This window comes from Vidua chalybeata, chromosome 23, assembly GCF_026979565.1.
Source record: "Vidua chalybeata isolate OUT-0048 chromosome 23, bVidCha1 merged haplotype, whole genome shotgun sequence".
Classification (NCBI taxonomy): Eukaryota; Metazoa; Chordata; class Aves; order Passeriformes; family Viduidae; genus Vidua; species Vidua chalybeata.
In genome coordinates, this window is record NC_071552.1 from 1,583,207 (window position 1) to 1,716,712 (window position 133,506).

Consider the following 133,506-nt stretch of genomic DNA (forward strand, 5'->3'; position numbering starts at 1 on the left):
TCAGGGCAGCACAGGTTTGAGGTGGGGGCAGCTTGGGTCTGCGACACATCTTCGATCGTTTGGATTTTTGGAGGTGTCCGGCCACTTCAGGGCCACAGGCCCCTGGAGACACAGACCGGTCCTTTTCCCTGGGAAAGAAAAGTGGCCAGCCCAGGTTCCTGATGTCAGTTTGTAGGGTTCCCTTGGGACTGTCAGGGCAGCACAGGTTTGAGGTGGGGGCAGCTTGGGTCTGCGACACATCTTCGATCGTTTGGATTTTCGGAGGTGTCCGGCCACTCAGGGCCACAGGCCCCTGGAGGTAAAGATCGGCCTTTTTCCTTGGGAAAGAAAAGTGGCCAGCCCAGGTTCCTGATGTCAGTTTGTAGGGTTCCCTTGGGACTGTCAGGGCAGCACAGTTTTGAGGTGGGGGCAGCTTGGGTCTGCGACACATCTTCGATCGTTTGGATTTTTGGAGGTGTCCGGCCACTTCAGGGCCACAGGCCCCTGGAGACACAGACCGGTCCTTTTCCCTGGGAAAGAAAAGTGGCCAGCCCAGGTTCCTGATGTCAGTTTGTAGGGTTCCCTTGGGACTGTCAGGGCAGCACAGGTTTGAGGTGGGGGCAGCTTGGGTCTGCGACACATCTTCGATCGTTTGGATTTTTGGAGGTGTCCGGCCACTTCAGGGCCACAGGCCCCTGGAGGCAAAGATCGGCCTTTTTCCTTGGGAAGGAAAAGTGGCCAGCCCAGGTTCCTGATGTCAGTTTGTAGGGTTCCCTTGGGACTGTCAGGGCAGCACAGGTTTGAGCTGGGGGCAGCTTGGGTCTGCGACACATCTTCGATCGTTTGGATTTTTGGAGGTGTCCGGCCACTCAGGGCCACAGGCCCCTGGAGGCACAGACCGGTCCTTTTCCCTGGGAAAGAAAAGTGGCCAGCCCAGGTTCCTGATGTCAGTTTGTAGGGTTCCCTTGGGACTGTCAGGGCAGCACAGGTTTGAGTTGGGGGCAGCTTGGGTCTGCGACACATCTTCGATCGTTTGGATTTTTGGAGGTGTCCGGCCACTTCAGGGCCACAGGCCCCTGGAGGCAAAGATCAGACTTTTTCCTTGGGAAAGAAAAGTGGCCAGCCCAGGTTCCTGATGTCAGTTTGTAGGGTTCCCTTGGGACTGTCAGGGCAGCACAGGTTTGAGCTGGGGGCAGCTTGGGTCTGCGACACATCTTCGATCGTTTGGAGTTTTGGAGGTGTCCGGCCAGGCAGGGCCACAGGCCCCTGGAGGTAAAGATCGGCCTTTTTCCTTGGGAAAGAAAAGTGGCCAGCCCAGGTTCCTGATGTCAGTTTGTAGGGTTCCCTTGGGACTGTCAGGGCAGCACAGGTTTGAGGTGGGGGCAGCTTGGGTCTGCGACACATCTTCGATCGTTTGGATTTTTGGAGGTGTCCGGCCACTTCAGGGCCACAGGCCCCTGGAGACAAAGATCGGCCTTTTTCCCTGGGAAAGAAAAGTGGCCAGCCCAGGTTCCTGATGTCAGTTTGTAGGGTTCCCTTGGGACTGTCAGGGCAGCACAGGTTTGAGGTGGGGGCAGCTTGGGTCTGCGACACATCTTCGATCGTTTGGATTTTTGGAGGTGTCCGGCCACTTCAGGGCCACAGGCCCCTGGAGACACAGATCCGGCCTTTTCCCTGGGAAAGAAAAGTGGCCAGCCCAGGTTCCTGATGTCAGTTTGTAGGGTTCCCTTGGGACTGTCAGGGCAGCACAGGTTTGAGGTGGGGGCAGCTTGGGTCTGCGACACATCTTCGATCGTTTGGATTTTTGGAGGTGTCCGGCCACTTCAGGGCCACAGGCCCCTGGAGACAAAGACCGGCCTTTTCCCTGGGAAAGAAAAGTGGCCAGCCCAGGTTCCTGATGTCAGTTTGTAGGGTTCCCTTGGGACTGTCAGGGCAGCACAGGTTTGAGGTGGGGGCAGCTTGGGTCTGCGACACATCTTCGATCGTTTGGATTTTTGGAGGTGTCCGGCCACTTCAGGGCCACAGGCCCCTGGAGACACAGACCGGTCCTTTTCCCTGGGAAAGAAAAGTGGCCAGCCCAGGTTCCTGATGTCAGTTTGTAGGGTTCCCTTGGGACTGTCAGGGCAGCACAGGTTTGAGGTGGGGGCAGCTTGGGTCTGCGACACATCTTCGATCGTTTGGATTTTTGGAGGTGTCCGGCCACTCAGGGCCACAGGCCCCTGGAGACACAGACCGGTCCTTTTCCCTGGGAAAGAAAAGTGGCCAGCCCAGGTTCCTGATGTCAGTTTGTAGGGTTCCCTTGGGACTGTCAGGGCAGCACAGGTTTGAGGTGGGGGCAGCTTGGGTCTGCGACACATCTTCGATCGTTTGGATTTTTGGAGGTGTCCGGCCACACTGGGCCACAGGCCCCTGGAGACAAAGATCGGTCCTTTTCCCTGGGAAAGAAAAGTGGCCAGCCCAGGTTCCTGATGTCAGTTTGTAGGGTTCCCTTGGGACTGTCAGGGCAGCACAGGTTTGAGCTGGGGGCAGCTTGGGTCTGCGACACATCTTCGATCGTTTGGATTTTTGGAGGTGTCCGGCCACTTCAGGGCCACAGGCCCCTGGAGGAAAAGACCGGTCCTTTTCCCTGGGAAAGAAAAGTGGCCAGCCCAGGTTCCTGATGTCAGTTTGTAGGGTTCCCTTGGGACTGTCAGGGCAGCACAGGTTTGAGGTGGGGGCAGCTTGGGTCTGCGACACATCTTCGATCGTTTGGATTTTTGGAGGTGTCCGGCCACTTCAGGGCCACAGGCCCCTGGAGACACAGACGGTCCTTTTCCCTGGGAAAGAAAAGTGGCCAGCCCAGGTTCCTGATGTCAGTTTGTAGGGTTCCCTTGGGACTGTCAGGGCAGCACAGGTTTGAGGTGGGGGCAGCTTGGGTCTGCGACACATCTTCGATCGTTTGGATTTTTGGAGGTGTCCGGCCACTCAGGGCCACAGGCCCCTGGAGACACAGAGCGGTCCTTTTCCCTGGGAAAGAAAAGTGGCCAGCCCAGGTTCCTGATGTCAGTTTGTAGGGTTCCCTTGGGACTGTCAGGGCAGCACAGGTTTGAGGTGGGGGCAGCTTGGGTCTGCGACACATCTTCGATCGTTTGGATTTTTGGAGGTGTCCGGCCACTTCAGGGCCACAGGCCCCTGGAGGCAAAGATCAGCCTTTTTCCTTGGGAAAGAAAAGTGGCCAGCCCAGGTTCCTGATGTCAGTTTGTAGGGTTCCCTTGGGACTGTCAGGGCAGCACAGGTTTGAGCTGGGGGCAGCTTGGGTCTGCGACACATCTTCGATCGTTTGGATTTTTGGAGGTGTCCGGCCACTTCAGGGCCACAGGCCCCTGGAGGCAAAGATCGGCCTTTTTCCTTGGGAAAGAAAAGTGGCCAGCCCAGGTTCCTGATGTCAGTTTGTAGGGTTCCCTTGGGACTGTCAGGGCAGCACAGGTTTGAGGTGGGGGCAGCTTGGGTCTGCGACACATCTTCGATCGTTTGGATTTTTGGAGGTGTCCGGCCACTTCAGGGCCACAGGCCCCTGGAGACAAAGATCGGCCTTTTCCTTGGGAAAGAAAAGTGGCCAGCCCAGGTTCCTGATGTCAGTTTGTAGGGTTCCCTTGGGACTGTCAGGGCAGCACAGGTTTGAGGTGGGGGCAGCTTGGGTCTGCGACACATCTTCGATCGTTTGGATTTTTGGAGGTGTCCGGCCAGGCAGGGCCACAGGCCCCTGGAGACACAGACTGGTGCTTTTCCCTGGGAAAGAAAAGTGGCCAGCCCAGGTTCCTGATGTCAGTTTGTAGGGTTCCCTTGGGACTGTCAGGGCAGCACAGGTTTGAGGTGGGGGCAGCTTGGGTCTGCGACACATCTTCGATCGTTTGGATTTTTGGAGGTGTCCGGCCACTTCAGGGCCACAGGCCCCTGGAGACACAGACCGGTCCTTTTCCCTGGGAAAGAAAAGTGGCCAGCCCAGGTTCCTGATGTCAGTTTGTAGGGTTCCCTTGGGACTGTCAGGGCAGCACAGGTTTGAGGTGGGGGCAGCTTGGGTCTGCGACACATCTTCGATCGTTTGGATTTTTGGAGGTGTCCGGCCACTTCAGGGCCACAGGCCCCTGGAGGCAAAGATCAGCCTTTTTCCTTGGGAAAGAAAAGTGGCCAGCCCAGGTTCCTGATGTCAGTTTGTAGGGTTCCCTTGGGACTGTCAGGGCAGCACAGGTTTGAGGTGGGGGCAGCTTGGGTCTGCGACACATCTTCGATCGTTTGGATTTTTGGAGGTGTCCGGCCACTTCAGGGCCACAGGCCCCTGGAGGCAAAGACCGGTCCTTTTCCCTGGGAAAGAAAAGTGGCCAGCCCAGGTTCCTGATGTCAGTTTGTAGGGTTCCCTTGGGACTGTCAGGGCAGCACAGGTTTGAGGTGGGGGCAGCTTGGGTCTGCGACACATCTTCGATCGTTTGGATTTTTGGAGGTGTCCGGCCACTTCAGGGCCACAGGCCCCTGGAGGCAAAGATCGGCCTTTTTCCTTGGGAAAGAAAAGTGGCCAGCCCAGGTTCCTGATGTCAGTTTGTAGGGTTCCCTTGGGACTGTCAGGGCAGCACAGGTTTGAGGTGGGGGCAGCTTGGGTCTGCGACACATCTTCGATCGTTTGGATTTTTGGAGGTGTCCGGCCACTTCAGGGCCACAGGCCCCTGGAGACACAGACCGGTCCTTTTCCCTGGGAAAGAAAAGTGGCCAGCCCAGGTTCCTGATGTCAGTTTGTAGGGTTCCCTTGGGACTGTCAGGGCAGCACAGGTTTGAGCTGGGGGCAGCTTGGGTCTGCGACACATCTTCGATCGTTTGGATTTTTGGAGGTGTCCGGCCACTCAGGGCCACAGGCCCCTGGAGGCAAAGATCAGCCTTTTTCCTTGGGAAAGAAAAGTGGCCAGCCCAGGTTCCTGATGTCAGTTTGTAGGGTTCCCTTGGGACTGTCAGGGCAGCACAGGTTTGAGCTGGGGGCAGCTTGGGTCTGCGACACATCTTCGATCGTTTGGATTTTTGGAGGTGTCCGGCCAGGCAGGGCCACAGGCCCCTGGAGGCAAAGATCGGCCTTTTTCCTTGGGAAAGAAAAGTGGCCAGCCCAGGTTCCTGATGTCAGTTTGTAGGGTTCCCTTGGGACTGTCAGGGCAGCACAGGTTTGAGGTGGGGGCAGCTTGGGTCTGCGACACATCTTCGATCGTTTGGATTTTTGGAGGTGTCCGGCCACTTAAGGGCCACAGGCCCCTGGAGACAAAGACCGGCCTTTTCCCTGGGAAAGAAAAGTGGCCAGCCCAGGTTCCTGATGTCAGTTTGTAGGGTTCCCTTGGGACTGTCAGGGCAGCACAGGTTTGAGGTGGGGGCAGCTTGGGTCTGCGACACATCTTCGATCGTTTGGATTTTTGGAGGTGTCCGGCCACTTCAGGGCCACAGGCCCCTGGAGACAAAGACCGGCCTTTTCCCTGGGAAAGAAAAGTGGCCAGCCCAGGTTCCTGATGTCAGTTTGTAGGGTTCCCTTGGGACTGTCAGGGCAGCACAGGTTTGAGGTGGGGGCAGCTTGGGTCTGCGACACATCTTCGATCGTTTGGATTTTTGGAGGTGTCCGGCCACTCAGGGCCACAGGCCCCTGGAGGCAAAGATCAGCCTTTTTCCTTGGGAAAGAAAAGTGGCCAGCCCAGGTTCCTGATGTCAGTTTGTAGGGTTCCCTTGGGACTGTCAGGGCAGCACAGGTTTGAGGTGGGGGCAGCTTGGGTCTGCGACACATCTTCGATCGTTTGGATTTTTGGAGGTGTCCGGCCACTTCAGGGCCACAGGTCCCTGGAGACACAGACCGGTCCTTTTCCCTGGGAAAGAAAAGTGGCCAGCCCAGGTTCCTGATGTCAGTTTGTAGGGTTCCCTTGGGACTGTCAGGGCAGCACAGGTTTGAGGTGGGGGCAGCTTGGGTCTGCGACACATCTTCGATCGTTTGGATTTTTGGAGGTGTCCGGCCACTTCAGGGCCACAGGCCCCTGGAGACACAGACCGGTCCTTTTCCCTGGGAAAGAAAAGTGGCCAGCCCAGGTTCCTGATGTCAGTTTGTAGGGTTCCCTTGGGACTGTCAGGGCAGCACAGGTTTGAGGTGGGGGCAGCTTGGGTCTGCGACACATCTTCGATCGTTTGGATTTTTGGAGGTGTCCGGCCACTTCAGGGCCACAGGCCCCTGGAGACACAGACCGGTCCTTTTCCCTGGGAAAGAAAAGTGGCCAGCCCAGGTTCCTGATGTCAGTTTGTAGGGTTCCCTTGGGACTGTCAGGGCAGCACAGGTTTGAGCTGGGGGCAGCTTGGGTCTGCGACACATCTTCGATCGTTTGGATTTTTGGAGGTGTCCGGCCACTTCAGGGCCACAGGCCCCTGGAGACACAGACCGGTCCTTTTCCCTGGGAAAGAAAAGTGGCCAGCCCAGGTTCCTGATGTCAGTTTGTAGGGTTCCCTTGGGACTGTCAGGGCAGCACAGGTTTGAGCTGGGGGTAGCTTGGGTCTGCGACACATCTTCGATCGTTTGGATTTTCGGAGGTGTCCGGCCAGGCAGGGCCACAGGCCCCTGGAGGTAAAGATCGGCCTTTTTCCTTGGGAAAGAAAAGTGGCCAGCCCAGGTTCCTGATGTCAGTTTGTAGGGTTCCCTTGGGACTGTCAGGGCAGCACAGGTTTGAGCTGGGGGCAGCTTGGGTCTGCGACACATCTTCGATCGTTTGGATTTTTGGAGGTGTCCGGCCACTCAGGGCCACAGGTCCCTGGAGACACAGACCGGTCCTTTTCCCTGGGAAAGAAAAGTGGCCAGCCCAGGTTCCTGATGTCAGTTTGTAGGGTTCCCTTGGGACTGTCAGGGCAGCACAGGTTTGAGCTGGGGGCAGCTTGGGTCTGCGACACATCTTCGATCGTTTGGATTTTTGGAGGTGTCCGTCCACTCAGGGCCACAGGCCCCTGGAGACACAGACCGGTCCTTTTCCCTGGGAAAGAAAAGTGGCCAGCCCAGGTTCCTGATGTCAGTTTGTAGGGTTCCCTTGGGGCTGTCAGGGCAGCACAGGTTTGAGGTGGGGGCAGCTTGGGTCTGCGACACATCCTCGATCGTTTGGATTTTTGGAGGTGTCCGGCCACTTCAGGGCCACAGGCCCCTGGAGGCAAAGATCAGCCTTTTTCCTTGGGAAAGAAAAGTGGCCAGCCCAGGTTCCTGATGCCAGTTTGTAGGGTTCCCTTGGGACTGTCAGGGCAGCACAGGTTTGAGGTGGGGGCTGCTTGGGTCTGCGACACATCTTTGATTATTTGGATTTTTGGAGGTGTCCGGCCACTCAGGGCCACAGGCCCCTGGAGACACAGACCGGTCCTTTTCCCTGGGAAAGAAAAGTGGCCTGCCCAGGTTCCTGATGTCAAAAGCAGAACGTGTTCCCCCAGAGGGGCTGCTGAAGGAAGGGAGAGCAGGGACGGGTGAGGAGGGCGAGATTCAGCCCCTGATGTCCCTGTGCTCCTCGTGTCCCACCCCAAAAGCTGCTGTCCCTGGAGAAGCCACAATATTCCTGAACACTGGGCCACAAAAGGGAGACAAAGGCTCAGGGTGGGAGCGAGGTCATGCAGGAATTGCGTGTCAGAGCAAGGGGCTGGGGGAAAGCACATTGCCCAGCCCAGCTGCAATCCTCTCCTGCCTGCTCCTCTCCCCAGCAGTGAGTGAACCCTACAAGCCCGCCCAGACCTCACCTCGTTCCCCTCCTCTCCAGCTCCTCAATTGGCTCTGCCCCTTTCATCTCCTGCCCAGCGCGTATGAGAAGAGCAAAAATCCCCAAACCAGCAGCGTTTGCTGCTCTCAGAGGAACGTTCCAGAGGCAGCTGAGCTGGAATCCGTGCGGCAGGGATGTGAGTGATGCACGGCAGCGCAGGGAGAGAGCCAGCCCTGCCTGCCCAAAAATCCCCCCCCAGCCTCTCTCAGAGCCCCCCCAGGCTCCTTCCACCCCTCGGCACCCAGCAAATCCTTGGCTGCAGCTGCCGGAGCTGCTGAGGTGGGCGGGTTGCCAGCTGCAGGGCCAGCAGCACCTCTGGATGCTCGGGAGCACCTCTGGAGCTGCACATCTGTGCGGGGAGCAGGGCGGAGGGCAGCACAGCGCTGCCTGGGCAGGGATTGCCATCTGCTGGCACCGAGGGGAAGCCCGGAGCCCTGCCCGACCCTGGAGCGAGGGGAGCCCATGGAATCATCGGGAGGTTCGAGCTGGAAGTGCTTGTCAGGGATGCCAAAGGACCGTCAGAACCGTATCCCCCCGAAGCTGAGGGAGACATCCTTTCCTGGGAGGGGGCTGAGCACTGGAACACCGCCAGAACCCCTCCCTGCCCTGTGCCCTGCGCCTCCCTGGGCTCCCCTCCCAGCAAACCCGGAGCTGTGCCTGACCCCGGGGACCTGGCAGCCCCGGGGTGTCACCCTGGCATCCTCAGGATGTCACCCAGGCATCCCTGGGGTGTCATCCTGGAAACCCCGGGATCTCACCCAGGCATCCCCAGAATGTCACCCAGCCATCCCCGGGGTGTCACCTAGGTATCTCTGGGATGTCACCCTGGCAGCCCCGGGGGTGTCACCCAGGCATCCTCGGGATGTCACCCAGCCATCCCGGGATGTCACCCTGGCATCCTCAGGATGTCACCCAGCCATCCCCGGCATGTCACCTAGGTATCTCTGGGATGTCACCCTGGCAGCCCCGGGGTGTCACCCTGGTATCCCTGGAGTGTCATCCTGGAAGCCCCAGGATGTCACCGAAGAATCTTCAGGATGTCACCCAGGCATCCCCAGGATGTCACCCAGGCATCCCTGGGGTGTCATCCTGGAAACCCCGGGATGTCACTGAGGAATCCTCAGGATGTCACCCAGGCATCCCCGGGTGTCACCCTGGCAGCCCCGGGGTGTCACCCAGGCATCTCTGGGATGTCACCCAGCCATCCCCGGGATGTCACCCAGGCATCTCTGGGATGTCACCCTGGCATCCCCGGGTGTCACCCAGGCATCCTCAGAATGCCACCCAGGCATCCCGGGATGCCACCTGGCGAGCAGTTGCCACAGAGACCCTCTGGCGATGCCCCAGGGACAGTGGCAACGCTGTCGTTCATTGAAGGCATTAAGGACAATTAGATTTCATTAAACCGGGTTTGCTGAGGTCGGCACCAAGCAGACAAAGCAGATCCTTGCCCCACAAAATAACGGGATCTGCTCCTCGTGATGGACGTGGGGTACAGGGGAGGGTCCTCGGGAAAAATAAACCGCATTACCAACCAGGCGCGAGCAGCAAATCCCATTCTGCGGCAGGAGGATTCATCTCCCGCTCGTCTGAAAGAAAGCAAACAAACCCACGGGCTGCTCAAGCACTTCGCGCAGGGCAGGGCCCGCAGGCTGGGCAGGAGGGAGGAGCTGCAGATAAAAAACGCTCCGGTGGCCGCGAGCGGAGGTGGCACGGCCAGGGTTGATAAGGAGTTCCCAAAGAGCAGGAAATCCATCTGGCCTTTCTTTATCAGCCGGAGGGGCCGGGCTTTGGAGGTGCCCTCCAGCTCAGCAAGCCCTTAACACACCCAGACTGAAGGCAGCACTACGTAAATTCTGCTTTTGCATCTCTAAATATTCATCATTCCGCGCCAACACCAGGCTGGAGGACCCAGCGCAGCGATTCTAAACCCTGCCCATCCCTGCCCTGCTTTAAGCTGGGTTTAACAGCAGCGTGTCCTTGCAGGAGCTGTGGTGATGGACTTTGTGCCATGGTCACTTTAAGGGGTCGTTTTTGGTGGCTCCAACCTCACCAGGGATGTTTTCCCCCACTGAGGATATTCCCCCACCCCTGTGATGCCACCAGAGCAGGAATCCAAGGGTCCAGCCCCAGCCTGAGATGGTCTAAACTGGAATTTAATTAGGTCACTCCCCGGATACATTAAGCACAGATGTCCAGATTCAGGAGATTACAGATTTATTGGGCATTGATTAAATGAAAAAAAAAAAAAAATCAAATAAGAGTCACAGCTGAGTGCTGCAGCCATGTGCCAGCTCTCCCTGAGGGCAGCTGGAGCAGGCTATAATTAATATTACACAGTCCTGACAGGCAAGATAAAAGCTCTGGCCAGGCCAGGATGTAATTTAGGATCTATTTATTCTCCAGCAGAATTTATTAACTCGAGCAAACCCAGCACAGGCAGATTTGTGGCTGATCTCCCTGCAAAGGGTGTCAGGAGCTCTCTGCACGTGCTCTTCTCCTTCCCTAAATGTGGCAAAAAGCTCTGCCACCAACACAGCTGAAAATCCAGGGAGAACTTCCCGAGGACAGATCCCATCCCTCCCTGGCAGGAAAGGAGGAGCTCCAGGAGGAGCAGGAAATCGCTGCCTTGTCCCCACCCAGGCACTCCTGGGCACTCTCCCTGCTCCCCTGCACGTTTGGGACCAGTATTGTATGTTAGATTATTATTATTTTATTAATTATATATTATATATATTATATTATATTATATTATATATATTATATTATATATATTACATTATATTATATATTATATTATATTATATTATATTATTATATTATATTATATTATATTATATTATCATTACATTACATTACATTAATTACATTACATTACATTACATTACATTACATTACATTAATTCATTGCATTATTAGTAATAGTATTTTAAATTTTCATTTTATTATTTAAATTATTTTAATTCATATTTTTATTTTTCTTTTATTAATATTTTTATTTTCAATATTTATTATTTTAATTAATTTTATGATTTTTATTTTTAGTAATTTTTTTTTTTTTTTTTCTGTGCCATTTGATCAGCCCCTGGCCTCCCAACCACTCTGGTTTAGAGACACAGTGCCCAACACCAATGACAGACATTGGCACGTTATTGTAACCACGGCACACGGAGTTTTTGGTATAAAATGTGAACACTGCCCTGAGGGCAGACAGAATGCCATGGCCGAGCTGCTGGACAGAGCTCAGCAGGGCAGAGAGAGAATGTTCTAGAGAAGGGAAATTAACACCCTTGAGAAGCAAACCCAACGCGTCTGAGCCTCTTTTTGGCTGCGGGGCTGGGAGGAAAAGACTTTTTACGATCTCGGGCTCATCTTGACCGCAGAACCCCGAGATTTTCTTGCCTTTAGGAGCCTTGAAATCCCAGGAAACGCGGGCGGCGCTGGAGTGGGGCCGTGTTTGAGAGCACTTTACCCCACACTCCCTGCCTTGATTTCCTCCTGCTCGGGCACCGTTCCTGCTGTCCCCCCCACCCCGCCCTGCGCCATTCATGCAGCATTTCCATAACGAATTGCACGGGCACCGTGGAATTTGTGGCACTGGGGGAAGGTTATTAACTAAAGCACCGGATAATTAATACAAATGAACTCGGATCTTGCGGTGGGAGGGTTTCCTTGAGGGTTTACAAAGAGTTTTAAAAATCCGAGGGTTGCCAGGGGTTTGCAATATTTAAGTGTTGCGCGTGTTTGGAGTGAGAATCTGAGGGTGATTTATGCAGGGTGACACCTTGGTCTCAGCTTTCCAACTCATAACCTCTAGAAACCAAATTATAATTATTATACCCTCAGAAAAGGGCCAGAACGAGTGCCAGGGTAGGACAGGCCAGGAGGGAGGCACAGGCTGCCCCTAGGTCAGAGAAAAAGTCACCAAATATTCGACACAGAAGCTGCTGCTACCCAAAACTCGCAAGAAATGAGTTTGCATCTCACAGCAGCTCCGTAATGATCAGTGAAATGGAAACAAATATCAGGAGCCAAAGTTTAAATAAGTATCTCTACTAAAAAGAACTGCTTTACCTGGAAAATCCCGGGTCAAAGCAACCAGGAGAGAAAACCCAGGACAAGACCAACCCTGCTTCCCTCCAGGGCACGACAGAAATGCAGAAATGCCTTCCAGGGAACAGGATCCAGTACCTGAACCAGGCTGGAGAGCTGAACTGCAGCCTGTCGGGTTGCATTCATGTAATTCTGCGCGTTTGAACAGCTCAGCTCTGAGAAATGGAGCTGTGGTGCCCACACGGGCTCTGCAAACAGCAGCAGCCCTCAGTTTGTCGTTCCTGGATGCTGCAGGGCCAGGGCAGAGGCAGCAGGACGAGCCCAGCCAGCCCCGGAGCTGCTGAGCTGGAGCAAAGGAAACCACAGCAGAGGCACCAGGGCAAGGCTTGGAGCTCTTTCCCTCTTTCCCCTCCATCCTGAGAGAGTTTCAGCTCCATCCGGATGGTTCTTATTCCCCACTGCTGGAAGTCCCAGCTCAGGGAAGGGCTGGGCACGGAAAGAGCAGCCGTGCCCTGGAGGCGCTGGAGGTATTTGGGTAACATTTCACGGAGCTCAGCTCCAGCCCTGCCCCAGAAATGTCACTGCCCCGGGCTCTGCCGGCCCCATCTGCACCGACAGAGTGGGCATTCGTTATGAGACAGGCTCTGTGTCCAAAATATCTGGGGGAGTGCCAGAGGTTTGGTCAAAATCAGTGAGGAGAGCAGGTGTGGAGTTTTCCCCGAATTTTTGGAGCAGTCCTACACGTCTGTCCTTCTCCTGAGGAACTCCTCCTCCCCACATCTCTGTCCTTCTCCTGAAGAGTTCCTTCTCCCCACACCTCTCTCCTTTTCCTGCTCCCCACACCTCTCTCCTTCTCCTGAGGAACTCCTGCTCCCCACAGCCCTGTCCTCCTGAGGAATTCCTACTCCCCAAACCTCTGTCCTTCTCCTGAGGAACTCCTGCTCCCCAAACCTCTGTCCTTCTCCTGAGGAACTCCTCCTCCCCACATCTCTGTCCTTCTCCTGAAGAGTTCCTTCTCCTCACACCTCTCTCCTTCTCCTGAGGAACTCCTCCTCCCCACATCTCTGTCCTTCTCCTGAGGAACTCCTTCTCCTCACACCTCTCTCCTTTTCCTTCTCCCCACACCTCTGTCCTTCTCCTGAGGAACTCCTGCTCCCCACAGCCCTGTCCTTCTCCTGAGGAACTCCTGCTCCCCACAGCCCTGTCCTTCTCCTGAGGAACTCCTGCTCCCCACAGCCCTGTCCCATTCAGCTGCACCAGTGCCACTGGAAGATCCCCTGTCCCCCGTCCCTGCACTGACCTGGCTGCTCCTTGTCTCCCCAGAGCCCCTGGCAGAGGGTGCAGCAGGGCTGGAGCTGCTGCTGCCCCTTCCCCTTGGCAGTCTGCTTTGTCTGTGGCTTCCCTTCTGTTCTCTCCGTGCATGTCAGTGTGAGCAGTTCCCCCATTCCAGGAAATATTTTATTTGCAGTGCCAGCCTGCCTTGGTGGGGGACTGAGGTCCTTGTCACTTTGAAGATCCCAGCTATCTGACTGCTTTGAATTCATTTGTTTAATGAACCTCAGGGGGCCACTGCACTGAAGCATTCCCAAACAAGTTCAGAGCTTTGCAGTTTCTCCACTAATTAGGGACTCCTTTGGGGCTAAACACAAGAGGTTCTGCTGCTGTGTTTGAAGCCGGCAGAAAGCCAAGTCAGGGCTGCATCTCCAGCTCAAGTGAAGCATTTTTAATGTTTTTCCCCCTCCATTTTTTTTCCCCTCTCCCCAGCGAGTGCAGAGTTGCCAGGCACGAGCACAAATGATCAGGTCAAGGTGCTCTGAGACAGGGGGGAAGGGTTTTAGCAAAGCCTGGATAAACTAGCCCAGTTCTGCAGTGTTTTCCTGCACTTATGCCTCTCCCACAGGCCCTTTCCTCAGTGCCTGGTCACCCACTTGCTGCTAAAGGCTCCTGGAGCTAAAGCTGAGAGCTCAGGTGGCTCTGGAGGAGCTGTCCAGGAACAGCCAAGCTCAGTTCTTGCCAGGCCAGAGCAGGGACCAGCTGCTCAATCCCAGACAGACAGCACAGGGGCTTAGGGTGGGAAATCAGGGGGAAAATCCTCCTTTCAAACTGCCTCAAGGATGTGAGAGTCTCACAGCTGAGAGATGCAAGGCAAAATCCACTCGTAGCAACTTTTCCCAATTTTCCCTTCTTTTAATCCATTTTCTCTTTCCTTTCCTTCCTTTGCCTGCCTGGTCCTTGTCCTCCAAAAAGTGAAATGCACATGCCTTGGTTCAAAAAAAAAAAAAAAAAAGAAAATTCATACTCATTAGAAGGAATCAGGAAAGAAATTATCATTTCTTGCAATCCACCACAGCAAATTCATCACTGCTCAGAACTCCCCCAAAGTAAGAAAGGGGCTGCTCAGAATCCACCCTGCGGGGCTCAGGGCACCAAGAGTCCTGCAGAATTAATTGCCAGGCACATTAATTACTCATTAAATAGGAAATCCCCAAATACCATTAGGAAGGGATGATTAAACAGGGTGGATCCACCATCCTTCCAGCCTGGCTGAAGTCACCTTCCCGGTGCTCGGGTTCAGCAGGACAAATGGGTCACAGCAGGTAAAGAAATGGCCTCAGCAGGGAGCTGGGAACACCTCCCTGGGATAAAGCTGCAGATTCCTCATCCAGGACCACACATCTTGGCTCTGCAGCCAAAAAAAAAATGCTCATTTTCCACCTCGGAGTGGGCAGCTACGGCGGCAGCATCAGGCTCTGCTCCCAGCTCTGGGCTCAGCCCGTCTGCCCCACCCAGGGCTGCCAGGAAAGGGAACGAGGCAGGAAAACCTCCCAGGTTCTGGAAATTGCTGTGTCCAGGAGGGCGAACCCGGAGCTGGGAACGGGCTCAGGTCCGGGGAGACAAAGCTGGGGTCCAAGGCAGGGGTTTGCTCACACAGAGCAAGGGGACACGAGCGGGATCAGGGGATGGTCCTGGGACTGTTAAACTGGTTCTGCTCCCATCCAGCCCCGCTCCCAGGCTGGAGAGCAACCCCAGGGGGCTGCCCAGCATGGATGCAACCTGGCAGCTCTCACAGGAGGTCACTGCTGGCTCCGCAGAGCCCCCGGGTGCCGGGGCCAGGCTGGAGCAGCCTCGCAGGTGAGCGCAGCCTCCCCGGGCATTGCCCCTCTGCTGCCTCCGCCCGAAGTCTGGGCACCAGCAGGGAAGTTCCTGACCTGGTGGAGGCAGGGAGGGAGCGCAGTGACAGGCAGGGACACTCCTGTCCCCAGCCCTCGGAGCCCCAGCTGCTGATGGAGGAGCAGCCAGGCAAATTCCAGCCCAACCCCTGCCCTTCCAGAGGGAGCGGAGTTCCTGCCTGCTCCTGGGGACCGGGGGTCGTGTAAATGTAGAGATGTAAATCAGGCAGGAAACGCCCAGGTGCGCTGGCCGAGCTGGGGGTGCTGAGCCCCGTCCCCAGAGCTGGCAGCAGCCGGGACACCGCCCCTGGCACAGCGGGAAGCTGCTGCCATCTCCTGGGCAGCCCGGCCCCGCTGGGCACCCTTTGCCCCTTCCAGCTGCTTTTCCCAAGGGCTGCTGCTCCCTCCTGTGTTGCCCTGATTTTTAAAAGTGTTTTCTTTTATAGCTCTTTTGAACGTTTTGAAGTTCCCATAAAACTCCTTCAGCCTTCTGATAATGTTTCCATATTTCTAGTGGAGTTGTCACGCACTGTTCATGTAAATAATGATGGTTTTGCATTTTTCTTTGTGGGAAGAAAGATTTGATGGACTGTTGGTTTGAGCAGTGTGGTTGGAGAGGTGGCAATTCCATCCTCCAATCCACTGCCACTTTTGGAACTCTATATATTACAAAGTCAGAAATAAAAGTTTCTCTGTTTCTCTTTTAAACTTACCAAGCTTCTGTGCACTCAGGTCGTGTCCGATAGCGACACTCCTGTCCCCAGTGCCACTCCCGGCGCCACCTGCCCGGCCTGTGGCAGCTCGGGTGGCACTGAGGCAGATGTCACCTCCCTGGCAGCAGGGCTGTGCCTCAGCATTGCGTGACAGAGGCACACAGCGCGTGTGACACGGGGACAGCCGGGCCCGCAGGGCTCTGAACCCAGGCAATCACCTGGCAATCACCTGGCAATCACCTGGCAATCACCTGGCAATCACCTGGGAATCACCTGGGCACCGAGACACCTGAGCAGGCTCCTGTCCCCTCCCCAGGGCTGGGGACACCAGGGCTGGGGACACCAGGGATGGAGACACCAGGATTGGAGCTGGAGACACCAGGGCTCCATCCCAGGGTTGGGGACACCAGGGATCCATCCCAGGGCTGGGGACACCAGGACTGGAGCTGGGGACACCAGGATTGGAGCTGGACACACCAGGACTGGAGCTGGGGACACCAGGGATGGAGCTGGACACACCAGGACTGGAGCTGGGGACACCAGGGATGGAGCTGGACACACCAGGATTGGAGCTGGGGACACCAGGATTGGATCTAGGCACACCAGGATTGGAGCTGGGGACACCAGGGCTCCATCCCAGGGCTGGGACAGGGGCAGTGCAGCACAGGCACCAGCACAGCCAGCCGGGGGTTTGCCCCAGAAAGGCTCTGCAGACACGAGGAGAGAGCAGAGCTCTGCTCCAGCAGGAGCTGTCTGCGTTTGGGGAGAGCGCAGGTGCGAGAGGCAGGTGAGCCCAGAGCTCCCAGCTGCCCAGAACGAGCTCCTGCCTGCTGTTTCTCCGGCCTCCTGTGACCAGGGAGCTTCTGGAGGAGCCCAGAGAAGCAGGAGAGGTTCCCTTGTTACGCTGCTCACTTTGGGGAAGAGCCTTTTGGCAAAATCTTTGTCCTTCCTGCCCTCCCCTCCCTGTGGCTTACGAGGGGGCTTTCAGGGCCTCCTCCCTGCAGAGAACAATCCACCTTTTGTCATTCCAGCCTGGACGGAGCCCTGCCGGGGCTGACAGGCTGGGATAAACCCTCAGAGCCGAAGATTGCCCCTGCTGCCTGTGGGAAATCCCAGGCAGAGCTGGCAGGGGAGCGGTGCTGAGGCGTTTCCCTGCAGCAAACCCGGCACACCGGGCACTGGCAGCCTCCGTGTCGCCTCTTGATGCAAAATCCATTCCACACCTCATTTGCAGCTCCAGCGAGCCACAGGGCCCTGCTGCCCTCTCTGTTCTCCCTCCTGGCTGGAGGCAGGGATGGGGTGGAATTCTGGAGCTGAGGACACTGCAGGGACAGGCTGCCAAGCCCTGAGCCCATCCCAGCTCTGGGAACTCACCCCACACCTCCAGCAGAACAAGGAATCTTTTCAAGCCAGCTCAGCAGTTCAAGCAGCAAAAAAAAAACCCTTCATCCCCACATTTACAAAGCACAATATTTGCAAAACAGGCCAGTAAATCTCAACTGTTCTTCTCGCAAGGCAAATAACCCCATAAACCCTGCCGAGGAGCTCAGAGCAAACATTGCTCTCCTTGCCCGGGGCTGGGCAGAGTCCACCCTGTGCCAGGCAGGGCCAGCAGCCCGGGCAGAGGAGGGGAGGGAAGGGGAGAGGATACCCCGATGTGCAGGGTGCTTGCAGCCCAGCCCAGCCCAGCTCAGAGCGGTTCCAGCACCAGGAAATGGAGCAGAGAGAGCTCCCTGTCCCTGCCTTCCCCAGCACCCTGCCCTGCCCTCCCCTCTGCCCGAGCCAGGCACAGCTCCCTGTGCTTCACATTTCCATGCTCCCGAGCAGGTGCTGGTGCAGTTGTTCATCCTGTTTTATTCCCTGTCACTGCTGCATTTTGCCCAAAAAGCCCCCGCTTCCCTGGCCGTCCCTGCGTGGTGAGCACAGGTGGGAGGAGGTTTGGCTTTCCTGCCTTCTGGCCTTCCCTGGATTATTCCCGGTGTGCTGCAGGGTTCCAGCTCTGCTCCCAGAGCACAGCCCCAGGCTCCAAGCACTGCTCTTTGCTGGGGACTCCGGGAATATCCATTTAACTCGTTCCTCTCACAGATCTGCCCAGCACTGGTGCCAGGCGAGCTCATACCTGTGGCAGGCACATTTCTCTCTCTCTCTCTCAGGATTTTTTCATAGAGCAGCACAGAGAGAAGAAAGATAATTTCTATTTCTTCTCCTTGTTTTTCCCATGTGGAATGTGTTTGGAGAATTGTTTACCTGGGGTGGTTGCTTGGTTGGATTCTGGTGAGGATTGTTTGGGCCTGGTGGCCAATCCAATCCACTCTCAGAGAGGGTCACGAGTTGTGAGTTAGATTTGGTAGTTAGAACAAGTAGGTTTGTAGTTTTAGTATCTCCTTTAAATAGTAAATAAATGTATTATAGCACAGTTCTAATAAAGAAATCATTCAGCCTCCTGAACTGGAGTCACACATCAGCATCTCCTCCCAGCGGGTTCGCCTGCGTTTACAATAGACACTTCCTGTCTGTTTGCCAAGAGGGAGCAAAACCCCGAGTCATCCCATCTGGTGCAAGGCTGGCCGTGTGGGTGGCAGCAGGGAAACACCCCTGCAGCCTTTCCAAGCTGAGGATCAGATGCTGGAAATGCATTTCCAGCCCTGAGGATCAGAGCTGGGGCTGCTGCCCTTGCCCAGAGCCTCTGCTCTGGCTCCTACAGCCAGCCTGGAGCTGTCAGCCCGGCTGGGGTCACATCCTGCAGTCCCCTCCCCAGGGCTGCTCCTGCCCCAGCCAGAGCAGCCACGGGCCCTGCGGGGCTCCTGCTGCTCCGTGGATGCTGCTCTGAGCAGGCTCAGCCCTGTCGGCTCCTCCCCGAACATTTTGGGCGCTCGAGAAGCTCAGGTCCCTCTGTAACCCACAAATCTCCCACAGAAGTTTCTGTTTCCTGCCCTTCCTCCACTGGACTTCACACCCATTGCACTGGCTCTGTTTCACGGGCTTATCCCTGGCTGAATTAACGATTGTGCAGTCACCTTTAGGGATAAAAATATTAATTTTACTGTTCCCCAGAGCTCTCTGGCTGTATCCTCTCCCCAAGGCAGGGCTCAGCTCCCACAGAACATCAACCTCTTCAAGAACCAACAAAACTGAAAAGCCCCAGAGCGCAGCTCCTGTAACAAAAATTGTCACTTCCAGCACCCATTACAAGGCTCTCCTCAGCCCTGGGGAGGTTTTTGTAGCACTCCCATCCTGCCTTTTCTCTCCCAGATGGAATTCTCTGGGAGAGGACAGAGCACAGGTGGTTCCAGCCCTGTCCCAGTGACACCCCACTGAGTCACCCCCACCACCCAGAGGATGGCACCGAGCTGTGGCAAGGAGAATTCACGTGAAACTGCCCGGGGCAAACAGCACACGGGGGAAGCTGGGCTTGCAAAACCCTCTGCTCCCATTCCCACTTCGTTTCCCCGTTCCATGTGCTCTCACACTGCTGACGTGCTGGGGCTCCCAGGAAAGGCTTTGCAGCAGCTGGGAACAGCAGCTCCCATTGCCAAGGAGCTGCAGCCTTTGAGGAGCTCTCCCTCTCAGCCTGGGCTGGCCCCGGGCAGCAGGGGAGCCCCAGGCACTGCCCAGGGAAGCTCCCAGAAGGGCAGAAAAGAAGATAAAAACCACACGGAAATGAGGCTCTGCAGGAGAATTTGATTCTGTGAATTCAGCAGACCAGAAAATATCTTTTTTTTTTTTTTTTTTGCCCGCACTCCCTGCCTTGGGGCCAAATTCCCCTCCAACCAATGCAGCATCACTGGACATTTCCAACACATTCTCCTTTTCCCTGGCACCTTTCTTGCTGCTCTCTTTGCCCTGAACTCCCCTATTCCATTCCTCCTTTTTCTCCCACTTCTGTTCAACTTTCATTGGAAGTATTTTACACAACAACTCTCCAGAGCTGCAGCCCACTGGGTGAGGAGCTCTGGGGCTGGGGCACGGGGAGATGAGCCCAGGGAAGGAAACCCAAACTCCCACTCAGGCAGCACGAGTGACTCAGCAGGGCCAGGGAGGAGGAGGAGGATGGAGTGAGCTTGGCAAAACCACAGCATGAGAGCATCAGGAACACCAGTGAGGAATATCCCCTTCTCCAGGGGAGGAGCAGAGTGGATATTAGGAAAAAAAAAAAAAAAAAATCAGAGAAAAGAGTGGTCAGGCATTGGAATAAGCTGCCAGGGAGGAGGTGGAGTCAGTGGATGTGAGTGAGGGGTGTGCTTTAGAGACTCTCCACGATCCTGGGGTTCTGTGATCTGCGGGGCAGAAAGAGAGGCCATTCCCTTCTTTTTTTGGGGGGAGAGCCAGCTCATTTGGGAGCGCCTGTGTTGCTCATTTTGACTGCTGGAAACAGCCACCCTCAGTGGAGCAGGATCTGGAGCCATCCCCATCCAGGGACGCTGATTCAGGATCATCACCTCTAATTACTGGGTGTCTCACACGCCGGGTTTCGCTCTTTCTCCTTTCCCAAGGAGGTGGAAGGTGAGCAGGAGGAATCCCACCTGTTTCAGGGACAGGGAAGTGCTGTCCTTGTCCCCAGCACTGATCCCACAGCGCTGCCCCAGCAGCTCAGGGGGCACTTGCAAAATCAGCCTCAAAATCAGCTTCAAAATCAGCTTAGAAATCAGCCTTGAAATATTTCAAAATCAGCTTAGAAATCAGCATCAAAATCAGCCTCAAAATCAGCCTTGAAATCAGCCTTGAATTACTTCAAAATCAACATCAAAATCAGCCTCGAAATCAGCCTTGAAATACTTCAGGCCAAAATCAGCCAAGGGCCTGAGGGGGAAGTGGGGAAAAATCCAGGAAGGAGGGGAGAGACAAACTCGAGCTGTTTTCCTCTGTTATTTGAGATGTTCAGTCAAAATTACTGGAGAGGAATCACATCAGGGATGTGTCCCCAGCAAGAAAATGTTGTGTTCACCAGTGAGGGGCTGTGAAAGAGGCTTAGGAGAGGCCAGCCCTCCACAGGGTCTTGGAACAGAGAGAGCTTCATGATCCAGCTCTTTCCAGGCAGGATCAGAAGCTGAATTTGAGCATTTTCACAAGGATGTTCCCTGTTTTCACATTTTCTAGAACTTCAAGGAAAGCCTGGACCAGAGCTGGGAGCAAGACTGGAGGCTCCTCCACATTTCCAGGGTTTCTGCAAGAGGTCACAGGACTGGTCACCACTCCAAGGGACACAGACATGCACAGACCTTGGTGTCCAGCCCACGGATTCCTCAGGGATGTCCCCACTGCCCATCTGAGCCCCTTCAACGGGGCTCACCCCTTGTTTTTCCCCACTTCTCTCCAAGGCTGGGCAGGTAGGAGGAAGCGTCTCTATCAGTGAAACCTCCAGGGGGGTGTGGACGCGTGAGCTGGACGGGGAGGAGGAAATATTTGCATTTACCTCATCAAACCCCGGGTATAAAAGGGGCTGGGAAGGCGTGAGGCTTCCTCACTTCCCAGGGGCAGGTGGGTGAGGAGGAGGAGGAGGAGGAGGAGGCACCAAAGGGGGTCATGGCAGCTTTCCTCCTCTTGGCACCACTGCTCCTGCTGGGGACAGTGGCTGGCCAAGCAGACACAGAGATGGAAGAGTGCTTTTGGCTCAGGAATGTGACCGAAGGGAATTTCTCTGTGGCAACAACACCTGAGACCTACCAGGCCAGCACAACCTACCTGGGTAAGCCAGCCCTGCCTGCACCTCAGAGTCCCCCTGCACAGAAATCTCCATCCCTGACTCAGCTGCTCTCCTGCCTCCTGTGCTGCTCCCAGATCTGCTTCCACTGTGACATTCTTTTTCTACTTCAGTTCTTTTTAATTTCAGGCAGCTGAAAAATGGCGCTGTTGTTGCCTCTTTGTTCCTATTTGTTGTTGCCTCTTTGTTCCTATTTCATGTTCCCCTCCACGGCTCAATCCCAAATTCTCTTTCAGGATGATTTTTTTCCCCTTTATCTTTTTGCCTGAACTTGCACAGAAGGAGCAGAAAAGACAGAACTTGGGGAAGTTGTTTTGTGGTTTGGTTCCCTCCCCTCCTCTCAGACACTTTGCCTTTCTCAGGGGCTGCACAGACAAAGGGGAAGAGGTAACTTTGGTGCTGACAAACGTTCAACATCCATGGTAGGAAACGGATTTCACTGCTGCAGAAGGATGTGGCAAACTGCAGCCTGACCCTGCCAGCAAATCTCCCTCTGCCCTGAGGCCCAGCAAAACCTAAAATGCTGAGGAAACAGTGGAGGAGAGACATCCTGATGCCCTCCTGCAGGGGAGGAGGTGGGAACCACATGGATTCCCTCAGATCTCACCAAGCAGCACCCACAGCAGGCGGTTGGGGTTTTTGGTTTTTTTTGGTTTTTTTTTTCATTTGCTCACTGCTGTTATTTCAATTTTTTGGGGCACTGAATTGAGGTTTGATAGCAGCCCCTGCCTCACGTCAGCTCCTGGAGGTTCTGACGCTCTTGACAGCTTTGGTTTGAAGCAGGGCTGGCCCGGGGGGTGCTGAAGGCTGAGAGGGACGTGGCAGGACACTCACAGGGACCTGGGTGCCACCAGGGCTGGCCAACAGCTCCTCCGTGCCCCGCCTGACCACGGTCCAGCTCCTGCTCGGGAGAAGAGCCCCGAGAGCCCGGGGGAAGGGCGAGGCACACCCAGCCAGGGCTGAGGGCTGCCCCGAGGCTCCTTTTCCAGCCCTTCCCGTCTGCACAGGGCTCTGCTTTGGCTGCCAGGTGTGGCACCCACGGCAGCAGGGCTGAGCCCGGGCTCTGAGCAGCTCAAGGGCAGGAAAATGGGGGATTTTTTTTTGGGTAAAACACCCGCTGCTCAGGCTGCAAGTGCAGCTGTCAGAACGAGTGCCACACAGGGTGTGAACAAGCCCTGAGGGCTCGGGGCCCTGGCAGGACACGAATGTATATTTGGCAGGAATCTCATTTTGGCAGGAATGTCATTTTGGTAGAAATCTCATTTTGGCAGGAATCTCATTTTGTCCCACTTGCTCTGCTCCCAGTGACGATAAAGGACGACAGGAACCACAGCAACAGCTCCGGGCAGCTCCTGCTGCAGGCGCTGTCCCCCCAGAACGCCTCGGTGGGGGAGTGGAGGGACGCAGCCACCGGCAGCTGCAGCTCCGTGCTCACAGCCGTGTTGAACATCACCGAGAGCACAGCCCACTGGACATCCCCCGGCAGCAGCCTCTCCTCTGTGCAGATCAGGTGAGCATTTGCTCTCTCCGAGCCTCCAGCTGGCCCAGAAGCCACAGCCGCCCCCTCCTCCAGAGCAGGGGCTGAGCAAATCCTCCAGAGCCCTCTGGATTTTCTCCCTCCTTTCCCTGTCGCCCTGATTTTTTAAAAGTGTTAAGTTTTCTTTTGTAGTTCTTTTGAAAGTTTTAAAGTTCTCATAAAACTCCCTCAGCCTTCTGATGATGTTTCCATATTTCTAGTGGAGTTGTCACGCACTGTCCATGTAAATAATGATTGTTTTGCATTTTTCTTTGTGGGAGGAGAGAATGGATGGACTGTTGGTTTGAGCAGTGTGGTTGGAGAGGTGGCAATTCCATCCTCCAATCCACTGCCACTTCTAGAATTCTATAAATACCAGATGTTCGAATAAAACTCTCTCTTTTTCTCCTTTGAACTTACCAAGCTTCTGTGTGCTCATTTCCTGTCCAATAGCGACATTTCCCTTTTCCTTTTCCTTCACCAAGGAAAACGTTGCTGCCAAAAGCCACACCCCAGGGCTGCTGTGGGAGTTTGGAGATGCTCCCAGCAGTAGAAATGCAGATGAATTCCATGGAAATGGCCCAGCTGAGCACTTCCACGAGCGCCAGTGGGAGATGTTTGTCCAAGGGGAGCAGAGCCTTCAGCCTGATCCCCAGAGAGGAAGGACAGTCCAGCTCCTGCCAGGACTGCTTCCAGTTACAGGGAGCAGACGGTTCCCAGTTAATTGCCACCCATCCCCAGCCCAGCCCAGCAGCCAAAATGTGGTGGAGAAACAATTTCAGATGTTAAAAATACCCCCACCCCAAAAAAAAAAAAAAAGCTCAGTGTGGCTGGAGGGCAGCATAAGTGAGCTCAGGATGGCTCCCAAATTCCTGTCTCTTCATCTGCTTTCAATGTCCCCTTTCCATCCCCACTGGGACACTCAGCTTCTCTCCTTTGAACTCGTTCTCCTCTCTCTTCCCTCCTCCCACAGGGTCTATCTCATCCTCCCTGATAACACCACCGAGCTCAAGACTTGGACGCTGAGCAGAGGTAAAGAATCTTCATTTCAGCACCTGGGGAAGGACACCCCAAGCAGGGGCTTCCCTCGTGCTCTGGGCTTTGGGGCCAGGGCAAAGAGGGATTTGGGGTGCCTGGAGCTGAAGGATATCCCGTAACTCCAGCAGTCAGGCAAAGACAGAGGGCTTTCAGCTTAGAACTCCAACTTAAAACCTCTCCAAGCTCCCCTTCTGCTTTAAGGGATGTGGAGCAGCTACAGACCAGAGGCCAGGCTTATTTATTTCCGCAGGGACTGGCAGGGGAATGGCCTGGGAGCTGTGGCTTTGCTGTCAGGGAGCGTTTCTGGCCCTCCAGCCCAGAGGGTGATGCTGCTGCTCTGATGGACTCGGCCATCCCCCTCCTCCACAGAGGCTTTGACCCCTCATTCCTGTGGAATCAGAGTTGCAGCCCCCTGGAGAAGCTCTCAGCTGCTCCTTTGGATTTGTAATCACTTTATTTTTTTTTTTTTTTTTTTTTTTTTTCCCATTTCAGGGCCAGAAAGCACCACGGTGCCCCCCAGCACCACGTCAACGCCCAGCACCACTGCCAGCTCGGGGAGCAGGGCTCAGGGCAGCTCCTGGCTCCTGGCTGCCCTGCTGCTGCTGCTCACAGGCAGCCTGCTCTCCTAGAGGGGCCCCAGCTGCGCTGCCCCTTCTCCTCCCCAGGAAAGAGAGAGGGGGGCTGAGCTGATTTACTCAGGAAAGCTGTTCCTTGGGGTGCCTTAGGGTGATAAATGCACTTCCACAGTAAATGATGAAGGTTTGTGTGGCCGCCGAGCTGATCCTCCCCTGCTGCCCTCGCCCACACCCTCAGCAAAAGGAAATATTCCCCAGGAAAAGGAAATATTCCTCAGCAAAAGGAAATATTCTCCAGTAAAAGGAAATATTCCCCAGCAAAAGGAAATATTCCTCAGCAAAAGGAAATATTCCTCAGCAAAAGGAAATATTCCCCAGGAAAGGAAATATTCCTCAGCAAAAGGAAATATTCCCCAGCAAAAGGAAATATTCCTCAGCAAAAGGAAATATTCCCCAGCAAAAGGAAATATTCCCCAGCAAAAGGAAATACCCTCAGCAAAAGGAAATATTCCCCAGCAGAGATCCCTCTGCCCTGGCTTTCCCGACACAAAAACGGGTGAGCAGAGCCCGTGTAGCACGGGACACTGGTGAATCCATGATTTCCTCATCGCCTGGGATTCTGTGAAGCACAAAACACCTGAAGAGAGGAGAACTGAGGATTCCTCCTCCTCCTCCTCTCGGGGCAGCAGAGCTGCTGAGAAGCTCCAGGAGGGCTCTGGGTTTGCCTCTTCATCCCCTCCTGGCCCAGCCCCAGAGCTCAGGGAGCAGAGCTGAGCCTGGGAAGGGAAATCCTGCTCAAAACCCACCGGAGCCTCGCCAGGGCAAGCCCAGGGAAACTGAGGCACTGCTCCAGGGGGAGCAGGACAGGCTGAGAGCCCCCACACCAAGCCCTAGAATTTCTGCTCCATGTCATTATTTGGGCCAAAATCCCCTCAATTCTGTTCTTGCAGCAGATGACAAAAGTTTCTCTTTGTTTTCCCTCTATTATTTTTTTTTCCTGGAAAGGCAAGGTGGGCATTTTCTGTTCTTTTTTTCTTTTTTTTTTTTTTTTTTTTAAATCAACAGCTGATTTTGCTGTAGGGCAAGATTATCCTGTGGGCCAATGGATGCCTTGATTTTATTGTTGTTTGTATTTTTATATGGGCAAAACGTTTATTTAGACACTTTCCAACTTGTGGGAAGCAATATTTTTTTTTTCTTAAGCCAATCTAAATAAAATAAGGAATTAAAATTGGTTCTTGCACCTCCCATTATTTCTTGGCTTCGTTGTGATGTTTTTTTTTTTGGGGGGGGGGGCGGGGGGGTGTTGAAATGATTCTGAAATATTTGGCTTTGATCCCACAGTTGAGCACATAAAGGAACAAATAAATAAATAGAGGTGATGCCTGAGCTCTGCAATCCTGCAAAAAACCCAGAGGTTTTTTTGGGGGGAAGGGTCAGGAATAGATCCCTGCCCTTTAAATCCTCTTGTGTTTCACCACAGCAATATTTCAGATCTAAAAAAGATCTTTAAACTTCCCTTCCCAGCCCAGAGCTGGCCAAATCCCCTCATTTCTGCTGAATAAATCCTAATTCCCAAGTGACTGAAGTGCCTGGCAATAAAGGAGCCTGAAAATTTAACACAGGAGTTGAGCACCACAAGAAAAAAAAAATTGTCCCTGCACATTTATATTTCTCAGGAATTCAGAAGAAAATTGTCCCTGCCCATTTATATTTCTCAGGAATTCAGACAAAAATTGTCCCTGCCCATTTATATTTCTCAGGAATTCAGAAGAAAATTGTCCCTGCCCATTTATATTTCTCAGGAATTCAGACAAAAATTGTCCCTGCCCATTTATATTTCTCAGGAATTCAGAAGAAAATTGTCCCTGCCCATTTATATTTCTCAGGCACTCATATATCAGGTCTAAAAGGGAAATATTTTTTAAAAATTCCATCCGAATTGTCTGAAATATTATCCCTAAAAGTTGACAGTTGTCATTAAACAGCTGCTAAGACTGGTTTGGCTTTCAGGCTGAGCTTTCAGTCAATTCTTGTTTGTTCAAATGGTACAAAAGCCACGGTTTACCTCAAAAAGTAAAGGCAATTCTCCCTCCCGTGCCCCCAGTGTAAATTCCACCTGTTTCATCCTAATTTCCACTTCTTTCCCCGTTTCCTGATGCGCTGTGGAGGGCTTGGGCTGTAAAGCCAGAATTCCCCAGCACAATTTCACAGGTGAAATTTGACCCTGCAGTGCTGCAGTCATGGAATGTTCTCGCAGAATTTCGGAGAAATGACTTTTTTAGTGGCCAGCCATTAAAACTGGCATCTGTTTAGCAGGCAGGGTAATTAGCAGAGTTAGGGACATGCTTTATCAGTGCACAACACACAATAAAATCCTAATTAGTGCTGGAAATTACTGCTCAATCCAGTCTCTTTGTTGATCCATCTATCTCCTGAGATTACAGCCTTGGACAATAAATATGAAATTGCATTTAAATATCCCTGTGGCACCTCCCATGTCCCAGATTACCCCACGTGGCTCCTGCTGCTTTGCCCCATCCACGAGCCTCACCAACGGCATTTTCATTAATTTTTACTCTACTGAGCAGCAAAAATGAACATTTCCTTTTACACCCTGTCTGTTTTCCCTAGAAGATCAGGAAAACATTTTTTTTTTAAAAAAAAAGCGCTAAAAACTAAATTCACAAAAAAAAAAAAAAAGCTAAAAACTTAAATTTCACAGAAACAACTGGGCAGAACTCTGCGTACAGAGGCAGAGAAGGGGCTCTAAGGATGTCCCAGATGAGCTCTGAGGCCAAACTCCTCACCCCCATCTGGGAAACCCTCAGCTAACCGTGAGAGGAAAGCTGTTCCTGGCAGTGCTGAGCCCTTAAAACATTGATTAATCATGAACACGGTGATTGCAGCTGCATAAAGCCCTGTTAAAACTTGTCCCATCCTTCCAGTGACTTCCTGCAATCCCTGAAGTTTTAATTGCTGTGCCATCTCACCTCAAGCAAGTCAGCAGAACAGCCCCAACCTTTTGGATTAGAGATGGTTTCTCACTGAAACATCTCCCTGTGGGTGTCACAGGAGGGATTCTGGGGACAACACGACATTTAGGGTTAAATTTGCTCCATTTCCATCCCCACCAAAACCCCAGAGCTGCAGAGTGAGATGGGGTTTTAGCCCTGGGTCTTTCTTGGCTGCATTCCTGGTGGAAACATCGCTGAGTCTCCTCTCTCAGCAGGGACAGGGAGAGCCAGAGGACACCTGCAGACCTGGGGCACAAACATTTGGCCCAGAGGTGCCTTGGACTGGGACAGAGTTGTTCAATCCTCTGCCACATTCACTGAATTTCTAGATACATTTACAGGTACAGAGTTGTTCAATCCTCTGCCACATTCACTGAATTTCTAGGTAGATTTTCAGGCACAGAGTTGTTCAATCCTCTGCCACATTCACTGAATTTCTGGGCACATTTACAGGTACAGAGTTGTTCAATCCTTTTTTCACGTTCACTGAATTTCTAGGCACGTTTACAAGCAGAAATTGAGTTTTCCACACCAGTGTACAAACAATTCCAGGGGAAAAGCCACAAAATGCCCCTGAAAACGCCCAGCCCCAGCTGTTATCCTCGTTTTTCAGACTTCCATGCTCTGTTTCCACTTGGTCTCCCCGCTGCACAGGGTAATTAATGAGTGGCAATTAGCGCCAGGCACAAGCAAACACCCTAATGAGCTTTACCGGGAATTGGCGGGTGGGAACAGAGGGTCCCTGGGCTGCCTCTGCTCCACTCTGGGGCTCTGGAAAATGAGGAGATGTTGGGAATTCTGGGGCAGAGACCTCCTTGTCTCAGCGACCTTCCCCAGTTTTTGCTCCTTGTTTGCCTCATCCAGTTCCCTCTCATGGCACTGCCCCAAAGTGACCCCCCCTGCAGCCCTCCCTGATTTCCAGGCACTGCCCCACTGCCCTCCCAAAAACAAAAAACAAAAAACAAAACAAAAAAAAAAAAAAAAAAAAAAAAAAAAAAAAAACCACAAAAAAAAAAAAAAAAAAAAAAAACAACAAAAAAAAAAACCACCACAACAACAACAACAAAAAAAAAAAAAAACCACAAAAAAAAACACCTTAAGGAGGGAAATTCCAGTGGGGAATTGGGAGGTGCAGCTGGATCTCTGAGCTCAGAGGAGCAGCTCCTCATCCCTCGCTGTGTGGATTATTTATTAACTCCTTGATTGTTTGGGCTACAATGGGCTGTAAAAAACCAGCCCGAGGAGTGGCCCCTGAGCCTGAGCGCAGAACTTGGTGGAGTTCCTCTCTCTGCTGCTCCTTTTGGGCTCTTACATCTCCCCACGTGTCACTGCCAGAGCTGCACTCCCTTGTGTCCTCCCTTGGCCACTGTGCTTCAAACACAGGGAAAAAAACCACCCAGATTTTTCCTCCTCCAGTGAGGCAGAATGGGAAAAACCTCCCTAAACTAAGAATTAAAATTAAAATACATTAAAACCAAAAGGAAAGCTGCTGTTTGACAGATTTCCCGGGCAGCCTCAACCTTTGCTTTTGGTTGGCAGAAGCAGATGGTGCCACAGGTATTGAACTGCTTGCACAGCCTCCATGCTCAGCCAGCCCCTGCCCCAGCACTGCTTCAGAAAAGGAGCAGTTTTTATGAAAACCACAGAAACACAAATACCACGGGAACCCCTGCACTGTTCCCCACAGACACCTCACAACAGCACGTTCAAATAAATTATTTATTGTGTCCAGCTCTTCCACAAAACCTGATTTGATTTCAGCATGTGACAGGAAGGTCTTTCAGTCCCACTAAGCATGATTGGGCACTTTTAATGCCATTTCCTGTCATTATCCCCCTGCCATTCACATTTCCATGCACTGAAGCTGGAAGTCCTGTTCCTACAGCCTCTGCTGGGATCAGCTGTGACCTCTCAGGGCTGTCCTGGCCCCCACTGTCACCTGAACAGCTCTCCTTCAAAGCATTTCATCACTCAGTAACTCAGGCAGAGCTTAATGTTTAATTCTGGGAGTTCATTCCCTCCCTGTAAAACCCTCCCTCCCTCAGCTGGGAATTCGGAATCCCACAGAGAATTCCCTGCAAAGCTCCAGGCCCCTCTGAGCAGGGACAGCACCCACTGGAATCCCAGTTACAGCTCCAGCCCTGGTGTTTCCATCCCCTTTCACCCAAACCACTGCCCAGCCACCCAGTTTATCCCCATTTCAGTCATTCAAACCCCAGAGATCAGAATAACTGACACAGCTCAGTCTCCAAGGTGCACCCAACAATAAATAGAAACGCTCAGGCTGCCGTGGGGCTTTGGCAGGGCTGTGGAACTGCAGAAACTCACAGGAGTCTGGGCTGCTTTCTCTGCCTCCATGCCAATAAAAGCAGAGGGCTGTGCTGCACAGATGTAAGCGTTTGTTTGCTCAGCTTTTGCCAGCAGCTGAATGGATTCCTGCTCTGACAAAGAGAGCACACGAGGTGTTGGAGTGTCCGTGACTCACTGCAGGTGCCGGCTGCTCGGTGAATCAGGGCTCTGCATCACTTCAGCAGTGAACAACAATGACAGGTTCCACATCTGGGGAGAGAAAAAAGCAGGGGAAAGGGGCAAATGTGCCAGCTGAGTGTCCATTGCATCCGAGGCACTGAGCGCCCTCTGCTCGGCTGGCACTGCAAGGAACCTGCAGCCAGATATCCCCCAAAGCACCGCCTTTCAAAAGGGAAAAATTCCCCAAAGCTGGAGCTCCCAGGGCAGAGGTTTTGCTCTGCCAAAGGGAATATCCCTCATCTTTCCCACAATTCCCTTTCTGGAGCTCTCCCAGGGAGGTTGAGTGAAGCTGAACCAGGGCAGGGGACAGCACAGAACTGTCCTCAGGTAAAGCAGTCCCCACCTGACATTCCAAAGCAGTTTTAAACCTGCCCAGGTATTTTTTGGCTGTGTAAATCCCACTTTACCTCAGCCTGGAGCAGAGCAAGGTGTAGAATGAGGCAAGCTTCATTAAACCTCCCCAAAGGGGATGTTTGCTCCATTATTCAGCTACTCCATTTCCTTGTAAAGCAAGGGAATTGCTGCCCTGCTTATCGGGTTGTTTTTAATTATATGCATTAAGTTATTCTTGATGGCCATTCCTAATGACTCCTCAGGACATTGCTGATGTGACAAAGGGAATCACACACAGCACTGCCACTGCTGCCTCTGGACAGACACTGGGACTTGACGGCCTTTAACCACAGGAGTTGTGCAATAACCATTCCCTCACTGCCCTCCCTCAGCTTTCCCAGCGTGCCCCCAACTCCAGGAATATCCAGGATAATTGGGGCAGTGTCCATCTAAACTCCTCTCACAGCCTCATCCTGCCGCAACAACCTCCACTGAATTTTGGGGTTGATTTAGGGGTTTATTCTTGCACTCCCTCCCCAGGGCTCTGCCACCACTGGGGCCGTGACATTCCCACTGCAGTTTCCTCAGTTTTCCATTCTCACCAACATCCTTTGGCTCTCTAGTTTAGATCAGAAGTGCTTTTTTTTTTGTTGCCCACTACACCAGTTCCACACACAGAGAAAGATTTGCTGGCCACAGGAAGAAATGTGCCTGCAGCACAGGAAATAAAGAGAAAAAGATAACGTAGTTCTGACTCTCAAAAATGCTTCTCTGTTTGATCAAGAAGCAAAGCAACACCAAAGCTCACATTATCAAATACCACAAATTAATTTAATATTTAAATCAAAGAGATTCAATATTTAAATCTCAGAGAGAAATCAAAGACTTTTCTGATTTTGCCAGGCCACCTCCTCTCCCCAGAGCTGCTTTATTCACCACGGCACAATTCTAAATTTCACAGCAGCTGGCAAAACAGGAAGGTCTTGAGGAAAAGCAGAGAAACCAACCCATTCTGAGAACCCAGAAGGGGTTTGGGGGTCCACGTGAGACACCTGCACTTGTCCAGATGGAACCCAGAACCCAGGGCTGGCTGCAGGAAATTCTGAGCAGGGCTGCAGGAATCCACGGAGCTGATTATGGAGAATTTCTCCTGAGCAGCTGAGGTGAGGCTGGTTTCACTTGACAATTGTTTCTTCTCCCTTGTAAACGACGACGTTCTGCTCGGTCTCGTGCACCTCCACTTTGTAAAGGATTCCCTGGGGCAGGAGCTTCTGGAGGTTGTCCCAGATGAACACGGCAACGTTCTCCGTGGTGCTGAGGGGGAACAGAGCTGGCTGAAACGGCAAAATGACACCAAGACTTGCAGCCAGGATGGGCTGGGGGGATGCTGAGGGGCAGCTGAGTTAAGTGGGGATTGTTGGGGGGCACTGCCAGCAAATGTGGGTGGGATGGGGTGGGATGGGCAGGTCCTGTCTGTCCGGGCTGATGTGACGAGGGGCAGCAGGGCTGGACACAGGTGTGGTCAGCACACAGGTAAAGGCTGCTGCTTCCCAGGTAGGATCAGGCCCTGGAGACTGTTCCAGCCCCTCCAGGAGGCCCCTCACCCACCTCACCACCTCGGAGAAGTAGGGCACATCCTTGTCCAGGTTTTTGTGGTCCAGTGGCTCCATGATTGCTTCCTGCAGAGAGAGGATGGTGACAGCCCTGTCCCTGCCTGGCCTGAGGCTCAGGTAACCACACACAGCCAGGCAGAAGGAAGGGAAAAAGGGGAAAGAGCCCCAAATCCTGCTGTGAAATTCCCAGCTGGAAACATGGCACTGCCTCACATAACAGAGCTAAGGCATTTAAGTCTTCAATTATTCCCTAATTTCTTTTTTATGTCCTGCCATCAGCAGCTCACCACGTCTCCATGCTGGTACCAGACAAGCTCTAATCAATTCTCCCAGGGGATTGGAAGGAAAATTGGGCTGTTTTTACCTGCATGTATTCCTTCAGGTCTGTCAGGTTCATCACCATCCCCGAGACTGGGTCAATCTGCAGGGAAGCACAAGGGAGATTGGTGGCCTGGCAACACAAATCAGACAGGAGTATCTGTGCTCAGCTCATCTGAGCCACAAGGAGAATATCTTCCCACTGTCACAGGGCTCCAACTCCACTCCTGTGATGTTCCCAAGGGCTTGAAACAGCCTGGAAACAATTCCAAAGGTTCTGCTCTCTCCTAAAGTCTGACACCAGGCAGAAACAACTCACTGGAAGAGTCTTCAAGCATGAAAACAGCATTAAACTGCAAATCCTTGCTGTGAACAGGACCATGACCACAGAAAACCTTCTCTAATGATGTGCACAGAGTTTCCAAAATACTCTGGGAAATCCAGGCATGGAGCCAGAACTGAGGGGATTCTGCCACACTGAGGAACAGAAAAAAGATGCTGGTTGCACTCACCTCTCCACGCACGGTGACCACAACTGAAAACAAGAAAAGTTCAGGTCACTGTGATGCCCATGAACCCAAACCCAAATCTGCTGCTGCTGGGACACACAACCCCTTCCCTGCTCACCCACAGGGACTGCTTTTATAAAGTGAGAGGATGATCCATAAGAACAGTGACTCAGAGGCACAAAAATCCCTCCCCAAGGTCTGATGCCCCAGGCAGGCTGGAGATAAGCCTGTCTTCCCTGATAAAGCAGCTCCTTAGCAGAGGTTTCAAGGTGCCAACAACACAGGGAGCCACTCCAGGAAGTGGAGAGATCTAATTCTGTGTGCTCAGGGTGTACAAATGGGAAAACTTGTGAAAAAAAAACCCATTTAAATAATGTTTACAGGCTGTTTAATTTGCATGGCTTTTGCTTAGAAAAATCTCCATTCCAATCACAATGATTCTGCAGAGTGTAAACAAGCAGATTTGATTCAAGAGGTGGCATTTGAAGATAAATATTTATTATCTATTCAGCTGAAAAATGGCAAACCCATGCTATGGTTCAACCCCCTGCTGCTGAAATTTCTTCCTAATTCTTAATAAAAACACAAACCCAGCCACTGGAAGCTGTACCAGGCTGCTGAGAATGAGTGGCCCAGCCCCCCTGGGGGTTACCCCCACCCTGAGAGCTGCATCACTCCATGAGCAAGGATGGAAATCAGCTCCCTACCTTTGTAGTTGTGTCCGTGGCCATTTGGATTGTTGCACTTCCCAAACAGCTTCAGGTTCTCCTCATCACTCAGGGCTTTACTGTGGGAAAGGCAGGCATGGATCTGTTCCAGACCCTCAACTCCCCATCTCTTCCCTCTCCCACATTTAACCCACCAGCTCAGGAGGCACAAACACAGACAGGGGAGTGTCTGGTCCATGAAAAGATGTTGACAGCAGTGAATCTTTCCTTGCTGTGGTTTTGTGTCTGTTTCACAGCATCTGCCTGACACCACTGCTGGATAAGTGTTCAACATCTGGGCCCAAAATCACTTAGGCCTGGAGCAAGCTGCACACTTGGGTTTAATATTGATTAACAAAGCTTAGGGAGCCTCTCCAAGGAGTACAAAGGAATTCCCTGTGAATCTTCCCTTTGAAGCAATCCAGGGCCCTGCTCCGAGTGTTTCAGGTCAAGGCACATTTTGGGAACATGACAGAATCCCAGGATCACTGAGGCTGGAAAAGAACGGGGGGATCATGGAATCCAACCAGACTCAGAGCACTGAGTGCCACATCCAGGGGTTCCTAGGGCACCTCCAGGGATGGGGACTCCCTGGGCAGCTCCTTCCAAGGCCTGACCACCCTTTCCATGGTGAAATTCCTCCTGATCTCCAGCTTGAGCCTCCTCTGGCACAGCTCGAGGCTGTTTCCCCTTATCCTATCGCTCCTAGCTTGAGAGAAGAGGCCGAGCCCAAAACCTCCTTTGAGGCAGTTTCAGGTCAGGGAATATATCAGTTTTTGGGGGAAAACCCAGCAGATCGGGGGGCTCAGGGCGATGTTTACAAAGCGAAAGCGCCACCGGCTCTGTCAAAACACGGAACTGCAGCCGGGCGCTGACGGATGGCTGCGGGAAGGGGCCGAGCCAGGGACAAACCGGGAAGCGCAGCGCGGGCTCGGAGCCCCTCCCGGCGGGGCTCACCTGTGCGGGGCCGCTCACCTGTGCGGGGCCGCTCACCTGTGCAGGCGGTGGCAGGCGCTGAAGGTGACGGAGCGCGACAAACGCGCCAGGCGGGCGGAGCGCGGCGACATCGCGGGGACGGAGCGGGGACGGAGCGGGGCGGCTCCAGCCCGGCCCGGGGGCGGCTCCAGCCCGGCCTCATCCCGGCCCCGGGGCGGCTCCAGCCCGCGGGATCCGCCCGCCGAGACCCGGGGATGCTCCGGTCCCTCCGTGCCGGTGTTAGACCCGGGGATGCTCCAGTCTCCCGGTGCTAATGTCGGATGCGGGGATGCTCCGGTCCCTCCGTGCCGGTGCTGGATGCGGGGATGCTCCAATCCCCCCGTGTTCAGCCCCGGGAATGCTCCAATCCCCCGTGTTCGGCCCCGGGGATGCTCCAATCCCCCCCGTGTTCGGCCCCGGGGATGCTCCAATCCCCCCCGTGTTCGGCACCGGGGATGCTCCTGTCCCCCTGTGTCACTGTTGGAGCCCGGGATGGTTGTGGACATACCTGAAGGAGCGTGCCCCGGGAATAACATCCATGGAGTTCAAGCAGAGGAACACTCTTAAAGTGTGGTGATTTTCAGAAAGCTTTGGGAGAACGGGGAGAACCTGGATTTCTCGGTGCTGCAAGGGTTTGAATGTACACTCCCTTAATTCCTGGGAATTCCTGGGGATAACAGAGTGGGTCTGTTTGCCAGGGTGGGAAAACCCTAAACCTCGGGGCAGGATCTCTGTGTGAGAGGAATAGGAGCTGTTCATGTCCCAGGCAGGGACTGTGTGCTGGGGAAGCAGAGCTTTAAACACGGCAGCTTTGGGGACACAGCACGGCCTGGCTGTAACCCATACAAGGTGGCACCTCAGCCTCTGACCCCTTTTTGTTTCCCACCTCAACGAGGAAAAAAAAATTAAAAAGAGAACCGATTCTTGTAAATGCAGGTGAACCCGCTGGGAGGAGATGCTGATGTCTGACTCCAGTTCAGGAGGCTGAATGATTTCTTTATTAGAACTATGCTATAATCCATTAATTTACTATTTAAAGGAGATACTAAAACTACAAACCTACTTGTTCTAACTACCAAATCTAACTCACAACTCGTGACCCTCTCTGAGAGTCCAGCCACAGGTGGGTTGGGTTGGATTGGATTGGGTTGGATTGGATTGGGTTGGGTTGGATTGGGTTGGATTGGATTGGATTGGATTGGATTGGATTGGGTTGGGTTGGATTGGATTGGATTGGATTGGATTGGTTGGATTGGATTGGGTTGGGTTGGATTGGGTTGGATGGGATTGGATTGGATTGGATTGGGTTGGGTTGGATTGGATTGGATTGGGTTGGATTGGGTTGGATTGGATTGGGTTGGGTTGGATTGGGTTGGATTGGATTGGATTGGATTGGATTGGGTTGGGTTGGATTGGATTGGATTGGATTGGATTGGATTGGATTGGATTGGGTTGGGTTGGGTTGGGTTGGCCACCAGGCTCAAACAATCCTCACCAGAATCCAACCAAGCAATCACCCCAGGGAAACAATTCTCCACACACATTCCACATGGGAAAAACAAGGAGCAGAAATAGAAATTGTTTTCTCTTTCTTCTCTCTGTGCTCCTCTAGGAAAAAGTCCTGAGAGAGAGAAGAGTGTGCCTGCGACAGCCGATGGTGCCTGACCTCCATTCAACACCTCCGAGCATGATTCTGCTGCCGGTGCTGGGGGCTGCTCCCCGCGGGGGACAGGCTCCAGGAGGAGGGCAGGATGTGACAATGGCCAGAGGCTGCAGGGCAGGGCTGGAACGGCAGGAACGGGAGCTGTTTGCCATCTAGTGGCTTCGAGCAGCTCCGGCTGAGCCTCCTCTGCCTCTCCCAGAGCAGCAGCCCTGAGGTAAAATCCTTTTTCTATTCCCAAGACCTGTAAGGAAGGTGAAGGAAGCTCAGAGGAGGAAAAGGCCCAAGAGCAAAAGGGCTGCTTTATTACTCAAGGAAATTACTCAAATAATTCTTCAGGCTTCTCACAATGAAGAAATAGAACTGGAAGTCTTTGCTGGTCACCCACCCACCTACACCTCAGAGTCCAGCAGCTGGAGAAGCCTCGATGACACAGGGGGCTGGAGTTTGTTCTGCTCTGCTTAACCCCAGAGGGACACCAAGGCCACAGTGGAGCTCTCCATGTTTCCCACTGGTTAAACTGGGAGGAAGGCAGGAACTGTCAGCCAGCAGAGCTGTGCCCTTCTCTGGAGATGTGTCCCTCACATCTACAAGACTGTGTGAGGGCAGGGAGAGAAAGGAAAAACTTCCCAAGGTTTTATCAGAGGGCACTGCTATGGTACAGAAAAAAAGCACAAGCACAGCTTCTGTGAGTGTCTGCATCTGTCCCCTGGAGCCCACTGAAGGCAACCTTGATGCAAGGGAGGGGGGATTTACTCCCCTTCACTGGGCCCACCTGTCACCTGATGGGTTTTACTCCTCTCTTCTGCTTTACATATTTCAGCCAAAGTCACAGCCCCGAGCGTTGATGTTCTCTTCCCCTCAGAGTATCAAAAGAAGGGGTTGATCACCTCAGCTTCCATTTTCTCCCTTGCAAGCCTCGCCCTTGCAACTTTTGTGAACTGCTGCTATAGCTGGTCTAGCAAGATAGTAAAAACATGTAGATAAAGCAGTGGGCTGTGGGAGCAAAGGGGCTTCTGCCTTCCTTGGCTGTACTTTGTTAGGAATACAGGGGGTTGTGGTGGAGAAAAAGCAGTTCCTTCATCCCAGACGTGATGAAGGGAGGTGAAAGCAGCAGAGGTTCTTCCTGAGGCTGGCTCAGCCCTGAGTCCCAGGAGTTCCTCAGTGGGCAGTGAAGATGCCGTGGAACCCGTAAGGCACTGGCACCCCGACCTCTGCTCGCCCCAGTTCCTGGAAGGTCTCTGCATCCAGGACGAGCAGGAAAGCACTTTGGTTCTGCAGGAGGAGCAGAAAGGCAGAGTGAGTGTCCAGGCTGAACTTCTTTCCCCTGTTTGCACACTAAGGCACAAAGCAGGCCATGGAGACCTGCCCTGCAGGGCAGGAGCGCTGAGCCTCACAGGTTCCACCCAGGACACACTGACATTCTGGGACAGCTCCTCCCTGCACTGCCTGTGCTTGGCCACGGCAGAGCCAGATGCTCTGGGGAGCAAGAACTAACTGCCAGGGGGCCTCCAACTCGGCTTTGAGAATTAAAAAGTGAATTAATGCTGTGTGACTTTGACAAACTGCTGCCAGCAAGTTACCTCAGCGGGGGAGACCACCACAGACAAGATGACTCCGCTGTCCTCTGCCGTGGCATTAGGCACTGGCACGAACACAGGCTCTGATGGGTAGGATCCCTCCTCCTGCCAAATCTAGCAAGCACAGGAACATATGGATCAGTTTCAAGGACATATGGATGAGTTTCATTTCATTAATACTTGTCTACTACAGTGAGCAGAGTTACAAGTGCTCCCCACAAAGGCACCTGGAAATACTCTGTGTTCCAAGAAACTTAACAGTTCAACTTTTTATTAACATTTTTTCATTCCAGAAGTGTGAAGGTGCCAGGCTCTCTCCTCTTTGGTGACTGTGCCATGTTCATAAGGATGAAATTGGGAATCTCATCCCAGACCCATATGGGCAAAGCCCTAAAACCCCCAGTAAATGACACACCTTCAAATCCAGCTCAGGGGAAGGACTCGATGAGCTGACTTCTGCTCACCTTGAAATTCTTGGTCTCCACATCAACCTTGATCAAGGAATCTCCAACCAAGTGCCCGAATCCACAGCCGTAGAAGTAGCGGTACCTCCTGCCGCTGTACCGAGCGTAATTGATCTGGGGGAACTCCAGGCCCCCAACTTTCTCAAAGCCCTCGGGGTGGAGATTTTCGTGTGTGCACCAGACCTGGGAGAAATGTGCAGAGATTACAGCAGGGTTGGTTCAGCTTGGACAGGGCAGGAGACCTGGCTGCTCCCACCAACCACCCCACGACCAAAAGTGGTTAAAGCTCTGAGGCACAGGGCAGGAGCTGCTGCATAAATGCATTTATGGTTTGATACACACCTTGCCATCTGCACCTTTCACAGCCTTTGCCTGGGTATAGGGCAGCGGGTTCAGGTTTTTCCCCACGGGTGTGTCTGAATCCACGTCCAGAGGGAGAACAAAGCGGCGAGGGAAAGCTCTGGGGATGGAGGCATAAACCTGTCACAGAGACAGAAAGTGATGGTGATGGAGAGAGGACAGACACTTCAGCCTAAATGCACTTTTGGGGAACAGTTCTGAAGTTTTAGACACCCCTGAATTCTTCTTCTTCTTCTTTTCCTTATGTGTTTGACCAAGTTCTGGTAAGGTAAAGCACATAATGGAAAGAAGAAGTTCCTTCATGTTCCAGTAATTTACAGCAGAAACCAAAACCACAAGAATTAAAAGGGTCAGCAGTGCTCTCACAGTAATTAATGCTGAGCTGGGTATGCAAACCAGCCCATTATCTCCAAATCCAGCAGTGGGACAGACACTGCACTAGGTTTTATTTAGTTAGAACAGGCTCATGTTGCTTTACATCACTCTGTGAAGAAGCAGGAGAGCACTGTGCCTCAGTGCCTGAAGTTCCCCTGCAGGATTCCCTCTTCCATGCTCAGGTACACATGGATTCATGGCTGGAAGTCCAGGGGAATGATGTGCAGCCCCCAGTGTGGCAGACACTCAGCACATTGAGAGCGTAATTCCACCACTGCCACTAAAGCTCTGCTAAAGCCAAGTTCATAACCCACCATATTCCCATTTAAGTAAAATAGATGAGGACCCTATTTTGGTGTCTTTCAGTTACCTTAATCTGCAATTCACCAGTTCAGTTGTGAAACTTCACTTTAATCACATGTGTTAATCCTGAAAAACTTTTGAAAAGTTTTCAAAACTTTTCTGGTTCACGTAACCTGGCTGAGGAACTCTGCCAGACAAAATACTCTGCCAGGGTTAGTGAGTCAGCCAATTTGGGGAAAGGAGACAAGCCACGTCCAGACACTCCTGAGGATTTTGATGCAGTGAAGCTTGAGATTCTGTTCTGAAATTACTCCTCTGTGTGTGTGTGGGTGAAGTGTGCTGGTGATGCCACTTGTCACTAGAAGAATGTGCCTGTTGGAAACACAGACCCGGTGTTGACAGCAGGACACCTTCAGCCACATCAAATCCCACCCAGATTGTGCTCAGATAAGAAAAAAAAAAAAAAAAGCTGTGATTCACGCTCTGCTGTACTTGAAGATCAAAAAAATGCTTGAAAAAAGCCCAAAATAAATGCCAAGAGAAAGCAGAACCCGATGGGACACAGCTGTGCTCCTCTCAGGTCAGAGTTGAGTTGGTTCTAGACAGCTCAGGACACAGACAGAGGAAGTTCAGCCCTGTCTGGACACGCAGCAGCCCCCCCAGCACGCTGGGTTTCCAACAAACACATTTGCATGGTGAGAATCTGGAAGCACCCCCACTTTTCCCATGTGTGACCTATGCAAAATAATGCCCCTCACATGGCCTGAAATGGGGCTTTTCACAGAGCTGGACACAATAAATAATTTATTTGAACGTGCTGTTGTGAGGTGTCTGTGGGGAACAGTGCAGGGGTTTTTGTGGTATTTGTGTTTCTGTGATTTTCATAAAAACTGCTCCTTTTCTGAAGTCATGTCTTCAAGAACAGGGTTCCTTTTTCTTTTTCCATTTATAAGTCATGCTACAACTTATTTTGCATAATTTCTTGGGGGGAAATTGTATTACACCAGGATAAGGAAAATGAATGTCATTAAAACCAAGGTTTTAAAACAGAAATCAATTCTGCCAGGCTATGGAGCTCTGTGTCACACACAGAGCTTGAAGAGTTTCAAGGGCATGCTCCATGGAGAGAGATTTAAAAGGAGAGAAAGCATCAAGAGATGACCATTTCAGTTTTCATGGAGTTGTGCTTGTGCTCTCCCCACGGTGTTCTCCACTCTCCCAACCTGAAAAGCAACTCCTGCAGGGGAAGCAGAGGCAGGGATCTCACCTGGTCCAGCCCTTCCCCGCTCCTCCTCAGGTTCTGCAGCGTGTAGAGGGCCAGGCTGGTGCCCTGGTCCTGGCAGCACAGGTCCAGCACCACGCAGCCCCGCTCCTCGAAGGCGTTGATCTGGTGGAAGCTGACGAAGGGCTTGGAGCACCAACAGCCCGGCAGAACCTGCAGGGACCACGGCACAGCTGCACTAGGGATATTCTCAGTTCAGTCAGAGAGAAAAGGAGAGATTTCTGCCAGGCTAAGCCTGGGAAAAAGTCTGAGAGGAATGCAAACCATCTATTGTCACTGCTGAGGCAGGATGGGAACAGAAGAACTCCAAGATCAGAAGGCGAGAAGAAAACTCTACTGATTTATTTCAAATACATCACTCTTTTTATAGAGAACATCCTGCAGGCTAATTTCATTGGTCTTAAAGCGAAAACATCTCACACCATTGGTGCACTCTGAATGGCGCACAGTGGCAGAACATATCTATAAACAATGTGAACAACAAGAGAGATGATAGAGATTTATTTACATTCTTTTCCAACTCTCTCCCAGGCCCAGTTTGGTAGAAATGTTTCTTTTTCTCTCTGACTGAACTGAGAATACCCATGATCTATCACCTCTCTTTCTGTCCATATTGTTTATAGATATGTTCTGCCACCATGTGCTATTCATCGTGCACCAATGGTGTGAGATGTTTTCACTTTGAGACCGATCACATTTCACCTTAGCGATCCTGGTTATAAAAGAGGAACACTACTTGTTAATGAAGTTCATTCTTTGCCTTCTGAACATGGAGTCATTTCATTCCCGTCCCTGCCTCAACAGCCACACTGCACCTCCTCTGCAGAGCTCCCTGCCTCACCTCGCAGAGCTTTCTCCTCTCTCCCCCCCATTTCAACCCCTCTCATTCCCTTCTGTCCCTGTGTTACCACAAAAGGGTTGCTTTAAGCCAGAAAGGAGCAAAACTGGAAGGAAAAAAACCCCAAAATAGCAAGCAGCCCCTTGCCGTGCACCTTTTCCAGGTTCTGAGCTTTTTATACCCTGTAGTAGCTGACACCTGCACTTCAGTCCCTGTGCTGAAGTCTCGTGAGCTCCAAACTGCTTCTTTCTGCCTGTCCTTTTAGGGCTGGCAAAGAAATGAATGAATAAAGAGGAAAATGTGTGAAGAAATCCCATTTTTAACCAATCTACACCTCTGCTTTAAAGTGTTCATTGCAGTAACTTCTGGCTTGATTCTTAAACTCTCCACGGCTGCTATGTAGCACTTTTGGGAACGAAGGTTCCCAAAAAATTTGAAAAAAAAAAATTGGAAATTTGGAACTAATGTTCCAGATTAGCTGCTGCAGGGGCCAAAGACCCCCTCACCTCCCCAGTGTGCTTGTTCACCACGTGGAAGTAGGTGTTGTGCTGAGGCTCCCAGCTTATCCCATCATAAATGGCTTTCCCACAGAGCTTGGAGGTGATGATCTTCAACAGGTTCAGCTTGAGGGGCTGCTCGATGAAAATGATGTAGTTTTCAGTCATCCCTGAGGAGAGAAGGAAGGGATATCACCCAAACATGAGGCATGAAAACATCTCAAGGGCAGAGAGAACAGCCAGCCCTTTCTGCATCGCATTTCCCCAAATTGCCTGAGTTTGGGGTGGAATCTTACCAAAGCTGTGGTAGTAGGATGGCTTTGCCCTGTCCCTGGGAGAGATGGAGCACAGCACTTTGGCTCCCTCCAACGTGTCCCCGTGGCCTGACTCCTGTGGGGGCACCCTGATGATGTTGTAGCTGGATCCTGGAAAGGGGAAAAGGTGTTCAAACCAAACTCTGCTCCTTCGTATTTCCCAGGAATACTTGGAACCTCCTCTCCTAAACCGAGCAGAAACCCAACAGGCAGTAAAACATTCTACAGAGGATTTATCTACGAAAAGAAAAACAAAAAAAGGGAGCTTGAAAGGAAATAGAGGGATCTTCTCAGCCAGGGAGAATGTCAGCTCTGCCTGAAGTGCTCTCCTATAACAACAGGGGCAGGATGAAAACCAAGCTCACAGGAAATGAAAACTCTGAGCCTTAGTAATGCTAATTTCATAAACTTCAGCATATGAGCAGGAAGGGATGGCACTTCTGAATACTAATGATCTAGAGTTTGGTATGTCCAGCTGAACAAAAGCATGTGGTACAGAGCTGGACTTTGCTGAGGCCAAAAGGAAATGAAAACAGTAAGAATGAAAAATGGTCAAAACTGGGAAAATGTGGAGCTGTCCTAAAGGATCACAATAAAGGGCAGTGGCTGTTTTCAGAGGCCTCTGGAAAAGAAGGATTTCACACAGCTGACAGGGACTGATAGCTCTGGGCATCCATGTGGATGGAACAGGATCCTATCAAGATGCTCAGAGTTCTAAGAAGAAGAAAAATATCCCATAAAACTCAGCTTGGCTGTAAGATAGCCAGGTGACCAGCATAAACTCTGTCTTCTCTCCTGCAAAAATCCTTATGGTGCTTATCAAAAGCCAATTATTGTAAGTGAAAAACATGTGACTAACTGCTAAATTTCTTCAGATGAGGCTTCAACAGTGGATGAGACTTCAAAAAAATCATTCTCCTGTTTTCCAGCAAAGCTTGGGAGAGGAAGAGGACAATTTGCTGGATATTCAGAGGCCAAAGTCAGAAGCATCTGAAACTAAATCCTGAGAGGAGCCAGTTTCATGGGACAGACTGACACTGACATTTTGACTCAGGGACAGCAATTTCTAGGTCTCTTTGGGTGTTTCTTCAACAGCTGCTCCTTGAAGCAGCACCAGGAGGTATCCTGCACACCCTGCCCAAAAAACCAGCCTGGCCATGCCCACCTTACCGTGCTTCCCATAGGAATTGCCCATGTTGTAGGTTGTCCCATCAGGCTCGTAATGGGGATGAGCTGTGGCCCCATTCACTGCAATAAACTTGCTCCAGTCCACCTGCAAATGCCAAAGATTTTCAGTCAGCGCAGAACTTCCCAAAGAGTCGGTTTTGTGGAAGTCTGAGGAAGAAGAGAAGATTTTATTCATTATTAATAATGTGGGATCTGGACTCTAGCCTTCATTCTGCCTGCAAATCCTTGAAAATAAGGATATTTCTCTATCAGTAAAAGCAGGACTAATAGCAGTAGACATTCCTTGAAAGACAGATGTTCCTTATGGTACAAGTGCTGACACAGTAGGAATGTTGCCCATAATAAGCAGAGGCAGGTGTGTGAAGGGACAGTCACTGCCCCAAAAAATCACCAAGAGTTTTGTCACTGGAAGCTCAGAAAACCAGGTGCTACTAAGGCAACTCAAACTGGAGCGTTTAAATGTGAAATCATCCCTTCCACTTAGCCAAAAAATAACAATCTGCATCTAAAAAAAAACTGCTTGAGGGGATTTTTTTTTCATTTTATGACAAGATGGTTTAACAGAGCTGAACCTAAAAATCCCCACTCATCTTTTCATGACTGCATTCTGGTTTACAAACAGATCAGCTGGCAAATCACCCAGGACAGCTCGGTGGCTGTGCTTTGCACACAGTTTATTCATGGCTCACTACTGATCCTGCAGGCAGGGACTCCTGGAGTGGCTCCCTCATGACCTCGGGGATGCTCCAAGCTGGCATTTTTTTGGTGTCAAACAAGCTGAGCAGTAAATACTGATTTAGGAAGGGCAGAATCCTCCCTCAGCCCTTCTCACAGCTGTCCAGCCCAAATCCCCTCTAAGGGTGCCAGCAGGGGGGACACATAGCTTGTGCTGTCCTCTCACAGGTCACCTTCTTCTGTCACATCCAGCCACGCTCCTGGGAGAGGATGCAAAGGACACAGGGAAAAACTTACTTGATGTTTTGGTCATTTCCTAGCAGGGGGGAGAAAATCAAGTGGCACCCCTTTACAACGGAGGGTTTGATCAAGGACAGCTTTGGAGTGTGCAAAGCTTGAGGTGTAAAAAGCAGATAAAGAGAATTGATATGAAAGCAAAGCACCAGGGAAAAGGCAGATGTGAGATCAGTAACTTCATTTTTTGTTGTACACAGAAAAAAGTTGTTTCCTGTTCTGCTAAGAGGTGCAGACAAGCCCAGGCAAGCAGGGAGAGCAGAGAAGAAATGACAGCTGTGCCCAGCCAGGCAGTGACTGCACCTCCACCCCGGAGAGCTGCCTTGCTGCTGCACAGGGACTCAGCAGAGAGATGCTGCAAGCCCAAACAAATTCCTTTGGAACTGGAACTCCCCCTGATCCAGCAAGGTGTGGTTCTGCACCACCTGTACCCCAGCTCCCTTATCCCACCTACCGACCTTCTCCTTCGTTTCCAGCGTCTCTGGATCCACCTTGTGCACACAGGCGTTCTCGCTGCTGACATAATAATCCCCTTTGTACAGCACATAGTTCACATTGCAGTTGTCACTGGGCTCTGAAACAGAAATCCCAGAGTTGTGCACGGCTCTGTGCAGCTCATGTTACATTATGGCAAGGTAGATGTGTTTAAACAAACAAACCTATTTGCAGTGGCATTAATCCCTGTGACAATGATTAGAAATATCTTGCTAATCTACAAAGGGAAACTGCCTGTGAAGGTGAAGCCGAGTTAAAGGACAAAGGACAGGGATGGAAATCACTGCTGGAGCTGGGCAAAGGCAGATGAGGGATGTGGAATGTCTTGAGGGAGCTGGGGTGACCATGAGTGAAGGTGTGAGCACCTCAGGAAAGGACAGATGATGTGGCAGGAGGGGAGAGGAGAAACAGAGGATGCTTACAGCATCAGCAACAAGCTGCAAACTTCAGCCCTGCACTGGTTTTAGTGGGCAGCACTTTGCTTGCATTTAAGCCTCTTTCTTCCCTGACGTACACAGAATCCTAAAGGTACTGGAACTTCCATTCCTGTGCAGCACCATCCCTCACCCTACTCAATAATCTCCTGCCCCTTAGTCCAGGAAGGGAAGGATTAGCCCACTTACCCTACAAGCTTAGCAAGGCAAGGTGTTTTAAGGGCAAAGCTGTGTCTCAGGTAGAACATCAGGGTGTAATGCTCATTATCAGCACTGCACAGGCTGTCCTCTGGGGCAGAGCTTTCTTTGGGAAATTTGCAGAAAGATCCAGGATTGAGCAAACTGAGGTGGTATTAAAGCATTAAACTCTGCCTCCCCCACCTGAGGCTGACACCAATTTGCATAATTTTCACATTTGGGTCACATTCTAAGAAAAACATGGGCTCACAGAAAGTCTGTCAGACTTCCTCACCCCTCCTTTTCCATGTAACCACAAGTTCCTCCAAGAAAATCTGAGAAGCCTCTCATGTTTTACAGAACCACTCTTACGTAGCGGCTCAAAGCGGGACAGGAAGCGCCCAAAGATGCTCTTGCACGGGTCTGGCATGGCCAAGGTGCCAAACTCCGAGGCCACGATGCGGTTGTGCTGGCTGTTCTTCAGGTAGGAGCTGCTCTGCAGGAACCTGCTCCTGTAGGTCACCGTGCCATGGGCCAGCTGGAACTGGTGCATCAGGGCCATGCCATCAAACCAGTGGTTAAACCTTCCAGGAGAGAGAAAAAAGAGATTAAGAGTTGGGCATTGTACGGTGCTCTTTTGTGTTTACTGATGTTTGTAAAAGCTGATTCCCAGACCCCTGAATTAGTAATCAGGCACAGCTTGGTTTGGGAAAACCCTTGAATCAAACAAACCAAACCAAAACAAATCAAAACAAAAAGTGTATTCGCAGCTGTGGGATGTGATGTCTACAAATGCTGTGTGGAAGGTTTTTTGGGAAATAATCTATACAGATAAACCACCCACTCCTGCACAGGGAATAGAGTTTGAGCTGTACTGTACAACAATATACACTATTACTGCAAACCCAGAGGCCTTTAGCTCTCAGCTTCTTGCAGGATGTTCTTGTCTCCAAACCAATGGATCTGTGAGACTCCCAGAACACCTGATGGTCTAACTCCAGGAATTTGAGGAGGAGCTCAGCTTTGGCCAGTTGCTGCCATCAGCTGAACTGTCAGTTACTAGAACGGCACATTCCAAGCCACAGGGAGTAAGTGCCTTCTGGGAATATTTTAATATATTATTATGAAAACTGGGTGGATTCGCTTCTAAAGCAGCTCACACCATTTGGTGCAACCAACTCTCCAAATTCCTGCCCTGGATTTATTTCAGAGTGCTCAGGGATGGATTTTTGTTCAGGACAGAGGACAAAGCTGGGGATGTTTTCTTCCCCATCCCACCACGGTGAGTGGGTGAGAGCCTGTCTGTGACTCAGCTTCTCCAGCCTGGGTGACTTCACCATTCAGCTCCTCTTTGCAGAAAATGGGAGTTCCCAAATGAGGGAGCAACTGCTCTCAAAAGAGTGACATCGATATTTCTTCCTTCCTTTATGTAAAAAGAAACTAAAAGATGCTCTAAATAGTGATGAGGGGGGTCCCCTTTAGGTTTAGGCAGAGAACCTGAATGGTTCGGACCAGAACCATTTAAAAATTCATTTAAAGGACTTACTTGTCATTGCCAAACTCAAACTTGCCAGGGCCATTCCTCAACAGATTGCCATTAATCCACTTGGGGATATGTCCTTTGATCTTGGCTGGGATGGGCTCGGGGGTCTCCTCCACGCTCTGCAGTAAGGGGGAGATGCATTGCAGGCCCCGGGGTCTGTGGCAGAGGATTTGCTCCTTGGATGGGCTGGGCAGGTAATTCTTGAACCCTGCAAAGAGAGCAGGGAAAACACAAGACAGGGAATTGAGATTTTCACTGGAATAAAGTGACAAATGCTAGATCTTGAGATTGGATGTCAGGGAGAAGAGCATTCAGCATCTGCAAGCAGCCAAGTTGTGGTGGATACTCAAGGTAAAGCCACAAATCCCAACATATCCACAGGGAGCTGAAAATCCTGTGGATTCTATTCTGCTCTAGTTAATCCACAAGAGACCCTAGTTCTGTAGCCCAAAGGAAGTAACAGAATATAGGATGATAGAAAAGATAGAAGATAGAAGACTTTTCTTTTAATCAAAGAAATGTATTTTTGTATTTAATATCACAAATAATTAAGAGAAGAAAAAAAAAAAAAGCAACTGCAATCCTAAAAAAACGGAAGAACACCAAAGCATCAAAGCCCATTGACAGGACAAAACAAACACAAGTTTTACTTGTCAGGGAAATAAGCAGAGAAGGATCATTTCTGATGGAGCCTCTGATTTAGCTGCAACAACCCCTTCTGGAGAACAAAAGCCCCAGGAGAGCATGAAATGATTGGAATGCTGTGAGTTATCAGGGATGTCAGTGATTGGCTCCCACAGCCTGGTTTGCAAAGCCTCATCAACACAAGGATTGTTTTAGCAATCCATTTAGCTGCAGAGGTGGATTTAGCCGGAGGTGCCTCCCTGGCCAGGCTGGCACTTGCCCATCCTGCCCTCCGTGCAGCTGCTCTGTGCTCTGCCAGAGACCACGGAACCAGCCTGAACTGCTGAGCACTGAGTTGGGAGTGAAATACTGACCAAAAAGGGCACGTGGCAGGGAGAACTCCATCGCCCAGGGCTGCTGCAGGCACCACACACTGCATGAGTCCAGGCTGTTACTGAATTCACTCTGATTTTCTGTTCTTTCGCCACCGCTGCTTCTGGCCTACATCCTTTAATCCAGGTGACCAAGTGTAGCTGCTGCCCAATTTCCCTCCTCTGAAACACTTTGCTTAACATCTCCACAGGAAATCTGCTGTTTCAGCCAGAATAGCTGCAAAAGACCTGAGCTGGCAGGCAGAATTCTGCTGAGCTTGTTTCTCTACACAAAAACACCCACAGGTTGGGTGTTAGGATCACAGGAAGGTAAAATGCAAGATTCCAGTGTAGCTCTCCAATCTGCCAATCCCCAAATCCTCATTTAGATCTCTGAAGTGTTTGCAGAAATGCAGATGTGGTTTGCAAAGGTGCAAAATATGCATTAAAGAATGAGAGGAACACAGCCACCAGGAGATATTTTGAAGATTTTGTTTGCAGAGGTGCAAAAAAATGCATTAAAGAATGAGAGGAACACAGCCACAAGGAGATATTTTGAAGATTTTGTTTGCAGAGGTGCAAAAAAATGCATTAAAGAATGAGAGGAACACAGCCACAAGGAGATATTTTGCATCCAAGCAGAAACAAAGCTGGCATGACTCAGAACAGCAGTACATCGAAAGTTCCTGAAGAGCAATGTAAATGGAAATTTTGGAAAGATACATTCCACAAAAGATCCTGACTGGGGCTGGAAAAGACCTCCTGAGTCCATCCCTCCCAACTGCTGCCCCAGATATTCTTATATAAGAACTCTGTCTTAAAAATTATTATGTCTACAGGCACTTCTTCCCTCTTTGGATAACTGCTACTTGTCGAGATGATCAGGAAAATTCTTTGAATTTACCAAAGCACATTATTCTTGTTTTTCTTGAAGCTCTGGTGTGGGGTTTTGGTAGTTTTCTCTTCCTTGTGTTGTATTTAGGGTGAAGAATCATATCACTTCCTAAGCTAAGTAAGCCAAGTTCTTTTTGTTTTTCTTGTCCTGTGATAATCATTCACGTGATCATCTCGGTAATCCTTGAAATCTGATCTAGTTAGAACTCATCTCCTTAGAATTCATTCCAAGGCATCCCCTACAAACTGGAGATCCATAGAACGGACTATAAACAACAAGAATATTTAAGGGAACACCCCAAACCTAGGCTAGAGAGGGAGAAAAGCACAGCAAGAGAATGGATTATTTTTTTCTTCTGGGCATCACTCAAATGAGCTGAAGATCCTGGCAGAAAAGAGTGCAAAATGGGAACAAATCCCAACACCCAGACCAGCCAGAACACAAGCTCCTAGAAACCAAGACAAGTCATTGCAGACAATTCTGAATAGCTAGGGGGAGGGAAGTCATGCAAGAAGAAGAAAAAAAAAAAAAAACACCAATCCTACATATCTTCCCTATTAAACAGAAAGAAATGTGAATAATAACTGTTAATTTTAATTGCACTTTGAATTGATTGCACTGAGGACATGGAACACAGAAAACTCCCTCTCAACACAATATTCCTGAGTAATTTCAAAAGAGGTGTTACAGCTTCAGGGGAAAGTTCAGTCATAAATTAAAACTTTTTGTAACATCCAGCTCCCCAGGTAGGGGCCAATCTCTCTCTGAAGAAGGCAGAAGACAGACTGGTTTTTATTATGCAAATAAAATTACTCCTTCTCTTCTGGCCACACTCTGAGATGGAAGAACTTGAATTCACAATTAAAGCCCTGTAGTCCCAGCGAGGTTCTCTGTGTGTGCTTGAACACCTGAAAATCAGCACAAGATCTCAGAACCCTCATTTCTCCACCGTAGTTTCCATCCTACCTCAGATTTTTAAAAACAAGCTTAAGGTCTTTGGCATATCGAAGCAGAGGCAGTGCCAAACACGGAGCTGTAACTGTCCTCCAATCTTTTCTGAACAAATCAGACAATGACTGCGGAGTTATCCGGGGTGGCCCTTTGTTCAGCTCCTGTTCCCCTGCCAGTGTGCCATGATTTCACTGCCCAGTACAAACTGACAGCCCAGCATTGATTATTTATCGATTGTTCACGTGCAGAAATGGTGGGATGAAGGACCAGGCTCTTGAAGAGGAAGCTGCTGTGGGTGCAGCCACCATGAATCAGACATTAATTTGTACTTCAAGAGCAGTGGGTGGGACATAAAATCTGTAATGGATGACAGAACCATGGGAGCCATTTGCTAACATTGGGATCACATGGGAGAGGGCAAAGCCATTTTGATTTTAAGCTACAGGTTCAAAGCCAAGCCTCAGGAACCAGCTCTCCACACACAGTCTGCTTGACTCAGAAGGACATCCAGAATTAAGGATAAAATTTAGCAAATAGAATTATTTCTATTAAAATAAAAATTTCTGTTATATTCTTCAAATAGGGAGAATGAGGCAGAATTCTGTTTTCCCCGAGGATCATTGAAACTGGGAATAATCCTCTGGCACAGGCTGCATTTTGTTCCACATAAAACACAGACTGGAACAACACGAAAGCAAAGCAGTTTTCCCCGACCTCAGCCCGAACCAGAGCTGTGGATTTGTGCCCTCCAGACTCCAGCCTTCCCCAGGGCTGGAGCCCTGAGCTCCCACTGGGATTTCCGAAGGGAAGTTGCAGCACTTGCCTTGGGAGTGCCGGGATGTGCCCGTGCTGGGCTCCTTGTTCCATGCAGCTGCTTGGTTCCCCATGGCCAGGGGCTCAGGCACCGACTTCCCCGCTAACAGCCAGAGGAGCAAAGGAAAACAGGAAAGAAACGACAGAAAACACAGGGAAAAAAAATAAGTGGAGAAAAAGAGCAGGGGAAAGCTCAAAGGAAGGAAAGGAGAAAGGGGACAGTGAACTCCAGCACATGAAATAGCTGTTGATTTCCCAGCAGAAATAGAGTCTATGCTTTGGGGTCTTCTGGTGGCACAACAAGGCAGATTTGAGATTTTTGCAGCTCTTCGGATACCTCGGAAGCCATGCTTTGAATTTAAAGGGTACAAAACCACCACTACCATCAAAAAGCAGAGATTCCCGTGAAATCGGCCACGATTTTTATTCGTTCCTAATTTCTGAAAACAGGCAAACAAATAAACAAAACAAAACAAAGAAACAACAACAACAAAAAAAAAAAGCACCCAAACAAAAAGCAGCTCAAGCTGTGCAATGATGACACGAAGCGCAGAGTCAGGCTGTGATACAAAATCCTTTGGGGCAGTTCACCATTTGCACGTTCAGGTTAAAGCCTCGGCAAGGATGCAGCTCCAAAGAACCCTCTCCCAGCTGGCTCCCTCACACAAAGAATCTGCCGTGTGCTGCTTTTCCAGCTCTAGACCATCTGTATCTGCTGTAATCCTTGCCTCTGCCGTTTATCCATTCAACAAATAAAAGACACTTTCTGCCGTCTAACAAAGACTTCAAATCGCGAATTTCTGACAATAGGAATTGTTCTCCCGACCCGTGCCAGCGGCAGCAGCCCCTTTCCGAGGGGACGGGATGAAAGGGATTTTTAACGCATTTTACCTGGAATGAATTGCATCAAAGAGGAGAGGAAATGCAGCAGGTGAGCGAGAAGGAGGCTGGCGGCGGACAAAAGGATTTTGGCCAACATATTGCGGCGGGCAGAAGGCATCGGCTCGGAGTGGCCGGGAGGAGGTAGCGGCGCCAGGGCAGCGAGCAGGAGGCAGTGATGGTCGGGAGAGGTGAGCGCTGCCTCTCATCACCCTTTCACAATAAGAGCCGTGCCCGCAGCAGCGCCGCGTTCTTCGGGCCGGGGCGGGTCCTGCGCCCGCGCTGCGCTCGCCGGCCCCAAATGCACCTGGGCCAGGTGAGCTGCCATTGCTAGGGCATTGCCACCCCTGCCAGGGCATTGCCACCACTGCCAGGGCATTGCAGAGACTGCCAGGGCATTGCAGAGACTGCCAGGGCATTGCCACCACTGCCAGGGCATTGCAGAGACTGCCAGGGCATTGCCACCCCTGCCAGGGCATTGCCACCACTGCCAGGGCATTGCAGAGACTGCCAGGGCATTGCAGAGACTGCCAGGGCATTGCCACCACTGCCAGGGCATTGCAGAGACTGCCAGGGCATTGCCGCCACTGCCAGGGCATTGCAGAGACTGCCAGGGCATTGCAGAGACTGCCAGGGCATTGCCACCACTGCCAGGGCATTGCAGAGACTGCTAGGGCATTGCCACCACTGCCAGGGCATTGCAGAGACTGCCAGGGCATTGCCACCACTGCCAGGGCATTGCCACCACTGCCAGGGCATTGCAGAGACTGCCAGGGCATTGCCGCCACTGCCAGGGCATTGCAGAGACTGCCAGGGCATTGCAGAGACTGCCAGGGCATTGCCACCCCTGCCAGGGCATTGCAGAGACTGCCAGGGCATTGCAGAGACTGCCAGGGCATTGCCACCCCTGCCAGGGCATTGCAGAGACTGCCAGGGCATTGCAGAGACTGCCAGGGCATTGCCACCACTGCCAGGGCATTGCAGAGACTGCCAGGGCATTGCAGAGACTGTTAGGGCATTGCCACCACTGCCAGGGCATTGCCACCACTGCCAGGGCATTGCAGAGACTGCCAGGGCATTGCAGAGACTGTTAGGGCATTGCAGAGACTGCCAGGGCATTGCCACCACTGCCGGGGCATTGCAGAGACTGCCAGGGCATTGCAGAGACTGCCAGGGCATTGCAGAGACTGCCAGGGCATTGCCACCACTGCCGGGGCATTGCAGAGACTGCCAGGGCATTGCAGAGACTGCCAGGGCATTGCAGAGACTGCCAGGGCATTGCAGAGACTGCCAGGGCATTGCCACCACCGGGAAAAATGCTCCAGCGGAGAGTTGGAAAGACAGGTAAGAATAGGATGAGGATCTGTGTATCAGAGCAGCCAGGCTTCCAGGTAATTCCTTCAGAAATTCCCGTCACCTCGCCTTGGTGTTCACCTCCCAGAAATACTTCAAAAACTGAGGAGCCATTTTGCACCGTAATGAATGTCAGGTTTTCGGGAATGTTGGTTGCCACGTCAGATTCCCCCACCAAATCCAGCAGGATGGGCCGTGCTCTGCTAATCCCAGCTTGAGCTGCCCCTAGGGCAGGCCCTTCCCTTCGGGATGCCAGGAGTGAGCTGCTTTGCATTTGGGATGAAACACTGGTTTCATGTCATTCAGCAGCTCTTAAAGGCTGTGCTGTGCCTGGAGAGGGAGCTGGGCAGCACGCACGGCACTCCAGGGGACTCCATTCCACAAACAGATTAAATCTCATCCGAAACCTGCTGCGAATTAAGCTGATTTCCTCCTATCCTTCCTGCACTTCTAGAACTCCTCTCTTATTATTCCCTCCCTTGAGTTGTGCTTTCTCTCAACAAACCCAACTGCTTCAACCTTTTCCCACAGATCATCTTTTCTCATCTCTTTATTATTTCTGGTTTCTGAAATCTTGATTTCCACTCAATCCTTCATGTCCTTGAGATTACCACGAACTTTTAGTGTACATTATTGATGCATTTTTGACTTCTAGTTTGCTGCTTAAAAAAAAAATAGCCTCTAAAATCCTCTTTCTAAATCATTTGGGATAATGTGGAATAAGCAAAGCTGGAAGTAGATCACTATACAGTACCACATAGGCTGATCTATGAGGGGAAAAAAAGTGTATTCATTGACTTTTAACTCATTTGTTTGCCCCTACTTACTGATTGCTCTTATTTCCTTTTAAACTCTTTTTTTTTGCCCCTACTTACTGATTGCTCTTATTTTCTATATCATCATACACAATGGTGTCGATGATCTTACACCAAGCTGTACCCGCTGGTAATTTTTCCATATTAAGTCAGCTCTTCTCATAAATTAATTTTTAAAAATTTATTGTTATCCAAGTCATAGTTAAGAAATTTCCTCCAGACTCTCTCCAGGATGGAATTTAGGCTGACTGAGCTATGGATCTTTCCCCTCCTTTTTTTTCTGGCCCTTCCCCTGATGATAAAAATGCTTACTCTGTTCTTTTCCAGTGCCACCTTCAAAGACAATTCAAAGGTCAAACATTCCACCATTAGAAAAATTGAATTTTGACTAGTTCTGGACAGAATGTCCTGAGCCTAAAACACCTCTGGTCCCTACTAGATTTGGTCTTTTTCTATTCCGACACACATTTATGCTAAAAGGCAGTTTCATTTTAAGTAAACAGTCAAGATTAGCCTTTTCTCAGGAAAGAATTCTCATTCCTGATGATCTGAACTCTCTGCATTATCTTTTATTTCCCATTTTTAGCTTTTATATAATACAAGAGCAATGAGAGGAACTGAGTTTTTCATCACTTACACTTTCCAGCCTGTGAAGAAATTCACAGCAAGCTCAGAAATGCAAAGGCTCAGTGTCAAGATCCCCTTGATGCCAAGAGGGTTGGAACTTTGTCTAAAATGCTTCCAGATTTAAAAAAAAAAATCCATTTATATTCTGTTACTGATCTGTCATCTTAGACCTTCTTGTTAATTTATAGGCTGGAGCTTAAACAAGGAGGGGAGAAGCTTAAAAGAAAACGTAGTTACCAGCTGAGCTTTGCTGATCAGATTTAGCAGCTTTAAAGCCAATTAATTTTCTGTCCAAACCTCCTGCAGTAAAACTGGAAAGAAGATAGGGATGGGATGGGTGCCAGGTGGGTTTCACGAGGAGCTCACTCCTCAGGGAGAGCAGGAAGGAGAAGGATCAGAAAGATCAGATCAGAAAGATCAGATCAGAAGAGAAAAGTTCTTTTGTTCCTCCCAATAAACACTGAAATCCATAAGAAGGACAATCAGCAGCATCGTTTCAGGGTGGATGACTTGTAGTCAAATAGGAAAGTGATAAATTTGTATTTTTGAGTGGTTTAGAAGGAAAATGGTGTGTAATAAGTGTGTCCATATATTAAGGTACTGAGTGGAACACTAAAGAGCAGCCAGCAGAAAAGTGCTCTGTATTTTTGACCAGCACAATAATTATGGAAAGTTCCCTTTAAACAGGGAGAGATAAATGTATGATTGATTTCCATTTTCATTTTCAGTTCCAATTTCCAATGTAGGAAGTAATTCCATTACTGAAATATTATTTAATTTCACAAGAGGAGAGGCTGACTTATTTTCAATGGATGTTTTAAAGTTTCTGAACTCACCATTTCAAGCCTAAACTCTATAAAATAGATATTTAATTATTTTTACTTTATTTAAATATATATATCCTCACCTATACTTGTGCAGCAAAACCAGAAGCTTTGTTGCTCTTAGTAATTTTTAAAAATTAATAATTATAACCATACTGTTCATAAGCTCACCTAGGTTACTGTGGCCATGCTCACTGACTTTATTCCTCAAATTCTAAATTCCTCTTATTATCCCAGAGATCCCACTCTGTTAAAGGTTATTAATTGGAATGACAACCAATTGTATAAGAAATCACTCTAAAAAAACCAAGAGTCATCATTCTGAAAATGTATTTTGGGTTGAACTGCACTAAGCAGTCCTTCATTGTTTTAAAAAGTGGAGTTTTACTCATTTTTGTTGGATTTTATGAAGTTTTTAAATAGAGCAAGCTGCTGCAACAGGAACACTTGATTCCCCATGGGAAAAGCCTTATCAAATTATTGTATCCCAAAATCTAAGTTCTGACACTTAATAATAGTTGGATATACTGGCCACATAAAGTAAATCCAAATCCAGATGCCCTAAAAAGGCTGCACGATTTGCCCAAGCACAAACAGCTAAAATTCAGTAAACAGGCAGATGCTCCTCAGTAATTAGATTTGTGTAACTTTTCTTTATTATTCATAAATAACTGTGGGTGAATGTCTGAGTTGAGGCCCTTGGCAGACATCATTGTGTAACTCCGGATTGTGTCATCACTACAGATGAGCGAGGATTTTAGAAACACTCAGCACAATATTTTAGAAAAGGTCACTTCCTAAATCTCTTTTTCTCCCACATTTCTCTGTATAAACAGAGAAGCGTGAGAGTATCAGGGGAAAAAATAGGAGAGTGCTAAATATGATGGCAGAGCAGTGGTGAGACTTTGGAAAGCCTTTAGATGCTAAAGATGCAGATAGGCACCTTATGGGATTTTCCAAAATTCCTAAGCGTGTAAGGCGCTTACACCATGCTTAGGCACTCTGAAAATCCTGCTAAGGACATAGCTGCATCTTTAGGGATCTACACCTCACCCTACATGTCCAGTTCCTCTCATTCTTTGCTTTAAATCGTGTCACTGTGACACGTAGCACATTTGGCTTTGAGCTCAGGAAAGGGGGAAAGGAGGGTGGATTAGGTTTGAGAGGATTTAAAGATGAAATGACTGCACACTACTGGGGTAGAGATGGAACTGTATCTTGTTCCAGTACTTCTCTTTATTACATAAGCCCCACACTTTGTACAAGCGATCCTTTGTACATTCCATGTTACACCTTTTTTTTTCTTTTTTTCCTAACAGAGTAAAATGACAAGAAAGAAAAAGAGCTCAGTGTTTTCAGAAAAACTGAGTATCAATAAACAACGCTCATGTAGCCAAATAACAAAATAACACTGTAATTCTAGATCGTGTTAACATTATCTATTTACTTATTGACATCAACAGCAAAGCTTTGATTATGTTTTATATCAACATGGCCTTGAGATGTAACACATATTACCAGTATTACAATGCATTTGAAATTAAGACTTTATACTTTCTCGAAATTCTTTATAGAACTCTCTTATTTCTAAGCTGATCTTTTCAGCCTGTTTGCATTCTGAGGCAAAATGGAAATAACATTGCAAGTATATTCTACTAAGATTTAGCACAAAAACGTTTTTTAAAGTAGAAAGGGAAAAAAACAAAACACAACCAGAAAATGGTTAACATGAAATAATCTGAGGTAATTTTCCACTTACATCATAAATTTCTATGTTTCATAGAAATGTTTTTTTGCTATGCTTAATGGCTCTTAATCCCTTGAGTCACAGGACTTAAAACAGATAATCAGAATTGTTTTTATTAACTACCACTGCACTATGTATTTAAACACTAAGTATCTGCTTAATTTGTTGGAAGTTTCCTGAACTGACAGAAATATTTATACAAGAAACAGACATCACCAAACTCATCACAGTTTGTTTTCATACACAAACACAACTTTGGCTCTGCATTTCTGTAACAAAACTCCACTTAGCTTTGCAGACTATTGGCAATGACAGCGAATCTCTGTTTTAACTTCTCCCTTTTCTGCTTTAAGTGCTTTTCTAAGGCCCTGGCTTCTTTTAAGATCTCATCAAGTTCCTGGACATAAGAAGAATCCAACGCTATTCTTGCACTAAAGTGAAGAAATCTGTAGTTAAAATCAGTGCTAATGCCATTAACTTTCTCACTACTTTTATGTTTTTCTTAAAAATGGGTTGTCTATCAATACCCAGTTTCTGATTAAATTAATCCTCTGTTGTAATAAAAACCACCATTCTTCTTTCAAGATCCGTTTGACAGTTTTCAGTGTTAATTTCCCTAAACTGCAGCCACCCATCCATCTTATCTAGAGTTTTAAAATCGCTGTGCAAATAGCACAAAGTTAGCTTGCCTTATAGTGTCAGCATATTTTGATAACAAGTTGTTAGTTTCTTTGCTGATCTCTGTTAAGAGAGAAAAAGATCATTTTATTTAAACATTTGGATGAATCTCAACATGAAATTAGGTCATTCCGTACTTACTACGTATTTACTACATCACCATTTAAAACCTTTTCCAGTGGTTCAGTCTTGAAAAGGGACTGCGAGTCCTCAGAAGGAGCCAAATCTGTTTTGTCAGACAGCTGAGGATTTTCTGAAGCTTCATTCTAACAACAGAGCACATTAGGAAAAATACAGTTCTAGGATTTAAAACAAGCTTTGCACAGAGTTTGGCTGAGAGAAAGGAGAGGTTTAAAAAGACCTTGAGGGTGTTTTTGGAGAAAATGGGAGTAGTGAAATAGAGATTTTTTTGCAGTTCACTTAAGTTAGTAAAATGAATTAAGCATTTATATTTTAGCTTGTAGTGTTATGTGTTAAATTTTAACCTTTTACTTAAGAAACCTCTGCCTGGTACAAAGGGCATAAGAAAATGCAAACTCCTGAAGTTTCTTGCATAAAGAGCAATACCAGAGGAGGCAAAGAACCCAGATAAAGAAGCTCCTCTGTCTCCAAGGCTATCAGGACTGACAGACGTACTCAGATCAGCACCAAAGGACCGACAGCGCACGCGCAGAGAGGAAAAGTTCAAAATTTAAATCATGAGGAAGACCACAATCTTCAGCCTCAGGACCACCCAGAGACCCCCGTGCGACCACCAGAGCAAACCAGGCGTGCCCAGAAGGGCCTGGACCTATTTAGTGTGAGAGGCGAGCCCAGGCAGGGCCAGGGGTTGAACAGGCACGGAAAAGTTGTGCAATGTATTTCATATGGAACATCTTTGGGAATAAAGGTGTGGGTCAGACCGAGGCTCGGGGCACAAGTGTTGGAGAGATATCTCACTTGTGCTGGTTGCTGACAATACAGACCCACCTCATAACTACCCAGGGTGTGGAGTCGATTTATTTATTCTGCGTATCGCTTCAGTAGGTTCACAGTATCATGAGCATTTTGGGGAGTGGGTGGAAGTACTAGATTGAGGTCTCTGTATATACACGTTTATTTATATATACACACATATTTCTATCTATATACTATTATCTGTAGTATATGTACCTCATACACACATATTTCTATCTATATACTATTATCTGTAGTATATGTACCTCAGTAAAAGCTGGTGCACCTCAGGAGCTCGCTCTCAAGAAGTTCTACATAAATATGTCCCAGTGCTTACCCAGTTTTCTTGGGCTTCAAGCTCTTGGAGAAACTGCAGTTTCCCCACACAAAAAAGTAATTTCTGTTCCCCTAAACCTCCCTAAAATGCCGCGGATCTCTGTTCCTTCAGTCCAGAGGAGAACATGGGGTGAGGGGTCCTCCCTCACACAGCACCGCTTACCTCCATCTTTTTGCTTTTATTTCTATTTCCATCTCCTTTTTGCGATTTGCTCGCCATGGCTGCCTCACGAAAAGCACGAGGTGTTTGCTGAGCGGTCACGCGGGGGGGAGTGTTTGCATAAAAACCTGTAAAACGTGCAGCTGGTTCCTCTGCAAGGGCGCTCCTCTCACGGGGGAGGAAGCGCCTCAAAGGGCTGGAGACGGCGGGGGAATGGCGGGGAGTGCCGGGCCCGCCTAAATTCGATACCTGAGGGGATTTATCCCTTGCTGATCCCCCCAGAGCCTGAGGGCTCTGAGGCATCCAGGACGCCCGGGCCCCGCGGCTTCCCCTTCAGGCGGGCGGGAAATGGCCGTGAGGGGCCGCGACTGTGGGGACAAGGGAAAAGAGGACAAAGGACGAGAAACAAGGGACGGGACACAAGGGACACAAGGGACGGGACACAAGCGACAGCAGCTCCCCTCAGGGCCGGCAGCAGCCCCGGTGCCACCCTCGGTGGCAATGCCAGCCGCGGCCCGAGGCGCCCCCTCAGGGCCCGGGGAGCGGCTCCGGCCCGGGCCCATCCATCAATTAAAGCTTTGAACAGTTCCTCAAACCGTTCCCGTCAAATTTCACCTTGGAATGAGTTTCTTGGAATGTGCAATGGATCTGCCTCAAAGAATCGAGCCAGAAATGAGTGCAATGTGAGCGGCCAGGCACTAACGTGAGTAACAGCACTAAAATGAGTAACAGCGTTAAAATGAGTAAAAACACTAAAATGCATAAAAACACTAAAATGAGTAACAGCGCTAAAATGAGTAAAAACACTAAAATGCATAAAAACACTATAAATGAGTAACAGCGCTAAAATGAGTAAAAGCACTAAAATGCATAAAAACACTAAAATGAGTAACACTAAAATGAGTAACGCTGCCACAATACACGGCTGCCAAGACTGGATTTTCTCTCTCTTGCTAAAGAATGGAGAATAAAACTGTACAGTTCCCGAGGCTCATTTTCACTGCTGTAGGTAAAACATGTCTTTGTTCGCTACAGTAAAATAAATGATTGCAAGATCAGAATTTATGATAATGTTGTGCTGTATTAGATGTTTTACATTATGGTGTAGAATTTATGGTATGTAATGTTATGTAAACTTTGCCTTTGACTTGGGGATTTTTTTCCTTTTTTTTTTCTTTTCTTTCTTTTTCTATTTTCTGTTTTGAAGAAAGTACATGAATCTCACACACATAATCAATAGAGGAAATTAAAATATCAGCATGAGAAATCAAACTCCTGAAGGAACAAGAACTAAATACTTTCTCAAAGTATTATTTTTAATAAGCTGCCATGGCCCACTTAATTTACTGATCAGCTATCTCATAGATAATTATGTTATTAGCATTACTATCTAAACGTTAAGAAACAGATATGACAGAACACGCTAGGAAAATGTTCTTGAAATGTTTACTTAATTGTTTCATGGTAGTAGTTTTTATTAACAGACCACCTGGAGTAAAACAAATTAAACATCTGGATTTTCATTTTCTTATGGATATGACAGTCTATAAGTAAAACTCAGACTAAAAGCAACATTAAAACATTTAAAAGAAAATTATCTAAGGGGACAGAATTCACTCTTATTAGAGTTCCAGTTCCTTTAAAATTGGAGAAAAGTTATCTAAGCCATTACTCTAAAGGTAGTTGCAGTTCCTCTAAGATTTGAGATATTAAATTGCAGGAGAAATGAAAGTTTAAACTGTACCACAAAAGCTATTGTATGAGTTAGAGCTGGTCCTGAAAAATGCAAATATGTGCACAAAAGATAAGGAAATGCCTTTTATTCAATGTGTTCAGTGAACTAATCGAATTTTAAGGCTCTCAAAGGCTGACATGAAAGACCAAGCCCTCCTTGTATGGAATATCAATTGACCAAAAATATTAGTGCCAACAAGTAATACAAAATAAGTAATGATCTGAATGGTTATTTGAACTTAAATGATAAATCATTGGTACAGCATTAATTTTTGAAAAATGTTTTTGGCTAAACCAGCCAAAATCCAGGGTTATTAGGAAAAGAAGCCGTTTTTTAATCTTTACCATTTCAAATAAAGTTGAAAGATGTGCTTTTAACATCAACATCACCGCCTCATGTTTATCCTACAGATATTAAAGCATGCCTATGAACTTTGTTGGGTTTTTTTTTACCTCCAAGAGCAGTAAAAGGCATGTGAGCAGCTGAGAGAATGCCTTGGGGACTTGGGTTTGGGTTTGATGTGGGGATTTGGGGTGGTTTTAGCATCCTCACAACTTGGGGCTCTTCAATTTACCCGCCAGGCTGCAGGGCTGAGTGCCCCAACCTCTGACCGGTGACAGAAAAAAGCAAATCCAGGCACGGAGATGTTACAAACTGGGGTGACTTTATGATGCTCATATCCCCATTTGTCTGTTTAGCCCAGAAATCAATTCTGCACCTCTAGGGCTGGTTCTGAGAGCGAAGGGGGAAGAAGAAGCACACAGTTTGCTTTCAGAAACTGCACTCACTCCCCCACATTCCTGCTCCTGCGTTGTCTGTGGACAGACAGACGGTGAGACAGAGCTCTCCTTTGCTTTTAGTTTGTTTTTAGCTAGCTGAGGCAGAGGAGTTCTCTGGGCTGTGGTTTTTATTTTTCCTTAGAACTATTTAAACCTGCTCTGGACTGAAAACCCAGCTGGCAGCTCTCACCTATAGCCCACCGTGCCGAGCCCGGGCTGCGCCGCAGGGACTGATGAGAGACTGAGTGACCGAGGCACAGCCCACAACGGGGACTTTTCTGAGTTTGTCATCTCTTCAGAGCAGCAAAAAGTTTTATTGTTTCATATTGCTTGCGAAAAACGCCGATCACTTAGTTTTTAAAATTTTTAAAGTTTAATAATAACAAAATGGTTATAAAAATAGTAATACAATTAGAGTAATAAAAATTTAGGGTTAGGACAATTGCAGGACAATAAAAAGCAAAGAATTACGGACGTCCGGATGCTCTCAGGCACTGAAGCCACGACAAGCATGCCTTGTGAATAAAGGAATAACCTTAAAAGCAATAGCTTGTTGCATATACAAAACACTTTATGATTATGCATATATTTTATTTAAAACAAGAAATTCGTCTGGTACTTGTCAAAAAGTTTCTGTTAATCCCCAGGCGCCTTCGGGTCTAAGTCAGGCTTGAAGAAGTTCGTTTCTATTGATAAGGAAAGCCATAATTTCTTCTCCTCTGGAAAATTTAGGAATTTCTGTAATTGTTATCTTTGTGCGAAGAATTCCTTGATTATCTCATCTCTTTCTTGAGCTGGTTAAAAAGTATCTTACATAGTATAGTTTCTATTTTAACACTGTGTTATAACCTAAAAATACATTCAACACACCACTGGAGAGAATTAATACAGCATAACTTTCCAACATTACACATATAATATTCATTGTAACATCTGCGAAAAGCCAATCATAAAATATGCATTTTTTTTTCACATTGCTCGTTTTTTGTGCTAGTGAATGCTTTGCCTGTTAAATAAACAGGTTTTTCCCACTTTTCTCCAAAGAAATATTTTCCCCAAACCAATTAGAAGAAAGGCCACTTAAATTTGCTTTCTAGAGAAAACCCCTGTAGAGTTTTTCTCCCAAACTTGCCCTAAACCAAGACATTGGGAAATGACTCGTTCCCAGGCTCGCTGCCCTGGTTTTTAGGGCCTGTGAATCGCTGCAGTTCCAGCCTTTCTCCCCAAGGGCAGCGCGGGATGCGGGGACGGGGCGTTATCCCCGCGCTGAACTCCTCCCGTGCGGCCGCTCCTGCACGCGGGGCTGGCCCGGGACACTCCTGCGCCCACGGCGGCATTGCTGGGCGCTGCTGCCAGCAGCAGTGGAGCAGCGGCAGCGCGGTGATTCCCATGGCATTCCCACAGGGCTGGCACGGCGCGGCACCTGCCTCCGAGCTGCGGGAGCGACAGGACGAGCGGGCTGACAGCGAGCGGCACAAAGCCGCCCTCGTAACCCCGCATTTGCATAAGGCGCTGGCTCCTGCAGCGAGGAGGGGAAATGCTGCGCGAGAAATGCGGACGTAGGCGCAGACCTTGGGAAAGCGTCCCGATCTCGGTCGCCGCAGCCGCTATAAAGCCACTCCCGGCAGCGTTAGGGCAGCGCTGGCTTCCCTCCGGCCGGGGCATCCGTGGAGGCGGCGGGGCACTGACCCGGGGTGGCCTTGGCACAGCTCCCATCCTGACTCCGGCAGCTCCGCAGCTGCGTCTGCCCCGGCTGCAGCTCCCGAGGAGCCAGAAAGGATCCCGAGGAGCCAGAAAGGACTCACGAGGAGCTAGAAAGGATCCCCGAAGAGCCAGAAAGGATTCCTGAGGAGCCAGAAAGGACTCCCGAGGAGCCAGAAAGGATCCCCGAGGAGACAGAAAGGACTCACGAAGAGCCAGAAAGGACTCCCGAGGAGCCAGAAAGGACACCTGAGTAGACAGAAAGGACTCACGAAGAGCCAGAAAGGACTCACGAAGAACCAGAAAGGATCCCCGAGGAGCCAGAAAGGATCCCCGAAGAGCCAGAACGGATCCCCGAGGAGCCAGAAAGGATTCCTGAAAAACCAGAAAGGATCCCCGAAGGGCCAGAAAGGACCACCGAAGGGCCAGAAAGGATCCCCGAGGAGCCAGAAAGGATCCCCGAGGAGCCAGAAAGGACCACCGAGAGCCATCTGTGCTCCTGCCCGTGCACCCTGCGCTTCTCCCCGCTCCCACCGCCCGGCCGCAGCTCCCGCGGAGCCTCCGCCGGCCGCCTCTGCTCCCGCCCCGCATCCCTGCGGCTTCTCTGGGTGAGTCATTCCACGTCCGACGGGCAGAAACTCCTCTGAGCGTCTGCCGTTCCTTTCAAACGGTAAAAGGTCTAAAGAACCATCTTTTACTACTCAAGGTTGGGCTTGATGATCCTGGAGGTCTTTTCCAACTTATTTGATTCTATGATCGAGGGAAGAAGCACAGTCATTTTGTGTTACCCATTAAACCAAGGGCCACTTTTTCCTTTAGTCCTCTGCCAAAAGTTCTTCCTCTGCTTGCCCCTGGGTTTTAGAATAACAGAGGACTTTGAGGTTAATGTGCTGAGAATGAGAGGTGCACGGTTGGGTGTTGTGGTATCTCGTTTCCACGGTGTGCATGTGCATGTTTGCAAACAAAGATGCTGCTGGGAGCCTGCCGTCTCTTCTGCACAGCTACAGCTACATAAAAAACATATGAAATACAAAGAGAAAAAATCACTCGAAAATACAGTCCTCAAAGTGCTTTGCTAGAGGGACAAAGAAAACCACGGCGATTCCCACCCTAATCCCTCTGGATGTGCGTGTTTACTTATGTTTATATTGCTCACTTTTTGTATAAAAGGTCATTTTCAAGTGGTGGAAAAGCTTTGGAGTGAGCTGGGTATTTTGATAGTACAATCAAATCCCCGTGCAAGAGGCAGATCTCCCCATTGTTCACCTGTTTTTAAGACATTTATTATCTTGTGTACAAGGGATGACCTTTCTAGGGGCAGTCAGAATGGGTTCTAACTTTTGGGTATTTTGGAAGCTCATGCTTTTCTAGGGAGAACCTGGTAAGATCAGTCTGTGCAGACAGCTTTTATCCCTTTATGGGGTAAGAAGCATCAAGCTTAACTCTGATTCCTCTCCCTGTGCTGGAGCAGGGTGAAGATGAGTGCTGAAGAGATTCTGGTGCGTGCAGTAGAACTTGGAAAAAATTTCTGCCTCTATTTTGATGGTAATTAGAGCATTTAATAACCTTATCTGTTTGAATTTAACACAATTTAACACAATTCCTTTGTCAGTCTAATTTCACATAACTTTCCCGTAAGCTTCAGTTTGTGTGGTAGCCAAGCAGCTGAGTCAGGGGAATACTTGTTGCTTTCACAAAAAATTCTGGGAAAGGACACTCAGAAGCGTTGGAATACTGGGGATGGACTTGGAGTGAGTGAGTAATTTCCATTCTTGTGGAAAAAAAGTCAGTTAGAAAACAGTTTCTTCTTTAAAAGCAATTTGTAATGAGTTCTTCTTGTCCTTTTGCTCACTTAAAGGCACTGATAAAACCAAAAATTTGCATGCAATTATTCCTCAGTTTTAGGCTTAGAGTGACCTTCTCACCCTTAAATAACCCTAAAAAAGTATTTTGCATGCCTCTGGTCGGGTGGTGACTCCAGTTCTCAAATGACTGTGTTTTCATTTGTTTTGCTCACAGATAAACCCTGTCTGTAGTGACAGCAGCCCTGGTGGCACTGGGCTGTGGGAACATGTAGGTGGCTGCCTGGGCACAAAGTGACTTCTTTTGTGGGGGCAGAGCTTAATGTTGTTTTTCTTTCCTTTTTTTCACTGCTCACTTGGAACCAAGATGACGATGGTAAGCTGAGAACTCGTCTTTTATGATTTTGTTACTCATTTCACACTTACTATTCCGGAGAGGACAAGTTTCACACTGAGAGTGGCTGCAAAAAAAAACCCAAAAAAACCCCAAAAAAACCAAAAAAAACCAAAACAAAAATACAGCTACAGCTCACTGCTACTTGTGATGCTGATGTTGCTTTAATTCCTCTTAAGACACAGTGGCTTCCCTCACAGCACCTTTCAATGCACTTTAGTTGTTGGGCAAAAGAGAACTGATGCTTCTGAATTCTCATTAACAGTCACAGCAGCTTTTCTTGCTTATATAAATAAATTCAGATTCTGGGAAATCTGCTTCAAGCAGAGGTGTAAAAGATGATGTGTTTGATGTCATTCTAAAAACTCCTTTCACGTGACATCCGTAATGCCAGGGTTAAGCTGGCAGCAAACTGTCAAGGCCTGAGGTGACAACAGCTAAAAGATGAAGAATTTTGCTTTATTATTCCTGCAGAGCTGGAGTGTGATGCCCTCTGCAAGGAAAGGACTCTGCACCGAGTGCTGAGGAATGTGAAGAGCCAACTGCTCGTGGTGCGCCCCGACCTGAACGCGGCTGCCTTTGAGGACGTGACAGACCAGGAGATGCAATCTGGTAATTTCCAAACAGAAACCATCACCACTGCTCTGCTGCTTTATCCTGGAGGTGGTTCTGTGCTTTGTAATCATCCACTCAAGCATGGGATTGAGAATAATGATTTAAAACTTCATTTGCAAGAAGAAAACTAAACTGAGAGTGAAATTTTGTGTCTTGGGCATTGGTGATGGATGAGATTTCTGGGTCAGACCAAAGCCTGCAGGATGTCACATGCAGAAAAAGGGCTGTTAAGATTTTTGCTTGGCTCTGATCACAAAATTCTTAATAATTCCCTCCTTTTTCTTATGCTGGATTACAAAATATCTTTTTAAAATTCAATGTATTGGCACTGAAAGGTGCTTCTTTCTTCTAATAATATTAGCTATAAACGTACAGCTTTGGCTTTGACTTTTTGGAGTGCTTCAGCAATTTATTTACAACTCTATCTATTGCCCATATTTCTTTCTGGATCAGCTATATCCAGCCATGCTCTGATTTGCAGCTAGCCACTTCCACATGCCAGTCTCAGTTTCTGCATGCACACAAAAGGGTCTGATCCCTTCCCCACACTGCCTGGTGACCTCAGCTGCTTTGCTGCACCCTGGTTATTGCCTTATTGCATAAAGCACAACCAGAAGCCATAAAAATTCAAGTCCTGGCTCTTGTGTCAGGAAAAAATACCCTGGTGAGACAGCCAGAGCTGCCAGGGGAATGGTAAAACATCACTGAATTCGGTTGTTGCAGCTCCCTTGGAGCAGGTTATCAATAATAACCCATTTATTTCCAGGCAAAGGGATGCATTTCAGCATTCACTGCTACAAAACCACCACGCCCTTAGCAGGGTTGCCCGTGGCCTTCAGTGTCCAAGTGGAAGACAAAAGTTATTACATGTGTTGTGAGAGGGAAAGTGGAGAAATGATTGTTAGGTTCAAGGTAAGGATCTGCTTCCCTCTCCTCATCGGTACAAATCCAACAGGCAGAATTAAAAACTCAGAGCTGGAATTAAACTGCTCAGGGCTTGGGCTGGGATTAACCTGCTCCCCTTTTTCCTTCCTCAGGAAGGAGAAATTCCCAAAGAAATTCCTGGTGAAAGCAACATCATCTTTTTCAAAAAGACATTTACATCTTGCTCCTCCAAAGCCTTTAAGTTTGAATACTCAATGGAACAAGGAATGTTCTTGGCCTTTGAGGAAGAAGGCTACTTGAGAAAATTAATCCTAAAGAAACTGTCAAAAGATGAAGTGGACGAAACCATGAAGATCAGTTTATGTTAAGTTGAGTCAGAATGAAAATCACAACATATGATGGAACACTTCAACAGTTTTAAAATACAGCTTGGTTTTTACAGAGAAGAAACTTTAGTCTGTCTTTATGCAAAACAAGTCAGTTTTATGTTTTAACTACTGTCAGTACTTACTAAAAAAAAAAACAAATGCAAGTTCTTGGCAAAAGGCCAAGCATGTTTTCCACTCTGACAGAAGAGATTTACACACTGAAGAAACAAGAATGTGCATGTCAATACAGTCCTGTAGAATTTGATCCCTAAAATCTTTAATGCCTGTTGACCCAACAGCTTTTGAATTAGGTTTAGACTTTTACATTGCCAAACCTCTCAGATGACGGATTTCTCACCAGGGCAGTTTAAACAGCACATCCAGCTGCATCCTGTGTGAGGAAACCTCAGACACTTTCCATGAGAGACCCTCAGCTTGCCCGGAGGGACTTACCCGTGACTCACCATCTGCATGCTCCTCCTCCTGGAGTAAAAATAACACATGTTGGCATTTAAACCAGACCACAGATCCGTTCTGACCACAACACCAACAAAAAATTGGCCAGCTACCTGCTTTTGCTAATAAATAACATTTCCTATCCACATTAAAAAGAAAAAAAAAAAAAAATCAGAAAGCCCTATCTTGTGGAATCCAAACAGTGACTTGGTTCATTGCAGAATCACTGATGGTAACACAAATTCTCTTCCTCATAGTGCCACAGCAATACCATGAGAATGTGGAAAGAGTTTTCCACTCGTTAGCAATGTGAAAGTCAGACAGGATGAAGCTGAAAGTTAAAAACCACAATCTCAGTTCCCCCCTAAAAAATCCCTAACAGAACATTCCCTCAGCCTCCTCTTTGTTGTCTTTTCGGTCACACAAGACAACACAGACCAGAGTTTTTAGAAAATAAACCTCAAAAAAGTGTTGCTGATGAACATAAAAACCTTGAAAGTTGAATGTTCCTAAAGTCAATCTGCAAAAGTATTTTATTCTACGTCAATCCTTGTTGTATTTTCTAAGGGACATTAATTATCCTTGTATTAAGTCACCTCTAAGTATTAATTCATACAAATATTCTTTGCTTTATGAAGTAAGGCAGAGCAGATCTAGCTACAGAGAAAACATTTTAGGCAACCCAAAAGCAGTAAAAACGGTTCAGAAGCACACACAGAATTTCTGGAAATTCTTTATTGCATGGATTAAGAAAAAAGTATTCCCTTTTCTACATCAATTCCCAGCGTCCAAAGAGTTACAGGGTCTGCCTTACACACTGATGTCAGAAGAAGCAGTTCAGTTTTCCACAAGCCAAGCTTGTTTTACAGAACAGGAAATCAACCAACAGTTAGAAAAACACTCATTAAAGCTGGTATTACAAGGAGAGTTCCCTTTAGCTATGCAAGTCTGCCACTGATGCAATTCATTCATCCCAATTTACAGTGCAGCTCGATTCCACTCACTCTCACTGGACATTTTCCAGTTAAATCTGTATTTAAACCTGTTTTTTCTCTGTATGTTCTAAACTAGCTCTGAGCCCCCTGCAGGCTCGCTGGGGACCGCTGGCTGTTCCTTTGTGGTGCAGGACGTTGCTCACAAGCTGATGAAGCAGAGGCAGCAGAGGACAATCGTGTGTGTCAGGGCTGGGGCTCCTCAGAGGCTCCAGAGCATGGCCACGGCCTTGCAGATGCCCACGTCGTGGTAGTTGAAGTGGCAGAGGCCAGCGAAGGTCAGGGCAGAGAGGATGTACAGCCCCGTGTTGGCCACTTTAATGGGGACATCTCCGTGCACATAATCAGTAATTACCTGGCCCAGACCCCTGAACAAGAGAGAAAAGTTCAAATCAGCAAAGTTCACTCACTGAAATCCATCCACGTTGTGTCCCCGTTCTACCAGCTCGCTTTTCCCCCCCTGCTGCCATCAGCCTTTCCTGAAGAATGCTCAGTTCACACACAGAAAGAGGAAGAACCTATTTCAAAAACAAAACAAAACATCCCACAGATCCTATTGAAAATGCACAGATTGGCTCAGAGATTTCTTGAGAAAACAGGTGCTGACCACAGCTCTCCAAACAGAATCCTTGGAATCTGCCTTCTCATCTGACTAGAAAAGAGGAAAACCAAGGAAATATCTGGGACCAGCCACTGTCACAAAGGCACAGAAGACTCCTGGGTATGTGTTTAGATTAGAAGAGTGGCAACCAAAGAAATTAGCACATTTTCAGTTTTTTCCACATCTAGAAGTGAACTCCTGTCCAGATTTGAACTATCTAGCAACAGGAGACACAGGATGCTTGTTTTGGGAAAAAGCTCCCAGAGCAAGGGAAGTGCAAGAATCCCTGGCACAAATTCCTAAGGGCAAAACTGAGGTTTAAGAAAAACTTGGCACCCCCAAAGTATCATGAAAATCTGCTTTATCCTTGTAACAAGGAACTCCCAAACCAGGATCACCTCAGGAAGGTGGATGCTGCCAGCCTGGCCAGCCATGTAGATCCGCTCCTAATTAGCTCTGCTAATTAGCAGAACTAATTAGCAGCAGAACTACACTGAGCAAACACCCAGCCAGGAATAAAGGAAATAATCATCCGGGTCTCCTTAGTGGGATATTTGCTCTTTATTATGCAGAACCTCATCACCACTGAGATGTACAAAGCCAGTGCACGGAGCTTTAGAGGCAGAATATTTTTGTATTATTTATATACAGCTCTGTCCTCTTTCTGTTCCCTCTGTTCACACTGGTTCTTCCACGGGCTAAAAACATCCAGGATTCTACACCTCCAGGGGCAAGGAAGTGATCTTAAGGTTAAGATACTACAGAGATTTTATGGATTCTTTTTTCTGACTGCGAGAACAGCGTGAGAAAGGAAGACCAAAGTCCAACCACTCCTGCCAAAGATCACGACTGCCACCGAACGTGGAGACCAAAGACTTTTTCCAGGTGTTTTACACTAGACCAGGATGAGGTTTGGAGGCACCAAAGCTTCTCTGCTGTGAGTTGAGCCCTGCTGTGCTTACCAGTGGCCGTGCAGGGTGAGGGCTGCAGCCAGGGAATAGTCCACAGCGGGTCCGGGGTACAGGTAGGCTGCGGGGAGCAGCCCCAGCAGCAGCACGCTGACCGCTCGCTCCCCTGTCCAGTGCAAAGATGCAGCCTTGGAAGTGCCTGCAAAGAGAAACATCCTCAGGGAAAAGCCCCTCTGCCAAGGGATGAAGGGATGGCTTTGAAATCTGGAGAGTTTGCAAACCAAAACCCTGCGTGAGCAACACCTGGAAACACGACGGGAGCATCGGCCCAGGCTGAAACCATCAAGAACTGACTGTGAAATTATCAATGCAACACCCCCAAAGTGCTCAACTAACACACAGATATCCATCCACCTAAACCAAAATGCAAGTGTTTTTCTTTGTTTTGGCACGGAGAAAAGAAATTCAGAAAGTGACAAGATAAGGAAAGCAAAGGACCTGAAGTTTGGGCTTGGGCAAAGTGCAAACTGAAGTGCTACTAACTGGTAACAGTGCTGCTGAAGGTGAGGGTACACACACTCCTCACAGCCTGAGGCACCACAGCTGCACCATTATTTATCACAAATAACATCTCTGCACGGTTACTGCCCTATCTAACAACGCTCAGCATTTCACAAGTTCTCCCTTAAATCAACGGGCATTTAGGATTATTTTTTCCTTTGCTGGTAACACCCTTAACTGTGCATCACCCAACAAGACACCAAGAAAACCACTGCACCATGTGTAAATCTCTTCTGTTCTTTGTTACAGCTGCCACTTAAAATCTCCTAGAGTGGCCCAAAAATATGATAGACTCAGCCTGGTTTGGGATGGGAAGGACCTTAAATCTCATCTTGTTTTTAAATCCCTGTATGGCCTTTGGGTATCACCTCCATCAGCTCTGTTCCTTATCCCTGCACCGCTGTTGGTCCCTTGGAGGACCTGAGCCACAATCTGGTCCTTTACAAGCCATTCTGGACAGAATCACTGAGTACTCAGAAGGTGGAACAGACCTTAAGGATCATCTAATCCCAACGCCTGCCACAGGGGCAGGATGCCTTGCGCTAGACCGGGGCGCTGGGGTTCAGCAGTTCCAAGGAGGGGAAAACGGGTCCTGACCCCGGGAAAACGAGACCCCCGCACACAGACAGACACACAGACACACAGACACAGAGACAGACAGACAGGGCCGTACCGTGTCCCTGGCGGGGCGGGCCGTGGCTGTCGCGGGCCGGAGCGCAGCGGGCGGCGGCGGCACCGAGCGCGGCGGGGCGGCGGAGCAGGGCCGAGCCGAGGAGAGCTGCGGGGACAGCGGGGCGCGGCGTGAGGGTCCCGCACCCCCACCCTCCCGGCTCCCGGAGCCATCAGCATCCCGCACCATCCGAGCGTCCCACGGCCTTTGGGGTCCCGCACCATCCGGGGTCCCGCACCCTCCGGGGTCCCCCCCCTCCGGAACTCCGCAGCCTCCGGGGTTTCGCACCATCCGAGGGTCCCGCACCCTCCTGAGTCCCGCACCATGCGAGGATCCCGCACCCTCCGGAACCCCGCACCCTCCGGGGGTCCCGCACCATCCGAGGGTCCCGCACCCTCCGGAGTCCCGCACCCTCCGGGTTCCCGCACCATCCGGGGTCCCGCACCATCCGAGGGTCCCGCACCATCCGAGGGTCCCGCACCCTCCGGAACCCCGCGCCCTCCGGGGTCCCGCACCATCCGAGGGTCCCGCACCATCCGAGGGTCCCGCGCCCTCCGGGGTCCCGGTCCCCGCCTCACTCACCCAGGGCAGCCCCGCGGGGCCGCGGCCGCAGCAGCGCCAGCGCCATGTCCGCTCCAAGGGCACCGCGCCCGGACACGGAAGCGCCGCCCGAGCTCCCGCCGCCGCTTCCGCCTCCGGGGCACCGGCCCGGCCGGGAGCGGCGGCCGCGGAGCTGCCCGGGGCCGCCGCGAACGGCCGGAGGCAGCGGTGGGTGCGATTTTGGGAAGGAATCCTCCCCTGCGAGGGCGGGCAGGCCCTGGCACAGCTGCCCGGAGGAGCTGTGGCTGTCCCATCCCTGGAAGCGCCCAAGGACAGGTTGGACAACCTGGTGGAAGGTGTGGTGCTCACGGACATGGAATATCTCTAAATTCCGTTCCAGCCCAAACCGTTTTGTAATTCTAGAATTCTGCCTTAAACCCTGCAGCAGACCCAGGTGCAACTCACCTGTGTGTTCACTACTGAAACACCTTTGTACACAGAATAAACACCTCCGTGAACATCCCGTTTTTCTTTCCATTTGAAAGGAAACAAGGAACAGCAATCGGGGCTTGGAGTGAGGATCTGGGGCCGCTGTTTTGTGCTTGTCCAAGACACAACAATCACTCCACACATTTCCCCAGTGCCCTGATTTCATCTCCTGCAAGTGTGCTCAAGCAGAAACAAACAGCACAGGGAGAACACAGGCACCACCCAGACTCCCAGGCCTGTGCTCTGTCCCCGGGCTTTGCTCCAGAACAGTGACAAAAGCATCAAACACATCTGCATTTATTTCTTTTATTAAAAGGCTCGGCTGTTCGCCGCAGGGAGAACGGCCTGGTACCAGTTTCTCCAGTAACACAGAGCAGAGACAGGACACAACACCCAGCAAGGCCCCTCTGTCAGCACAAATGGTTTCAGCATCCCCATAGAGAAGGAAGGACGGTAGACATGGTGGCCAGTCCACAGCAGGCTCGGGACAGGAGTCTAAACCAAGCAAATGAACTGGTGGCTTTTTTTCACCATTAGAGAAGTCACTGCCCCTTCAGCTGGAATGGGAATATTCCCTCAGCTCCCCTCCGTGTCCAGCTGAGCCTGTGCACGCCTCCACAGCTCTGCTTTTGGTGGAGGATGGGAAGACAAAACTACTGTGGGGGTCACAGTGACATTTCCTCTATTACCAGCTTGCTTTATCAGCCTGTCCTCTCTCCTACTGGCCATTGTTTTGGTGAGCCAAAAGAGCAATCTGTTCAAACATAATTTAAGAAAAGAAACAACCCGATCACAGCCAAGCTGGCAGCACGAGCCCACCTGTGGGCCAGGTAGGTGCTGTCCTGCAGTGCTGCCTGGCGAGCCCGAGGCTGCCCAGGCTCGTTGCTCCCTGTGGGCTGGCAGCGCGTGTGTAAACCAGTGTTGGAGCAGTGGGGCAGTGCTGAGTGACAAAGACCTGCCTCTGTCCTCCCCTCCTGCTCTGAGCTGCACCCAGACCCCTCAGTCCTCATCAGAGCTGTCCTCAGATTTCTCATCCCCCGCCACCTTCCAGTTCTTCCTCTTGCTCCTCTTCTCCGGCACCTCACTCGGCCTCTCGGGCACGGAGTTGTGGCGCTTCTTTCTCTTCCTTGGGGGCCGTTTCTCCTTTTTCCCCTCGGATTCAGTGTCCTCAGAGCTGCTGGTGCTGGAGCTGCTTGCATGGCAAAAGTCACTCTCCTGCCCAGAAGAAGAGGTAGGTTCCTTGGCAGGCACTTTCCTGGGCTTTTTCTTGCGCTTGTGTTTTCTTTTCTGGGTGCTTGGGGTCTCCTCTCCTGAGCCCTCGCTCTCCCCCCGGGAGGAATCTGTGGAAGTTCTCTCCTGCTCCTTTTTCTTTTTCTTCCTCTTTTTGTGTGAGCGCTTTTTTTGCTTCTTCTTGTGGGATTTCTTGGTTTTTTTCCTTTTGTGGGACTCACGGGCTGTTTGCTTCCCCAGGTGGGATTTCTTCTTCCCATTGACAGCATTTTGCTCATCTCCTTCCTGCTGATCACTGGAAAAAGAACAGGAGGAAGTGAACTGAAAGCCACTGAGTGATGAAACTCATTCATATCCAATCTGTAAGCCTGAAAAATAATGGTGATTCTGCTGGGTGTAGATTAAAAATAATTCATTCTGTCTTAAAGTCTTGTTTTTCCACTCTCCAGGATACTGCAAGAATTTATTTACCTCCTAGACTCATAGATTTTGGTAAATCCAGCTAAACCTGACTATCTTAATACAAAAGATTCTCCTAAGACTCACACCACATTAATGGATTTGAGTTTTTTAACAGTTAGGCTTTGCGTTCAAGGTTGATCTCTATTCAAAATTCAAAACTCGGTTTGTAAAATTCCCTGCAGAGCTTCTCAGAAGGCAGATTCTGGATCCATCAGTAAGGGTGGCTGCCTTACCTGTCTGTGTCAAATTCTTCAGGGTACAACTCTTTATATCCACTGTGCCCCCACCTGTAAGAAAGCAGAACCATCCATTAAAAACAGACAACCTATTTGAGGACAAAAGTGCAATTCTGAAAAGGCAGAGCCACAGAATGAATCTGAGTTTAGACAGGAAGGAAATAGGACTGATTTGGTTGGTGCTATTTAAACACACCTTATGTTCTCAAACCACAACTCTGATTTCTTTAAATCCAACTCTGGACTTGTGTTTCTTGAGATTTTTTTAAGCTTATTGGGTAGAGTAAAAAATATTAAGCTTAGGGCTGGACTTTTGTTGCTTAGTGTGGCTTAGAAACTCCACAGATGAGCTCAGATTGGTTTTTCTGTGACATGGCAGAAGTTTGTACATGTCATTCATTCTCAAAATGAGCTGAAGCTCTATTTCATCACAGCACACAGAAATGTGTCTTTTTTTTTTTTTTTTGTACAGGGCTCCAAAAAGATGTTTTAATTACAACCACAGACACACAGAATTCCCTCACAGACCTGTCTGGCATGTTGGCTTCACATTCATACAGCTTTTTATTCCAGGATCTGGCCCTGAGGAGATCATCTTCCACCAGGTCAAGGAGCTGCGGGTTCCTGGATCTCCAGTCTGCCCTGTGCCCCTCCTCGTCGAAGCCATCGCTGCGCATGCGGCTGCTGCGGAGAGGGAACAGCTCCTTCAGGTGGGGAACAGCTCCTTCAGGTGGGGAACAGCCCCTTTGGGTGGGGAACAGCTCCTTCAGGTGAGGAACAGCCCCTTTGGGTGGGGAACAGCTCCTTCAGGTGGGGAACAGCTCCTTCAGGTGGGGAACAGCTCCTTCAGGTGGGGAACAGCTCCTTCAGGTGAGGAACAGCTCCTTCAGGTGGGGAACAGCTCCTTCAGGTGGGGAACAGCTCCTTCAGGTGAGGAACAGCTCCTTCAGGTGGGGAACAGCTCCTTCAGGTGGGGAACAGCTCCTTCAGGTGAGGAACAGCCCCTCAGGTGGGGAACAGCCCCTTTGGGTGGGGAACAGCTCCTTCGGGTGGGGAACAGCTCCTTCAGGTGGGGAACAGCCCCTTTGGGTGGGGAACAGCCCCTTACAGCCCCTCCGGGTAAGGAACAGCCCCTTCGGGTGGGGAGCAGCCCCTCAGGTGGGGAACCCCTCCCAGCCACCCCTCATTCACGGGGGACCTCCCAACACATCTCACACCAATGGTCAGGCTTAGGCAGAGGCTCGACCTCTTTCCAGGAGTCATTAAGGAGATAATGGATGTTCCTGTGGTGTGTCTCACCTGGAGGTGTCTGACAGCATTCTGCTCTGCCTTTTCCAGTAAGTCTCTTCTGTCTGCTTCTCCCACTCCCGTATTTTCCACATTTCTGTCTCTTCCTGAAGCTGAAAGTCACAGAAAGGGAAAGGAGTTTAACATCAGGGAAAATTCACAGCCACGCAGCACCAACCTCAACACTCCTGGTAAGGAAACTCACAGCCACCTTTCCTACCATCCCAAAACAAAGGATTACTTACACATATCTGTATCCAAAAGAGAACTTCCTGGTGGTGTTTAAACCTGCTGAATTATGATTCATGAAACACTCTGCTAAACTTAATGGAGTTGCTTAATCTTGCACTAAAATCCTGCCTGTGCACACAACGTCCACATTGTTTCATGCAATTAAAAGCACATACACAGCGCAACAAATAAAACAAAACAAAACCTATTAAAGATTTGCTACTTTTTAAGTAACTACAGACATATTCCCTCAGCGGGGTGAGAAACCGAAACTCGGGGAAAACCGGAACGGCGTTAAACCAAAAGCGACCCTGAGGATGCGGCCGGCTGACCAGACTCTTCTTTCTGCCCAACACTCCCGCTCTGCCCCGCAGCATCAGCAGGAGCCGCACCACCGGGATGTCCCCGCAGCCCGGGATGTCCCCGCACACCGTCGTGTCCCCGCACGCTCACGGTGTCCCCGCAGCTCGGCGCCGCAGGCCCCGCTGGGCGCGGGCGGCCGGGGCCTCACCTTGTTGTGCGCTCCGGTGTGGCGGATGACGTTGCGCAGCAGCACCTTCCCCACGGGCACGCGGGACATGCTGCGGGCGCTGCCGCGGGCCGGCCCGGGCGCGGTGCCGGTGCCGGTGCCGGTGCTGGCGGTGTTTGCGGCGGCGGGGCCGGGCCGGGCCGGGCCGGGCCGGGCGGGGGACGCGGAAACGCGCGGGGCCGCGCGCGCGCCGCTTCCGGCGCCGTCTCCCGGGCAACGGCGCCGCCAGGGCCGTGAGGGCCGTGAGGGCCGCGGGCTCCGGGACGGACCCGGACAGCCCCGAACGGACCCGAACCGCCCCGAACGGACCCGAACCACCCCGAACGGACCCGGGACAGCCCCGAACGGACCCGAACCGCGCCGAACGGGCCCGGACAGCCCCGAACGGACCCGGTACCGCCCCAGACGGGCCCGGACAGCCCCGAGCGGGCCCGGGACAGCCCCGAACGGAGCCGAACCGCGCCGACGAACCCGAACTTCCCCGAACGGACCCGAACCGCCCCGAACGCACCCGGACAGCCCCGAACGGGCCCGAACCGCCCCGAACGCACCCGGTACTGTCCCGAACGGACCCGAACCGCCCCGAACGGACCCGGGACAGCCCCGAACGGGCCCGAACCGCCCCGAACGGACCCGAACCGCCCCGAACGGGCCCGGTACCGCCCCGAACGGGCCCGGCCCGGCACCGGATCCAGCCCCGCGCTGCCCCCGCGGCTCGGACCGCCTGGGCCCCGCTGCCGGAGCTGGGGATGGCCCGGGACAGCCGGTGGCTGCTCTAAAGAAATCCTCTTTTGGGGGAAAAATAGCCCAGAAATTCCCAGAAACACTGTGGCTGGGTAATGCTGGAAACGATGGAACTCGTTAATAGCTTAAATCAATTACTTAACCAGTAAAATTTAAGTAATGGCTTAAATTCCATTTTAAGGAATGGTTTAAATTCCATTTTAAGGAATGGTTTGAATTCAGTTTTAAGTAATGGTTTTAATAAAATATTAAATGATCGTTTTAATCAGTTTTGGGTCGTATTTATAATTTAATTAATTTTTTAAATTGCCTTTTAATTAATTGTTTTCTGTAATTGTGGATATTCTTAGCCAGCATTTAGCAAAGCTGTTGTAAGATACTTCTGCAGAAACACAGCTTGGGTGAACGACTGAAACTTCTTGAAGTTTTGGCAGACTACACAACAAAAGCCCAGAGTGAAAATCTTTGGTAGGAGTGGGGTTAAGGGAATTTTTAATTCACTTTTTACTCATGAGAGGTGAATATCTCAAATGCCTGTAGAGATGCAAGGAGAAAAGGAAGGTTGGAGGAATAGCAGCACCACCAAACTCATGAAAAAAATGAGTAAAGACTGTAAATCTTCAAAGAATTCTTGAATATTTAGTCACAGTACTTGCTATGTGCTGTAATAAAGAACCACCAATGCCTGCACGCTTTACTGAAGGGACAGCAGGGATGTGGTGGTGTGTTTTTGTTAAATAAATGGACAGGGTCCCATGGCTAGAGCAGCTCTCCTCAAGTATTTAATGCTGGCACGATGTGTCACACACAGCCCCGCAGCTGGACAGCGCAGAGAGGAAGCTGCAGGCAGCAAACAGCAAATGTCTGGCAAGATCTGTGATTAAATTTCAGGTTAATAGGGAGAGTTGCACTGTGAGACTGAAAGGCTGCAGAGCACTGACCCAGAGCAGGAAAGCCACACACAACTGAAGAGAAAAGCACTGGGACATGGTTTAGTAGTTGTCAATTCCAAACGTTTAATGGATCATGGGTTCACTAGAGCCAGTCTGGAATCAGGGTATTTCAGGTCATTCAAGAAAATCCAGAATCTTAATGCACTTTTTTGTTTTTTTTGCGCTTAAGCAAGGCATCACAGCAACCAGACACTAAATAGTTCCCACAAAAATATTTAATTTCCACAGTATTTTCTTTCAGTATCTTTAGTGAATTATGTAGAATTTTACAGGAGACAGTACTTAATGCAATATACAGAATAACAGGATCAGCCTGAACAACTTCTTCCTTTTTTTCCAACTCTGCCCCCCTATTTAATTCTCCTGGTCACTCTGTCATGACTGCACATTTGTCCTTTTTTTACATGAACATTTCCATGTGCGAAGTGGAATTTCAGAACGTTCAGCACTGCAGCCCTTGCAGGGTGCAATGCCTGGGGTAAGTGGACACGAGTCCAACAGACTAGAGAAGCACCTTACATACAATATGTACATGGAGAGCACATTCTGCAGCTTCACTGGGGCTGGACAAACATAGACAATCCAGGGGACGTCTGCAATTCCAGTGGCTTAAGTCAGAGCTTCCTATGTTAGAACGCCTGAAATGAAAAATCCCGAACATCCCAGTCCTCACATGATTAACATCCCCTGGTGGGGTTATCAACATGTGTGATTTGTCTACACTGCCCTCCAACACACCTGGAACATTCTGCAAAACAGTTACTTCCATGGCACCGGAGCCCGGGGTTAACTCAGCCAGAGGAACAGCAGCTACAGAGTTTCCACAGCAAAAGCAGATGTCAGTGAGAGTGGTGAGGAGACAGCACAGCCCCAGAGCTGTGACCCCACAGACAGCAGTGCTCTTTCCCCTTAAAGTGCTCAAAAGGGATCACGGAGCTCAGAAGGTCCCGGCCAGTGCCAAATTCCAAAAAGGCTTTGGAACAGCCGTGCTGGCCTTTGAGACACTACCCCAGGCACTCCAGTGCTGTGCCATCTCCCCAGCCCAGAACAGGATGTGGGGGAGCTCCCCTCCTCCTGGCACCCCTCTGTGGCCATCTCACCTGAGCTCCTGTCACGAGATGTTTGAAATTCCAGTCTCTGACAACACCGAGGTCGTGGAACTGTTGGTATGCACCCCCTGGGCACCCGAGTTTAGAAGCAGCTGGCACAATGCCAGGATAATTTTGTTTATTGTTTAAAATCTGGGATGCTTAACTCTGTTTTGGAAGAGTTTGCAAGTTAACTAACTGTATAAAAATACAGTGTAGCTGTAATATTGCTCTGAAAAGCACTTTTGCAAACTTTTTTTTTTTTTTTCTGTACAGACTGGTAAATAACATTACCAGATAATATAATACATTTTTTAAATAAAAAAAGGAACTCTCTCAAAGTCTGAACACTAAAGTCTAAATAGCTTGTTTAAAACACAACAGTGTGACCCACGAAAATTCTGTTTTGCATGGTTAAATTATAGCAGCATGGTTACTGGCTTTTCAAGGAATTTCTTGAACTCAGCAAGCCACTGTGCTCCAACTGCTCCATCCACAACACGGTGATCACAGCTCAGGGTGACAGACATCATGCTGGCCACGTCAAAGCTGGGAGAAAAACAACAAAAAAAGGGTTAACACACTCCTCTGCAAGGCAGTGCCACTTACACAGCAGAAAAAGCTACTTAGAGAGCCAGGAATAGCAGCTGGAGCTTGGTGACAGATGTTTCCCCCAGCTGCACTGGGGAGCAGATCTTGTTCATTCCTTCTCTGAGGAAAACCAAGGAAGGAACTCCCCACAGGCACTAAAAACACCTCTGGGTGTTCCCCTTAGGGCAGGGAGCTCAGCTGTCCTTGCAGCAGAAAAGACAGCCCCACACAAAGGAAAACAACCCTTTTAGCTGCAAGCAAGGGGATATTAGATACAGGATCCATCCTTTAGGCTTTCCTTAAATGCAAATTGAAGCAGGCACTGAAAGCACTGTGTCAACAGTACATTTTAGGGTTTTTACAATTATTATCTAATGTAGGTGTTAGGAAACTAGGCATGATTTCAGGGTTTGAGCTCAGGATCAGATGAAAACTCACCCTTTCTCATTATCAGCTGGCACTAGTATTTCTTTTGAGGAACCCACTGCCAGGATGCAGGCTTGAGGTGGATTGATTATGGCAGAGAAATTCTTAATCCCATACATTCCTAAATTGGAAATCGTGAAAGTCCCACCCTAAAAGAAAACACACACATTCATGGGCAAACTCAAAATACTGGTTTATGTGGGAATATGAGGAGAGGGGGGGACCTCCTTCCAGTCTGCAGCTTCCTGATGAGGGGAGGCTCTTTGGTGAGCAGGGACAGGATCCAGGGAGCAGCTGGAGCTGTGCCAGGAGAATTTGGGATGGAGATCAGGGAAAGGCTCTTCCCCAGAGGGTGCTGGCACTGCCCAGGCTCCCCAGGGAATGGGCACAGCCCCGAGGCTGCCAGAGCTCCAGGAACCTTTGGACAGCAGTGCCAGGGATGCCCAGGGTGGGATTTGGGGGTGTCAGTGCAGGGCCAGGGGCTGCATTCAATGGTCCCTGTGAGTCCCTTCCCACTCAGGATATTCTGTGATTACTGAACAAGGCTCAAACATCACAAAACAGCCTTTGCTCCTTTTAAACAAGCCAAGAGCAGCAGAGTTTAACACCACCATGGGTTTCTCACCTGGAATTCGTGAGGCTGGAGCTTCCCTTCCCGGGCTTTGGCTGCCAGGGAAGCCACGTCCTTGCTGATGGCAGCCAGGCCCTTGATGTGGGCGTTGAAGACGATGGGGGTGATGAGCCCTGCGGGGGTGCTGACAGCCACACTCACGTCCACCACGTGGTTCCTGCAACACACACAGCAGCTGAAATCACTCCAGCAAGGGAGCAAACAGAAAAAAATCAAAACAGTCCAGATTAACCCAAATTTAACATGAATTTGTGACAATTATTTCACCTTGCCCACCAGCCTCAGACTCAAAGATTTTATCACTTTAACAGAACCTCTCACCTTCACATCGTATTTTTCCCCTCCCTCAAATCCCAGCAGAAGTTCTGTTTTGCCATGAACAAAGGAATTTTCTGGCTCTGACCATGCCATACACTTACTGCCTAATAACTGTGTCCATCCATGAAGAATTTGCCTCAGGCACCTTCAAGCATGCCAATGCAGAAGCTTTAATTATGAAATCATTGACAGAAAGCTTAATGTTCTCCGAGACCTCCTGCAAAAAAAGAGATTCCAGGTGTCAGTTTGTCCCCTGCACATCCCCCCAGCTGATGAGGGTAGTCACTGCAGTTCACAGGGGACATTAGAAAACAATCACACCACTTGCAAGCATTAAAATTCAAGGATAATCTAGAAGGTGGAAGTATCTCCATAATTGAAGAACATAGGTTTTTTTAAATGTTTCGTTTTCCTCAAACTTGGCTTAGAATTATTATTCTGCCTAATTTTTTTTACCTTTCTTACTATTATAAAGCTTTCTATCCTTTTATTTTCCACCTGAAATAATGAATCACCACCAAGCAGAGCTGAGAAGAGCCCCTTAGGGAAGTCAGGAATCAGCAGACGTGAGGAAAATCTCATTCTGTCACAGACAGTCCAGAACTGACCCACAAAAGGCACTGAAAATAATGGTTTTTTTCCCAAGCCAAGATCCTAGAACTCACCTGATTGAGCTCTTTCCTTAGCACCAGGACTTTTCCCATGTTGACATCGATGGACAGGTAGTAGTGAGGTATCGTTTGTTTGGACTGCATCAGCCTCTGAGCAATGACCTGGGGGTGTGCAGGGCACGGAACACAAATCAGCCTGGAACATTCCCAGCTCAACCAGTGATCTTGGAAAAGACTGGAGCCTTACCCTGCGAATGTTGCTGATGGGGATGTCCGTGAAGGTCCCCTCGGGTGCTGCCCCCACTGCAGCAGGAATTGCCTCCGGAGCTGCAGCCTGCAGGGAACACCAGCGTCACCGCCAGAAACACCCAAAGAGCACCTGCAGCTCAGTGCTGAGGCCAAGCTGCCTCTTGGGAAGAGCAGCAGCTATTTCCACCTCTCCAGTGCCCACCAGGCTCCTTCTGACCCCTACATTTGGCTACAAAACGCAGTATGGAGTGTTTTAGCAGCTCGACACCGAGATGTGTTGCTGTGAAGCTCCCAGACCAGCCAGTCCTGCTCTAGTTGTTGTACAGTGCTGGGGGGCTCTCCCAAACTGCAGCACACAGAGAAACACCTCCATCAGCTCAGGGACAACACAAACCACAGCATCAGAACACTTCTGGGGCAGCAGCAACAGGCTGGGGTTTGCTAGGTCTGGCTTTCCTTTGATCCCCTCTCTTCAGCAATGCTGGACCAGCTGGGACTGGGTGAGCTCAGCCCGTGCAGATTTAGCAGCCAAAGGAAGGCTTGGGAGCACACTATTTTTTTTCTTAGTGGAATATCAAAGGGACAAACAAAGGGAGAAGGCTTCATCAGTGTTTCTGGCAGGTTAGATTTCCCAACCTTACAGTCACCACCACCCACACAATCCAGCAATGCCAGTTCCATGCAGGAACTGCCCTTCCACAGAGCCTTTCCATTGCTGTAACACCCATTCCCACAGATTTCCAGCCTACTCACTGGAGCAGCTTTTGATGGCACAAATGACTCCACATCTTTTTTGGTGATTCTGCCATCTGGTCCAGTACCTGAAAGAGGCAAAGGAAAATGGGAGAACATTTTGAATATTTCCGACATGGCTTTGCTTCTAAAGCAAAGTTTTATTCAACAGAGAGAATCACTGAACACAACTCCTGGCTCACAGCTGCACAGTCAGGAAGAACAGGAAAATATGGATCTACAGGGACAGAAAACTGACAGTGAGAGCAAAGAAGTGGAAAGGAAAGGTACCTTTCACTTGGGTAAGGTCGATTCCTTTCTCTGCTGCCAACTTCTTTGCCAGGGGACTGACCAGGACCCTTCCTCCTTTGCGGGGTGGCCCCGCTGAGGGGGCTGCTGGAGCAGGAGCAGCAGCAGGCTGGGGAGGAGGAGGAGCAGCTGCAGGAGGTGCCATCACCTTAACAAAGAATCAAAGCCATCAGTGGAACCCACAGCAAGAGAACTGGCCCATCTAATTATCAATCAAGAGATAATGACTCATCTGCACAAAGGCTCCCAGAAATGAAATCAGAAACTCACTGGGAAGGAGGTCAGCTGAGCTATACACCAAATAAAACAAAGAACTTATGCTCCCTATTTTCAAGGATGAGGAGGCACAAGCAACAAGCTGGGAAAAAGATGAGAATGAATGAAACCTGCTGTAAGTGTTGGAGGGCAAATCAGTGATCACTTCTCAACACACAGATCAGCCTTGCACTCACAAATCAGAACATTCCTCCTGAAGCCTGGGCTTCACACTGTCAACAGCAGCTCGGGTCAGTGGTGCCCCTGACTTCTCCTTACCTGTGGAGGAGGAGGAGGAGAAGGAGCTGCTGCCTTCATGTCAGTGACTGCAGCAGCCTGGTAGTCAGCAAAGGCTGGAATATCAGCCTCCTTCTCCACAATGATGCACAGAGGAGCTCCTAAGGGCACATCTCTTGTTCCTTCAGGCACCAAGATCTTTGCCAGGTAGCCTTCCTCCTGCACTTCAAAGCCTGCAGGGGAGAGAAACAACACTGAGGAACTGAAGAGCTGCTCCAAGTGCTGCTGCTGGAGACTGGCAGCTGAAGCAGGAGAATCCTTTCCAGCAGGGAACCTCTCCACACACTTGCTAAGAAGGATTGATGAGGAAATAAAAGTGCTTTTAGGAGCACTTTAGGAGTTCTGAAATTCCACTTCGCACATGGAAACGTTCATGTAAAAAAAGGACAAATGTTTGGCTCTCCAGTGGAATGAGATGTTAACAAAGCCTGTCCCACAGCACCACCCCCTGAGCAGCCAGAGGAGCTGGCAGAGGCTGCTCAGGACCCTTCCAAGGGCACCTCACCCACCCTGGCTGGGGACTCACCGATTGTGGCTTTGTCTGTCTCAATTTCGGCCAGTAAGTCTCCCTCATTCAGCTTCTCCCCAACCTTCTTCTCCCACCTCTGCACTGTGCCCATTGTCATGGTGGGTGACAGAGCAGGGAGGGTGATCTGGGAAGGCACAGAACACAACACAGTCACATCCTGCTCACCCAGAAGGCTCAGGAACACACTGTGACCTCCTGGGAAATGATGCCAACCTAAAGAAGCAGCTTTAATGCACTCCTGGGTCTGGCTCCAGGACAGCCAAGCAGAGCTGTCCCACTCTGCTGCTTTGGCTTCTTTTAGCAAGGCCTGAGCAGCAGAGCAAGCAAGAGCAGAGGACAAGAAATGGATAAATCAAAATGATCATCACTGCCATCACCCTGCAAGGCTAAGGAAGGCTGCAGCAAGTCACTTTGTCACTGTGACACACACACGGGGAGCAAAACTGGGCAGAGGGGGCAAGCAGAGGGAAGAAAGCAACTTTAGTAGCCAAAACACAAATTTAGAAGCCATTCATTAATTCTTTTATTACTGTTTTAGAACATCTCAGACAAATCAGTTCCCACATGCTTCATCTGTGGGATGGGGTTCAATATTCCAGAGTTTCTTTTTCAAAGCAACCCCCTGTACAAAGTGCTCAAATCCATCAGTGGATACACTTCAAAACCTAAGCAGAGCAAAAAGGTTATACCCACAAACACAGTTCATTACTGGTCACCCACAGACACATCTGGTGTGGTCAGCAGAGCACCACAGACTGGAGTTCTGCTCTGAGATATGAGCAGAGCTTACTCACACTAAGCACAAGGGCTTTTTATACCACAACTGCCCAAGTAATGCAGATTTGGCACATTTTTCAAGACAACAAGCCTGGAGGGACAAGTCTCTCCTCCACCAGCAGCTGGGATGCTGAAATGAATTTATCAAAAAAGCTTTCTGGGATGCCCCCCAACACCTGCTCTAAGCACACAACAACTGAAGTGGCACAGGCAATAAATTCCCTTTCCAGACAGTTTTTATGACAAAATGCCCCACAGGTAGCAATGCCAGGAGCATAAAAAGAGTGCAAGAAGCCTTAAAGCAGGAGCAGTGCTCTCTTACCTGCATGTGAGGAGGGTAAGAGCTGCCAGGGGCCTGAGGAGAAGGCTGAGGTGGTGGGGAGGGGGCTGCAGCTGGAGGGGGAGGCACTGAGGCTGCGGGGGCAGCAGCTGCTGCGGAATCCAGGGTGTAATTTTTGAAGGCATCAATATATTCAGGCCTGGAAGAACACACAGAGCCCCAAAGCCTGTCAGGTGATGGCCTCAGTCTTTCACTCAAGGCACCCCAGAAGCCCCAGGAGGGAAAATTCACATTGAGGGTTAGGAAAATACATACTTTTCTACTGTGATGCATATGACAGCCCCAATAGGAACATCCCTCGTTCCTTCAGGCACCAGGATCTTGGCCAGGTAACATTCTTCCAGGCTCTCAAAGCCAACTGTAGCTTTGTCTGTCTCCACCTTTGAGAGAGAACAGGAAATGGTGAGCCCAGAGCCTCACAGTGTGTTGTAGGGTCACAGCTCTGGAGAAATCACCCTGAGGCAGCAGCTCTAGGGAAGTTTGCCCTCAAACCGGCTCTGAGAGGCTGACAGCCACTCCTTCCCACCAGCATCCCTTGGGATCTGGGATCCCAAATCTGTCTTCAGCCAGGGACAGCCCCCAGGCCACACGTGCAGCTCAAGAGACACCAGCCCAGCCTCGTCCCCAGGATACCTCTGCTATGAGATCCCCTTCGTTGATCTTGTCCCCCTCCTTCTTCTCCCAGCGCGCGATGGTGCCCATCTGCATCGTGGGGGACAGCGCTGGCAGGGCCACCTGTGAGGGACAGGGCAGTGTCACAGCCCAGACAGATCCAGCAGCAGGGAGCACACACGGGACAGAGACAGATCCTCAGCTCAGCGTGGGATGTGGGGCACGGATCTGCTGCAAATCCCCAGCACTGCCCCAAGCTGCTGGTGAAGATCCCTGGCAAAGCCACACTGGGTGCTGAGGGCAGAGGCTGTGCTTGCCCCATCCCTGGAAGTGTTCAAGGTCAGCCTGGGTGGGGCTTGGAACAACCTGGGACAGTGGAAGGTGTCCCTGCACGTGGCTTTAAGGTCCATTCCAACCCCTTAACACTCCACGATTCTACCAAGAAAAGGTTCCAGAGAGCCAGGGCTTGGCCTGGGTCTGACAAGGACCAACAGCGGTGCTGGGATAAAGGACCAACAGCCACCCAGGGGCTTGAGCCTAAGTGGTGCCAAAGACACAAAACCCACCGATTTTCTCCCAGTTTGGGCGGCCAGGCGTTGGAACAGGATTACCCACGGAGGTGGCGGAGTCCCCAGCCCCGGGGGCGTCTAAGAGCCGTGTGGGTGGGGGGCTCCAGCGGCAGCGCTGGCTCGCTTATCCTGCGGGACTTCCCCAGCCTTGATGATCTCAATCCCCGGGGCGAACTGAGCCGCACGGGGAGGGGAGACGGAAAACGCGGAGGGGGAAAGAGAAAGGGCAGGGACGGGGAAAGAAAAGGGGCAGGGACGGGGGAAAGAGAAAGGGCAGGGAGGGGGAAAGAGAAAGGGCAGGGAGGGGGAAAGAGAAAGGGCAGGGAGGAGGAAAGAGAAGGGCCAGGATTCGGGAAAGAGAAGGGGCAGGGAGGGGGGAACAGAAGGGGCAGGGAGGGGGAAAGAGAAAGGGCAGGATTCGGGAAAGAGAAGGGGCAGGGACGGGGAAAGCGAAGGGGCAGGGACGGGGGCAGGATTGGGGACAGCACGGGGCAGGGAGGGGGCACGGGGGACAGCCCGGGGCCCGGGGGTGACTCTCACCTTCTGGTGCGCCGGGAGGCTGCAGCAGCGGCGCGGCACGAGCCGGGGCCAGGCGGGCGGCGGCAGCAGCGGGCGAGGCGCGGGGCCGCCCCAGACCGGGCCGCGCCGGGCCGGGCCAGCCCCGGCCCCGACCCCGGCCCCGAGCGCTCGGCGGGGCCGCACCAGGCCGGGCGGCCGGGCCGCGCCCCGGGACACGCGTCGCGCCAACACCCGCCACATGCTGGGGCTGGGCTGGAGCCGGGCTGGGCCGGGCGGACCGGGGCCGGCGGCGCTCGGTGACCTCCGTGCGGGCGGCGCGGCGCGACACTGGGGCGGCCGTAAAGCGGCGGCGGGCGGGAGCGGGCCCGCCTCAGGCACCGCCTCAGCGCCGCCCCGCCCGCAGCGCGGCGGCCCGGCCGGCTGCCGGGGGCTCGGCGCGGGCAGAGCGGGGCTCCGTGTGGCTCCGCACAGCTCCCTGGCAGGGAGGGGACGGCCGGCGGTCGGCTCTGCTCCGCGGGAGCAGGAGGAGAGGGAACGGGCCACAAGACGTGGATGCACGCGTGGGGATGGCGCCAGGCTCCGTTCAGTGCGGCAGGAGCGGCCACGAGCGAAAACAGAGCAAGTTCCACCTCGACCTAAGCAAGAAGTTCTTTCCGCGGCGGGTGGGTTTGTCCTGAGATGTGCTCTCGCTGCCACGTCCCAGGCCTGTCTGCCGCACTGCTTACACTTGGTTTATTTCTGCTCAGCTTTCCTCAGAGTTACTTTCCCGTTCCTATGCTTGCTAACTTGATCTTGTAGCAAGATCTCTGGAGTCAGAGTTAAAACTCATTTAAAGGTGACGCTTTTTGCTTTTACGGGGGAGAAACCTCCCAAAGCAAGCTGCTCCTCTGGATAGCAGAGAAGGACATGAAGCTGGCCAACAACAGACCTTGAAAAGCTTCCTAATTTGCTCCATGAAACTCCAGCTTGGGTGCGTGGCTGTTGCTGAAATAAAACCCATGAGTAAAACCCAAAGAATGAAACACTTGTGAGAGGTTTGCAATTCAAATACAATTGATCTCAGTATCACAAGCCCATGCCCTCTTCACTAGAGACCATGCAACAGAGAAATTATGTCCAGGGGAGAAAGAAAATTGCTGTTTCTTTTCCAAAAGGGATGTATTTCCCCCATTAATTAACCTGCTCATTGATGAACTTTTCTCCCGCTGTCTGAAAGCAGAAAGTCGCACAAATTGTCCAGAACAGGAGGCAGCTTGTGTTGTGCCAATGTGGCACAAAACCACGTAGGAGCCCTGATGTAAAAACCCAGTATCAACCAGTTGGATTTCCATAGTAAGATAAAATTACAAGGCCAGTGTTGTGTCGACAGAAGATGATACAAAACATCTCAGCATCCAGCAAGAAAGGAGTAAAACACAGTATAATGCGTGCAGAAATATACAGAGAGCACTTGCACTAGTATAAAAATATCCACAGTCCTCAGACAAATGTGAATCGGTACAAAATAATTTCAAGAACGGGTTTACAAAAGGACATGTTAATATAAAACAGTAAAACCAGGTTGCCCCCTCTCCCAGCCTCATGCACAGCACACACAGACAGTCCATGGAAGGCCCACAGGAGCTGGGAAGGAGCAGAGCCCATCTGACCTCCCAAGCCCACGGGCGACGTAGAAAAAACAAAACCACAAAACCAAAGGGGAAAAAACCCCACCCCTGGGGGATTTTGGAGCTTGTTCTTTGCCCAGCAGTTCTTTCCTGATCCTTCAGGGCTCGGCGTAGCAAGGAACTGGTGTGGGTAAGTGCTTGGTGGCCCTGGCAGTGGGGGGACAGCAGCAGAGGATGCCTGTGCACAGGAGGTGACAGCAGAGAGGGCAGGAGCGCAGGGACAGAGGCTCAGCAAGGACAGGGGGTGCAAGGACCTCAGGAGGCAGCTGATTCCAGCTCCCCCACCCATGAAATCCTGCAGCAAACAAACAAGCACTAAGATCCCGCAGATCCCCACAGCTGCAGAGCAAACCCCGAGGGCCTCGGAAATGGGAGCAGCTTCGGAAAGTGGGGAAAGCAGGGCTGGGAAATGGGAGCCTGAGTTTGGGAGAAAGGGAGCTTGGCCGGGTTGCTGAGCTTTGCTTCAGACCGTGCATCAACCCTCCAGAGGACTCTCCCCCCACCCAGAACAGGTCCTGTCAGCCTGCAGTGCCCACAGAGTCACTCTGCTCCTGCAGGACAGCAGCTGGTCCAACGTCAGCTCTCACAATCCAGCAACCTCTTCTCCATGAAGGCAAAGCTTCACATTTTCGCCATCAGTGCAGTTTTCTGTGACACCAGCACAGGAGATGCCCAGCTGAGCCTGCAGCACACAGTGCAGGGATGGAGGAGACGGGGGAAAAAGCATCCTTAAGGCCTCCAGGGTTTTGCTGGCAGCGCCAAGCCGGGCGTTTCTGCCCCACAGACCAGTCCCTGCAGCCTCAGGACAGCAGCTGCCCTCGGGCACGGGCAGTCAGGTGCCAGCTGTCCATGCACACAGCCTGCACCACCCGTGCCTGGCACAGAGGCTCTTTTTTGGCAGCTCGAATTGGTCTCCTCCCAGCACTTGGGCTCCTTGGTCACTCTCTGAGCTCTGCAGACAGTCACAGGTTTCCATAGAAACAGAGCTTGAAAGCTCCATTAATTCTCCCCGTGGTCTTCTTCCACCCAGGCCACGATTTTCCCCTCCCAGCCAGGAATGATGTCGTCATCATGGAACACCTACCATAAAAAATAAATAAATAAAGTATTTCAGTCATGTCTGGGGTCTGGACCCAGGGGTCTGCAGTGTGAGCGGCGTCAGGGACATGAAGTCAAATCCCAGCTCAGATTTCCCAAAATAATCCAGGGAACACATAGAAATGATGGCTGAGGTATGAGTTTTCACAATTTAGGTAAATAACAGACCAGGCCTCACTAACCAATGAATACCAGGATTATTATCAGCTTGTTTTTTTTTTTTTTTGACATTAAAGGTAAACTAAAGACAGGAATCACGCCTTTTCTGAGTCAGACCACGACCTCCAGCTGCTGCTGCTGCCTGTCCCCAGAGAGGGTGACCCTTTGCCCTTGCCCTAATCAATTTGTGAAGCAAGAACTGTCCCAATAACCTGAGATGAATCCAATCCACACCCACACCAGGCTGAGCACGAACAGGGCTGCACTGCAGCACACAAAGGAAAATGATGCCACACACACAGAGTTCTCTCTGAAAAAACCTTCAGAAGAAAGGAAAATATTGCCTTTTTAATACAGGCTCTCCCATTGCAGTAGGGTTTATAGAACCTGCAGCTTAGATTTTTGCTGTGTCCCCTGGGCTGTGTCACAGGCTGGCTTTGCCCAAGGGGCTCTGCAGCTCCCAGGAATTGCTTTTGCTGAGGATGAAAATATTTTAGCACAACAGGAGCTTAACCCACAGCTGGGAAAGCAGACAGTTTTGTTTGGGGGAAACATCCACTATTTCATTAGTTGAAAAGTGAGGTGACCATGGTCCCCAGGGCTGTGTGGTGACATTGATCCCAAAGCTCAGTCCCACTTTTACCTCCTCCTTCACTGTGCCAAACTCTGGGTCCAGGGCTTTGAAGTGGTACCGATGGGTTCCTTCCCGATCGATGGCTGCCTTGAAATCCTTCAGAGTCACTTCCCCTAACCTGCAAGGGAAATAAATAAATGCAAACACAAAACACAACAACAAAGCTCAGGGACTACTGCAGATCATTTTCCCCAGCCAACAGCATGAAATCTAGTTAAGGCACAGCAAACCTGTGCTGGCTGGGAGCATTCCCAGAAAATCAGAGTGCTGGTTTTAGGGGCACAGGAGGGTTAGGAAGGCCCGGGCTCACCTCTTTGGTATGCTGACCATGAAGGGGGTGAGGGAGCGGTCGGTGAAGTACAACACTTTGGTGCAGGCACTGGTGCTCATCACGGGCGTGCTCTGAGAGTGAGGCAGCTCTGCAAGGCAGCAACTCGCTGATTATCATCCCTTATCATCATTATCCCTCCCCATCTTCCCGTTCCAGCTGGCCAGGGTGGATGGTGGTGCGTGGATTTTTTAATTTGCCCATTTGTGTTTCTCTCCCCAGCTCCTGCCTTGTTTCCTGCTTCCCCCCCAAGAGCTGAAACAGAGGAACTGAACTGCACAGTTTTAAGGCTCCTTTTAAGCAGAAAGTCTAAGTCTAAGGAAAGTACAGCTCTTGGCTTCGGTGGGCAGGTCATTAGTGACTGAATAATCAGTGACATTTCCCTTCTAAATCTGACACAAATGAAGTGCAGTGCTCTGGAAAAAGCCATTAAGTGCAAAGCCTCGCCTTTACTCTGCTTTACTCTGCTTTACTCTGAGAGTGAGGCAGCTCTGCAAGGCAGCAACTCGCTGATTATCATCCCTTATCATCATTATCCCTCCCCATCTTCCCGTTCCAGCTGGCCAGGGTGGATGGTGGTGCGTGGATTTTTTAATTTGCCCATTTGTGTTTCTCTCCCCAGCTCCTGCCTTGTTTCCTGCTTCCCCCCCAAGAGCTGAAACAGAGGAACTGAACTCCACAGTTTTAAGGCTCCTTTTAAGCAGAAAATACTCTGGACACATGCAAAACACACGTGGTGTTTAAAAAGGCTGCGCCGTTCTGCGGCTATGAAAGGCAGTAAACACTGAGCGGGGAGCAGGGAACGCTCCTCTGTCCCCACTAGATGGTGCACAGCAGCAGGAAAGCTGGGATGACATCCCTTTTCCCGGCGATTGCCACGGTAATTTGTGCTGCAGCAGTGCCCAAGAGGCTCGGCCCAGCGCTGTGATGGTGCTTTACAGAAAACCAGCCATAAACGTGTGTCCCTTCCCTTCGCAGGCAGCTCTGATGCAGAGGGGGCAGATTCCCGAGGGGATTCTACACCCGGGCAGTGAATTTGGCTGCGGGAGGGCAGGATCTGCAAGTCACTTACTGGATTTGGGAGGCCAGGAGTCTCTGCACTCGTTGCTTGCCCTGCTTGCTGGTGATTTCCCCCGCACCTGGGGCGCAAAGCCAAAACAAGGACAAAGTGTCACCTCCCGGCCAGAGCCCTCTGGGTGGCGAGTGAGGGGCAGGAGTGTCCCGGGGAGCCTTTACCCTCCTCTCCTGCCTCTTCTGCGTCTCCATGCGGTGCAGGCGCTCCATGAGGCTGGAGATGCCCTGCTCCAGGCTGTCGATGGTGTGGTGCTGCGGGTCGTGGCCACTGAAGCTGTTCCTGAGGCTGCGCAGGGCGTCCCGGACCAGCTGCAGGTCACTGGTCTGCCCAAAACAGCACAGCTGAGACCAGCCCAGGCTGCTGCCTCCCCAGCTTCCTCTCCCCAGCAAGGGGAAAGCTCTCTTAATGAAATAAAAGAGTTCCAGGACATCTGGCTGGGAATGCACCCCTCAGGTGCACTTACCCCTCGGTGGGCTGTGGGAGCAGCTCCTTTTGCTGCTGGCTGGAGAAAGCCATTGCTCTGGGCACTGTGACTGCTGTAAGCCATCACCTGGGCAGGGGAAGATGTGTGAGTGTCAGAAGCTTCCCAAAAATCCCCATTTATGGACTTCAAAATGAGAGGGAATGAGAGTTTTCCACATCTGTGATAAAACTCCCATCTTCTCCCAGATAAAGACACTCCCTAAAGTGTGCAGGGAGCTCCTGGTCACAGCACAGACCTGACTCCTCACATAAACGTGGAAAGACTCAATACCAGGGTCAACAGGAAAAGGAGGAAGTAAATTGAGCAGTGGTCTAACCATTGTCAGGGTCAGAGGTGAAGCTGGAAGCTGAGAAAGGCTGTGGCTTTCATCTCTGAGGATTCTGAGCCAAGAGGCTGAGCCAGAGTGCTCAGTGCTGGGGGCTTTGGGGGCTTTGCCTGCCTTGGTCAGGGCTCTGACAGGGAGAAGGCAGAGCCAGAGCTCTCTGGGATGAAGGGGAGGGTTTCTGGAGACAGGTGCCTGCAGGGTGCTGGGCAAACACCACCCCAGGTGTGGAGCAAGGCTCCCGTACCTCCTCAGCTTCTCTCTTCATGCAGTGAGCCAGCAGGGCCTCCTTGTGCTCCAGCTCCCGCTCCAAGTCCACCTGTGGAGGGGCAGCAGAGCAGTCACCTCCAACTGGGCCGGCCAGAGCAGCTCCCAGTGCAGCCCAGCTCTCCCTACCTGCTGGTAGCTGGCCTCGGAAAGCTGCCTGAGCATCTCATCCAGCTTGGTCTGGTGCTGCTGCAAGTGCCGATCCTTCTGGCACAGCTCCTTCTGCAACACAGGGACCCAGGGAATCAGCAGGGCAGGGAGGGAGGCTCAGTCATCTTCCCGTGGCAGGGAAAGTCGTGTCATCTGCCAGGATCAGGTGACTTGCACACGGTGTGCTTTGCAGATGTTAGAGCTGAGTGTCAGAGCTTTTTTTTTTTTTTTTTTGACAAGATCAATGAGGTTTTTATTGCCCAAAGTCCCCTTGGCCAAAGATCCGCTGCTGAGGTCACAGAGCTGTCCCAGAGAACACAGATTCCCGAGGGATGAGAGGACAAACAGGTCACCCACCCTCATCTGCACAAGTGTTGGACACTCAGCAGCCACCACCAAAAACCACGACAATAAGAGATCTGCAAGAAACTGTAAGGGGAATGCAAAGAACTTCTGATCCCTCCACCTCACTGCAAACACCCCTGGCTCCCACAGCTCCTTCCTGGGGCTGTCCAAGTGCCAGGGAAAGAGCAACCCCATTCCCAGACCTGAAGAACCACCCAAACCCCCATGGAAGAGGTTCCATTACTTTGTACTCCGCCAGGAGCCGGTTTCTCTCTTCAACCTTCCTCTGGAGGTCAACCTGCAGGAATAACACCCAGCTGTGAGGCAGATATCCCCAGCGAGTGAAAACCTCTGCCCCTTGTGCTAAAGGGCGAGCAGAAACCTACAGAGATCAAGGGAGCTGCTGTTTAGGGTGGCAACCTTTGGACAGAGACCTGCACAGGGCAGGTGGCACCTGCTAAGCCAGGGAGCGAGGAGGGACAAATGCAACAGCACTGAAAGCATCAGGGAAAGCCCCTCCCTGTCCCAGCTGCAGGTCCTGGAGGACAGGAAGCGGGAGTGAAGGTCAGGAATCTCCAGCCTCACAGCTGGCCAGCAGGCTGTGAGCAGCCTGTGCTGTGCTGAGACCTCTGGCTGCTTCTTCACTATCCCACGACCCCAAAATCTCTGCTGCAGCCACCCCCGGGGCCACCAACCCCCCACCAAAATGACCTCAGCAGCAGCAGCAGCAGTGACTCACGTTCTGGTTGTGCAGCTCCTCCTTGTCCATGTTGGCTCTCAGCAGCTCCTGCTTGAGCTGCAGGACTGAGGCATCCTGCTGGAGCAGCCTCTGCTGCAGAGCGTCCTGGGGAGAGGTGATTTCTGCAGGAGGGCAGCGAGGGCAGGGCCCCTTCCCTGGGGCTCCGTGGCCAGAACACACAGTGGCCACTCGGGGCTGAGGAGCTGCCAGGGCCCTCAGAGGGCTCTCAGCCCTCCTGCCTCTCCCTTACCCAAAACTGATTTCCCTGCCAACGTTTTGGCCACCAGCACAGAGGGATTTCTCTGCTTCAGCCTAAATTTCCTGCTCCAGAAGTGATGAACAGTGGCTCTGGTGGACGGGAGCAGCTCTGGAGGGCATTCAGCCCTGCAGCTCCTGCTCCAGCCACTCATCCAGAGGGCACAGAGAGGCCAAGATCAGCCCAGGACACAGGGAGCCTTAAGCCCTGAGTGTGACCCAGTTGTGCAGTGCAATCCTCTCTGGAGAGGCCAAAGTCAGCACTAATTCTGCACCTTTCACTCACTCAGAGCTCCACCTTGGACAGCTACTGCTGTTTGCTCCCTTCTGACAGGCAGCTCTAAAAATACCTCTGTCAGGAGGAGATTGGCAGTGCTCACCACTCCAGAGGCACAAACGGAGCCATTTCTGGGCAGGACAGGGACACCCCAGGCTCTTTTTCCTGTGCTGGCAGGAATGAGTTCACTGGGCCAATGCTTCTGGGTGTGTACTCCAAGAGAGAGGAGGGAATAAAAGAGCCAGCCAACCAATTTATGCCTCTTTTTGTTTAGGAGAAACAGGGGGAAAGAACGAAAAAGGGCAATACTTGACCACAGTCTCACAGACAGAGCAGAAAACTGGAAACCCAGCTCCTTACACCTGCCTAAAAATTCGGAAATAAACCACAGGACCCCCCCCCTCCAAGCCCCCAGTACTCCTCCTTCCACAATCTGAGATTCCTCAGAGGTGTGTGGTTGCTGCTGGCCCTACTCACCTAAAGCGCCACTATTTATTTTTGATGAAATGCCCCTTTCCTCACCTTTATTCCCTGGAGGTTCCGAGCTTCTTGTTTGTATTTCAGCAGCTCCTTCTGCAAATGCAACACAGTGTGGTTAAACAGCACTTTGTCAGCCCTTCAGAACCAACCAGAGCTGGTGTTTTCTGCTGCAGGAGGAAGCACATCCCACCTTTCCCCACAGATCCAAGAGCCTGAGAAATTTTAATGAGTTACAAGCATGACAAAGAGCTGAGCTCTTAAGCTCTGTTATTAAAGTCCTGAGGAAAATAATGATTGCCCAGTCACCCAAATCTCTCCTTCAGGCCAACATCAAACACTTCTGCCAGCATCAGAACTGGTCCCAAGCCTCCAGAGTTGGAGCCCTCACGGAATATTCCCCATTTCATCCATCACGTTGCCCACCCTGCCTCATCCCCACCGTGTTTTCCCCTAAAAAAATCAAGTAGAGCAATCTGCAAAACCTCTCTTCCCCCTCCATGTGTCACCCTCTGACCTTCAGATCTTGGTTTTCTTCCACACTCTGGTCCAGACGGCTTCGGATGATGATCTGAGTGCAAAATATCAGCGTTGTTATTGTGCAGTAGGGGCAGGGCAGGGCAAAAGGCAGCTGCAGCAGGGAAATTTGGGTCCAGGGGTGTTCTCACCAGCTGCTCCTCAGGGCAGGCTCCACGCTCAGAAAGTTCAAAGGACCCTTCCTGCTCATCCTCAGGTAGAGACCCATTGAGCAACAAAGCCTGGGGAGATAAAGGGAAAAAGAAAAAAAAAAATGTCCTTTTCAGAGATTTCAAAGGGAAATAGGTGAGCTGCAGCTCTGGCCAGCAGTCACTCCTATCAACAGTCCCTAACCAGCTTCATTTCCCATTTCTGCTGATTTATTCCCCTCAAAAATGAGGGGTTTTCTTCAGGAATGAACGAGAAGATTTATCCCCTGACAAAGCTCTCCCAGGGATCTGTCAGCTCGTGCCCTTCCCCACAGAAAGAACCAAACAAGGACAACTCAGATTTCCAGGGAGTGAAATCTCAGCTTTAGCACCTTATAGGGTGTGTGTGCATCAGATCCCCAATATTTCAACCAAACTGTCACAATCTGGAGCTGCTCAATTATTGAGTAAGAGGAGCAAAATCGATGAATCAAATCCAATTTCCTGGCTGGCCACATCAGCTGCCTCCCCCCACTCCCAGGGGATGAGGGGGGAAGCAGTGCCAGTCCCTCCTGTCCCTGCTCCCAGTGGGCACAAAATGCACGGGTTTTACCAGTGAACCAAGGAATTTTTTTTTTTTTTTTTTTGGTGACTCTTTTGTGTCCTGCCCATTGTCCCCGGGGCAAGTGCCCGCCCAGCTGCCTGTGCTCCTCACACAATCTCTGCTTTGTTTACTGCCACATAAATATTTACAATTCAAAGCCACTGTGGTTCCCAGCACAAACAGAAAGGGATGTTCCTGAGAGACTTCAGTGCCTTCACCATATGGATCAAGGGTTCCCCAGGCACAGCCAAACACACACGGGGCTGAGGGGCAGGCAGGCAAGCGAGGGAAAGGTCCCACAAATTAACAATTGTGGGGAGAATGTGCCAAATATGAAGGTTCAGCCAAGCTCATGGAATGACTGACGCAGGGCTGGGTGACCCTGGAAGGGAGCACTCTCTGAGAAGAGAAATCTCTCACCTGCAAACCCGAAATCATCTTTTTCGCCTCCTCCATTTCCTTTTCCAGGTGGTCCTGCTGTTCCAGGAGCTGCTCCTCCCATGAGTTCTCCAAGTGGGACCCGGAGCTCCCTGCCTGCCACTCGGGCTGGAAGTGAGAGTCGGCCTCTTCTGCAAGAGAGAGGAGCTGCATGTTGCCCTGATTTTTGAAAGTGTTAAGTTTTCTTTTATAGTTCTTTTGAAAGTTTTAAAGTTCTCCTAAAACTCCTTCAGCCTTCTGATGATGTTTACATATTTGAGAGTCAGAGTCCCCACACAATTTCATGTACAAATAGAATAGTTTACATTATTTCTCTGTGTGTGGAGAGAAATGATGGATTGATCTTTGGACCAGTGTGGTTGGAGAGGTGGCAATTCCATCCTCCAATCCACAGTCACCTTTGGAATTCTATAAACACCAGATGTTTGAATAAAACTGGGTCTTTTTCTCTCTTACCAAGCTTCTGTGTGCTCATTTCGTGTCCAGTAACCACAGCTGCATGTGCTCCTGGCAGCCCAGGAGGGCCCTGCTCCACTCCCCAGTGCCAAGCTGTGGCAGCTCATCTGACCCCAAGGATTTGTGCCTCATTCCCAGCCTTTCCTACACACACTTTATCCCAGGTAACTTCCCACCGGCTTCAGGGAGATCTCCAAGCACAGCACTGGGGACAGTGTGTGTGACAGAGGGGGAAGAGCACCTGTGGGCTTTGCAGAGCATCCCTCAGTGGCCCAAGGACAGCCTGGAGGCAGCAGTAAAGCATTCCAGTCCCTGGGGAGCTGTCCAGCGTTCGTCACACACAACAGTCCCAGGGTTTTACCTGTTTTAGGCTCTGTTTCTTCAGTCTGGAGGATCACAAGTCTCTCCTTCTCCTCCGAGGGGGCTACAGTGGACTCACTCTTTGCACTGTGGACAGGGCTGGCTGAAGTCAGGCTGCAGAGCAAGGCAGGAACAGCTCTTTTAGATGAAGATGATGTTGATCAGCACTAATTTTGAACAAGCATTTCTCTATATTCACTTTTATCTAAGAATTATCTGCATCCCAGAGAAACCTTCAACAACCCAGCCTGGACATGTAATTTTTTGAATTCAGACTCTCACACAGGGGTAGGACCACACTCAGGAGTAATTTACTGCCAGCCTTATGCTGGACAAAAAGCCACCCTGGCCCCGTCTCTCGCTCCAGAGCTTTCAGATGAATAATTTCAGCTTTAAATCCCAATATATTTGAGAGTCAGATTCCACTCACTCATGTTCTTTGATTAAAACTTCTTGGACTTGCCCACATATTTTCACAGGAGCCATCTCAGCTGACTGGGAGGGTCAAGCAATCCTTTTCTCAGAGATTCTTCCCGAGTGCATCTCCCAGACAACATCAAAAGGTGGCTGAAGCTCACTGACCCATTCAATGTACCCCGAAAGTCGCAGGAATTAATCCTTGCAAGTGTGAGCAGGAGTTAATTTTTCATTCTCCCCCAACACAGAAACAAAGGGCAGGGAACAAAAAGAAAAACAGTGTGGAAATAATATAATAGGTTTAGAAAAAGAAGAGGCTTCAGCAGCTCCCTCCCTGCATCTTCCCAGCACTGCTGCTCCGACTCCCACAGCTCCCACAGAATGGGAAAAGCCCTGCAATAGAGATGGAAATGACTTGCTGCTCCTGCCTGCCCCACTCCCACGGCCAGGACGAGCCTCTCCTCATTCAAATTACAGACCTGAGTGCAGTTTTTTGTGGTCCAGACTTCCCCCGTGTTCAAGTGAAAGAATAATCATTGTCCAATAGAAATGTCCCACAGGGACAGCACCTGTCCTTTCAGGTGTGTCCATGATGCTTCAAGGGCTCCCAGCCACCTGGCTTTGCTCCAGGATTTACCTCCAGGAATTCCAAATCCATCACAGCAGTCCCTCATTAGACATATTTTTAATATCAAATTTGTAACCAGCCCCTGCTCCTGCTCATCGCTGAATGGGGCCATGGCATAAAATTATGGCTTTTGGGTTTTTTTTAAATGCTCTTTATTACTTGATTTGGCAGTTCTGCTGGGATTGCATTATGTAAGAAGGGTCAGAAGAACGGATGAAACTTTCACACAACGCAGATGCCAGCAGGAAGCCCAGCTGGTCTGACATGGCCAGCAGCTCCAGGAGGGATTTCGCTTCCTTCTAGGAACAGATCTCACAATTCCCTCCCTCCCATTCTCAGCTGATGCTCTGAAGCTGCCCTCGCCCCGAGGCACTGCTGGTTCTCATCCGTGCAAAAGCTGTCCCAGAAAAACACCACCAGGCACAGATGGGAGAGAAGGTGGTGAGACAGGGGAAGCGAAAAGGATGAGCAGGATGAAAAACAAGGATATGAGCCCAGAAATAACATTCCAAGTCCGCTTCTACCAGCACTGGATCTGCAGCCCAAAGCCAATGAAAGGCACCACAGGTGGGGATAGGTCCCCACAGCACAGACAGCTTTACATTTCCTGAGGCACTCCCACATGCCCAGACCCTTTCCAGGCAGTTTTCCTATTTCAAAAGGCCACTGGGTTCAGCCAGCATCCATAACCACCTCCCAGACGCTGCAAACAGTGGCAGAGCCAGAGGCAGCTGGAGCAGCAGCACAGGTCAGGTTGCTTTCTGCATCATCCAATTAATGCTGGAAACACTTGCCCAGGCTCTGTATCAGTCCGGGCCATCAGACTATGAAACACCCGCTGATGCAATGCCTTTAAAAGTGCAGAACAATTCCCTATTAAAGCATGCAGGAACGAGGGCTGGGAAATGAAAGCTTTCCAAGAGAGATTTATGATGCAGACTGCTCCACTTTATTCCTTTCACCACTTGGTTCCTTAACCCACATCCTGCCTCCCCCGAGCCCCAGATCCGCCAGCACGGCCGAGGCTTCAGGGCAACGAACCCCTGAATGCCCCGAATTTTAACGAACACCCCATCCCTGCTGCTCCCGAGGACAATGGACACAGTCGCTCACCATTTGACCTGCTTCCCTCCCATGATCCCACTTGAACCCGTGGCCTCACAGAATCCGCAGGATCCCGGCTCCGCTCATGCCTCCTTCCCTTCTTCACACGCCCAGCTCCTGCCAAACTCCTGGGGGAAGCTTTGCGAGCCGGAGCGCCGAGAAGATTCCCAGCAGAAACAACACACACACACGCACACAAATTAACCAACTCGGGGGCTCCGCCGGCTGAGAGGCAAATCCGCAGCCCCCGCCAACGGGTTTGATTCCAGAGCCGGGGAATTCTGCAGCCTGCCTTTGGCTCCCGCTGCTTTCCCTCGCAGGTTATTCGTCTCCTGCTGCTGCATTTCGGTCAGCTGCACAGCCGGTTGTTTTCATCGCCAGGCTCCGGGCTTGCCGCGGGTGTTTCTCATCCCATCCCGCCCTCCTTGTGCTGCCGAGCATCCGAGGAGCCGCCGGGGGAAGGAAGGAGCCGCTGCCGGCGCGGGGTCCCTGCGCTGCCGGGGGGATGGAGGCTCTGCCCAGGCTGCTCTCCCGGCTTCCAGAGGGATGGAGGCTCTTCCCAGGCTGCTCTCCCGGCTTCCAGAGGGATGCAGGCTCTTCCCAGGCTGCTCTCCCACCTTCCAGAGGGATGGAGGCTCTTCCCAGGCTGCTCTCCCGGCTTCCAGAGGGATGGAGGCTCTGCCCAGGCTGCTCTCCCACCTTCCAGAGGGATGCAGGCTCTTCCCAGGCTGCTCTCCCACCTTCCAGAGGGATGCAGGCTCTTCCCAGGCTGCTCTCCCACCTTCCAGAGGGATGCAGGCTCTTCCCAGGCTGCTCTCCCACCTTCCAGAGGGATGGAGGCTCTTCCCAGGCTGCTCTCCCGGCTTCCAGGGGGATGCGGGCTCTGCCCAGGCTCTCCCGGCTTCCAGAGGGATGTGGGCTCTTCCCAGGCTGCTCTCCCGGCTTCCAGAGGGATGCGGGCTCTTCCCAGGCTGCTCTCCCGGCTTCCAGAGGGATGCGGGCTCTGCCCAGGCTCTCCCCAGCCCCAGGCACGGCTCCCTCTCCCTCCTGCTGTCACACGGGCTGTGCAGGCACAGCCTTTCTCCGAGATGCCTGGCTCAGGGGTGGGGGAGGGAATGCTGCTGGAAGGGGAGGGGAAAGGGAGAGGGATGGGTGAGGGGCTCAGCAGCCTGGGAATCATCTGATTTTTGGCACATTTTTCCATGAATCTTTTCAGCAGCCTGCGCTCGTTGGCGCTGCCGTCCCTGGGAACTGGGAGAGCTCGGAGCAGGGAAGGAGCCAGGGATACTGCCCTGGGACACCTCAGCAGCAGGGCCGGCTGGACGGGGGGTCGCTGCACTCAAAAATGTCTCTCAGCAATAAAAAAAAAAACATCTCGTTTCTCCCAGCCAGTTCTCCTAACTGAGCTAAGCACACTCCTCCCCGCGAGGAAAGGGAAAGCGTCTTGTTTTCATGGTGCAGAATTGTGTCAGCAGAGACACCCCCAGCAGCTGGAGGGGAAGAATTCTGCCAGTTTTTGATCACTTTTGGAAAGATTCTCGCTGTGTTCTGCCCGATCAGCAACAACATCACCATTGCATTGCGGGCAGAGAGTTCATGGCATTATGGGGAAAAATAAAACAGAGAGGCAGGATGCGCAGAGAGATTTGTGTTTACCACCAAAATACCAAAACAGGAGGAAACAGCAGCCACCTGACAGGGTAGAAGAATACATCAAATATTCCATCTCCCTTAAACTGAGGGGTGAGAGCAGGCAGCAGAATGTGGTGCTCCTGAGTTCAAGAGCCAGTGCCAAGGTCCTGTGGCATTGTCCACAAAACGCCGCTGCCAAGAGCAGGATTTTTACATCCCCCCTGGCAGGCCGGCCTCAAAAGCACACTGCTGACATCATGTGGAGGCACTGCTCCAGCACTGCCTCCCTGGGAGCCCCACACTCCTCCCGAAGCCTATTTATAAACACTCTCTCAATGACACGCAGCAGAACTGGGGGATAAACACAAACTCTTGTGTTTTTCTCCTCTGTTGGGCAAAGCAACGTCAATTTTCAGGTACACAGAGAATTATTGGTGCTGTGGAGCGTAAAAATTGGCCTGAGAAACGCTGGGGAAACGTCCTGCCTGCTGAGAGGCTGTCAGTGGCAATCTGTCCTTGGCAAATGAGCTCCTCACTCCCACACAAACGGGAGGGAGGCACTCGGGGAGCAGCCCGGGCAGGGGAAGGACACGGAAAATCAGAGGTGGGGCTTTCAGTGGCAACGGGAGACCCTGAAGCAAAGAGCTGCAGCTCGCCACGTGCAGCCCTGCCCTCGGATCTGCTCCAGATGAGATTAACTGGAGCACAGCACCACTTCCAGAGGGAGCTCCAGTCGTTCAGTAACACAGTTCTTCCTCTTCCCAGTAGTTTTTGGTTCTCTGGGGGAAAAGGGAGCGGCTTCCCTTTACTACAGAGCTCTCCATGCTGGATCAGCTCCCTCACTGCAGTAATTTTTCTTCAAAAGCCCCTTTTTTTGGCTGCATTTTCTCACAGAAAACTGCTTCACGTTGATTCCCGAGGTTTCACCCTCCAGACCAGCCAGGGATGCCCTTTTCCATCAGAACTGAGCGGATTTTGGTGAGGAGAACAGGCACTTTAGGGAATGTCAGGCAGAGGACACGTCTTGGCAATAGAATTCCTCACCTGGAAGGGTGGGACTCCAGTGGCACGTTCTGCTGGCCCTCGTACTGCTGCACCAGGGCCCGCACGCTCCAGCAGGGATTCTCAATCTCCTCGTCCATGCTGCTGTTCCTGGGGGTGACAAGCACAAAATGAGGGGAGCCTCACCTGAGTGCTGCTGGAATTCTTCTCTCTCCAGAAAGGAGGGGAGGAGAGCTGAGGAAAAGGAGGTAAGGAAGAGGAGACAGCCGGAAAAATGCCAGTTTTCCTATCAGGGATGCCCATCTTCTTGGTGTTAAGGGAAAACAGGCAAACAGGCCTTGTTGCTTGAAACTCATCCCTAATTCTGTGACCACAAAACTCCAAAAGCTCTGGGAATGCGAGGAAGCATCACAAGGACTTGGCTTTCCTGAAGAACTCCAAGGCCTTTGCAAGGGAAACCTTTAACATTTCATTTTTTCAACGCAAGTTACCATTTCAGCCTCCTTTCCAGACTGCTTCAGGGGTGCTCCCTTGAGCCAGTATCAAATGGGCAAATGACCTTCAGCCGTGTAAATGAAACCCTGCACAGCCCCAGCACCTGGCTCCCAGCTAAATGTCATTGCTATTATTGTTACTGCCAGCCACGCAGCACCTCTGGCAAGGGGCAAATGGGATTTTCAGAATTATTCCCCGTATGCGTGTGGATTTTCAGCATCCCCAGGACTCAGCAGCCGCCTGGAGCAGTGGGATGAGCAATGGAGGGGCCAGAAAGGACTTGTACAACATCCTCAGCTCTGGAAATGAAGCTCCAGATCTCCGGGGTGAAAACCTGACTGGTGTTTCGCGTGGCATGAGAACATCTCCAAGGAGACAGCACCAAGGGCAGCGTGGGGAGAAGGAGGCAGCACAGCTCCCTCTGCCTGGGCTGTAGCTCCCTGTTCTGCTCCAGGGAGATAAAGAGAGACCCAGCTGCTGTTTTGCTGTAAAACCTGAGAGGAACCTGGGCTGGCAGCAGAGCCAGCTCAGTGCCCCCTCTGCGAGGGCACTTTCAGGTGCTTTTGCACAACAGCAGCTTCCCCCCGCCAGGAACAAATCGGACAAAGGTACATTTATTTTCATTTTCTTTTGAATTTCAACCCAGCCCAGGCTGGCATAAGCAGGGAAGAGCCCCTCACCTCTGTCTGTGCCTGAACACGTCCCGGCCGGACTGCTGGACGTCCTGCCGGACATCGGCCAGCGCGGCCACTGCCCCTTGGGCCACGGCGGCGGCCGAGCGCGGCCGGAGGCTGCCCGGCGGTGCTGCCCAGCTCCTGCCCCCCGAGCCAGGGGTGCCAGCTCTGCCAGAGCCTGGTTTGAAGTGAGCAGCCAAGGCCAGGATCAGCCTCATGGTGGATTTCAAGTTCCCCTCGACGATATCTGCAAAATGCAAATGTTTGGGTGGTTAACGTGGAGTGCCGGCAGAGCTGCGCCTGCCCAACGAGATGAAGATAATTAAAGCTGTTCCAGCCCAGCAAAGTGCCTGCCACCTCCACAGCACAGCCCTGAGCCTCCCTTTACGGCCATTTCCAGCAGTTAATTACTGAACACATAATTACTGAGGGCTCACTCCAGAGCAGAGCAGTTACTGAGGACTGTCACCGACTTTATTAGCAGAGAATTCCCTTTTTTAAAGCACAAAAAGCAGAACAGCGATGCATTTTTCCAGTGGTGTGCCATCAACTGTTTGCAGCACCCTGCAAATGTAAATTAATCATATTCAGTGATATCACACTGCATTTTCCAGCACACTGATGTCATGGCAAAGATCAGCCACCCTTCCAGACCAAGATTTCCCAAAACAATTTAGTCAGAGCTGCTCAAAGTCCTGAGTAAGCCACGCCACAGACATGTGACTGTGCGTTGTGTCTCCTCTCTGTTTCCAGCCCATGGCTTCCAGTGAACCACAAATATTTTTTCCATGTCTCCTTTCACTCTAGCAGGTTTATGTGTCCTTTTGGTGAAAGATTCCAAGCCTGTATTTTTCATTACACCACTACCTGGGCCTCTCAGTGCTCAGCAGCAGGAAAAAAAGTCACTTTTGTTTTTTTTTTTGTCTGCATTGCCCATCTTTCAACCCCAAAACCTTCTCTAAACCAGAGGGGGCAAAAACCCTCAACTCCCCCACAAACTGACACATTTACTCATAAATTACCTGTTTGATAGAAAACAAAGGCACAAACAGGATTTCAGGAGCTAAAATCCCCCCCCAGGGCCACGCACCTTTAGCTGACGTCTGGTGCATGCGGATCTTTCTCGATGCCACGAACTGTAAGACTTTCTCCACGTTTTCCCTCATCTCCTGCTGGCTGCTGGGGTTGAGCTCGATGCCACTCAGCTTCTCACCAGCTGAAGGGAGTGAAAAAGCTTTGTCAGAGGGGAGCTGAACCTCTGGGGACTGCCAGGGGGATCGCTGGCACTGCTCTGATCTCATGTCTGGGTGCTGCTCCTGCTAAACTGGAACCAGCACCAGGAGTAACTGGGCTTGGGGCTGTTTTGGGATGATGGCAAGGTTTTGGGGGGCTGGAGCAGGGTTCTGGCAGGATTTGTGGTCCCCTCAGGGACCCACGCTGGAGCTGACTCTTCCCAAAGGACTGAGCTCCATGGAAAGGGCTGACCTGGTGAAGAACTGAAGCAGGTGGGACAGACCCACCTGGGAGGAGTTTGGAGAACTGTCCCCCACTGGGGCAGGGGTGAGTGTGAGGAGGAAGGAGCAGCGAGGACAATGAACTCCCTGCACCCCCGTTCCCTGTCCCCCTGCCCAATGACACCAGTGAACCGGTCACTCCTCCAAAAAAACACCCCCCACCTCCATGTGGGAGTCCCAGGTTTCCCCATCTGCTCTAACTGCCTCTGAACCATAAGGGCTGTAATAGAATTGCATTTATGATCTGATTTATGATTGCTTGCCTTCCCCGCCAGCTCTGCCGCCCCCCAGCAACATCTGCCCGACAGATGCCAGAGCCAAGGCAGCCCCTCCACGCCAGAGCCAGAGCTGAGGGGGAAAAACAGGGCCAGATGGCAGCACTGACCTACAATCTCGATGAGCAGGGCAAGAGTGACCCCATCGCGCAGGTCCTGCCTCAGGTCCTGCACTGGCCTCACCGCCGGCTTCTTCTTCAGCTGGGAATTCACCCAGGCCACATAGGCCTGCAGCTGTTGCTGGAACAGAAAGCAAAACGTTTGCATTGCACTTTCCTCTCTGATCTTCGCAGATCTCAGTCGTCCGCCCTGGGAAATGAGCAGCAGAGGTCTCACCCCAGAGCCTGGCTGCCATCCCTGCCTGCTGCGGGGCAGCTCAGCCAGGGTGGGAGGAGGGAGCAGGACAGGACTCCTGAGCTGGGCACAGCTGGCCTGAGAGCTTTTCATTTCATCTGCACCGGAGCCACAGCAGCGCTGTCACCTCCTGGCTTTGCTCACGCTGTGTCCCAGGCCCAGAGCAGAAACCCAGAGTGCAGGAGCAGGGAACCCTGAGTTATTGCCCACTGAACAATTCCAGGACAAGCAGGGGAGGTTTCCTGGAAGAGACAAGAGCCTCCCAGTGTAACACTCCCAGCGTGGCTCGTTTGGAACACTTGTACAGCCCCTCCACGTCCTGGGAGCTGCCTCAGCACTTCCAGTGGCCCAGTTTCTATTCCTGCACGCAGGGAAGCTGCCTTGGGCCCTGGGAGCCGGGAGCAGGGCCTGGCCAGCAGCTCAGGAGGGATGCTGTGTGTGGGAGAGACCAGGGAAACTCAAACTCAGGTTCTGGTCAGTGTGAGAGACCAAGGAAACTCAAACTCAGGTTCTGGTCAGGGAAATTCAAACTCAGGCTCCTGGGAACTGTGAGAGACCAAGGAAACTTAAATTAAGGTTCTGGTCAGTGTGAGAGACCAGGAAAACTCAAATTCAGGTTCTGGTCAGTGTGAGAGACCAAGGAAACTATAATTCAGGTTCTGGTCAGTGTGAGAGACCAGGGAAATTCAAACTCAGACCAGGGAAACTGAAACTCAGGTTCTGGTCAGTGTGAGAGACCAGGAAAACTCAAACTCAGGTTCTGGTCAGTGAGAGAGACCAAGGAAACTTAAATTCAGGTTCTGGTCAGTGTGAGAGACCAGGGAAATTCAAACTCAGACCAGGGAAACTCAAACTCAGACCAGGGAAACTCAAACTCAGGTTCCTGGTCACCCTGAGGACCCATCTGGCACAAATGACCCAAAGGCAGAGAGCAGACCCCCGTGACCTTTCCCTTTCCACCCTCTCTCTGTAACCCTTCCAGGGCTGCTGCAAAGGCTGCAATCCCCTCGGGCAGGGCTGCAGTGGGACATGGAGGGTAAACAAACTGATCCATTGATGGGATTACCTCCCTTTTCACTAAGCTTCCCGTTATTGTGCCCATGCAGCAGGTTTTAAGCCCCCATTCCATATGATCTCAGCAGTGCCAGGCAGAGCTGATGCTTTTACAGCCCATCAAAGTCACAATCTGGTCACAGCCTCACTCTTAATTACCCTGACATAGGAAATCCAGCTTGAATCACTCATGGCTCGGTCTGCTGGTTCAGAAAGGTGCCCGGACCTGTGTGAGGCAGCTCTGCTCACTCAGCAGAGGCTGGGGAGCTCAGAAGGGCTCAGGGGCTGCCCTGGTGCCTCTGGGAGAAAAGGGAGCAGAAATGTCAGAGCTGATCCATCTCTGCTGGAGCAGCCCTGGGGAGGGGCTCTGCAGCTTCTTCTGCTGTAGTGGCAGCAATGCCCAGCCCCACAAGTCTTTATTTTGTACTTTTTCTAATCATTTTAGGAACTGGCACTGATTCCCCAAGGACACAGCCCCTCCTGTGTCCTGTTTAAATCTGCAGTGTCCCCCAAAAAATCCTGTGTCCCCAAAATCTGCAGTTTTTTGGGGGAGTCTCTGTGGCTCTTCCACTTCTGTCTCATTTAGAAGAAAAGCCCTTTCACCAAGCAGTTTGTTTTCTGTTCCTCCTCTCAGAACATTCCTCGTGCATTCACAAAAAAGAATTTTTGGCAAGACTTTAGTCTCTATCTCTTAAAAGCAGGAGGAGGTTGTCACTGTTATTATTAGTAAAAAATAAAAAAAGCCATCCCTAAATCCCAGAGCAGTTACATTTTAAACAACGAGTATTCAAAGGAGGCTTCTGAGGCAGTGGAATTGGGATGTCACCAGGACAAAGTCGTTTCACTCCCATGGCTGCTGTAATTCTGCAGACTTACACTTCATTAACAGACTTGGTTGGCTGGTTTTGGGTTTTTTCCATTAAACATAAGATTTTCCTGCAGACGTTCAGACAGTTGGACTGAAGAGCATTTCCTAACTTTGTACCCAAAAACCTGGCAGACGGAGTGACTTCAGCAAGAGCCTTGGATTGCTGCAGAACCCAAAAATCCAGGGAGGGAGCTGTCGCTGCTGGCAGCTGAGGGGAGCATGTGACTGACCTTCCCAAGGAAATTTATCAGAAATAAAAGTTAAGTGACCTAAAAATGGCCAAGTGCTGTGAAATGCATGAAGGGACAAAGCCCAGGAGCTGCTCAGCAGAAACCCCAAGGGCAGTTTTTGAAGCTGGAGAGTCCAAAACGCTTCACTTCTCCATCAGCTGGGAATAACAAAGGACATTGTGGGCTGCACCTTCAGCCCTTCACCTTCAACACAGCCACCAGCCCTCACTGCTCAGATTTCCACCTCTAAATCCACAGACTCAGGCTTCCAAAAAAACTGAAAGATTTTTTGTTTCACCTCCTCAGGATTCCTTTTGTTTCAAGCCCCAAGGCAGCTACATCAACACAGCCCTAAATATTATCACAGCAACGTGGTTTGCTGCTTGGGTGGACATCATTCCTGCCACCTACCCTGGGAAATACTCCAGGAATCAACTTCCAGCACAGGGAGGACAAAGATTTGCTGGGATGTGTCCTGCCCTGGGAGCAGCAGCCCTTCCCAGCCCATCCCACCACACCAGAAAGCTCCTGAGCCTGCATTGCCCACAGTGCCCCAAACCCACGGGTTCCATCCCCGTTTGGGGCTGCAGGCATCCCAACACCCACTCTCACACAGCTCTCAGCTCCTTTTAGCCAACAAAATTCCCCCCAAAAAAAGGTCTGGGAATGGGCATGTCACCCCTCAAGCGTTCCTGCTTCCCCTGCACTTTGGTTGGAGCCCAGCCTTGGAATTTTCAGGCTGCTCAGCTCCTCACCAGCACTTCTTCCAAACCCAGAATTTTTCAGAGGAAAACCAGCCTGGTGTGGGGTTTGCCATACAGAACACACATTATTTAGGATTATGCTGGAGCTAAGCTTAATCCTGTTTACATTAGCACAGCTTTGTGTTCCAAAAAAAGCCCCTTTTACCTGTACCTTGCCACGGGGAAGAGCAGCAGCTGTGCCTGAAGGGAGCTGGAGCCCAGCTTGCTCCAGGCAGAGCTTTGGGGGCTGTTTTTGTCTTCCTCTGGAAGACTTTGCAGGGCAGGAGAAGATGTTTAAAGCAAGGTGTTAGGGACTATAGGACATCCCAACAGAGTTCCACGGGCAAATTGCAGGTTGGGATATATGAGGTTCATTTTTACCTCTCTGGGATTAAAATATTGCACATTTCGGTGTTGAACAAATGGACAAAATCAAGTTTCTAGCAAGGAGGGCCTGCCATGCTCACTCTCATCTTCCAGTAGATCCCGTGACCCTGTTTCCTTCTAGAAACAGATCCCTTCTCTACATTAATTTGAGTTTGAATCCATCCTTACTACTGGATTCAGACAATCATCCTGCCAGGATGAGGTTTTTGATGCTCTTTACACGGATTTCCCTTTGTGCACTGCTTTGATGAGCTGGAATCCATCATTACTGTTTGATGGAGGGAATCATCCTGCCAGGATGAGGTTTCTGAGGCTCTTTACACCCATTTCCCTTTGTTGCACACTTGTGGCCACTGCCCAAGCCCCAGCTCTGACGAGGTCAGCAAGAAGAGCCCTGGTGCTCCCAGGATGAAAGGAATTCACTGTTCCTCCCCCCCAGAGCCCTGAACCAAAGGCCTGCAGCAGCCTAATTGCATCAGGACGTGCTGGTTGAGGCCCTGTATGATTTCTAAGCTTTCTGGCATTACCTTAATTAGATGGGGACTGTAATTTTCCACCCAGCCTTCCTCCAGCTTGCAGATTAATTTTTTGTTGTTGTTCAAGGAGGCCTTTGTAGAAGCAGAAAGCACAAACTCCCAAGCAAAGAATATTATTCCCTCTGCTGTCAAAGCCAGCAAAAGATTTTTTTTTTCCCCTCTCAAAATTGATGCTTGAACGTGATTCAGGTTTTTCAATTTATTGAGATGCATCCCACAGTGAAAACCACCCAGTTATGACCAGAGGGAGGCCAGAATGACCAACAGCACCCACAGGAGTTCTCCTTCGTACAACTCCAAATTTAAAGCAGGTGTTGATTTCCAGAGTGCCCAGCTCTCCAGCAGGACATGGAATTTTTGACTGCAGAGTTTTCCACCTTTTCCTCAGTCCTTTCTTTACCCATTAAGAGGAAGAGCTTAAGTGTAAGCAGCAAGGCCCAATTCCATCCCTAAATTATTTCTTTAATTTTCACTTCTTGTAAAGCCAAAGACTGCCATGGCCCATTCCAGAGTCATCCAGCTGCCAGTGCAGGATGAAGTCATTCCCACCTGTGCCTAAATACGTTGCCATTTCATTAATTTTGTGCTGTGAAAGGGCTTAATAGTGCAAATGTAAGATCCTGAAGCAGCAGCACCTCTCACATGATGCTCAGCAGGTACCTGAGGCCCTTTTCCCACCCAGGCAGAGCTCGGCTGCCAGCCACAGGCAAAAAAATAAAGGCAAAAACTGGCAAAGAGCTGAGCTTTGAGTGCAAAGGAGTCCAAAGAGGACTTTGGAGCACATGATTCACCCTGAGCTGTCAGATGGTTCCACTGGACACAAGCAAAGCCCAAGGTCTGTGCAAGCACGCTGCACTGACACATCCCCTGGATGTGTCCTCTGGGGAGGAAAAGGAACATTGTTCCTCCTTCAGCACCCCCCCCCATCCCCAGGCAGGGACAGGCAGCTCTGAGAGGAGCCTCAGCTCCTCAGGGCTCCAAAATCTGCAGGCAGGGACTCTGCAGAGGGCAGGGACGCCCAGGGAGGCTCCCTGGCCCAGGCTGAAAGCTCTAAAGGCACATTTAGGACACAGAGTTTTGGATTCCCTCTGCCCACGACTTGCTGGGAGTGTGGCATCCCCTTGACCTCTTCCTAAAGCAGCTGCAGTGATCTTCATGTTCCTGGGAAAATGGTCTGAAAAGCAGAAATCTGCGAGTGCTCCTGTGCAAATGCTCTGTAGAGACACCCTGCCAAGGGACAGCCTGGCTTAGCCACTGAGGCAGGGATTGAGTCCTGACTGCTCCAGCCCTAATCCTACAGAGCAGCAAATACCTGCTGAGAAGTCCCAGTGCTGGCCAGGCACCAGGGTTTGGGGGAAAACGGACAACAGAGCAGGGGGTGGTCTGCTAAAGCACATCTGGGGGTAAATGCAGCTGTGGGGAGCCCCAGCTGTGCTTTCTGGCTGTGCTGGAGGCTTGGAGGGCTTTCAGGGCAGCCCAGGCAGCTCAGACACCCTGCCAAGGCTCAAAGGGACCCCGTGGCTTTAGCAGGGTGGGGAAGGTGTGAGATGCTGCCAGCCTCGCCCCAGGACAAAGCTGGGGTGACAAACCAGCAGCACCTCTGGAGCTCGGTGTGGCCAGGGAGGATTCACTGCCCGGGAGCACTGGGGCTGAGCAGGATGAGGGAGCCAGAAGTCAAAACAGCTCTCCATGGTGAATCCTATTAATGCTATAAATAGCCCTGGCGGCAGAGGGTGAGTGCCAGCTCCTTGTGCTGGGATCACACAGCACAGACCTTTTTGTCACACAGCAGGACCTTGGCCCGAGGCGAGCAGAGCCAGGCCCGCACGGCCAGAAAAGAACCCCAAAGTAAATAAATAAAATCAAAGTAAATAAAGAAAATCAAGTAAATAAACCCAAAATCAAGCCCAGGGCGTTGCCCGGGGTGAGGAGTCACCCCTCACGGGCAGGATGGCACCTCCACCCCTCCGAAGGGTGAAGGAGAGGGGTTGTAGGTGTGGGAAATCCAGGAATTACCCACCCGGCTGAGAACCAGGGGAAATATTCCCTGGGGAATTTCCCAGGGGAAATATTCAGTCCCTGGTGAGAACAGCCCTGCAGCAACTTCTGCTGGGCAGGGGCAGCTCCCGGGCCAGAAACGTGGGAGATTTCCCCTCGTGGGCAGGTAACCCTGCATTTCACTTGGCCCTTGTGAAAAGTGCATATTTCCTGACTGGCTTTTTGCAAATATTAAATTGAATATCATATGTGTTACGTTAGAGAGTTATGCTGTGTTAATTTTCTTAAGTGGCGTGTTAAATATAGTTTTAAGTTACAGTATCATGTTAAAATAGAAACTCTACAGTGTAAAATATTTTTTTTTACTGGTTCAAGAAAAAAGATAAGATAAACAAAAAACTCTTCACACAGAGATAACAGCCACAAGGCACATAAAGAGTTACAGCCTCCTTATCAGAAAATACAAACGTTCTTCCACCTTCTCTCTGTCTTTATAGAACCACCAAAATTAAGAGAAAAAAAGTTAACAAAAACCAAAAAAAAATTCTTAATTTGCAAGGAATTTCTGCATCATGTATGAGATATATAAATATACAACAAGCTGTTGCTTTTAAGGCTTGTTCCTTGGTTCACAAGGCGTGGTTTTGGCAGCTCAGTGCCCAAAAACATCCACACGTCCAAAATTCTTTGCTTTTTATTATCTCATAGTGTCCTGATCCTCATTGTTCAGATTTTTATTACTCTAATTTTATTACTATTTTTTAATAACTATTTTATTACTAATAAAGCTTTGAAATTTTCAGAACCAAGTGATTGGTGTTTTTCACAGCCCTGCTTGCCAAACAGCTCTGCTTGGGCCCTCAAAGTCTCCCTGTCCTCTCTGGAATGGATTGTTTGCTCAACATAATCCAGCTGGGAGAAAGAAAATAGTTATTTTAAATGACTCGCTGCACACAAGCAGCCCCATATAATTAAGTTTGCCACAGGAAATGATCCTCCAGCTCGAAAAAAGAGAAGGTGTGTTATTGTTAAGATGCAGCTTGGAGCTGCCAGGCCCACTTGTGACACATCTCTCTGTGCCCCATCTGTTCCCAAGAGCTGACAGAAGTGGCAGCACATAAATAAACTGCATTTCCCCGAGGAAAGGGAACAGGCTGAGGCCACATGGACAGAGCCAGCGCAGATGAGACCCCTCTCTGTGGCTCCCTTTCATGATAAACTCCTGCTTTTAGCAGCCACGCATCCCCAGGGCACCATCCAGCTGTGGGATTGAATTATTTATCTGCCCGGGAGCAGGAGAAGTCGCCACAAACAGCAGGGAAACACCTTCGAGGCAGGACAGGCCATTAATGAGGGGCTTTAATGCCCACGGGGGGGACTTGGCTGCATCTCGACATCAAACAAAACCATCCCGGCTTCAGATGTCTGCAGGTGGCAGCGCCCACGAGGGCTCTGAGTCCGAAAGGGAAGGGGAAAAAAGGGAAATAAACCGGCCTGAAGTGACAATTCAGCAATTTCGGGGCGCCTTGAGCAGGATGTGATTCCGCACGTGGTGGAGAGAGCAGCAGTGCAGCTGAGCTGTGCAGGAGGACAGCGCTGCTGCCCGCTCCAGCGCTAATTAGGGGATAATTGGGCTGCTGAGGTGCCCTCAGACAGAAGGGATGGAGAGGGAGAGGGAAAAGGAGGCACGAGGACAAAGGAACTTCCCCGGAGGCTCTCGGCTGTGCAGGGTTTGGTCAGCACCCCGCACTGTCACGCCGGCATGGGGACACAATTCCACGTTAATTTTAGTGTAAATAAACACGGAAACGGGCAAACAGAGACGGGCAGGACGCAGAGCTGGTGCGAATGGAGTGCCAGAGCTCCTCTCTCACTTCCAGTGCCCGGGCTGTGATGCCCGGGCAGGTCACAGGTCACAAATCACAGGTCCTCCCCTTGCTAAACCCATTTTAGTTTTACTTTTGCTGCAGAGCGTGAGGAGGCAGAGATCCCGAGAGTCGATTTTTTCTGGTGGGAGAGGGAAGTTTCTTCCACAGCTGAGCCGCCTGTGGGTCAAACCAGCCAGGGCGAGGCACTGAACGCCCCTGGGGTTTGCTCCCATCGTCGATTACGTTATTAATAAATAAGTTACTAATTGTGCCTGAGGAGGATGTGCTGCCCCCGAGCACAGGAAGTACGAGCTCGATCTAAACCCAGACCTTGGCTGGCTAAAAACGAGCCTGACACTGTGAGGAGGAGGAGGAGGAGGAGGGGATGGAGCGATTCCAGCTCAGCCCGGCAATCCAAGGAGCCCTGGGGCCGCCCTGGAGCCGGGGCAGGCTCAGGTTTCACCCCCGGTTTGTTTTCCCGGAGGGGAGCGGGGCCGGGAAGCCCAGCAGGGATGTCCAGTGTTCATTTTCTGTGGATAACGGGCTCAGCACCCAGGCGCTGCACGGCTGAGGAAGCACCCGACACTGAGCAGAATTGAGTTCTGCGCTCAAAGAAAGAATAAACCCCCCCCCCCTAAAAAAAGTGAGAGATAAAATAGCAGCAGCTCTGTAGTTCCAGCAAATCCCCCACAGTTTTTCCTCCTTTTCAGCTCACAGAGAGCAGATCGTGCTCCAGCATGAGCTGCCCGGGCATTACTGTGTGTAAATACCCAACAAAACTCATTTTTTTGTGCTCCCCAAAGAGGGAAGTCCCACTGCACTCCCCACACAGCCGCAGGATTCCCAGCTCTGGAGTTTCTTGGTGCATGTCCTTATTTTACGATTCATTACTCTCCTGGCAGAATAGGCAAATAAAGAACACTTGGAAAATTACATTTGAATTTCAGTCCCCTGGGGATTCAACTTACAGAAAAAGAGGGGGGGGGGACCCCAAAACAGCTCCAAGAAATGCGAGTCCATAAAGCAGATTTACAGCCCCCAGGCACGCAGACACGGCACATCCCTCAGGAGAGGAGCCGATTTTACACAACAAACGCTGCCCCACAGCCTCCCGCAGTTTGTATCTTGCCGGGACAGCAGCAAAGCAGCGAGAAGAGCACAAACCCCCCCGGGCTGCACAAACCCCGCCTGTAACACCGGCCACGAACTCCTCACCCAACTCCTGCCGAAGCGCAGCCCCCCGGTGAGGAACCTCGCTGTTCCCCCCGCTTTTCTGCCCCACGAACGCAACAATTCGGCACAAAACCATTCTGCCTTCCTCCCGGCCGGGCTCGGGGACGTGGCTTTACCTCGGTGAAGCCCTCCTGAAGGATATCCAGCAGATTCCCCCTGGCCAGGCAGGCGAGCATCGTCCCGGGCGAGCCGCCGGCAGCGGCTCAGGGGATGCGGGGCCGCGCTCCCGGCGCCTCGGGGCGCCTCTCCCTCCTCTTCCTCCCGAGCACAAAGGCCGGGAGCTCATCGGGAAGGGCGCTCATCGTCCCATCTGTGCAGCCCGGGCAGAGCGGAGCCGGAGCGCCGCTCGCTTTGGGCATGCTCGGCGGGAGGAGGGAGCAGCTCGGGCTGAGATGTCACTCGGTTGTCAGGGCAACGCCGCGGCTTTACGAGATGCAGGCGCGGGGAAAACATCTGAAACCCATTTCCAACCAAAAAGCAAAAAAAAAAAAAAAAAAACCCTCCCGAAACCCGCTGTGTAAATGAGATTTTTCAAACCCGCCATACACAGGGAGCTCTGCTTGGTGTGGGGGGAGAGAGGAGGAGGAGGAGGAAGGGAGGTGATGCCTCGCACGGGGAGCAAAGCACTGAGAGAAGATCGTTCTGCAGCCACAGGAAGCGGCAAGCCAGGCCACGACAGCTGGGAGGTTTGCAAGTTTGAACATCGCATTTTTCAAAGAAAACAAACAAACAAACAAACAAACAAAAACCCATAAAAAACCCCCCAAACCCGAGAGAGAACGTTCAAACAATTAAACACAACCCCCAGCTCGCTCTCTGCATCAATAAATGCACCCATCACCGAAATAAGCATCGAGTGTCTCCAGGCTGGTGTCACCTTACAGGAAGTGCCCAGGGGGAAAGAAAAAAAGGAAAATGAAACCGGAATGGGTGAGAGCCCCTCCAGCCAGGGGCTGCGCCTGGCAGGCACAGAGCAGCCCTGCCAGCACTGCCCCCGCTGCCCTCAGTCTTAGCCAGGCATTTCTGAGTGCGAGACGCTGTTAAAAACAATTTTTTTTTTCCCTGCCTAAGTGTTGAAGCATCCTGAGGATAAAACCAATGGCGTAATTTCACAGTTTTAGCCTGTCACACCTAAAATACAGAAAGAGAAGCAACAGGTCGCTTCCCCCTGTAACCAGCCCAAAAGGAGGCGGTTCCCTCCCCTCCCGTTTGAAATCATTCACGTTTGCTCTCCCTGCTTTCCATAATTCCGTGGGAGTGGAGATTTTTATGTTTTCATCGGTTCTAATACCACATCTGTTAAGCAAAACAACAGATTAAAGCGAGGCTTTGCACAAAGCCTTGTAAGCTGGAGCTGCTGGGGGGTTGGAGCCTTGATCCCGTTTACTTTTGAGCTTCAAAATGCCATTAAATAAATATTTAGCCCCATTTTAAATGCAATTGAGTAGCTTATGCCTGTGCAATTCCAATAAAATTTTCTGGGAAAACGAAGTGGTTCCCCAATGAGACAAAAAGCGACCTAATTTGAAGGAAAAACCAACAAAACACAGTCTGAGCTTCCACTGCGGACTTTAAAAAGCTCTTCTTGACTAATAATTTATTAGATATATTTATATTTATTACATTATATATATTTACCACCTGGTTTTTATATTGCAAGCACACATTCACAGAGGATTTGTAATATGGCAAGGAACGATGCTGAGATTTTTGGGTTCAAGCAAAAGGGATTGAAGTCTGGGATCCAGGGGCTCCCTTCCATCCCATCTCCCTCCTGCAGAGCCCCCTCCTGCCCCAACACCAGCTCAGCAAAGGTAAAATGTCCCAAATGTTCTCCTCTCCCCTGCCAGGCTCAGGTACAGTCCTGCTCAGAGATTTTCTCATCCAAGGTTTGCTTCTGCAGGAGGTTTCTTATCTCTGCCTGAATGCCAGGGAACAGAAACCAGGCTGGACATGCTGAGCCATTCTCCTGTCCATTGTGGGGACACAAAAGGGTCTGGGGCAGGCGTGTGGGCTAAAAATAACTTCTAAAAATTAAATTCCACTTCTCCCTTTGTGTTTCACTCCGAAGTTTCCAGCTGCCTGTGGCAGGGGTTGTGTTTTCCTGTCGGTTTTACACAGGAGGTGCTACTTTTGCAAGAAGCCCCTCACTGGCAGGAAAGCTGCTTCAGAATTCCCCCTGAATCTTCCCAAAGGACTCCTCTGCCCAGGGACTCCAAACCCATCGGGGCAGGGATGCCCCCAGCTGGGGTGAGTGACCTCCGAGCCCAGCCCGCGGCGTGGTGGCCGCTGGGCTGGTGGCATTGCCACCTCCTGGCCACTTCCAGCATGACCCCCGCCCTTGTCCTTGCACACTTTTGGTCACTAAAATCGGCGCTGGGAGGATGAAAACGAAAGAGGCCGGGTCAGGAATTCCCCCGTGGGGTTTGTGGGGCCGTGACTGCACCAAGAACCCAAAGAGATGCCTGAAGCCACCAGAGTTTGGGTGTCACCGATCCCAAACTCCTCGTGAAGCACCAAAAGGGACAGAAAGGACAGCAGAAGGGCTGCTGGGGACTCACAGAGGGTGCAGGAGGCTGCGGGGGGTGGCAGGGCCCCGTGTCCATCAGGGTCCCCATGCTGGATGTCACCTCAGCGCCAGGGGAGGATCCCAGCACTCCTGAACCTGAGGGGAAAAGCAAATCCAGCAGGGAGCTGAGCCCTCAGAGAGGGATGGGATCCGTGGGATCCGTGGGATCTGTGGGATGGGGTGGGACTGATGGGATGGGATCCATGGAATGGGATCTATGGGATGGAGTGGGATGGGATCCACAGAATGGGGTGGGATGGGATTGATGGGATGGGATCCATGGAATGGGATCTATGGGATGGGGTGGGATGGGATGGGATCCACAGAATGGGATGGGATGGGATTGATGGGATGGGATCCATGGAATGGGATCTATGGAATGGGGTGGGATGGGACTGATGGGATGGGATGGGATGGGATGGGATGGGATTGGTGGGATGGGATTGTTGGGATGGGATCCATGGAATGGAATCTATGGAATGGGGTGGGATGGGATGGGATCCATGGAATGGGATCTGTGGGATGGGGTGGGATGGGATGGGATACACAGAATGGGGTGGGATGGGATTGATGGGATGGGATCCATGGGATGGGATGGGATCCATGGAAAGAGGTGGGATGGGATCCATGGGATGGGATGGGATGGGATGGGATGGGATTGATGGGATGAGATTGTTGGGATGGGATGGGATCCATGGAATGGAATCTATGGAATGGGGTGGGACGGGATGGGATCCGTGGAATGGGATTGATGGGATAAGATGGAATGGGGTGGGATGGAATGGGATCCATGGGATGGGATTGATGGGATTGATGGGATTGATGGGATAGGGTCTGGAGCACGGGGACACCCAGGAGCAAGGCTGGGATGGGCTGTGGGATGGGAATGTGGGGAGCAGGCACAGGAACAGGAACAGGGCAGCGCTGGGGGGCGAGGAGATGCTGGGGATGGGGGGCACGGGGAGAAATGGGGACAGAGAGCGGGAGAGGGTGGGATGGGGTGGGACTGGGTGGGGTTGAGGTGAGATGAGGTGGGATGGGGTGAAACGGGATGGGGTGAGGTGAGGGGGAATGGGGAGAGGTGGAATGGGGTGGCATGGGACAGGACGGGACAGGAGGGGATGCGGTGGGATGCGGTGGGCACCAGGACCCGCACCCCCGGCCCTACCTGCTCCCGGCGCGCGTCTCCGGTTGCCGTGGGAACGGGGGCGGGATGGGGCGGGATGGCGCTGGCTCCTCCCCGGGATCGAGGGGCCGGGATCGGGATCGGGATCGGGATCGGAGCCAGCTCGGGGCAGCCCTTGCCCAGCCCCGCACCGCCGCCCCGGGAGCGGGACCCTGGGTGTCCCCCCAGCCCCGCAAATCCTCGCCCAAAGTGCGGATTTCTCACTTAAAACTAAACATTGCATCTTTAATGATACATCAACGCTCGTTTGGCACACGTGGCAACCGCGGGAAGTACAGATTTTAATATTCAGTGCAAAACCGAGTCCTTCGGGAAGATCTCTATCGCAGAACATGTGGCTTCCACAATTCCCCATGGAAAGCCTGGGGAAAATCACCGGAATGGGAGCATGGAATTGTCTCTAGGATGAGCTGTACTCCCAGGAACAGCCCTGAGGGTGGTGTGGAAGCCAGAGCTCCTCGGGGAATGGGAGATAAAGAGCCAGAGGCTCAGGCACTCATTAAAATATGTAGAAAAAAATGGGAAGATTGGTCCTAAAACACTTCCACCTTGGCAGTCACAGCCCAGAGCAGCTTTATTTTTCACCACGAGCAGGAACTCCTTTGTGCTTTTCCCACCCAGCCGAGCCATAAAATGCAAAGTTCTGGGTGTTTGTAAAAGGAACCATTTCTAGACACTGCCAGTGACTGGAGCTGCCCCAAAATCTGCTCTGCAAGACTGAGGAGCAGAATGTGCCAGGCCTTGCTTTAGTGCCTGAAGATGGGGTTTGGGGAGCCCTGGTGCCCTGCCAGTGCTGCCCAGTTTGGACCATTGCTACACTGAATTACTGACACTATTTCAAACCCAGAAACAGATTCTCAGAGCTGACAGCCCCACGTGGGGTGTGCTCTGTGTCACTGGGGTTTACAACCAGGCCTGACAGCACAAAAGGAGGAAAAAGTGGAGGCAAAGCCCAAAGTCCTCTCTGAAGCTGCCCAGGATTCATTCCCAGTATCCCAGGCAGCTGCTGGACTCGGGGAACTGCCCTAAATGCAGGCAGTGATCTGCAGCTAAATTGCCAATATTCCCTTGTTTCACTTCCAGTCAGAGCCAGGAGCTCACCCCTCGCTTGTTTGCACAGAGGAGTGAGGATGCACCTCTGAACAGCCCATCAGTGACAGAAATTGTTCTCTACCCTCCTAATTCTGCATTTCTGGCTGCCAGCTGCTGTGCATGGCTGTAGAACACTGATTTTGGGGCAAGGGGATGCACCCAGGGCCTGGCTGCACCTCCAGGAGCAGCTGTTGGAAGGAGACAGAGCAGCAGATCCTGCTGGAGGTCTCCTCTCCTCACAGCACCACCCACGTGTCACTCTGCACACTCAGAGCTTCAACACCGACACAAAAACGTCCCTTTAGTCCAGAATTCCTGAATTCCCAAAGGCAGCACTCCATTCCTGAATTCCCAAAGGCAGCACTCGGCCGGGGCTGTGCCACTGCAGGGATTTTCTGCCCGCAGCCCTGAGCCCTCACCAGCCCAGCAGCAGCTGTGCCACCCCGCAGGGCTGGCAGGAGCTGGGCTGCCAGCTCCAAGGGCAGCTCTCCCGAGGGGAGGAGGCGTTTTTTTGCCAGCAGAATCAGACGGGAAACTCCCCAGTGAGAACGCTGAGGCGGCAGACGCACCTCTCCAAAATCTCAGACGTGTCCGCGAGGTTTCCTTGGACCTACAGCCGTGAGCTCCTTTTCCTGCTGAAGGAGGAGGACGAGGCCACCAAGCCTGTTAGACCAAGGTCCCATTTTTGCTGTCGTACTTGAGCCTGGCCCTGGGGAAGTTGAGGGTGGCGTACTCGGTGGCGTTCTGCAGCTGCAGGCTCTTCACCTCGGCCGCCGAGCGCTCCCGCGCCGTGGAGAACACCTGGATGTCGGCGTAGTGGATGCTGTCATCCTGCTGCACGCCCCTGGGCTTGCTCACCGTGGTGTAGACAGGGACATCTGGGACATCTTCATACGTGGGGACCTTTGGGGGGAAAAAAAGCTCTGGGAGCTCAGCTCGCCAGCAGTGCCACAGCACCAGCCAGCCTCTGGCACCTCAGGCTGCTCCCACACTTGCTGTGGGGTTGCCGATGTGTTTCTCTTCCAGCCAGGTCTTCTGAGCTCTCAGAGGAACCCATCACACCCGAGAGAGACCAGCTACCCCAAACAGCATAAAATTAGCAGGATGGCTCCTGAGGTAGTGTTGGAAACAGAAAAAGTTCAAATAAAAGGCAAAATAACAAAGCTCTTACAGAGAAAAACCAAGCCAGGGGCAAGAGGTTATTGCTCCTGCTAAAACACCCCACAAAAGCCATTATTTCCTTTGTTCTCTTCCTTTTCTGGTGAATTCCCCAGGCTGGACCTCTTGGCCTCTGTCCAGCTGGCAGCCCCAGGTCTGAGGTGAGGTCCCCAAGGTGCTAGGAGGGGTCTCTGGGAGAGGAACTCCTGGGCTTTTTGCCTTTTTAAGCAGACAAAGAATAATTTGGTCCCTCCATCAACAGGGGGCAAATTCCTACAGGCAGGGGGCAAAAAATGTGGGAAAAGCCATGGGCACGGCGCCCACGTTAGAGGCTGCACAGCACGAGAGGATTCATGGATTCATGGCTCTGAACTCTGCCCTGTGTCCTCCCAGCCCACGGAGCTCAGGGCAGCTCTGTCTTCTCAACACACACTTAGGGAAAAACCCTCTGGAAAGTTCTTTATTTACCTTCCTGCCAGGCTGCTGCTGCTGAGCCTCATGCCTCCCATCAGCTCCTGCAAAGGAAACACCAGGGGCTCAGCTGAAACCAGCTTATTGTTCCACCTTGGGATGCAGCAGTGCTGTGCTGGCCCATGGGCTCTCCCCACTGGGCACAAATCACATTTCCACCTCATCTGACTCCCTCAGCCCTAACGCTGCCCTGATGCCTGCGAGAAGAAAGCCTGGGCTTTTTTCTTTGGGAAAAATAAGGTTTCCCAGGATGGCAGCACGCTGTGGACCACGGAGTTCTTGGCAGAAGCCACGGACACAGCACAGAGAGCTTCTTGTCAGGCCCTCGGAGGAGTCAGATCCACTTTTAACTTTGTTATTTCCTCTGCTGCCTGGCAAACATGTTTTGCCCAGCACGGTCCAAAGGCCGCAGGACACAGCTTGAGGAATGCCCTTGATTCTGGGGAGCGCTGTCAGATGGATGTTTGCAGCTCCTGCAGGAGGTGGATGCAGCTCCTGCTCTGCTGGAGAGCACGTGGGTGTGTTTTGAGGTGGGACTTGGTTGTTTTAAAGGCACTGCTGAAGAACCTTCCCTCCCCCCTGGCAAATCCCCTGGCACATCACCCTCCTTGCTCTAAGGTTTAAAGAAATGCTGCCTCAAACTTCTCCTGAGGAAGGCTGAGTACAAAAGGAGTGTGGGAGGGGAGCTCAGCCTCAGGCTGAGGCACTGATGTCACCTCCCCAGGGGCTCTGCCACTCAAAGCACTGTCACACATCCTTACCTTGCTTTTCCTTCTTTCTTTTGAAAGGCGAAGGACACTTCCTAAAATCAGAGAGACACATCAGCCCTGAAAATCCCAAACCACTCTCTCCAAACCAGCTCTCCCCAGACCTGCCCACGCCACACCTGGGCTACCAGGGAATGGGGCAGGCCCGGGGAGAGCCACACCAGAGCCCGAGTGACCCTTGCAGGGAAATGTCCAAAGGGACATTTGAGTTCCTGGCTCAAATGTCCAAAGGGGTGTGGGATGTGTTTGCTCCTGAGCTCCTGGCTCAGATGTCCAAAGGGAAGGTGTGGGATGTGTTTCCTCCTTCTGGGACACACCCACCACGCCCCGCAGCCACCCCAGCTCTGCCTCCTGCCCTCCTGTCCCAGCAGCATCCCCAGGAACGGGAGCTCCTCTCCCTGGGGCTTTGCAGCTCCGTTCCACAGCCCAGCTCCGAGGCACGGGCTGCAGGGCACGATCCCAGCTGGCACCAAGCCCTTCTCTGGGGGCCAGCTGCTCTGCCAGCCCCGCTCCCCGAGCGCTGGCCCCCTTGCCCAGGGAGCAGCTGTCTGCCTGAAGGTTTCAGACTTTCCCTGTTCTCACTGTCCCACTCAGAACAGAACCAAACCAAACACGCTTTGCCCTCGCTACGAGCCAAGCCAAAGGCTCCTCTCAGCTGTACCTGTGTGAGCAGAGAGAGACAGGCCAAGCACAGATGTGCTCCAGGAGAGGACAGGAGCCAAATCCATCCCAGCTGTAACAACAGAGCCTGGAGCCGAGCTCCTGCAGGCTGGCACTGGCAGAGGGGACTCGTGTCCCCTTCTGGGACAGATGCACGAAGGAAATGTCAGCTCAGAGGGCTGGGGAGCAGGTGCCAGCCCTTGTGTGGCCCCTCCTGCACACACACGGAGCAGAGGGGCTCCCAGGGGGCTGTGGCTCTGCTCAGCAGCTCCAGGGGGGCAGGCAGTGCCTTGGATGGGGCTCCAGGGAATGCTGTGTGTGCCACGGGCTGAGCCTTGGCCAGGCAGCGCTGGCACAGCCGGGAACCGAGCAGTGCCCCGGGCAGGGCTGTGCCTGTGCCAGCTCTCCCAGGCAGCTGCAGGGGTGGGGGACAGCACAGGGTGTGCAGCCGTGCCCTGGCACTCCAGCGGGAAAACAAAAACCCCCGGGAATGCAGGCAGAGAGCTCCGGAATGGCCAGCAATGATTAACCAGGCCTGGGCAGGCAGAGGCAGCTTTGGGCAAGGCAGGGTGGCCGAGGCTCCGGCGCTGCCACAGGGGCACCTCCAGCCCTCCACAGGCAACATCTGGGGGGCTCTCCCCAGGAATTTGGGCTTTAACTCACAGCAGCACCCCTTTGTGGGGCTCTCACAGCCCCCTCCTCCTCCTCCTGCCCTGTCTGCAGTGACTCCTCATTGCCCAGGTTTGTGTGGCAGAGCACTTCCCTTCCTGCCAGCACCCAGGCGTGGAGAATTTCACCAGACCTACACTTTTTGGGGCACTTCCAGCACCCAGGCATGGAGAATTTCACCAGACCAGCACTTTTTGGGGCACTTCCAGCACCCAGGCATGGAGAATTTCACCAGACCTACACTTTTTGGGGCACTTCCATCACCCAGGCATGGAGAATTTCACCAGACCAGCACTTTTTGGGGCACTTCCAGCACCCAGGCATGGAGAATTTCACCAGACCTACACTTTTTGGGGCACTTCCAGCACCCAGGCGTGGAGGATTTCAGCAGCCCAGCCCCTCGTGGGGCAGAAGCAGCAGGTCCCTCCCCTCTCTGCGGGCAGACAGGCGCTGGGCTGGCATTCCAGGCTGCTCCCTCTGTGGAGGGAACATTGCAGGCACTGTGTGGGCTGGAGCTATTCCTGTCTGCAGGATAATCACAGCCAGGCTTCTCCCCGGGAATGGGGACACGTGTGGCACGGGAAATGGGAGCAGGGAAACCTCTCCCCTCCCCTCCAAACCGGGTCAGGCTGTCGGAACTCCCAGCCTGAGAGAATTCTCCCCGGCAACACCCACGGCCCTGCTCCTGCGCTGCTGCCTGCCCTCTCCCCGTGCCAAGGCCACCCTGATTCCTGCCCTGCAGGAATCCTGGGACCTGGATTTGGGCAGCTTTCCCTGTCCATGCCACTTTAGTGCCACTTTAATGGTGAGAGCCTGGGCCTGCCCTGCACGGGGGCAGAGGTGCCCGGACCCGAGGGCACAATTCCTTCATCAGTGACTTCCCAGACAGAATAAATTTGCTGTGACAGCTTTTCTTTAAAGACCTCAGACTGTGCCCCAGGCATCCCCTGATCGAGCCCTTGCCTGCTGATGCCCTGGGTGCCTCGTTCACCCTCTGCCACAGGGCAGAGGAAATGAAAAGTGGGAGTTTTGGTGGGTGAGCAGCTTTCCACCTCCCACCTTCAACTCCTGTTCCGAAATCCCAAACTCCTCAAGGCTCAGGGCTTGGAAGAACCTCGGTGTCCTCAGCTCCTGAGCCTTCCTCCACTAGGTGATGCTGTGCCTCTTGGAATTATTAAAAACTGGATGAATTTCTCCTACTTTGAACAAACGCAGCGTCGGGAGGGAGAACGCCCTCGGAGCTTCGTCTGAAATTCTCGGCTCTTCCCATCGCAGAGCTGAAAATATTCCCGCTTGGCAGCGAGTGATGCCATTTCTCTGCGAGCAGGAGGTGCAGGGCACAGCGGGAGCCAGGAGGGATTAAAGTGTCACCCTCCCTCCCTCCCTCCCTCCCAGGGAGAAAGAGCCACAGCATCTCAGAACCGTGGCCAGGATTCCCCGAGCAGAAATAAACCCCAGACAGACGCAGGCAGGGAGAGGGGCTGGGGCGGCTGAGGGCAGCACGGGGTGGCTGAACCCCCCCCTTGTCCCAGGGACCCCTCAAAGGGACACCTTCTGGTGTCTTACCTGGCCGGGGAGTGCTGGCGTGAGGACAGCGATTTGAGGACAGCGATTTGAGCATTTCCCCAGCTCCTCCCCAGCTGCTGGGCGGCCGCGGCACCCCGAGCTGCCGCTGCCGTCCGGGCTGAGATGTGACAAAAAAAAACCCCCCCCTTGTCCCCGTGCTGCCCTGCCCGGGACACCTGCACGGCCGTGCCGCCGTGCTCACCTGTCCCTCCCGGGCAGGTGAAGGGCTCGGAGCCCTGGCGAGCCCAGCACAAGGGCGCAAAGCTCCCGAACGCTGCCGGGGCCGCTGCCCGCCGCCGCACTCACCAGGGCCGGCCGCAGCTGCACAGGTTGCCCATGCCGCTCCTTCCCCCGGGGAGCCCGAGCGCTCTCTGGACAGGCTGAGCTCGTATTTCCTGGTTCCTGCTCGGCCCCCGGCTGCTCAGGGAGTGTCTGCCCGTGTCGGGTTTCGGAGCGCTGGCCCCGTGTGCCATCTACCGGAGCTGTCCCCTGCTCCCGGCAGCGCGGGGCGAGGGCTCGCCGTGTCCCGGGGCGTCACCGCTGCGGCCAAACCTCGCTCTGGTCACTCGTACGGGGCCGTTCCTGCACCTAAAACTCGCTCTGGTCACTCGTACGGGGCCGTTCCTGTGGTTAAAGCTCGCTCTGGTCACTCGTACGGGGCCGCTCCTGTGGTTAAACCTCGCTCTGGTCACTCGTACGGGGCCGTTCCTGCACCTAAAACTCGCTCTGGTCACTCGTACGGGGCCGTTCCTGTGGTTAAAGCTCGCTCTGGTCACTCGTACGGGGCTGCTCCTGTGGTTAAACCTCGCTCTGGTCACTCGTACGGGGCCGTTCCTGCACCTAAAACTCGCTCTGGTCACTCGTACGGGGCCGTTCCTGTGGTTAAAGCTCGCTCTGGTCACTCGTACGGGGCCGTTCCTCGCTGTCCCTCTGGCCCCACCGGCGGGGATGCAAAAGGGGACGGAGGAGGGACTTCAGACGAAAGGAGAAGCCCCAGGGTGGGAGCTCGGCGCTGTCCCCGCTGCCCACCCTCGAGGAAAGCTGTGCCATGGGTGGCATCACCTGGGAAGGAGCAGATTTCCCGGAGTTCTCGTCTCAGCTGAGGTCTGCTGCTGCTGCCCCACAGCCTCAGGGACAGCGGGAATCCACTTTCTTTCAAGCTGCCTGGATAAAAGGGTTCAGTTCTGTGCCTCTGAGAGTGGCAGGGTCCTGGGGGGCCCCCACAGCCTTAAGGAGCTGCAGTGCAGCCCTCAGGCTCAGCCCCAGCGGGTCAGACGGGAACAGGGACCTGCATTTCACCCCTGTGCCCCTGGTGAGAGCCCCTCAGACTGTGCAGCCCGAGTGACCAGAGCCCTGGTCATTCCTGGACCTAAGGGTTGGGTAATTCCTGGGACCTTACCTCAGGCAGGTCTAAGAGAACAGATCCTCCTGAACGATATCATTTCTATTTGAGCAGAAGCTCTGCCCCACAGCTCTGCCCCAGCAATCAGCCCTGGTTCTGTGCAGGTCTGATCCCTCTAGGGGTGCCAACAACGGGGTGAGCATTAATTCACCTTTCTGTGACAGGAGCTGGCCCTGCTTCCTACTCCAGGTGTACCCACGGCCTCAGCCAGGCCCACAGCCCCTGTTAGCACCTGCCCAAGGGCACAGCAAAGCTTGGACCTGTCCAGGAGTGGCAGAAGGAGAAGGATTCTGCTTTGGAAGGGTCACAGCCGGCTCCGGGTGAGCGGCACTGCGGCTCTGCAGAGCCTGAGCCTTGCTCTGACACTGCTCCTCAGCTCGGGGCTGGAGAAACGCCACAGAATTCAGGATGAGATTTGTGCAGACAGCTGGGATTCAGCGCTGGCCCCGTGTTCTCAGGGTCCTGCAGGGCGCAGGTGTTCCCAGAGCCTGTCCCTGCCTGGGAAGCTGCAGACTCTGTGTCTCTGGCCTTGCCACAGACACTGTTGTTTTAATGAGCCAGCGTCTGTTGTGATTTCTGGGATAACTCGGGCTTTGTTGCTTTGTGGGGATGGAGGAAAAAAAAAAAAAACCGGCTGGGAGCCTGTTCCCATCAGCCTCTGTCACAAACACTGGAGCTGCCGCTTTGAGCTCCACCAGAGAAACAGAAAAGCATCAAAAACACTGGCGGGGCCGGGGAGCTCTTGGCTGCCACTCCGCATTCCCTGCCCGGCGGTGTCTGCGGGGATGGGGGCGGGCAGGGCTCCCGGGGATGCTGCGGGGACAGCGGCGGGGACAGCGGCGGGGACAGCGGCGGGGACAGCCCTGCCCGCCCCCGGGCACTGCCCGCCCCTGCCCTGCACCGCTGCTGTGACACCGGCACGGCACAAGCGCCCGGCGGGGGAGAATGAACAGGGGAGAGCAAAAAAAAACAGGGCCAGGAGGAGCTGGGGAGGGCACGGGACTGTGTAGTCACTATTAATTCTGGGCATTTTTATGGCAAGAGCGTCCGGGTCCCGCAGGCACCGGGACAGGTGTGGCACAGCCCCGAGCTGGCACTGTCTATCAGAAACGCAGGGGAGAGAGCTCTGCGCTGCCTTGGGCACTCCTTTTGTCTCAGAATCCCCTCCCAGGGCAGCCCCAGCGCTGCTGTCAGCCCCCGGAGCTGCTGGGCAGGCACAGATGGCACCCGATGGTGCAGGCTGTGCCACGAGTGCCAGGCTGTGTGTGTGTGCTCTCCTTGCCCAGCTCCGGGCTCACCTGCTGGCCATCCCCCCTCCCCAGGCAGAGAAGGAGTTCCAGCCCATCACAGGAAACCTGCAGGGAGCAAAGGGACTTCTTGCCAGAGCAGGGACACAGGGAAGCCTTCGAAAGCCACAGTGTGTCCCTTCTGTGAGGGGCAGTGAGGAAAAACCCCTGGTTATTCCCTTCTGTGATGGCCATGCCCGAGCCCACACACACCCCCGGGGCTCTGCCCTCGCCACAGGGCTCAGGAGCTCAGCCCTCCTGAGATCTGGGCTCTGGCCGCGTGTTGGGTGGAAGGGATGCAGGTGACTGAGAGTCCCCCGTCCAGAATTATGCCTGGAATGATCATTAATGACTTAGACAATGCCTGTTGGAAAGGTGAGTGTTTATTTTGACAGCTTAGCTGGTTCTACTTCAGGGGTCAGGGCAGGAGGTGGGACACTGAGGGCACCTGCTCTGCCCTGGGCTCAGCCACCCTCGCTGTGCCCCCTGAGCCTGGCAGGCAGGGCTGCTCCTCATCTCACTGATCCCCAGGGCTGGCAGCGCCCTGGGAAGCAGAGGAGAGCTGAAAATAGCCGGGCAGTGCTCTGCTCTGGATCCCACTTGGCCTGGCAGGGGAGGAAAATCAGCCTCATACGCGCGTTCCAGTGCCAAAGGGATGTGCTGGGCAGGGCATTCCTGCCCCGGAGCCACAGGGACAGGGGCAAGTCACATCCGCCAGGGTTTTGGAGCCTCCCCTCCTCTCTGTTGGGAGAGCTGCACCCAGGCATGCCAGGCACCCCCAAATTTAGCCACTGACACAGCGTTTTGTGTGCCTGGCTCGGCCCTGACGACACAAGGGTGGCAACTGTCACCTGCTGAGCCCCGGGGCCGCTGCCAGCGCCAGCAGCACACACGATCCCTGTCCCCGTCACGAGACCACGGGGACATTGCTCACGTAGCATCACAGTGTGTCTGCAAAAGGGGCCAAACCAGCCCCTCCCTGCCTTCACAGACGGGGCTGGGGCGCCAGCAAGGCAACTGGGGGCTGAGCAGAGCCTCTCCCTTCAGTGTTTTGGGTTCAGTCCCCCCACAGAGGTCTGTGTGGGAAGGATGTAACTAAAGGGCTGAGCAGGCACAGGCTGTGGCTGGGCATTAATCTGTGCCCCATTAACTCGGGCTCATTCCAGCTGCAGCTCTGGAGATGCTCAGGGACCTTCCAAGGGCTCATCACTCCTCACCTTTTTGTCCTTGAGGTCACTTCACTCTGGGCTCCCTAAACCAGCAGCTGGGCCAGGGGGTGAGGCCCAGAGGTGGCCACAGTCCCTCCATGTCCCCACTGGTGCCACTTCCACAGGTGAGCTCAGCCCCAGCTGGGCACTGTCCATCCTTCCTGCTGCACAGGAGCAACACGAATCCGAGGCAAACAAGACAAGAGCAGAGGCAGATTTATTCCCCTCTCCTCCTGATTGCTGCAGGCACTTTTACACAGCAACACCCACCTTGCACAGCCACGAATCTCAGCCTCCAGCTCAGAAGCCAGGCACTGGGATCCCCTTTTCTGTCTTCCCAGTGCCCTTCTGGACTGGAGCGCAGTCCATTGAGACACAGCCTCACCGTTCAGGGTAGGAGTGACCCTGGGTGAGAGCAGAGCTCCCTTCACGGTCACCTGGCCTAGAAGAAGACTTGCATTACAGTCACTCACCCTCACACTTCAGTCCCACTCTTTTTTTCCAGTTCCAGGTCCCTTTTGTTCCCAGCCATCAGCCTCGAGCAGCAGAAGTGTGGCTGCCTCAGCGCCCTGCTAAACACTGATGGTGAGAAACAGGGGTCTGGCACTGCGGATTCCCCATCCCTGTCCCCCCCACCTTCCCAGATCTGCGGCCTTTAGGATGTTTCCTTCTCTTTTCCTTCCTCAGCCTGTTCTTCTTTCCCCACTGGCTGCTCCTGCTGGGTTATCTTCACCTCGTTGACTCTGGCCTTCACCTCCTTGCCCGTCCGGGGAGCCACAATGCTCAGGATGCCATCGTGGGACAGGGTGGCCCTGACCAGCAAGGGATCCACGTCCAGGGGCAGGATGTAGGTCCTGGTGAACTCCCTGGAGACGAAGCCGTGGCGGTCAGCCTTCTGCGGGTGCTGCCCCGCCACCTCCAGCAGGTTGTCCACGGTGCGCACGCTGAGCTCGTCGGGCAGGAACTGGCAGACGTCCAGGAACACCTGGAACTTGTGCTCGTTCAGGCAGATCTCCGAGGTGCCCCTCTCCAGCTGCTTGTTGATCCGGGGCCGGATGTAGTAGCCGTGGTACAGGGCAGGGGCTAAAATCTCCGATGGGGACACACCTGCACGGGAGACTCAGTGAGGAGTTTCAGGGAATGGGGCCGCAGCAGCAGGCAGGAGCACTTTGGGACCTGCAGAACACCTTGGCTTGGCCGCATCCCCGCAGCAGGGGTGGAGTCTGCTGCAGTTCCCACCTTTGTGCCCCTAAAACCCACCCAGAGCCACGTCCCTGCCAGCCGCTGCGTGCCACTGGGCTGCCCAGAGCTGCCAGCGAGGCCGGGGCTGGCATCCAGCTTGACATGTTGGGTGCACGGGGAGGGCCTGGTGGGTGCACCGGGAGCTCTGCAGAGCAGAGCCCGCAGCCAGGGATGGGCATGGAAACTGCTGATGGTGAAGAAACCGCCCTGAGGAACTAAAGGCCTTTTGTGTGCCATTGTCCACAGGGCTTTCCTTGGAGCTTTTTGCCTTTTCACGCTGTTGTGCTGGTGCTGAATGGTTCTGCTGCTGCCCACATTCCTGCCCCTGGGCCAGCCACTGCCCAGCTTTGTGCTGAACGCCCCAGCTCAGCTTTTCTCCACATCCCCCCGGCTGGAAAAGCTTCCCCCCTCCCTCCCCTGAGCGCTTTGGCTCCGTGTTTTCACAGCATGTGCATGAATGCCAGAGCGTGGCTGGCATGAGGGAGGGACGGGACGGGCAGCAGTGGGCATGGATGGGGAAATGGACATGAGGAGAGATACCCTGGATATTCCCTGGCCATTCCCTGGCTATTCCCTAGCTATTCCCTGTTTTTTCCCTGGCTATTCCCTGGATATTCTCTGGCTATTCTCTGGCTATTTCCTGGATATTCCCTGGCTATTCCCTGGATATTCCCTGGATATTCTCTGGCTATTCCCTGGCTATTCCCTGGCTATTCCCTGGCTATTCCCTGGATATTCTCTGGCTATTCCCTGGTTATTCCCTGGGTATTCCCTGGTTTTTCCCTGGCTGTTCCCTCCTCGTTTGATCTGGACTCCTCCACCCAAAATTCCTCAACTCCACATTCCCCCTCTGGAGCTCAAGCTCCCCAGAGGGAATTCCACCAGCCCTCCAGCAGCAGAGGGGAGAAAGGTGCAAAGAGGGGGGGATCCCACCTCCTTCCTTACCTTCTCCAAAGTTCTGGTCGTAGATCTTGCTGGGGTTGGCGAACTCATACTCGGAGCTCATGGGGTAGGCGTGGGGCACGGTGCGGGCGGCCATGGCGTGTCCAGGACGGGCACCTTCCTTCTTTCCTTCCTTCTTTCCTTCCTTCTTTCCTTCCTTCTTTCCTTCTTTCTTTCCTTCTTTCCTTCTTTCTTTCTTTCCTTCCTTCTTTCCTTCTTTCTTTCCTTCCCTCCTTCTTTCCTTCCTTCTTTCCTTCTTTCTTTCCTTCCCTCCTTCTTTCCTTCCTTCTTTCCTTCCTTCTTTCTTTCTTTCCTTCCTTCTTTCCTTCTTTCTTTCCTTCCCTCCTTCTTTCCTTCCTTCTTTCCTTCTTTCTTTCCTTCCCTCCTTCTTTCCTTCCTTCTTTCCTTCTTTCTTTCCTTCCCTCCTTCTTTCCTTCCTTCTTTCCTTCTTTCCTTCTTTCCTTCCCGGCCCTCGCTGCCTCTCCGAGTGAAGGCTGCAGGCTGCAGGGCTCCAGCTGGGTGGATTCCAAAGGGAGGAGGGAGTGATAAAAAAGATGGACCAAAATAGCCCCGCGCAGGCCCCAGGACGCCGGGCCAGGGCGGCGAGGGAAGCTTCTCGCTGCATTCCAGCAGGGAGGGCAGGGGACACCTCGGGGACACCTCGGGGACCCTCTGAGGGTCCCTTCTGGAGCAGGGGGTGGATGGGCAGCCCAGTACAGGACTCAGGGGCTGAGGGGAGCAGGACAGACCCCAGGCTCTGCTGCTCCAAAGCAAGGGCCAGTGAGAGGCTCGTTGGAGTGGCTCAGGGAGTCCCTGGCACTGGAGTTGGTGGCCCTGAGCCCCCGTGGGTGGCTGGGGCTTGTTTGGCTCGTGTAACGAAGCCACTGCCCACACCCATTGCCCCACTGTGAGCTTGGGGCTCAAACCCCTCCCGTTCCCTACGTGAGGAGCCTGATTTTCCCAGGAGCTGAGCTCAAGTCTTCTGTTCCTTTAGTGGTGAAGGGCTGCAGGGAGTGAAGCAGGGATCCAGGTCTGCTGTCACCTCCCCATCCTGATCCCTGCTGGCTGCCCAGGCTCTTCCCTTGGCCAGGGCTTTGGCACAATGCCACGGAGAAATGCTGGTGCCAGCCATCACCAGTTCACCCAGGCTCTGAACCTGGCCTAAACCCAGTTTTACTGAGCAGGGCTGGTGGGCTGCTGCTGCTGCAGCAGGGGAGAAGTGCCCAGCTGAGCTCTGCACACCCTGAAACCAGAGGTTTCCTTGAGCCCTGCAGTGCGGGAGAGCAGGTGCAGTGCTGTTGATGTAACGGGGACTTGGAGAGGGTATTTATGGCCTGGGCTGCTGCACAGAGCAAATCCTGCTCCCTATTCTTGCAGGCAAGCCGAGAGGAAGAGGCTCAGAGCCTTTTGCAAAGGGCTGGCAGAGCTGGCAGTGCCTCTGAGCCAGAAATTGTGTTTAAATTGCGAGCTCTCACGGGCAGAGAAGCTCTTGCCCTTCAACAGAAGCTAGGCTGAACCCATTCCTGTGATCCGGGCTCACGGGCGAGGCAGGAATTAAAGTAAATGCATGGATTGTTAGGAGGAGAGCTGCAGGAAAGCAGGTTAGTGCAGGGGCAGAGGCAGACAGAGGTGTTCTGCACCCCTGGGTGCAGTGCAGCACCCTGGAGGCCGCGACCATGCCCAGGTTCTCTCTGGGGTCACAGCCTGGGGGTCTTCCCTCCAGAACAACGTGCCCTGCAGTGGGCAGAAGACAAGAGGCGCTGGTGGAGAGACCCATCCTTTATTCACACACACCATGAGGGCTCGCTGGGCTGCACAGCTGTAGTGCCAGGATCCCAGCAAAGCCCTCCTGGCACCTCCCCTAGCCCTGGTTTTGGGGCTCCCTTTGCTGCCGGGACAGGCTCAGCCCTGGCGGGTGATGCGGGAGCCGAGGTCCCGGGAACAAGGGCCCCTTGTCCTGGTCCCCGTGAGCCAAAGATAGGAGCTGCATTGATCCCGCTGGCATCCAGGGCAGCTGGAACACGGGCCAAGCCCGCCCGGGACTGTGGATAAACAGCACGTGGGCAGCGGGGCGGGCGCCGGGGCGCTGCGGCTTCTTGCTGCCCCATTGGGCTCCTCTTCTTCCTCTCCCCTTCCCCCTCCTCCTCAGCGGCGAGCTCAAATCCCTCAGACAGCTACTGGGCACCGCCGAAGGGCCCAGCCCAGGAGCGGGACAATAAAATCCCTGACACCACTGTTCAAGAGGCCTCGGGGGGGGGGTGGAAGGCCAGGCCAGCTGCAGGATATAAAGCTGTCCCCGCTCCCGGCACGGCACTGCAGCACAGTGGTTTGCCAGGCTCCTCCAGCGCTCTCCAATGGATATCACCATCCACAACCCCCTGATCCGCAGACCTTTCTTCTCTTGGTTGGCACCGAGTCGTATCTTTGACCAGATTTTCGGGGAGCACCTGCCG

General features: G+C 51.7%; 11 protein-coding genes across 20 annotated transcripts in view; 2 read left to right on the forward strand and 9 right to left on the reverse strand.

The window, feature by feature from the left end:
• Positions 1-31,266: 31,266 nt before the first annotated feature.
• PTS (6-pyruvoyltetrahydropterin synthase) lies at positions 31,267-34,654 on the reverse strand. Of its 3 annotated transcripts, XM_053963514.1 has the most exons (6): positions 34,534-34,654; positions 33,541-33,620; positions 32,837-32,859; positions 32,371-32,427; positions 32,002-32,072; positions 31,481-31,707 (listed from the first exon to the last, which is right to left on the reverse strand). In XM_053963514.1, the coding sequence occupies exons 1-6, from the start codon at positions 34,605-34,607 to the stop codon at positions 31,569-31,571; spliced, it is 444 nt and encodes a 147-aa protein (XP_053819489.1). In that variant the 5' UTR covers positions 34,608-34,654; the 3' UTR covers positions 31,481-31,568. The 3 variants fall into 3 exon arrangements, with proteins under 3 accessions (XP_053819488.1, XP_053819487.1, XP_053819489.1); XM_053963513.1 differs by lacking the exon at positions 32,837-32,859 and having other exon boundaries at positions 31,267-31,727; positions 34,516-34,601; XM_053963512.1 differs by lacking the exon at positions 32,837-32,859 and having other exon boundaries at positions 31,267-31,727; positions 34,498-34,582.
• Positions 34,655-36,010: 1,356 nt separating this feature from the next.
• BCO2 (beta-carotene oxygenase 2) lies at positions 36,011-51,707 on the reverse strand. The gene is made up of 12 exons (XM_053963511.1): positions 51,540-51,707; positions 46,998-47,202; positions 45,824-46,035; positions 44,804-44,919; positions 43,359-43,461; positions 42,171-42,299; positions 41,884-42,044; positions 40,525-40,692; positions 38,562-38,699; positions 38,220-38,402; positions 37,759-37,869; positions 36,011-37,450 (listed from the first exon to the last, which is right to left on the reverse strand). Exons 1-12 carry the CDS (start codon positions 51,646-51,648, stop codon positions 37,337-37,339), a joined length of 1,749 nt encoding a protein of 582 aa, XP_053819486.1. The 5' UTR covers positions 51,649-51,707; the 3' UTR covers positions 36,011-37,336.
• A 4,639-nt stretch (positions 51,708-56,346) lies between these two features.
• Positions 56,347-59,513, reverse strand: TEX12 (testis expressed 12). 2 transcript variants are annotated; one of them, XM_053963467.1, is made up of 5 exons: positions 59,253-59,513; positions 59,007-59,131; positions 57,732-57,837; positions 57,583-57,634; positions 56,347-57,324 (listed from the first exon to the last, which is right to left on the reverse strand). In XM_053963467.1, exons 2-5 carry the CDS (start codon positions 59,061-59,063, stop codon positions 57,180-57,182), a joined length of 360 nt encoding a protein of 119 aa, XP_053819442.1. In that variant the 5' UTR covers positions 59,064-59,131; positions 59,253-59,513; the 3' UTR covers positions 56,347-57,179. The 2 variants fall into 2 exon arrangements, with proteins under 2 accessions (XP_053819442.1, XP_053819441.1); XM_053963466.1 differs by having other exon boundaries at positions 59,007-59,513.
• A 110-nt stretch (positions 59,514-59,623) lies between these two features.
• Positions 59,624-67,381, forward strand: IL18 (interleukin 18). Of its 2 annotated transcripts, none has more exons than XM_053963464.1 (5): positions 59,624-59,706; positions 64,690-64,763; positions 65,889-66,026; positions 66,796-66,941; positions 67,067-67,381. In XM_053963464.1, exons 1-5 carry the CDS (start codon positions 59,639-59,641, stop codon positions 67,280-67,282), a joined length of 642 nt encoding a protein of 213 aa, XP_053819439.1. In that variant the 5' UTR covers positions 59,624-59,638; the 3' UTR covers positions 67,283-67,381. The 2 variants fall into 2 exon arrangements, with proteins under 2 accessions (XP_053819439.1, XP_053819440.1); XM_053963465.1 differs by lacking the exon at positions 59,624-59,706 and adding an exon at positions 63,335-63,826.
• Positions 67,382-68,455: 1,074 nt separating this feature from the next.
• On the reverse strand, positions 68,456-72,127 carry SDHD (succinate dehydrogenase complex subunit D). Its single transcript, XM_053963468.1, has 4 exons — positions 72,053-72,127; positions 71,474-71,578; positions 70,294-70,438; positions 68,456-69,098 (listed from the first exon to the last, which is right to left on the reverse strand). Exons 1-4 carry the CDS (start codon positions 72,096-72,098, stop codon positions 68,933-68,935), a joined length of 462 nt encoding a protein of 153 aa, XP_053819443.1. The 5' UTR covers positions 72,099-72,127; the 3' UTR covers positions 68,456-68,932.
• A 664-nt stretch (positions 72,128-72,791) lies between these two features.
• Positions 72,792-77,063, reverse strand: NKAPD1 (NKAP domain containing 1). Of its 2 annotated transcripts, none has more exons than XM_053963531.1 (5): positions 77,026-77,063; positions 75,727-75,827; positions 74,956-75,111; positions 74,425-74,478; positions 72,792-74,024 (listed from the first exon to the last, which is right to left on the reverse strand). In XM_053963531.1, exons 2-5 carry the CDS (start codon positions 75,807-75,809, stop codon positions 73,499-73,501), a joined length of 819 nt encoding a protein of 272 aa, XP_053819506.1. In that variant the 5' UTR covers positions 75,810-75,827; positions 77,026-77,063; the 3' UTR covers positions 72,792-73,498. The 2 variants fall into 2 exon arrangements, with proteins under 2 accessions (XP_053819506.1, XP_053819505.1); XM_053963530.1 differs by lacking the exon at positions 77,026-77,063 and adding an exon at positions 76,457-76,616.
• A 1,305-nt stretch (positions 77,064-78,368) lies between these two features.
• DLAT (dihydrolipoamide S-acetyltransferase) lies at positions 78,369-87,279 on the reverse strand. Its single transcript, XM_053963276.1, has 14 exons — positions 87,046-87,279; positions 85,958-86,059; positions 85,580-85,704; positions 85,307-85,463; positions 84,205-84,331; positions 83,661-83,851; positions 83,105-83,274; positions 82,839-82,902; positions 82,084-82,170; positions 81,891-81,998; positions 81,327-81,442; positions 80,902-81,064; positions 80,289-80,425; positions 78,369-79,808 (listed from the first exon to the last, which is right to left on the reverse strand). Exons 1-14 carry the CDS (start codon positions 87,262-87,264, stop codon positions 79,679-79,681), a joined length of 1,896 nt encoding a protein of 631 aa, XP_053819251.1. The 5' UTR covers positions 87,265-87,279; the 3' UTR covers positions 78,369-79,678.
• Positions 87,280-88,425: 1,146 nt separating this feature from the next.
• On the reverse strand, positions 88,426-115,182 carry DIXDC1 (DIX domain containing 1). 5 transcript variants are annotated; one of them, XM_053963272.1, is made up of 20 exons: positions 114,952-115,182; positions 105,676-105,805; positions 104,867-104,992; positions 103,783-104,023; positions 102,650-102,757; positions 97,826-97,938; positions 96,991-97,139; positions 95,970-96,059; positions 95,819-95,872; positions 95,347-95,397; positions 94,293-94,397; positions 93,798-93,851; positions 93,188-93,280; positions 93,039-93,110; positions 92,449-92,535; positions 92,147-92,308; positions 91,983-92,049; positions 90,893-91,001; positions 90,592-90,700; positions 88,426-89,771 (listed from the first exon to the last, which is right to left on the reverse strand). In XM_053963272.1, the coding sequence occupies exons 1-20, from the start codon at positions 115,009-115,011 to the stop codon at positions 89,691-89,693; spliced, it is 2,061 nt and encodes a 686-aa protein (XP_053819247.1). In that variant the 5' UTR covers positions 115,012-115,182; the 3' UTR covers positions 88,426-89,690. The 5 variants fall into 5 exon arrangements, with proteins under 5 accessions (XP_053819247.1, XP_053819246.1, XP_053819249.1 ...); XM_053963271.1 differs by lacking the exon at positions 114,952-115,182 and adding an exon at positions 105,902-106,063; XM_053963273.1 differs by lacking the exons at positions 88,426-89,771; positions 90,592-90,700; positions 90,893-91,001; positions 114,952-115,182 and adding exons at positions 91,355-91,401; positions 105,902-106,069.
• Positions 115,183-118,794: 3,612 nt separating this feature from the next.
• On the reverse strand, positions 118,795-125,337 carry C23H11orf52 (chromosome 23 C11orf52 homolog). The gene is made up of 4 exons (XM_053963430.1): positions 125,280-125,337; positions 122,073-122,113; positions 121,309-121,355; positions 118,795-120,585 (listed from the first exon to the last, which is right to left on the reverse strand). Exons 1-4 carry the CDS (start codon positions 125,309-125,311, stop codon positions 120,349-120,351), a joined length of 357 nt encoding a protein of 118 aa, XP_053819405.1. The 5' UTR covers positions 125,312-125,337; the 3' UTR covers positions 118,795-120,348.
• A 3,126-nt stretch (positions 125,338-128,463) lies between these two features.
• On the reverse strand, positions 128,464-131,507 carry HSPB2 (heat shock protein family B (small) member 2). The gene is made up of 2 exons (XM_053963459.1): positions 131,057-131,507; positions 128,464-129,976 (listed from the first exon to the last, which is right to left on the reverse strand). The coding sequence occupies exons 1-2, from the start codon at positions 131,148-131,150 to the stop codon at positions 129,525-129,527; spliced, it is 546 nt and encodes a 181-aa protein (XP_053819434.1). The 5' UTR covers positions 131,151-131,507; the 3' UTR covers positions 128,464-129,524.
• A 1,724-nt stretch (positions 131,508-133,231) lies between these two features.
• Positions 133,232-133,506, forward strand: part of CRYAB (crystallin alpha B) — a 2,759-nt gene continuing 2,484 nt past the window's right edge. The window contains exon 1 of the mRNA XM_053963454.1: positions 133,232-133,506. This exon is cut by the window's right edge and continues 99 nt beyond it. Within this exon, the coding sequence (XP_053819429.1) occupies positions 133,408-133,506 (99 nt within the window). The 5' untranslated portion in view covers positions 133,232-133,407.

Excerpts from the sequence above, each read along its gene's own strand:
- IL18 (XM_053963464.1), top strand. The coding sequence starts at position 59,639 with ATGTGCAATGGATCTGCCTCAAAGAATCGAGCCAGAAATGAGTGCAAT. Across the intron at positions 59,707-64,689 it reads GTGAGCGGCCAGGCACTAAC|GGTGAAGATGAGTGCTGAAG; the intron begins GTGAGTAACAGC and ends GTGCTGGAGCAG. Across the intron at positions 66,942-67,066 it reads AAATGATTGTTAGGTTCAAG|GAAGGAGAAATTCCCAAAGA; the intron begins GTAAGGATCTGC and ends TTCCTTCCTCAG.
- C23H11orf52 (XM_053963430.1), bottom strand. The coding sequence starts at position 125,311 with ATGGGCAACCTGTGCAGCTGCGGCCGGCCCTG. Across the intron at positions 122,114-125,279 it reads TGCAGCTGCGGCCGGCCCTG|GAAGTGTCCTTCGCCTTTCA; the intron begins GTGAGTGCGGCG and ends CTCTGATTTTAG. Across the intron at positions 121,356-122,072 it reads AAGAAAGAAGGAAAAGCAAG|GAGCTGATGGGAGGCATGAG; the intron begins GTAAGGATGTGT and ends TTTCCTTTGCAG.
- DIXDC1 (XM_053963271.1), bottom strand. The coding sequence starts at position 106,012 with ATGAAAAGCTCTCAGGCCAGCTGTGCCCAGCTCAGGAGTCCTGTCCTG. Across the intron at positions 97,140-97,825 it reads AGAAACAGAGCCTAAAACAG|AAGAGGCCGACTCTCACTTC; the intron begins GTAAAACCCTGG and ends TCTCTCTTGCAG. Across the intron at positions 93,281-93,797 it reads GGCTCCTGGCGGAGTACAAA|AAGGAGCTGTGCCAGAAGGA; the intron begins GTAATGGAACCT and ends CCTGTGTTGCAG.
- DLAT (XM_053963276.1), bottom strand. The coding sequence starts at position 87,264 with ATGTGGCGGGTGTTGGCGCGACGCGTGTCCCGGGGCGCGGCCCGGCCG. Across the intron at positions 85,464-85,579 it reads ATATGCATCACAGTAGAAAA|GCCTGAATATATTGATGCCT; the intron begins GTATGTATTTTC and ends GTGTTCTTCCAG. Across the intron at positions 81,065-81,326 it reads ATGGACACAGTTATTAGGCA|GAACCACGTGGTGGACGTGA; the intron begins GTAAGTGTATGG and ends TGTGTGTTGCAG.
- BCO2 (XM_053963511.1), bottom strand. The coding sequence starts at position 51,648 with ATGCCTTCTGCCCGCCGCAATATGTTGGCCAAAATCCTTTTGTCCGCC. Across the intron at positions 46,036-46,997 it reads TTTGAGTTTGGCAATGACAA|GTTTAACCACTGGTTTGATG; the intron begins GTAAGTCCTTTA and ends CTCTCCTGGAAG. Across the intron at positions 43,462-44,803 it reads CGCTGGAAACGAAGGAGAAG|GTGGACTGGAGCAAGTTTAT; the intron begins GTCGGTAGGTGG and ends TGGCATTTGCAG.
- HSPB2 (XM_053963459.1), bottom strand. The coding sequence starts at position 131,150 with ATGGCCGCCCGCACCGTGCCCCACGCCTACCCCATGAGCTCCGAGTAT. Across the intron at positions 129,977-131,056 it reads CGACCAGAACTTTGGAGAAG|GTGTGTCCCCATCGGAGATT; the intron begins GTAAGGAAGGAG and ends TCTCCCGTGCAG.
- TEX12 (XM_053963466.1), bottom strand. The coding sequence starts at position 59,306 with ATGCCTCAGAGCCCTCAGGCTCTGGGGGGATCAGCAAGGGATAAATCC. Across the intron at positions 57,838-59,006 it reads ATAAAAGCAAAAAGATGGAG|AATGAAGCTTCAGAAAATCC; the intron begins GTAAGCGGTGCT and ends CTCTGTTGTTAG. Across the intron at positions 57,325-57,582 it reads AAATATGCTGACACTATAAG|TGCAAGAATAGCGTTGGATT; the intron begins GCAAGCTAACTT and ends TCTTCACTTTAG.
- SDHD (XM_053963468.1), bottom strand. The coding sequence starts at position 72,098 with ATGGCGCTGGCGCTGCTGCGGCCGCGGCCCCGCGGGGCTGCCCTGG. Across the intron at positions 71,579-72,052 it reads GCCCCGCGGGGCTGCCCTGG|CTCTCCTCGGCTCGGCCCTG; the intron begins GTGAGTGAGGCG and ends CTGTCCCCGCAG. Across the intron at positions 69,099-70,293 it reads CTCACCCTGCACGGCCACTG|GGGTCTGGGCCAGGTAATTA; the intron begins GTAAGCACAGCA and ends TCTCTTGTTCAG.
- NKAPD1 (XM_053963530.1), bottom strand. The coding sequence starts at position 76,525 with ATGTCCCGCGTGCCCGTGGGGAAGGTGCTGCTGCGCAACGTCATCCGC. Across the intron at positions 75,828-76,456 it reads ACACCGGAGCGCACAACAAG|CTTCAGGAAGAGACAGAAAT; the intron begins GTGAGGCCCCGG and ends TGTGACTTTCAG. Across the intron at positions 75,112-75,726 it reads ATGCTGTCAGACACCTCCAG|CAGCCGCATGCGCAGCGATG; the intron begins GTGAGACACACC and ends CCCTCTCCGCAG.
- PTS (XM_053963513.1), bottom strand. The coding sequence starts at position 33,564 with ATGGCCACGGACACAACTACAAAG. Across the intron at positions 32,073-32,370 it reads ACCTGAAGGAATACATGCAG|GAAGCAATCATGGAGCCACT; the intron begins GTAAAAACAGCC and ends CTCTCTCTGCAG. Across the intron at positions 31,728-32,001 it reads TACTTCTCCGAGGTGGTGAG|CCAGCTCTGTTCCCCCTCAG; the intron begins GTGGGTGAGGGG and ends TTGCCGTTTCAG.